We start from the raw sequence: 141,007 nt of genomic DNA, 5'->3' as shown, positions 1-141,007 counted from the left end.
TAATGTCGTTTTCATGCCTGCTAATACCACATCCGTTTTGCAACCCATGAATCAAGAAGTCATTTCAATTTTCAAGTCTTATTATTTAAGAAATGTATTTTAAGGCTAGAGCTGTGATAATCATGATTCCTCTGATGGATCTGGCAATGTAAATTGAAAAGCTTCTGAAAAGGATTCACCATTCTGGATGCCATTAAGAACATTCCTGGTTCACGGGAGGAGGTCAAATATCAACATTAACAAGGATTGAAAAACTGTCTCTTGGATACTATGCTGATTATTTGGGTGACTGAGCAATAAAAGCCCAAACTTCAGCACCACACAATGTATACCCATGTAACGAACCTGGACATCATGTACTCTTGAATCTATCTATCATCTATCTCTCTATCTATCTCTCTATCTATCTATCTATCTATCTATCTATCTATCTATCATCTATCCCTCTATCTATTGTCTACCTATCTATCTACATCAACAGGAAGAAGTTGATTCCAACCCTCATGGATAACTTTGTGGGGTTCAAGCCTTCAGTGGAGGAAGTAACCACAGAGGTGGTGGAAATAGCACGAGAACTAGAATTACTCCTGGAGCCTGAAGATGTGACTGAATTACTGCAATCTTGTGATGAGACTTGAACAGATGAGCAATTGCACTTTTTTTTTTTTAGATGGTGATTAGCTCTTGTTGCCCAGGTGGGAGTGCAATGGCGCGATCTCCGCTCACCAAGACTTCTGCCTTCTGGGTTCAAGTGATTCTCCTGCCTTAGCCTCCTGAGTAGCTGGGATTACAGGCATGCGCCACCATGCCCCACTAATTTCGTATTTTTAGTAGAGATGGGGTTTTACCATGATGGCAAGGCTGGTCTCCAACTACTGACCTCAGGTGATCCGCCCGCCTTGGCCTCCCAAAATGCTAGGATTACACGCATGAGCCACTGCACCCGGGCAAATTATTGCTTCTCATGTATGAGCAAAGAAAGTGATTTCTTGAGAAAATCTACTGGTGAAGATATTGTGAACATTGTTGAAATAACAACAAAGGATTGACAGTATCGATGACATAAACTTAGTTGATAAAGCAGCAGCAGGGTTTGACAGGAGCGACTTCAGTTCTGAAAGAATCTCTAGCATGGATGGAATGCCGTCAAACGGCACCGTGCTGCCGAGAAACCTCTTGTGAAAGGAAAGGTCAATCGATGGAGCAAAGTTCATCGCTGTCTTATTTTAAGGACTTGCCACAGCCACCCTAACTTTCAGCAAAAACAGCTGAACTACAGCAGCCATCTATATTGAGATAAGGCCATCTGCCAGCAAAAAGATTAGGATTCGCTAGAGGCTCAGATGTTTGTTAGCGTTTGTTAGGAATAAACTGTTTTTTAATTAAGGTATGTACCCCTTAAAAACATAATGGGTCTGCACACTTAACAGACTACACTAAGGCCGGGCACAGTGGCTCACGCCTGTAATCCCAGCACTTTGGGAGGCCGAGGCGGGTGGATCACGAGGTCAAGAGATCGAGACCATCCTGGTCAACGAGGTGAAACCCCGTCTCTACTAAAAATACAAAAATTAGCTGGGCATGGTGGTGCGTGCCTGTAATCCCAGCTACTCGGGAGGCTGAGGCAGGAGAATAGCTTGAACCCAGGAGGCGGAGGTTGTGGTGAGCCGAGATCGTGCCATTGCACTCCAGCCTGGGTAACAAGGGCGAAACTCCATCTCCAAAAAAAAAAAAAAAAGACTACACCATAGTGTAAACATGGCTTTTCTTTTCTTTCTTTTTTTTTTTTTTTTTTGGAGATGGAGTCTCGCTCTGTCTCCCAGGCTGGAGTGCAGTGGTACTGTGCTGGCTCACTGCAAACTCTGTCTCCTGGGTTCAAACGATTCTCCTGCCTCAGCCTCCTGAGTAGTTGGGATTACAGGTGTCCACCACTGTGCCTGGCTAATTTAAAAAATATTTTTAGTAAAGAAGGGATTTCACCATGTTGGCCAAGCTGGTCTTGAACTCCTGACCTCAGGTGATCCACCCGCCTCAGCCTCCCAAAATACTGTGATTACAGGCATGAGGCGCTATGCTTAACTAAATGTAACTTGTATATGCACCAGGAAACCACAAAAAGTTGTGTGACTCACTTTATTGTGATATCAGCTTTATTGCAGTGGTCTGGAACTGAACCTGCAATATCTCCGAGATACACCTGTATTCAAACAAATACTTGTACACAAATATTCTTAGCAGCAAAAGTTGAAGACAAAACCCAAATATCCATGAATGGATAACAGAATGTAGTCTATCCATACAATGGAATAGTTTTCAGTCATAAAAAGGAATGAAATACTGATACATGCTATTGCATGGATGAACTTCAAAAACATTATGCTGGCTGTGTGCAATGGCTCACGCCTGTAGTCCCAGCACTTTGGGAGGCTGAGGTGGGTGAAACACCTGAGGTCAGGTGTTCAAGACCGGCCTGACTAACATGGCAAAACCCCGTCTCTACTAAAAATACAAAAACAAAAAATTTTAGCTGGGCATGGTGGTAGGCACCTGTAATCCCAGCTAGTCTGGAGGCTGAGGCAGGAGAATACCTTGAACCCAGGAGGTGGAGGCTGCATTCCACTCCAGCCTGGGCAACAGAGGAAGACTCCATCTCAAAAAATAAAAAATAAAAAGGCCGGGCATGGTGGCTCACGCCTGTAATCCCAGCACTTTGAGAGGCTGAGGTAGGCAGATCACTTAAGGTCAGGAGTTCCAGACCAACCTGGCCAACATGGAGAAACCTTGTCTCTACTAAAAATACAAAAATTAGCCTGGTGTGGTGGCCTGTAATCCCAGCTACTTGGGATGCTGATCAGGAGAATTGCTTGAACCTGAGAGGTGGAGGTTGCAGTGAGCCAAGATCGTGCCACTGCACTCCAGCCTGGGCCACAGAGTGAGACTCACATCTAAAAAAAAAAAAGTTATGCTAAGTAAAAGAAGCCAGATGCAAAAGACCACTCTTTTTTTTTTTTTTTTTTAATTCCATTTACATAAAGTGGCCAGCAAAGTAAATCTTTAGAGATCAACCGGTGGCTGCCAAGGGCTCAGGGGAAGTGGACACTGGGGAGTGATTGCTTAAGGGTATGGAGTTTCCCTGTGAGATGATGAAATGTTTTGCAAATAGATAGAAGTGATCGTTGCACAGTATTGTAAATGTACTAAGTGACACTGAATTATATACTTAAAATGATTAATTGCATGTTAGGTAAATTTCACCCCAACAAGAGTAAATAAAAGTAAATTAATAATTATTGTGATTGATATTTTAAAGGAAAAACTGGGAATGGTTTAGTAGAGAATAATGGGGAGCCAGGCGGGGACATTGAATCCAAGGTTGATAAGGAAAGGCTATTCGGCTGAGACCTGCAAGCGAGTAAGGACCTTGCCGTGGGAGAGAGGGGCTTAGAGCTCTCTAGGGAGGAGCTGCTATGGCTGGAGGAGAGGGAGCTGGGCAGTTCTGGGAGTTGGAAGGAAGCTAGGCTGGGAGCCACAGCACGTGCTGGATGAGCTGGAGAGGCGGCAGGGGCCAGATAATGTGGAGCCGGGGGGGCCATGTTAAGGGGCACCATATGTGGCAGTGCCTTTCTTTTCAGATCCACAGTTTATGGAGGACAGCCCTCTGCACCCCCCAGGAAGGGAACATCGGCATCACTGGTTTTACTGTTTTCAGTTGAGTTGCCTTTTGTCGCAAATGGTCCTTGATGCTTGGGAGTCCTCAAAGGCGATCAGCACACCTGAGAAGAGGAAGTACACATTCCTCCACCAGTTCCAAAACCGGTCAGTCACCTCCTCACGCAGAACGCTGAAGGGTTATTCAGTTATTCGCTGCAGGATGCAGCCCATTGTTCCCCAGTGGATGCGGTGGTGGGGCTGTACCTCCCATCTGCTCTCCCGGTTCCTTTGTGCCTTCCCGCCTAGACCTCAGAGTGCACGGTCCTCCTTTCTCCCTAACTCTTCCTCTTCTCCCCTCAAATGAGCCTCTCCCCTTCTCCTCCTCTCCCCTTTGGCTGACATTCTTCCTCTCTAAGCACCACAGCAATGGAGACTCCATCGCTGGGGTCCTTCCCTGCAAACTCTTCAGCCTTTGGAGACCTCTGAAAATCAGTGACTCTCTGCTCAGTTCACTTCCTGCTGGCTCTACAGAGGGCAAAGCAGACCCTGGCCTCTGAGTCTGCATGACTGGGTGTCCAGGTTGCTGACTGTGCAGCTGCTGGATGCAGATTCCATTCCCCAGATGGAGATGACTAGAGGGCAGAGAGCAGAGGGAGAAAGGTAAGAGTTCGTTTTGACATATTCGCTTGGAGAGTCTGCATGCCGTCCGTGGAGAACTGTTTTCCTTATTCACAGTTTTGCCTTGTGCTCTGTGCAGAGTGTCAGCAGGGACTAAGGCTGGCAGAAGCGCCAGGGTCGGGGTGTGGGGGCGGGCAGAATGCGGAAGTGAGAGCAATGGCTTCCTGCTATTTGGATGGTGCTTTACACTTCGTGAGTTTTTTTGTTTTTGTTTTGAGACAGGGTCTCGCTCTGTCATCTAGGCTGGAGTGTAGTGGTGCAATCATAGCTCACTACAACCTGGCACTCCTGGGCTCAAGTGATTCTCCCACCTCAGCCTCTCGAGTAGCTGGGACTACAGATGTGCACCACCATGCCCAGCTAATTTTATCATTTTTTTTTTTTAGAGATGGGGTCTTGGTGTGTTGCCCAGGCTGCTCTCAAACTCCTGGGCTCAAGGGATCCTCCTGCCTCAGGCTCCCAAAGTGCTGAGATTACAGACAAGAGCCTCTGCGCGAGTCGTGCTTCAACCTTTGTAAAGCACTTCCACTGACTTTTCTTTTTCTTTTTTTTTGTTTTTGAGACAGAGTTTTCACTCGTTACCCAGGCTGGAGTGCAATGGCGCGATCTCAGCTCACCACAACCTCCGCCTCCCGGGTTCAGGCAATTCTCCTGCCTCAGCCTCCCAAGTAGCTGGGATTACAGGCACGCGCCACCATGCCCAGCTAATTTTTTGTATTTTTAGTAGAGACGGGGTTTCACCATGTTGACCAGGATGGTCTCGATCTCTTGACCTCGTGATCCACCCGCCTCGGCCTCCCTCCACTGACTTTTCATCTGAGTTTCATGACCACCTGTAGGTCAGCCAGGCCAGCTGCCTCCCCGTCATTTCACAGGATGAGTCCCAAGGTCTACTTACTTCAGGGTCATCCAGCAAGGGTTAGGACCCAAGTCCCTGGATCCCAGGCTCAGGGTCTTTCTTCTGCTGCCAGTTCTCAGATGCCTCCTGGAGACCTTCCGAAGGGAAACAAGCTCTTCTCCCAAAGGGCATTTTACATTAATGCTAGACTGATGGAGAGGCAGAGGAAGGCCTAGCCTCAGTTCTGGGAGTTTCCTAAATGAAAAAGGCTGGTCTTGGCCTTGGAGAGACAGATGCCAAAGTCTCTGAGCACAGATGCTTCCTGAGCCAGCATCTGGGGCTCCCGGGTTGGCCAAACCTGCCTCTGACCCCCAGCTCATGTGATTCTGCCACCAAGGCACCCACCAAGGGTCTCAACAAGGCCCAGAGAGCTTCACTCTGGGGAGAGGCTCCAGGGCCTCTGCAGAGATCTGGACTGTTTCCTGTGGTGCCCGCTGCCCAGCTGAAGCTGGAAGCACATGGATTCTCCTAAGGTCGCTGGAGTTCAGGAGGACAAGGCAGAGGCAGCAAAATGATGTTAATGAAACAGACACAACCATTGACCTGAGCTGGCCCGGGGTTCACTAGGATCCGCTGGGTAGATGTTGGCCTTTACCTGGCACAGAAAGTGCCAGGCTGGAAGAAGCTGGGCCCACCCCGCTGTGCGTCTGTCTGCACTTTCACTGAATTTGTTTGCTTCATGGTGCTACAGGGTCAGAGATGAGAGGTTGTGGGGTCACTGGTGAAAAGCTACAAACCCCCAGTTAGAGCTCCCATCTCCCATCTGGGGGTCCCACAGCCTCCAGGAAAGAATGTCTGTCCCCTCCGCAGCCTGAACTTGTACTCTCCCCATTCCAGACTTAAGTTCAGTGAGGGGAAGGTTTCCAGCAACCACGGATCCTGACACTGGTTTGTCATGCGATCTTTAGCAAGCTCCTTTCTTCTGTGTCCCTCTACGTCTTTATCTGAGTAATGAGATACCCAAGGCCCTCTTCAACTCTGGAATTCTCCGGGCTAGAGTGTCAGGGCAGCCTCTGTGTGCAAGGCCGGGGGCCCCAGGAAGTGTGTTGACATCCCACACCTGCAGGAAGGTCATGCCCACGGCCTGGGCACTCGCGCCCCACCTCTTTTCTGGGCAGGACCGCTGAGGTAGAGAATCAGACATGGACCGGTGATCAAGGGGACCCAAATCAGGTGGGCTTTGCTGGCGTCCTCTGAGAGGGTGCTGCATCAGGGCCTGGGCCACCACTCCACTCCACCCCACCTCACCCCCCCAATCGCAAACATACACATCTCTCCTCCTGAGGCTTAATGATTAGCATAGGTGGAGGGGTCAATAGTCCCTGAACCTACAGTCCAGAGGCAGCTTGCCAGGCTTGGTCACAAAGCACCTCCACCTATGCTAATTATCTCCACATCAAAGCTTTATCGGAGGTATTATATACCCCGGGATCAGATAAAGGAATAAAGAGGAAGAGAACTATGAAATAACCCAGGTCACACTGCAAATACTTGGCAGACCTGTGTCTGCAGCTTAGCTCTTATATATTCTCTAGCAGCGTTCCTTGTCTATAACTGTGGATGCCGACATTTGTCCTTGCACCCACGCCAGGCTGGCTACCCTGGGAACCAAGGACCTTCCTTATAGAGATGCTGATTCAAGAACACAGGAAGTCCGTGGTCTCAGCCAACAAAAGCTCCACTTCTCTACTACTCCCACATTTTGACATGGGTTTCTCTCCCCCTATTCTCCTCAGCCCCGCCTTTGGCCATCACCAGTGGGGACATGCATGTCTATGCCAAGTTCCATCTCATGTGGTAGACTGGTCTCACAGCTTCCACCGCCACGCCCCAGCCGCACACCACAGGTTGTGTGACAGAGCCATCTTGAATTGCCAAGGTCGGGGGTCTTCCCCCTCCCATGCTCCTCCATCATTGCTCCTTGCCTTACCATACAAAGCACACACAGAACTCACCCGGACCTCAGGCAGAGGCATAAGCTGCTTGTTCATTCCCTAACCTTTGGATTTTTTGTTTGTTTGTTTTTAAGGTATGACTGTCCATCTCTATTTCATTTACGGCTCTACAGAACGGGCAACGGGAATGAATTACAAATAAGAAAATGCACCATCTCACGTGCCTGTAGGCCCCACTTATCAGGAGGCTGAGGCAGGAGGATCACTTGAGCCTGGAGTTCAAGTCCCAACCTGGGCAACATATCAAGATCCCTCTTTAAAAAATAAGAAGAGGCTGGGCACAGTGGCTCAAGCCTGTAATCCCAGCATTTTGGGAGGCCGAGGCAGGTAGATCACGAGGTCAGGAGTTCAAGACCAGCCTGGCCAAGATAGCGAAACCCTGTCTCTACTCAAAATACAAAAATTAGCTTGGCATGGTGGCAGGTGCCTACAATCCCAGCTACTCAGAAGCCTGAGGCAGGAGAATCGCTTGAACCCAGGCAGCAGAGGTTGCAGTGAACCGAGATTGTGCCATTGCACTCCAGCCTGGGTGACAGAGTGAGATTCTGTATCAAAAAATTATAAGAATAAGAATAAGAAGAAGTTTAATAAGCAAAACAAAATGAAGGTCTCCAGGTGGTTCTGACGCCCAGGCAGGTGTGGGGATGGGCAGGCTCCCATTGCCGACATCCCCCAGCCTCCCTCCCAGCACTACCCCAGCTTCTACTTCCTGCAGCCTCCAGTGTGTGCCTCACTGCCCAGCCCCCCATCCCCCAGTTCCTGAAGCCCAGCACCTCTCTGGGACCGGCTGCCTCATCGTCTGTTTTCTGATACGTCTGCTTGGACAGCGTGGTCAATCAGACTGCAGTCCTGGCCTCCTCTCCCTGAGAGAAGGTGGAAGCTGTGCTAGGCCTCAGAGGCTCTCCAGCATGTCAATCGCCTTCCACATCCGCATCCTCCGGAGCTAAGTCTGCAGAGCTGCGGGGGCTGGCCAGCCCTCCCTCAGCCCCTGGCCTGGTTATCCACCCCCACCAAGGGCCAAGGGCCAAGGACCAGCAGGAGCAGTGAAATGCTGTTCCCACACTCATCTGGAAACCCCAGGGCTACAGCTAAGATGAGGCTCCCAGAGGGCAATGGCCTCTGCCGGCAGAACAAAGTGCCACCTCTTAGCTGTGGTTCGGAGGACAAGGAGAGAAGGCACAGGGAAGTCGGGGTTAATGTCACCCCACAGCTAAGGGCACAGGACCTGGGCTCTGTGATGCTAGATCCTGAGACCCCTGAACAGCCAAAATGGCTGCAAAGCGTTCTGAACATCCCAGGGGTACATCCTGGATTCAGTGCCACCTGTGCCTCCTCTCCTCCTGTCTGCAGGCAGATGCAAATGTATTGCAGGGTGAGTCGTAAGGCAGAGATGACTGTGCCCTTGGGTGTTCACAGTCCTCAAAGAAGACACGATCCTGGTAGAACGAGCCAGAGCCATCGGGCTGCAGAAGCTGGGGCAGGCACTGCAGAGGAGGGCAGAGGCCTGAGATGACAATCAGATTGGCTCTTTGAGGATAAGGATAAGATTGCCAGCTAAAAGGGTGGGGAAAGAAGGCAGCATTCTAGATAGAGGGCACGTCATGGTCAAGTCACAGAAAACATCGTGGGACCCCAAAGCCCCCCATGGACAGTAGCCTATTGGAGGGAACACACTGAAGTCCCTTCACTTGTCCAGAATTCTGTCCTAAGCCCTCACCACATGGAATCTCTGCTGGGTGGTTGGGATTGGGGATCCAAGAAGAAAGTCAGCTGCGCCCTAAAGGACATCGGGTCTGCAGGAGAAACAAAAGGGAAACAGTAGCTGAGGATTGTGGAGTCTTATCTGTCAATGGAAATTTCCAGATGACCTGGCCTGACTTCTTTTTCGTAAGCATAGAGAAACAAGAGATCTGTCCAAGGCAAAAAATCCTGCTGGTAGGAGGGTCTGATGAACCTCAGGTCTTCAGATTTCCAGTTCTCTTTTCTTTCCTTTCCTTTTCTTTTTTCTTTTCTCCCTTCCCTTCCCTTTTCTTTTCTCTCTTCCCTTCCTTTCTTTCTTCTTCTTTCTCGCTCTCTCTCTCTCTTTCTTTTTTTCCCCAAAGTCTTGCTCTTGTCACCCAAGACGGAGTATAAGTTGATCCCAGCTCATTGCAACCTTCACCTCCTGGGTTCAAGTGATTCTTCTGCCTTAGCCTCCCAAGTAGCTGGAATTACAGATGCACACTGTCATACCCAGTGAATTTTTGTATTTTTATTAGAGATGGGGTTTTGCCATGTTGGCCAGGACGGTCTCAAACTTCTGACCTCAGGTGATCTGCCCTCCTCGGCCTCCCAAAGTGTTGGGATTACAGACGTGAGCCACCGCGCCCTGCCCAGATTTCCATTTCATGCTTCTTTCCCTGTACCAGGCATGGCGGACCCCACAACAGAAAAGTTTAGCTGGCTGTGGGAACTGGGAGAAGAGTGGGAAGACTTCTGGTTGGGTGGTGTGTGGGTGAGGCACCCCGGAGCTGGACTTTGAAGGCAGGAAGGCCAAACTATATGTGCTCAGGAAATGTATCCGGTGGCCATGAGACAGAGGGGGACAGAAGTGGCCACTGGAGCCAGACCTTCCAAGGAGTTGATACTTTATTTCTGAGCAATGAGGAAGTGAAGGGGCATTGGAGGGTGTTGTGGGATCTGAGCTGTGTTTTTGAGATTGTGCTGGGGCAGGTGGGGCATGGGGTGATGGAAAGGACAGAGACCCGAAGGAGGCCAAACATCTGTGGCCACAAGGCACAGGAAGGGACGATGAACACAAGGGTGCCAGTGACTTTGAGGTGGCAGAAACAAGACTAAGTGACTGAGGAGTGGGAAGGAACGGCTGGAGACCAGCTCATCGTTGTCCAGGTAGAGCACACAGATATAACAGAGGACTCCGACCACCACCTGCCTGCCATCACTAGTTCTTCCAGATCGCCACCGCCCATCAGGCTTCAGGCCACCTTTCTAGGGTTATGTCCCAGTGCTCCTGTGTGTAAATATTGCTCCAACCAGAGTCGACTCTGGTTGGAGAGCCACGTGATGCTATCCAGCCTCTGTTGCAACTACACAACTACTCAGCTCTGCCAGTGTAGCATGCAGGCAGCCATAGACAACAAATACACAAACAAGCATGGCTGGGTTTCAATAAAGCTTTATTAACAGAAACAAATAAAGGGCCAGATGTGGGCTGTGGGCTATGGTTGGCCAACTTGATGTAGGGGTTTGCACCTCTATGTGACTTTCTGTTGACTGCTGATTGAAGGCTCTGGGTCTGTGAAACTCCATGTTAACTTGTAGATTTTTGTCCTGCAGATGCAAATAATTTCTCTCAGGTAGAAAAGATCATTCCAAAGGATTTTAGTCCTAGAGGACAACACCGTTTCGTTTCTCATCTATCAATTTTATTCTAACATTAAAAAAAAATCTCTATACTTTCTTCCTCAAATTCTCCATAGAGCTATCTTTATACCTGCTGAATCTCTCATTAATGAGTTAAATAAACCTCTAACCCATGTTCTTTCTTTAAAAAACAAAAAGCTGTCCCGGCACAGTGGCTCACCTTTGTTATCCCAACATTTTGGGAGGCCAAGGCAGGAGGATCACTTCAGCCCAGGGTTCAAGACAAGCCTAGGAAACAAAGTGAGACCCCCCTCCCCGCATCTCTAGAAAAAAAAAAAATAGCTGGGCATGGTAGATGCCTATAGTCCTATATATTCAGGAGGCTGAAGCAGGAGGATTGCTCCACAGTGGGCTGACACCCCATCAGGCAGTTTCAACCCCACTGTGCCGAAGAGCTAAATGCTGCGGTTTGGAGGGAAAGTGATTTACCCAGCACTCAACGCATTGCAGATGAGGCTGGGACTTGAGCACTCTGTGGCCCAGGTTTTTATGACTCTGTGGCCTGAGCCTTCCGCTTCAGCTCATTCCTTTTATATGAGCACAAGGGGCTGTGCCAGAGGCCCAAAGGCTGGGCAGGGTGTCCCCAGGCTGATGATGCAAATGAAACAGTCTCTTAAAACTGTTTACAGTCTGCTTCCAATGTTGTTACGATGTGTCTGGTTGCAGGAAGGGGTTGCTGTGAGTCATACGCAGCTGCTGGTCTCCAGCATTCCAGACTGCACCCAGAGTGTGCACACTGAGTGCTGGGCGCTCGAGGCTATCTCATTCTGTTCGCTTGGGGATTACTGCCCCTCTGCCTTAGGACATTGATACGCTGGCCCTGGTGGTGCCACAGGCTGAGCTCTGCGGAGGCACTGTCCCCTGTGACAGGGGCTTGTTGGTTTGTTCCTTGGCTTCTCACTAATCAGGACTGATTCTGGAAAACTCCAAGTCCTCCTCCAGGCAGACATGGACCCAGGGACCCTGGCCTGAGCCGGTAAGCCTCTCTGCAGCCACACAGGTGTGAGCTTATTCCCCCAGTCACTCACTGAGCTGTGGGGTCCAATTAAGAGGCACAGGTAAACAGCCAGGGAGGTTCCTGAAATGCCTGCGGTGAAACAAGCTGCCCAGCCCTGCTCCAGGGTATGGCAATTAAGCAAGGTAACCTTTTTACAGTCTTGAGGCTCTTCAGATCAGCCTCTGGCTGCTGCCTCTTCCAGAGAGGGATGACGTTGTCGGGCGCCTGTGCTTCTCACCATCCCACAGTCCAGAGCTCCTCCTGTCATGTCATTCACCGCCAGGACAAATCCCTGAAAATCCTTCTCTTTCCTTAACAAACAAATCATGAGCCAGCGGCTCTGCTGCTAGTTGTAACCACAAGAGAAATGAGAACATCACCCCACCAAAAACACGTACAAGAATCATCAGGGGAGCTTCACTCATAATACTCCTAAACTGGAAGCATGCCAAATGTCCATTAGTAGTAAGAAAGGATGGCTGGACGCGGTGGCTCACGCCTGTAATCCCAGCACTTTGGGAGGCTGAGGCGGGCAGATCACAAGGTCAAGAGATCGAGACCATCCTAGCCAACTTGATGAAACCCCATCTCTACCAAAAATACAAAAATTAGCTGGGCGTGGTGGTGTGCGCCTGTAGTCCCAGCTACTTGGGAGGCTAAGGCAGGAGAATTGCTTGAACCCAGGAGGCGGAGGTTACAATGAGCCGAGATCGTGCCACTGCACTCCAGCCTGGTGCCTGGCAATGCAGCAAGGCTCTGTCTCAAAAAAAAAAAAAAAAAAGAAAAAAGAAAAGAAAAGAAAGAAAGAAAAGATAAGCACGTTATGACATAGTCAAACAATGAAATGCTACTCAGCAGCAAAAAAGAACAAGCCGATGCTACATGCAACAGCTTGGAGGGATCTCACAGATTCCATGGTGAGCCGAAGATGGTAGACATAAAATGCCCCCTGTTGTATATTCTATTTAGACGAAGTTCAAGAACAGGCAAAACTAATAGATGGTGCTACCGGTCAGAAGAGCAGTTACCTTGGGGCAGGGCTGGGGAGGTACTGTTTGGGAAGGGGAATAGGGAATTTTCAGGGTGTTGGAAAAGTTCTTGGTCTGGGTGCTGGTTGCATAAGGGCTGAGTGTGTGCATGCAAGTGTGTAAAAATTCCTCAAGTTGTACACTTGAGATTCGTGCACTATACCATGTGCATGTTACGCTTCAATAAAAAACTGACCAAACACAAATTTCAAAATTTGTCCTTTAAAATACACATTCCTGGCCAAGTGCAATGGCTCACGCCTATAACCCCAACACTGTGGGAGGCCAAGGCAAGAGGGTTGCTTGAGCCCAGGAGTTCAAGACTGGCCTGGGCAACATAGAAACACCCCATCTCCACAAAAAATACAAAAGTTAGCCGGGCATGGTGGGGCATGCTTGTGGTCTCAGCTACTCAGAAGGCTGATGTGGGAGGATCACTTGAGCCCAGAAGACCGAGGCTGTAGTGAGCTATGATTGCACTACTGTACTCTGGCCTGGGTGACAGAGTGAGACCCTGTCTGAATTTTAAAAAGATATACATTCCAACTCTCTTTTCCAGCCAGCGGAAGCATCCCAGGGATACTTGCCCTCTCCGTCAGCTGGCTACTGGATTAGCTGCTTCCGTAAGTGACTCTTCAGAGGTTTCAGGCACACTGTGACCTGCTGCCCCAGGACCTGCCCACATAAGCAGCTCCTGCTCTTTGCCATTTGTCCCCTAACCCTCTATGTTCCTGTATTAGTTCATTCTCACAATGCTAATAAAGATATACCCAAGACTGGGTAATTTATAAAGAAAAGAGGTTTAATTGACTCACAGTTCCACATGGCTGGGGAAGCCTCAGGAAACTTACAATCATGGCAGAAGGCACCTTTTCACAGGACAGCAGGAGAGAGAATGAGAGCTGAGAAAAGCGGGAAGCCCCTTATAAAACCATCAGATCTCATGAGAACTTACTATCACGAGACTAGCCGGAGGGGAAACTGCCCCCATGATTCAATTATCTCCTACCAGGTCCCTCCCATGATGTGTGGGGATTATGGGAACTACAATTCAGGATGAGATTTGTGTGGGGACACAGCCACACCCTATCAGTTCCCATATAAAATCTCACCAGAGGCAAAAACAGAAGAAAAAGATGGATCCTGAGCATGAATCTGGGATTTGGGAAGGCTTAAGGAAGGAATGAAAATTTGAGAAGGGCTATAGTGGAAAAATGTCTGGAAGGGGCACTCTAGATTAGTAACTATGGTTACCTCTGCAGAGAAAATGGCGAGAAAATGTAACAATTTACATATTTCTGCAATAGCTGAAGGTATTAAATGAACATGAATTTATGACTTACTTCTGCACTTAAAAATAATAGCATATATTCACAACCTCATATAGTCCAACCTCCTCAGTTTGCCAGTGGTGAGGCTGAGGGCAGAGATGAGAGGAGTGCTTTGCCTGAGACGATGTGACTGTCCCACCATGGGCCAGGGTTGGTCTCATGTCTGTGCCAACCAGGATCTTTTTCTTTGGACCTTGTTTTGTGCAGAACCCAGCCTGAAATTACAGTTGAATGCTTTTGGTTGTACCCCTTGGTGATAAGCTGATTACATTGCCTTGTTCAACCTTGAGAAGGTCAGCAATTCATCTTGACTGTAATTGACACACGTATCAGTTCTTCTGCCCACAGAGCCTCAGCCAGCACTGAGGGCTTGCAGTATTTAATACGATGACATGAGACCCCACATTGTCTAGCATGGGACTAAGGCATACACTCGAGAGCAAAGCGGGTGTGGCCATGAAATCCACCGGCCCTATATCCTAGGGATCCACCAAGAAGCTGACAGCCTGGCAGAGTGATGGAATAACCTTTTGAAGACACCAACATAGAACCATAGCTTTCAAGGATGAAGTGGCATCCTCCAGGATGCAGTATTCATCCTAAGAGAATGACTTTTATAAGATACCACGTCCCCATTAGGTAGAATCCATGCCTGCATCCAAGAACCAAGGGGCAGAAGTATGGATGTAAGTCCCTGCTCACCATTACTCCCGGTGGCAGGGCTAATCACCCCTCGATCATCATGAATAGGTAGGATTTCTGTTATATAATAAGGGCAGGGAAGACTATGTCTGGCATCTAAGTAATCCACGGAGGGCATCTTTTGATAGCCAATTGTCTGTGTCAGCTTTATTGAGATAAAACTGGCATACAATAAACTCCACTATTATTAAGTGACCAATTTAATGAGTTTTGACAAATACATAGAAGTAATATAATCACTCCCACAGTCATACAGAAATCAGGACATTTCTTTAATATGATTGTGGGAGTGGCTACATTACTTTCCAGAAAGTGTCTTGTGACCCTTTGCAGTAAAATCTCTCCTCTTTTCCCATAGTCCCTGGCAACCACTGAGGTGCTCTTTCTGTCATTATAGTTTTGCCTTTCCTAGAGCGTCATAGAAGTAGACTCACATAGCCTGTAGTTTTATGTGCCTGGCCTTTTTCATTTAGCTTAATGCTTTTGAGATTCATCCATGTTTTTGTATGTAGCAGTAACCTTTTCCTTTTTACTGCTGCATAGTATTCCATTATATGGATATACCACAATTTGTTTCTCCATTCACCACTTGATGGACATTTGAGTTGCTTCCGGTTTTCAGCTATTATAAATAAAACTGTTATGCATGGAGTGTGCAAGTCTTTGTCTGACCAAATATTTCTTTCTCTCTTGGGTAAATGCCTAGGAGTGGCATTTCTGGCTCACATAGTCAGTGTATGCGTAACTTTAAAAGAAACTGCAAACTATTTTCCAAAGCGGCTGGACCATTTTGTGTTCCCACCAACAATGCATAAGAGTTCTCAATTGTTCAATAGCCTTGCCAATACTTGCTGTTTTCAGTGTTTTAAATTTTAGTCATCCTATGGGGTTCAGTGGCTACTCACTGTGATCCCACTGTGGTTTTAATTTGAATTTCCCTAGGGACTAATCATGTTGTGACATCTATCTATAGAGGTCGATATGTACAAAATTTTTAGTGAATTGCCTTATGCCACCCATATATATTGAGGAAGTGACTATTGAAATATTTCACCACCTTTTACTGGGTTTTTGCTTTCCTATATGTGAGTTGTCGTAGGTCTTTACATATTGTGTGTGCAAGCCTTTTGATAGATTTTTGTTTCACAGATATTTTCAGTTTATGGCTTCACATTTTATTAACAGTGTTATTTGAGGAAGTAAACATTTTTAATTTTAATGAAATGCAATTTATTCATTTTTTCTTTTAGAGATTTTGCTACTTTTTTTTTTTTTTTGAGATGGAGTTTCAGCTCCTGTTACCCAGGCTGGAGTGCAATGGCACGATCTCGGCTCACTGTAACTTCCGCCTCCCAGGTTCAGGCAATTCTCCTGCCTCAGCCTCCTGAGTAGCTGGGATTACAGGCACACGCCACCATGCCCAGCTAATTTTTTTGTATTTTTAGTAGAGACGGGGTTTCACCATATTGACCAGGATGGTCTTGATCTCTTGACCTCGTGATCCACCAGCCTCGGCCTCCCAAAGTGCTGGGATTACAGGCTTGAGCCACCGCGCCCGGACTGAGTTTTTGCTACTTTTGTGTATCAAAAAATATTTTCCTAACTCAAGGTCACCACTTTTTTTTTCTTATGCTTTGTTCCAGGATTTTATTGTTTTAGCTTCTAAATTTCTTAATTTAGGTTTATGATTCTTTCAGAGTTATTTTTACATGGGAACGATTTCTTCATCTTCTATTTTTGGAAGCTTTTATGTAGAACTGACTGTTATATTTGTCCTTAAATGTTTGGTAGAATTCACCAGTGAAGACATTTGGACCCAGGGTTTCCTTTGTGGGCATTTTGTTTTGTTTTGTTTTCAGTTTATACTTTACTCAACTTTCCCTAGTTTTAACCTGATGTCCATTTTCTGCTCCTGAGTCTAACCCAGGAACCACAGTGCATTGAGTCATCCTGTCTCCTTAGGCTCCTCTTGTCTGTGACAGTTTCTCAGACCTTCCTTATATTTTTAAACAATTGTTTATTTTTACGTGGGTACAAAGTAGGTGTATATATTTTGGGGTATGTGATAGGTTTTGATACAGGCATCCAATGCATAGCAATCACATTCTGGAGAATGGGGTATCTGTCCTCTCAAGCATTTATACTTTGTGTTACAAACATCCAATTATGCTGTTTTAGTTACTTTTTTAATGTTCAAGTAAATGATTATTAGCTACAGTCACCCTATTGTGCCATCAATTACTAGGTCTTATCCATTCATTCTGATGTTTTTGTACCCATTAATCATGCTCCCTCCCCTCCGCCCCCATTGCCCTTCCCAGGCTCTGCTAACCATCCTTCTACTTTCTATCTCCATGGATTCAATTGTTTTGATTTTTAGATCCAACAGATAAGAGAACATGCAATGATTGTCTTTCTGTGCCTGGCTTATTTCACTTAACATGATAACCTTCAGTTCCATCCAGGTTGTTGCAAAAGACAGAATCTCATTCTTTTTTGAAGGCACCAGCATGGAGACCGTAGCTTTCAAGGATGAGGTGCCATCCTCCAGGGTGCCGTATTCACCCTTAGAAAATGACTTTTGTAAGAGATTAATGTGGCTGAACAATACTCCGTTGTGTATGTGAGCCACATTTTATTTATCCATTCATCTGCTGATGGACACTTAGGTTGCTCCCAAATCTTGGCTACTGTGAACAAATATGGGAGTGCAGATATCTCTTTGATATCCCAATTTCCTTCCTTTTGGGTATATACCCAGCAGTGGGATTGCTGCATCATATGGTAGCTCTTTCGTTTTTTGAGGAACCTCCAAACTGTTCTCCATAGTGTTGTAAACGTTCCCTGTTTTTCACAACCTTGGCAGTTTTGAGAAGTACTGGTTTGATAACTGTCAGATGTCCCTCAATTGAAAATAACGTGATGTTTATCTCAGGATTAGATCAGGGTTATGGGTTTTGAGAAGGAGGAGCACATATAGATCAGTTATGGCAATAATTATCAATGGCTTAAGTTCCTCCAATAAAAAGTCAAAGACTCAGACTGGGGTAAAGATGAGCATCATATAGGTTGCTTACAGAAGACTCACCAAAAACAAAATAACACCAAACAGTTAAAAGTTAAGGCTATGGCAAATACATACACAAAAGAAGCAAAAATTAATATCAGATAAAGTAGAAACCTCTATTCAATGTCAAAGACACTGTTCTTTTCTTTTCAACTTTTGTGTTTAGGGTTCAAGCGCAGGTTTGTTATATAGGGAAATTCAAGTCATGGGGGTTTATTATTTCATCTCCCAGGTACTAAACCTAGTACCCAATAGTTATTTTTTTCTGCTCCACTCCCTCCTCCCACCTTCCACCCTCTAGTAAGTAGGACCTAGTATCTGCTGTTCCCTTCTTTGTGTCCTTATCATGTGTCCTTATCATGAGTTCTTATCATTTAGCTTCCACTTCTAAGTGAGGACATGTGATATTTGGTTTTCTGTTCCTGTGTTAGTTTGCTAAAGTTGATAGCCTCCGGCGCCATTCATGTTCCCGTGAAAGACATTATATTCTTCTTGTTTATGGCTGCATAATATTCCATGGTGTATATGTACCACATTTTCTTCATCCAACCCGTCACTAATGGGGATTCAGGTTAATTCCGTGTCTGTGCAATTTGAATAGTGCTGCCATAAACATTCACGTGCATGTGTCTTTATGGTAGAATGATTTCTATTCCTCTGGGTATACACCCAGTAATGGGATTGCTGGGTCGAATGGGAGTCTGTTTTTAGTTCTTCAAGGAATCACTGCACTGCCTTCCACAATGGTTGAACCACTTCACACTCCTACCAACAGTGTATCAGTGTTCCTTCTCCACAACCTCACCAGCATCTGTTATTTTTTTGACTTTTTAATGATAGCCATTCTTACCGGTGTGAGACTGTATCTCATTGTGGTTTTCATTTGCATTTCTCTAAAGATCAATGATACTGAGCTTTTTTTCATATGCTTTTTGGCCATATGTATGTCTTCTTTTGATAAGTTTCTGTTTATTTCCTTTGTCCACTTTTTAATGGGGTTGTTTAGCCTCCTTTTTGTTGGGAAATTTGTTTAAGTTTTTTATAGATGCTGAATATTAGACCTTTGTCAGATGCAGAGTTTGAAAACATTTTCTCTAGTCCTGTAGGCTGTTGATAGTTTCTTTTACCACGCCAAAGCCCTTAAGTTTAATTAGATCTCATTTATCGATTTTTGCTTTTGTTGCAATTGATTTTGGTGTCTTCATCGTGAAATCTTGTTTATTCCTGCGTCCAGAATGGTATTGCCTATGTTGTCTTCCAGGGTTTTTATGGTTTTAGGTTTTACATTTAAGCTTTTAATCCCTCTTGAGCTGATTTTGGTATATGGTGTAAGGAAGGTGTATTAATTTGTTCTCACACTGAATCAGGTTCTTCCTGGTTCCATCGTGGGAGGGTGTATGCCTCCAGGAATTTATCCATTTCTTCTAGGCTTTCTAGTTTGTGTGCATAGAGGTGTTTGTAGAAGTTTCTGATGGTTATTTTTGTTACAGACTTTGTTCTTTAGGAGATGCTTAAAACACACCTCTCCAGCCCTTCTGAAGTTGGAACTTTTGGAAGAGGAAGGCTGCTAGAAAGGCTCAAGGTGGGATTTCAGGGACCCAGGTCACCAAAGCGGTGAAGACAGGCTGAGCTTCTTCACGCCCTTGGGGCATAAATGATTAGACTGACATCTTTCCAACATCTGGGAAAGTAGACACTGCAGAAATCCCCTGCCCTTCTTCTCTGGTGACTTCAAATCACCTCCTTCACCCCAGAGAGAACCAATTAGAAATGAGAGGCAGGAGAGACCACGTGGGAGGCCCTAGCAGCCCTGGGGCACCGTGTTACTTTGGCAAAGTCACTTCTCCTCTCTGGACCTCAGTTTTCTTAACTGCAAAAAGAGCCCGGACCTGCCAGTTTCCAAGTTCCACCTTAACCCTAACATGTGAAGGCTCTTCCTGCTATTTTATTTCCCCTCTTAAAAAAAAAATCGATTAAACCAGCGTTATTGATCATGTGCCAAATACACCAGACATGGGAGGCAGTTAATGAGAGCTCTAACCCAAAGTCCCTGCTGGAGGGACACCGTTTTGCCACGCTTGCTGGCAGGGGCAGCTAAGGGCTCAGCAGAAGATGACCCAGTGCGCTGCCCCTCCCTCCTCCCTCTTCCCAAAGGTGAGAATGCATTCATTGGGGTGAGTGTTGGGAAGGTCCCTCCTTTCATGCTCTCCCCTTTGCAGTCTTCAAACAGGGGACCCCCTTCTGCTCCTGACTGCCTACTTCATGAAAAATAACACTTACTGTCCCCACTTTAGCTGTACAGAAAAATAAAATAGATAAATGTACTTTGAGAGCTGTCACATGAAGCTATTTTTATTTTATTTTATTTATTTTTATGAGACGAAGTTTCACTCTCGTTGCCCAGACTGAAGTGCCGTGGCATGATCTCGGCTCCGGGCAACCTCCGCCTCCCAGGTTCAAGTGATTCGCCTGCCTCAGCCTCCTGAGTAAGTGGGATTACAGGCAAGTGCCACCACGCCCAGCACTTTTGTATTTTTGGTAGAGATGGGGTTTTTCCATGTTGGTCAGGCTGGTCTCGAACTCCCGACCTCAGGTGATCCACCCACCTCAGCCTCCCAAAGTGCTGGGATTACAGGTGTGAGCCACTGCGCCCGACATAAAGCTATTTTTAAAATAACAATTAAGGAAAGATATCCCCTCTACAAATATGACTGTCATGAGTGGTGCAAGGTCAGAGACAAGCAGGTCCAAGCACATTTGTGTCTTTCTCACAGTGTTAGGCTTTTATTGATGCTATTTCAATCACAAAAGCCACGAGCTACGTGGAGTTCTTAAGGAGGCAGTTCTCCTTTGTACCACCGGTTCACTTGGGAATCAGAGTCGCAGGTGCACAGGCCCAAGCCATCCATAAGTCAGTCAATATTGCAAATCATACATGATGATTACTTAATCAACATGTAAGTTTTTCAGATTAAACATTTCACAACAAACAAAGTAATGTTTAACATCAAAAGGAAAAAGAGCTGGGAGAAAGGGGGAACGAACCAGTCCAGGGGAGTGAAGAAGACAAAAGCAGTCCTGGTCTGGGAGGGGTGGTCCATCGGTCTTGCAAAGATGAGGCTTTGGGGTGGCAGAGCCTGTGGCAGCAGATGCTGAGTTTTTATCACGCCTGACGGTGCCCGTTAGGACGACCCTTTCGAACTGCTGAAGGCCTAATCTGCTGCAGCCACAGAGTCCTCTGGTGAGGACGGACAGCGGAAGACCACGTTTGTTTGGGTCCTCCTCTGCTTGGATACAGTCTTAAGTTTTTAGTTTGTTTATTAAAGAAAACATCTTGTCCTTGTTGGCAACGTGGCCTACAAAATATACAGCGGAGTCCTTTTCTAAGATGGAGTTAGTTATGTGAGGGCTGCTCTGTGGCCAGTGCCACCCATTTGAGGGAAGTACTCCTATTTCTACGTGGAAGCGACCACTAACGTTTGGAAAAGTTGACCGTCTTGCTTGAGGTCTTGCACAGCACATCAGAATTGAAAGTCAGACCTTCCCACTCAGTATCTCATGTTCAATCCACATAGTGGCCATCTTCTCTCACTGTTAAATTCTTCTTAGGGGTGATGATGGTTTTGGGGTAATGTAGTTACATAAATATAACATAGATATAACATATATACTTTTTTTTTTTAGATGAAGTCTTGCTCTGTCACCTAGGCTGGAGTGCAGTGATGCAATCTCGGCTCACTGCAACCTCTGCCTCCCATGTTCAGGCAATTCTCCTGCCTCAGCCTCCCGAGTAGCTGCGATTACAGTCACGGCCCACCACACCTGGCTAATTTTTTTGTTTGTTTGTTCTGTACTTTTAGGAGAGACAGGCTTTCACCATGTTGACCAGGCTGGTTTCAAATTCCGGACCTCAAGTGATCCACCCACTTCGACCTCTAGAAGTGCCGGGATTACAGGCGTGAGCCACCACACCCAGCCGTATTTGTAAGATTTTAATCTTTATGAGACACATAACGAGCTATTAACGGATGAAATTTTTTGATGTCTGGGATTTGCTTGGAAACACTGTGAGTGAGAAGCAGGTGGGGTAATGATGACACGTACCTTGGGCTGAAACCTGTTGAAGCTGGAGATATGTACATGAAGGTTCATTACATTATTTTCTCTACTTCTGTCTACGCTTGAAAATTTTGTATAATAAACAATACAATGAAAACAATCCTTTCCCTCTTCTCCTGCACACAAAGCTCCCACATATTTTTTCCTAACAATGGGATTACACTTTCTGACAACATCTAACCTCTTCTGTCATCCAAGCACCCAGGTCACAGAAGAACCAGGGGGCGGGATGGACAGCAAGAGAGGAGAGCCATCGGCAACTGTGAAGTGACAAGGAGGGCATCTGGCAGGTGATGCCCACCTCCTCCTGAGTCCTTTAAGAATAAACCCCATATTAAAATTATTTGAGGTCAGGAGCAGTGGCTCATGCCTGTAATCCCAGCACTTTGGGAGGCCGAGGCAGGCAGATCACCTGAGGTCAGCAGTTCAAGACCAGCCTGGCCAATATGGTGAAACCCTGTCTCTACAAAAAATATAAAAATTAGCTGGGCATAGTGGCAGGTGCCTGTAATCCCAGCTACTCGGGAGGCTGAGGCTGTAGAATCGCTTGAACCTGGGAAGCAGAGGTTGCAGTGAGCCTAGATGGCACCGCTGCACTCCAGCCTGGGCAACAAGCAAGATTCTGTCTCCAAAAAAAAAAAAAAGAAGAAGACTAGGTGCGGTGGCTGGCGCCTGTAATCCCAACATTTTGAGAGGCCAAAGTGGGTGGATCACCTGAGGTCAGGAGTTCGAAACCAGCCTGGCCAATATGGCGAAACCCTGTCTCTACTAAAAATACAAAAATTAGCCTGGCATGGTAGCACACACTTACGCAGGAGGCTGAGGCAGGAGAATAGCTTGAACCCAGGAGGCAGAGATTGCAATAAACTGAGATTGTACCATTGCACTCCAGCCTGGGTGGCAGAGTGAGACTCTCTCTCAAAAAAATGAAGTAAAATAAAATAATTTGATACTTTTATTGCTTGAATCCCTTTAAGAGGTAACAGGACAGTAAAAACAGATGAGGTGGGAGCCAAGGAGAGCGGAGAAGGTAGCCTTTAGGGAAGGCCAGGGCTTCCCTGGGGATGCTTGAGCAACTTTTCTGCGGGGATTAACAAGGGTCCATTACTAGGACCTTGTCCTGATGACTGAATCTCATGCGTTTTTCCCAGCCTACCTGGTAGAAGCTTTCTAGCCTGGGCCCAGGGAAAGCAAGCTCAGAGCCTGCCTGTTCACTCTACAGTGATCAGACACCAAAAGAAACAGGACAAAAGGCACAATGGGGGCCAGACGCGGTGGCTCATGCCTGTAATCTCAGCAGTGTGGGAGGCCAAGGCAGGCAGATCGCTTGCACCCAGGAGTTTGAGACCAGCCTGGGCAACATGATGAAGCCCCATGTCTACAAAAAAAAATTTTTTTAATGGCTGGGCATAGTGGCTCACACCTGTAATCCAAGCACTTTGGAGGCCAAGGTGGGCAGATCACCTGAGGTCGGGAGTTCAAGACCAGCCTGATGAAAATGGTGAAACCCCATCTTTAAAAAAAATAAAAATAATTTTTTTTTTTTTTAATTAGCCAGGGGTGGTGGCACATGCCTGTAGTCCCAGCCACTCGGGAGGCTGAGGTGGGAGGATCACCTGAGCCTGGAAGGTTGAGGCTGCAGTGGGTTGAGATCACACCACTGCACTCCAGCTTGAGTGACAGAGTGAGAACCCGCCTCACAAAAACAAAAAATGCACAATGGCTTTTTTTTTTTTTGAGACGGAGTTTCGCTCTTGTTACCCAGGCTGGAGTGCAATGGCGCAATCTCGGCTCACCGCAACCTCCGCCTCCTGGGTTCAGGCAATTCTCCTTCCTCAGCCTCCCGAGTAGCTGGGATTACAGGCACGCGCCACCATGCCCAGCTGATTTTTTGTATTTTTAGTAGAGACGGGGTTTCACCATGTTAACCAGGATGGTCTCGATCTCTTGACCTCGTGATCCACCCGCCTCGGCCTCCCAAAGTGCTGGGATTACAGGCTTGAGCCACCAGGCCCGGCCACAATGGCTTTTAAAAAAAATCCACAGAGACTGTGGACCCCAATTAGGATTAGAAAATAAGAGAAGTGTAGGTCAAAAGAAGAATAGAAAAAAATGAAAGATGGTGAAACTTCACAGTCAGAAGGTAATGTCGCCAGTGTGATGCCAGAGCTTGGCAAGAGCGCCAGGTTCTAGACCGCAGGAGGAGAACAGCAGCGCTGCCTGCAAAACGCTTTTGAACTCTGCCGGGGAAAGACATCATCAGTGAAGTTCCGTGACAAACAACAGAAAGGGAAAAAATATGTTGTAATTAATATCTCTACAAATGAATGAAAAAAGACTATCATCTCAATAGAAAAATGAGGCCTGGTGCGGTGGCTCACACCTGTAATCCCAGCACTTTGGGAGGCCGAGGCTGGTAGATCACTTGAGGTCAGGAGTTCGAGAGTCGCCTGGCCAACATGGTGAAAACCCCGTCTCTCCCTAAAATGCAAAAGTCAGCCGAGCATGGTGGTGAGCACCTGTAATTCCAGCTACTCCAGAGGCTGAGGCACGAGAATCGCTAGAACCCAGGAGGTGGAGGTTGCAGTGAGCAAAGATCGCACCACTGCACTCCAGCCTGGGTGACAGAGCAAGACTCCATCTCAGGGAAATAAAAAAAGAATAATGGATATGAACAGATAGATTAAGAAGTAAAAATGAGTGACCTATGAAAAGAGGCCCATCTCATTAGTGACCAAAAAAATGCAATCTAAAATATCCATGAGAAATGTTTGGGGTTAGTTACACTGACAAAGACTTCTTCAAAATGGGTCATATTCAGTCTTTGTGAGGATGTCATTACAATAGTTGCCGAAACTGGTTCAGAGTTTGTGGAGGGCGACTGGGTACTATACAATGAAATGCAAACATGCCAGTATGTAGTTTCCGATGCAGTCATTGTCATTGTTCTAGGAATTTATTGTAAGGACACAGCTGGACAAGCACCTAAGGCTGTGCATACAAGGCCGTGTTGTGATTGGAGCATAATTAGAAACACCCAGACGTCCTCCATGGGGACTTGGCACTCTCCCGCTTTGTATTTGGACTTTCCAATAAACATACAAACACGTGAACGCCTATAATCCCAGCACTTTGGGAGGCCAAGGCGGGTGGATCACGAGGTCAAGAGATCGAGACCATCCTGGTCAACAAGGTGAAACTAAAAATACAGAAATTAGCTGGGCATGGTGGCGCACGCCTGTGGTCCCAGCTACTCGGGAGGCTGAGGCAGGAGAATTGCTTGAACCCAGGAGGTGGAGGTTGCGGTGAGCCGATCTCGTGCCATTGCACTCTAGCCTGGGTAACAACAGCGAAACTTCATCTCAAAACAAACAAACAAACAAAAACCAAAACATACAAACACGCTAAAGTCTTGAGTATCTGTAAACACTTCCTCCACTCCCTGTCCACAGGTTCACTTCGCTGCCAGACTTGCCATGAGCCCTCACCTCTCAAGGCATTGCAGCCATCTCTGCTTACATCTGTGTCCATCTCTTCCACGCCCCTGCTCTCTCTAAGGTCATCACCATGGCCCCCAGGAGCCCCCTCTGTCCATGGCCTCTCAGAAGCTGGTGGTTGTTGTTTTGAGACAGTCTTGCTCTGTGGCCCAGGCTGGAGCTCAGTGGTGCGATCTGGACTCACTGCAACCTCCACCTCCCGGGTTCAAGTGATTCTCCTACCTCAGCCTCCAAAGTAACTGGGATTACAGGCACGCACCACCACACTCAGCTAATTTTTGTATTTTTTCAGTAGAGACAGGGTTTCACCATGTTGGCCAGGCTGGTTTCAAAACTCCTGATCTCAAGTGATCCGCCTACCTCGCCTCCCAGTGTGCTGGAATTACAGGTGTCAGCCACCGTGCCCAGCCTCTCAGAGGCTTTTGACACTTGCCCACTTTCTCCCTTTTGAACCATGCTTTTGCCCTGGCGGCCATGAGCCTGTCCTCTCCCGGTTTCCCTCTTCCACCCCAGACGCTCTTCCCAGGTTCCCCGGCCACCACCTTTCCACTGCCCAGCACCCCGTTGTGGACCTTCCTCAGAACTCTGTCCCAGGACTTCCTTCTGTTTCTCCCCAGGTGGCTTCCATCACCACCTGAGGCCCAGAGCCCCCAGACCTGAATCTCTCTCCAGAGCTCTCTCTCCAGCGGCTGAGTGGACAGCTTTGCCCGGTGTCACACAAGTTTCTCAGACTCAGGGCACCCAAACCTAAGCTCATATTCCCTCCACCTGCCCCTGCACCCTCCTTCCTTCTCTTGGCCAATGGCACCACCGTTTGCCCAAAACAGCAACTGCTATTGGTTTCCCACTGCCTCACCATGTTCAAGCAACGTAAGGCCTGTCCATCAGTTTGATGCCCACCCACCCAGACCACACCACAGCCAGACAATCCTTCATGGCAAAGGATTAAGTAGAAAGAATCCCTTTTGCCACTTCAAATGGGCCCAGGTTCCTCACTCCCCTCAGAATAAAGTCCCAACCCCTGCCCATGGCCTCCATGCCCAGGCCCCTATCTGCGTGTCTAGCACCTAGCACTCCCCATCTCACCTCTGCCCGCTCTACTGACCATCCTAACCAGACACTTCCCTCTAGGTTCTCCAGGGTCCTCCCCTTCTCCCACCCTCACAGTCCTGTGCGCCGTCCTGCTTTCTAGAAGATGGGTAAACTGTCAGGACAAGTGCTGAGTCCCCTGCACCCCTTGATGGACAAAAAAGACCTACATTTCTCCAGAAGTTCAACGATAGAACAAAAAGAGAGAAAGGGGGAGAGAGAGACAGGAAAAGAGAGAGAGAAAGAAGAAAAGAGAGAGAAAGAGAGACCTCCTCTCTGGTAGGGGATGCAGGGCTATTCATGCAGAGGTAGGCAAACCGAGAACCAATGGGCATCAGGGCTCCTGGCACCCCTTCCCTTGTGGAGGTGAGCTCCAGAGATTGACCAAGGCTTGGGAAGTGTTCCTTGGTCACTGATGCACCCACCCTGCAGAACTATTTATTCTGCAAGGCAAGGATCCGATGCCTTAGGGAGACTAACGGGGGTGCCTTGCTTAGTCTTCTGGCTAACAGCCATCAGTGGGCTGTGGCCTATCTGCCAGAAAATAGTGGGGAAGATATACAATTTTGACAAGATTTCAGGGAACTGCAATGGAAGGGGGAACTCCAAAACTCACTGGAATTTCCCCACCCTGGGTCTAGCCAAGCAGATCACACCTCCTCTTCTCTGACCCCTAAGAAACCTAGGTCTGCTCTCCCTGTGCCTGTGAAATCCAGCAAACCCTGTCTTCTGAATAAGTCACAGCTTCTCTGAGACTTGGATCCTTCAGAACTACATTCTTTTAATTTATTTATTTTTGAGGGAGTCAGGGTCTCACGCTGTTACCCAGGCTGGAGTGGAGTGGTGCAATCCCAGTTCACTGCACCCTTAGCCTCCCAGCTCAAGCCATCTTCCCACCTCAGCCTCTCTAGTAGCTGGGACCACAGGCACATGCCACGACACCTGCATAATTATTTTTTTTCTTTTTTCTTTCTTTCTTTTTTTTTTTTTTTGTAGAGATAGGGTTTCACCATGTTGCCCAGGCTGGTCTTGAACTCCTGGGCTCAGGTGATCCTCCCGCATGATTCCAGAGTGCTGGAATTACGGGCATGAGCCACTGCACCCAATCCCAAGAACTACATTCTTGAGACTCTACCAGCATTACAGGAACAGGCTCCAGCTCCCCGCAACTCCAGAAGCTCTCCCCTTGCTAGGATTCAGATGAGCAGGTCAGATTGTGTGTCACTGGTCATTGGGATCGGAAACAACTCCCTCATCTGGATGCAGGAAGCCAGACTCCATCATCCCCAGGAGTTCAAGAGGCCCACAGCCCCTTTCCCTGGCTCAGCTGTGCCCAGAAGAGCCTTGGGAAACAGCCAGTTCTGTGTTCTCCTGAGCTGCCTGACCTTGCTAAGACTTAGCTGCCAGGCCTTCTGGAAAGTTGCTCACTTGCCAGGGACCCCAAAGCCCTTGTCAGTTTATTCCTCTAGCATGGAAGCCTGGAACCAGATTGCCCTTGACCTTCAGAATCCACTTATGGAGTTCACAGGAGTTCCAGAAAAGCATGGAACACACACTGACTAGCAATGATGAATGCCTACCGTGAGTGCCCTGAGAATGTGGGAGGAAGATTTTCTGCACATCAGGGAAGGGTGGGAGCCCCACCACTATCCCATTGCTGTGCTTCTAGGACTGGGAGGCCAGTATCTCTGAGGGCATACCCAGGTTCTCACCCCATCCCCCATCATAATGGCACTTAAGTGGAAGAATCTAAAGACACAGTGTCCCCATAAACAGAGGAGGCCTAAGGGGTAATGGTGTCAAACCTAAAAGGGTGGCTGGGCATGGTAGCTCATGCCTCAAATCCCAGCATTTTGGGGGGTGGATTAATTGAGGCCAGGAGTTTGAGACCATCTGGGCAGCATAGCAAGACCCTGTCTCTACAAAAAACTTAAGGCCGGGCACGGTGGCTCCCGCCTGTAATCCCAGGATGAGGTGGGTGAATCACGAGGTCAAGAGTTTGAGACCAGTCTGGCCAACATGGTGAAACCCCATCTCTACTAAAAATACAAAATATTAGCTGGGCATGGTGGTGGGTGCCTGTAATCCCAGATACTTGGAAGGTTGAGGCAGGAGAAATGCTTGAACCTGGGAGGCGGAAGTTGCAGTAAACTGAGATCGCGTCACTGCACTCCATTCAGGTGACAAAGTGAGACTCTGTCTCAAAAAAAATTAAAAAGTGGCTGGGTGGTGCATGCTGGTAGTCCCGGGTGCTTGGGAGGCTGAGTTAGGAGGATCACTTGAACCCAGGAGTTCAAGGTTACAGTGAGCTATGATCGCACCACTGGGTGACAGAGCAACATCCCATCTCTCTGAAATAACAACAACAAAAAGTGAAAAGGCTATTCCAGTGGTTCCCATGGAATGTCATTTGTGACCCGAGTAACAAACGCCTAGACTTAATTCCCAACACATCTCCAGAAATGCCTGAGTAGGTAATGATTGCCTCACTCATTCATTCATTCTTCAGCATTCGTAAGCCAAGAAAAGTGCTCAGTTTTTGGAAGTAGAAGTCAATGTCTCAAATATGCTTGAATATAGTTCCCATGGTTTCCCCGATGCCAAAGACTAATGCAAGGACATCAGGACTAAGTTTAAGTTTCCCAGAACCCCAAGGATAAGCAGCTACCATACCTGAGTTTCAATCCTTCTTAAACTTTTTTTTTTTTTTAGAGATGGGATCTCGCTGTAGTGTCCAGGCTGATCTCAAACTCTTGACCTCATGCAATCTTCCCACCTCAGCCTCCCAAAGTGCTGGGATTACAAGCATGAGCCACCACACCCAGCCCAGTTCTTTAAAAATACACTCCTCCAGGCTGGGCGGAGTGGCTCACTCCTGTAATCTCAACCCTTTGGGAGACTGAGGCAAGTGGATCACCTGAGATCGGGAGTTCAAGACCAGCCTGACCAACATGGAGAAACCCCGTCTTTACTAAAAATACAAAAATTAGCCAGGTGTGGTGGCGCATGCCTGTAACTCCAGCTACTCGGGAAGGTGAGGCAGGAGACTCACTTAAACCTGAGAGGTGGAGGTTGTGGTGAGTCCAGATTGCACCATTGCCCTCCAGCCTGGGCAACAAGGGCAAAAGTTCAATACAAAATAAATAAGAATAAAAATACACTCCTCCACATATTTTTAAACTGAATGTGAAGTGGACATTATCCCAACTTCAGGCTTGGAGAGATTAAGAAACTAGTCCAGGGTCACACAGATACGTTTCAAAGCTGGCTTTAGATACTGGCCCCGTCTGCCCCTAAAACCGGCTCTTTGCCCCATGCCTCAAAACCCTTGAGAGAAAATATTCTTAGCGCCAACCCTGGGCCTTAGAAACCTCATGTGAATAAAAAGGGCTCCTCCCAGGGGCTGGGGAAGATGGGAGGCACCTGCTGATTGTGGACAGGATTTCCTTTCAGGGTGATGAAAATATTTGGGAGCTAGACAGAGGCAATTGTTGCACAACATTGTGAATATGCTAAATGCCACAAATTGTGCACTTTAAAATGGTTCATTTTCTGTTACAGGAATTTTTGTCTCAATTTAAAGAAGAAATTGTACCTAAACAGGTTTCTCTTTAACAGGAAGGGCATGGTGGCTCCCACCTCTGCTAAGACAGCAAGGGATTTAGCTTCTGAGTGCAGACAGCCTTCCTGTTCATTTTCCTCAATGATCCGTCTCTAGACGTTTCTGACATGTCGATCTGAACCCTCAGGCCCTAAGTCTTAATGTTCCAGAATATCCAGCATGAAGTTCACATATTCTCACATGATCGAATTCCACAGATTTTATTCCAGGCAAGTGAGAAAAGCAGATTCCATTGTTCTTATAGACTCCAAGGATCAGAAGTCAAAAGTCAGCTTATGGGTTCGGGCTCCAGGAGTCATTCCAGGACAAGACTGCAGGGGTCATCCTTCAGACCAGGATTACATACGCCATTTATTGTTCCTGCTGTTTCACCTTAGCAATGTTACTCCACTTTTTAAAAAGCGTTCATGAACCACAGTATCTCATTCCTAGAAACCCTGACCTTCTTACCAAAATGAGGGAGTGAGCGGAGGACCAGGGATAAGAGCTGTGTGCCTGGCTCAGGCCAAAGCCTCTGAGCAGAAAGACAGCCAGCAATGCTGTTTCCATCCTTAGCTCATCTGGACTGTCTCAGTCCATTTGAGCTGCTATGACAAAATACTATAGACTGGGTGGCTTCTAAACATGTATTTCTAAGTCCTGATGGTGGGGAAGTCCAAGGCACTGTCAGCTTCAATGTCAGACAGCCCACTTCCTGGTTCATAGAGAGCATCTTTTCATTGTAACCTCATGTGGTAGAAGGAACAGGAAGCCTGAGTGCTCAGTCCCATGACCTAATCACCTCCCAAAGGCCACACCTCCAAGTACCATCACCTCGGAGTTTAAGCTTTCAATATATGAATTTTGGGGGAACACACACATTCAGGCCATAGCACTGACCACGTCACAGGAGAGTCTAAAGTCGGGAGGACTGCACAGAACACTGCAGGAGGATCTCAAGTCTCTGGCTCAGTGATGGTGTGAACTCAGATAAACGGAAATTACTCAAGGCCAGGGGAAGAACCACCACCCAGCTGGAAGCCAAATGATTCCTGGAGCACACATAAGGCCCAGATGATTCTAGTAGCTCAGCGGAAAGACCTTACAAACACAGAGCAGTGCCGTAGTAGTGAGGCTGAGTTAACCCTGGATTAAAGGCTGCTATGGATCCACCCTCACAAAGCTTAAAAACAAGTCTCAAAAGCATCAGCCAGACTGCAAGTCACTAACTGCATGCCAGAACAAAGGCCAACATCATTTAAGTGAATACAACAAACCCGTCATCCAACAGTGTAAAACTGACACTGTTGGGCAGCCCATCAAATATTACTGCACATGCAAAGAACCAGGAAGTATGGCTCATATCCTGAGCCATAATTAAAAAGCTTTCATGTACCACAGTATCTCATTCCTAGAAACCTTTATCTTCCTGAAGAAAAACGAATGAATAGCAACAGACTCAGTGTTGACAAATAATGCAATTAGCGGACAAGGGTATCGAAAGAGCTGTCATAAAAATGCACCATATTTTGAAGAAGTTAGAGGAAAATGGGAACAAGATGAAAGAAATGAAGGATATGTTTTTAAAAACCCAAATGGAACTTCTAAAAACTGAAAACTAGGATGTCTGAGATGAACACTAGATTGGATGAAATAAACGGCAGATTAGACATTATAGAAGAAAAGCTCAGTGAGCTTGAAGGCATAGCAATAGAAACTACCCAAAATGAAGAACGGAGAGAAAAAAACAGTGACAAAACATGAACAGATCATCAGTGAACCACTCTAACATGTGTTATTATAGTCACAGAAGGAGGGGAGAGAAGGGGACAGAATAGAAAAAATAGTTGAAGAAATAATCAGGCCACTTTTTGCTGAAAACCCTTCAATAAATTTCCGTGTGCCTTAAAGCAGTGCTCACAGTCCTTACACTGACCTGCAAGATCCTACTAGCCTTCCTGCTGCCTCTCTCGTCTCAGGTCTCCCACTCACTCCTTCACGCACTTCACTCCAGTCGTGCAAGGCTTCTCTTGACGCTGTGAAACTCCTCCTCCGCTCGGCTTTCTCACACGCTGTTCCCTCTACCAGAAGGCTCTCCTGACTCCCAGTTGACTTCTGCCCCTCCTCGGGATCTGAGTTAATACCACTTCCTCAGAGAAGTCCTCCCTGACTTCCCAACCAGACACGGTCCTCTCAGCACCCTTAACACCCACACTTCGCCATATCAGCATTTGGTACATTTGCAATGAATTAATTATGGTTTTAATCTCTTCTTCCTTAGAGTCCTGTTCATCATCTCATCCCCAGTGCTTAGCCTGGTGCCCCAGCCCCTCAGCGAGAAAGTGAAAGAGACAAAACTTCTTTGCTTAGGTTGGTATCTCTCTTAAACTATGTCTGCAGTGACAAGCAATTGCCTGGTGTGACTTCTGCCTCCCTGGCATGGAGTGGCTTTCTCAACGCAGTCCATGGTAACCCCTCTTCTATCTGCTGGCAAATACTGTCTTCTCTATGATCAAATGGGTCAGGGCAGCCCTTGGAGAGAGCCACAGATAACCATTTATATTAGTAAGGGTTCTCCAGGAAAACAGAACCAACCGGATGTGGGGGCAAGGGGAGAAAATTGGCTCACAGCATTATAGAGGCTGTGTTCAAAGTCTATGGGGTACTCACCGGGCGCGGTGGCTCCCGCCTGCAATCCCAGCACTTTCGGAGGCTGAGGCGGGTGGATCACAAGGTCAGGAGGTCAAGACCAGCCTGGTCAACATGGTGAAACCCTGTCTCTACTAAAAAGACAAAAATTAGCTAGCTATGTCAGTGTGCACCTGTAATCCCAGCTACTCAGGAGGCTTAGGCAGGAGATTTCCTTGAACCTGGGAGGCAGAGGTTGCGATGAGCCAAGATGCCACCACTGCACTCCAGCCTGGGCAACAGAGCTAGACTGCATTAAAAAAAAAAACAGAAAGAAAAAACAAAAAGAAAAAAAGCTCATCGTCACTGGTCATTAGAGAAATGCAGATCAAAACTACAATGAGATACCATCTCCTGTCAATGAGAATGGCAATTATTAAAAAGTCAGGAAACAACAGATGCTGGCGAGGCCGTGGAGAAACAGGAAGGCTTTTACACTGCTGGTGGGAGTGTAAATTACTTCAGCCATTGTGGCAATTCTTCAAGGATCCAGAATCAGAAATACCATTTTACTCAGCAATCTCATTACTGGGTGTATACCCAAAGGATTATAAATTATTCCACTGTAAAGACACATGCACACGTATGTTTATTGCAGCACTGTTTAGGAGAGGAAAGACTTGGAACCAACCCACATGCCCATCAATGATAGACTGGATAAAGAAAATGTGCCACATAAATACCATTGAATACTATGCAGCCCTTAAAAGAATGAATTCCTGTCCTTTGCAGGGATGTGGATGAAGCTGGAAGCCATCATTCTCAGCAAATTAACATAGAAACAGAAAGTGAAACACCACATGCTCTCACTCATAAGTGAGAGTTGAAAAATGAGAACAGATAGACACAGGGAGGGGAACATCACACATAACACACCGGGGCCGGTCTGGGCGTGGCGGGTAAGGGGAGGGAGAACACTAGGACAAATACTGAATACATGTGGGGCTTAAAACCTAGATGATAGATTGATGGGAGCAGCAAATCACCATGGCACATGTATACCTATGTAACAAACCTGGACGTCCTGCACATGTGTCCCAGACTTAAAGTAAAATTAAATTTAAAAAAATTTTAGAGTGAAGACTGCTTTATGTTAGCTTTATACATTCAGAAGAAAAAGAAAAAAGAATGATTGCTTGAGACACACGCTGCCTGTGAAGCATCTCCCATCCCCACCAGTGCTCCCAAAACACTTTGGGCCTTAGATATGGAAATTATACTCTGCCTGCATCTGTCTCCTTCTATGTCAATGGAGGGGTCAATCTTACTCATTCTGAGTCCCCTTGGACTCACAGTAGACACAGATACACGCTTACTAAGTTGAACGGCACGAATTAACATCAGGGCACATGCTTTGAGGAGCTCTTTCCAGACTCGCCAACCTATGCCCGGGGCTCACATTTACCTGGAGAAGCAAAGAGAAGTCAAAGGAGCCAGGTGAGGCTGTAGCACCAGGCCCAGGCCCCTTATGGCACCTTGTGGAGGCTGAAGCTGCTGCTCTGTGGTGGGTGCTCATCTGCCAGCTGACTTCTGATTAACCCCACCTCTGGGAAGGCCTCTGAGCTTTCCAGTTCCTTGCGTAAGAGCCCATACTTATCATGAATCTTGACCTTAGGTCTAAACCTTGATGTTATCATACTTTAATGACCTTACACATTGGTTCTGAATCTTGCCCTCTCCTCCCCTGTGGTGTGTGAGCCCTGGATCTGGGGCAAAGGGCACAGGATCCACCATCTTGTCTTGTGGCCACCAGAGACACAGACGTGGCTTCTGTTCCTAAGTGCCAATTAAATGTCTCTTTCTAAGCAGCTGAATCCGTTCGTCTCTTTCTTTGTCCTCTCAGCTCCCTCAGACTTTTGGGAGTAGGCTTGCATAGACGTTCCCACAACAAATGACACCTCCCCAACCAACCCCAACTAGCTTTGAAGCCTTAACAGCTGATGGAGACTCTTCATTAGTCCCTGCTTTGCTGATTCCATGATTAAGGACACAAGCCTTCGCCATAAGGCACTAGACACAGGACAAGGGCTTTGGAGTCCACAGAGTCAGAGTTGAATACCAGCTCTCTCTTTCTTTCTTTTTTTTTCTCGAGATGGAGTTTCTCTCCTGTTGCCCAGGCTGCAATGCAATTGATGTGATGTTGGCTCACTGCAACGTCGGCCTCCCAGGTTCAAGTGTTTCTCCTGCCCCAACCTCCCAAATAGCTGGGACTATAGGCACATGCCACCACGCCCAGCTAGTTTTTTGTATTTTAGTAGGGATGGGTTTTCACAGTGTTAGCCAGGATGGTCTCCATCTCCTGACCTCGTGATCCACCCGCCTCCGCCTCCCAAAGTGCTGGAATGACAGGAGTGAGCCACCGTGTCCAGTCACCAGGTTTTATCTTAAACAAACAGAAAACGGTGAATGACACAATGGAAAAATGACTAAGGAATGTAAGCCGAATAGACAAAATAGGCTTAATTTCATTAGTAATTAAAGAAATATATATTTAGCAGGACACAATTTTTCACCTAAGAGACAATCAGAGATAGAAAAGAATGACAGCAGATGATGCCGGGCGAGCTACTAGGTGCAAGGAAACAGAAAACCCTGCACAGGGGAGCGTCAGTGCAATGCGTACACCCTTTGAATGAGCAATTCCACTTCTAGGAACTTAGCCTTTAGAATTAGCAATGATATGCACATAAGTATGTTCAAAGAACTACCAGTTTTAAGTAAATATAATTTTAAAATACTCATAATGTAATATGCGCAGCTATTTTTTAAATGGCATGGAGGCACATGTTCTAATATAAAATGATATACAATGATATTTTAGGTGACCACAAGCAAGTTACAGAACATGTAGTCTAATCTTTGTTTAAAAAAATAAAATAAGGCTGGAGGAGGTAGCTCATGCCTGTAATCCCAGGACTTTGGGAGGCCGAGGCCAATGGATCACCTGAGGTCAGGAGTTTGAGACCAGCCTGGCCATCATAGCAAAACCCTGTGTCTACTGAAAATACAAAAAATTAGCCAGGCATGGTGGTGGGTGCCTGTAATCCCAGCTACTTGGAGGCTGATTTAGGAGAATCGCTTGAACATAGGAGGCAGAGGTTGCAGTGAGCCGAGAATGTGTCGATACACTCCAGCCTGGGCAACGAGAGTGAAACTCAGTCTCAAAAAAAAAAAAATTAAAATATATATGTCGAGCCTGTCAATGCTGCCATTGCCTGAGGGGAGCAGAAGAGGCTGAGACTGGGGAGAAAATGCAGGAGAGGAGTCGGCTCCTTAGCCACAGCTACTGCCAGAGATGCCCACCCACCCATTTTCCTGTCCCTCTGCCCCATTCACAAGGCAGCTGCTTCTGCAAAGTGGTACCGTCAATCCAAGGGACTCTGTCTTCATTGAATTTTGTGTTGAAGACACTAAAGTTGTTAATGTATGTTTTGAAAAATCCAAACAATTCAGTTGTCTTGGAGAAAGTGATCATTTCAAGCATTTAAATGACATTGATCTTTTTTACTGTATTGATCCAAATGACCCCAAGCATAAAAGAACGGAAGGATCAATTTTATGTTGTTTCCAAAGAATCTGGATGTCATGGCCAAGGTTAACAAAAGAAAGGGCAAAGTTGAACTGGCTTAGCGTGGACTTCAACAGTTAGAAAGACAGAAGATGATTCAGATGAAGGCATGTCTAATTTTGACCGTTTCTCTGGTCAAGATGATGAACAGCATGGGTGGTGATGTGGACGAAGATTTACTGGAAGTAGATGGAGCAGATGATGACTCACAAGGCAGTGATGATGAGAAATGCTGGATCTAAAGCATATTGTCATCACTTGGAATTTGATAAAGAAAAATAACTGCTCCGCAAGATTTCAGAACTGACGGAATCCATGAATCAATAGCTCTAAAGGCATGCTGTATTTGCCCACTGTAACCTATTTTTCAATCTATTTGTTTTTGAAAAGGCTTCGCTGTGTGTTGATATGTACCAACGCATGGGGCAGTTTTAAATTAGCGAAGGCAATAACCTGATGCATGAATGCTTCTCAGATTTCCAGGAAGCTGTTGAAGTCCTCCGCAATTGGCGCAGCAGTTGGGCTAAATGCAAACATCTCACCTAAGTCTCCTTTTCTTCATAACATAGATACTGACGCAACAGGAAGCTCTCAGCTTAGGAAAAGAGAACTAAATTTTAGATTACAGAACATGAATTCAGAAGTGGCTGGAACAAATTGGCTCATACCTTACTGGTAACCTGCTGTTCCTCTGGTGTTATCCTTCAGGATTTTCACTAAAGTTTATTTTTCAAAAAATTTACTTTCACCTGATTTTATGTAAATGATCACTTGTCAGTGTTTCAGATGTATTTTAGCTGAAACTAGTGAATGCCCTGACTTAGACCTTTTTTTAAAAAAGTATACATTTGGGTCAGGCGAGGTGGGTTGCATCCGTAATCCCAGCACTTGGGGAGGCTGAGGCAGGCAGATCACCTGAAGTCAGGAGTTCAAGGCCAGCCTAGCCAACACGGCAAAATCCCGTCTCTACTAAAAGTATAAAAATTAGCTGGGTGTAGTGGTGTGCGTGCTTGTAATTTCAGCTACTCAGGAGGCTAAGGCAGGAGAATCACTTGAACCCAGGAGGCGGAGGTTGCAGTAAGTGGAGATTGTGTCATTGCACTCCAGTCTGGGCAACAAGAGCAAGACCCTGTCTCCAAAAAAAAAAAAAAAAGTATACATTTGGACCCAGGCTCACTGGTTCATACCTGTAATCCCAGCACTTTGGGAGGCCGAGGCAGGTGGATCACCTGAGGTCAGGAGTTGGAGAGCCACCTGGCCAACAGGGGGAAACCCCACCTCTACTAAAAATACAAAAATTAGCTGGGCATGGTGGTGGTTGCCTGTAATCCCAGCTACTCGGGAGGCGAAGGTTGCAGGGAGCTGAAATCGCATCATTGCACTCCAGCCTGGGTAACAGAGCAAGACTGTCTAAAAAAGGAAAAAAGAAAATTATACATTTGGTATTGTTTGACCCTTAGGCTTTTACATCTCGTGGCATAGAGGATGAAGAAAGCTGTAGATTGTTGCTTGAGAGTGTATACATTCAGACCAGATTTGTATTTGCACTGTCAGTATGGCAAATGAGTGAAAAATGTTTAATACACTATTGGATTTTTTTATTTCTTTTTTTGATTCTGCTTATGCCAGACCTGAAAACCTCAAGTTAAGTTCATGACCCTGGGGATGTTTTTTTAAATGTCTACATTCTTTCTAACAAACTGTTGGAAGACTTAAGAAAAAATAAGATACATATCCACAGGCATATTCATAGGAAAATTCTAGAGAAACAGAAACAGAAATAGAAGCTCTTTCTGGGGATACTTTTACTCTGTTTTGTTTAAATTTGTTAGAGTAAGCATGTATCCTGCATATTATCTTCTTAATAAAATAAAAACAATCTGGCCAGGCGCAGTGGCTCATGCCTGTAAGCCCAGCACTTTGGTAGGCCGAGTCGGGCTGATCACGAGATCAGGAGCTCGAGACCAGCCTGACCAACATGGCGAAACCCCATCTCTGCTAAAAGTACAAAAATCAGCTGGGTGTGATGACACGCACCTGTAATCCCAGCCACTCGGGAGGCTGAGGCAGGAGAATCATGAACCCAGGAGGCGGAGGTTGCAGTGAGTCGAGATCACACCACGGCACTCCAGTCTGGGCAAAAGAGCGAGATCCCATCGCAAAAATAAATAAATAAATAAATAAATAAAATAAAAGCAATCAAAACTTTAACAAGAAGTGGGCATGTGGGGCAGGTCCCTTTTAAAACACGTGTGGGTGCCGGGAGCTGCACAGCCCATTGGCCGCACCTGACCCCACACGCCTACCCAGGCCACTGCTCAGCAGCTAGAAGGAGGGTGGCTTGCTATGAACACCAAAGACTTCGATGAAGACATGAGAGAACTAGCAGTGGGAATAGCTCTGCACAAAACAAAACAAACAAACATAAAAGACGGGTGCAATTGTCAGACCAGACTGTATCATCTCTTATGAGAGCAAAACCCTCACAAAAGAACTGAGAGCACTTTGAAGACAACAGTTTTCTTCTTACACCCTGGTTAGAGAAGTTAGAAGAATCTACGGCCGACGGCAGCAAACCTCAGGCCGTCTGCGCCTACGGACAGCGCATTGCTTCAGCTTTGGTAGAGGGATGGGAAGGGAAAACACAGTAACAAGAAAATCAAGACGGGAAAGTAGAGGTGGCCTGTGCAGGAACAGTGTCACCTGGACTCAGATCTGTGACAAAACGGAATAAAAATTCCACCATCACTTCGGACAGGAATTAGCTAGTGACCAAGCGGAGTTCAACGAGCGCATCTCCATACTGCTGGTTATTTATGTTATTGCTCATTACTGTGTTCAATTATCTTTATCACAAACATTTACATGCAACTGTTTTGGAGTGTTGGCTTGGTTAGGTTAGAATCATCCCTTTGGTCAATAAACGTGTTATGCTAAGAACAAAAATAAATATAAAACCGACAAAACAAGGAATGCAGTGTGATTCCTTGACCAACTACTGGGCCTCGGGGCAAGTTTTCGACTTCCCTGAAAGTCTGCCAGATGGTGGGAGGCATGTGGCCATCACTCCAGCTGACGTTAAACCAACTTCCAGACATGCAAGGGGCCTCTGGTCCACCCAACCTGGCAATTCCAGACGTGACTGAGGCCATCCTCTACTACTCAGCCTTGCTCAGCAAGCCCAGTCTGGAAGGGCTCCACTGGCCCGTAGACTTCCAAGCTTGTTTTTTTAAGCTTTGAACTGTCTTGTCATGCAGCAAAAGCCAACATATATGTGCAGAGCAGAGAGCAAGGCTGACTTTGGTTGGCTGCTGGGTAAAGTGGATGGGGTCGGAGGCGGGAATACAGGGAAATTTTTTTCTCTGCATTTTACTTTTCTTGTACCTTTTGAATTTTGAACTCTATGAATTAACCTGTTCTAAAAAACCCAGAAAATTGTAAAATATTACAGTCATAAAACATGACTGATGGGGAAGATAGTTGTCATCCATAAATTGTACATTTTGCTGTTACTTCAAAAATACAATAAGTTATCATTTAAGGTCACCGATAGGTTCTTGGGAACTGCAACTTTAAATGAAATGACATATAACAAAACCAATTTGACCATAGGCTAATTGACAGAAACAAGAGTTAAGTTGCTACGGCACATTTCCGGTCATAAAAGCATCACTTTATCACTTCTAGATAAAGACCCAGACACTCCCAATATATAAAACATTGAAATAAATGTGAACTACACATGCATCTATGAAAGATTAGTAAACACAAGTAAGATTATGAGTCACCCAATTGTTCCAGTTGAGGGTCACAGGTCACAGGTGGTCACAGTCAGGGCATAAGGTGGGATCCAACCCCAGGCAGGACATCATCCTGTCGCAGGGCACACATTCACACACACACACACACACACACACAGAGTCTCTCTGTCTCTCTCACACACACACATTTTCTCTCCCACACACATACATTCTCACATCCACACTCACACACATACACACATACTCTGACACAAAAACACTCAAACACACACAGACTCCCACACTCACACACACTCATACACTATCCCTCACACACTCACACACATGCACTATCATGCCCGCACTCACCACCCAACACTCACACCCTCAATCTCCTTCACACACTCATATCTACACATGCACCCACACTCACTAACTCACTCACCCCCACAGCCTCACACACATGCACACTCACATACCCACACTCATACATGCACAGTCACGGACCCCACTCACACCCCACACTTACCCGCAGCCACACCCTCACTCACACACACTCACACCCCACACTTACCCACAGCCACACCCTCACTCACACACACTCACACCCCACACTTACCCACAGCCACACCCTCACTCACACACACTCACACCCCACACTTACCCACAGCCACACCCTCACTCACACACACTCACACCCCACACTTACCCACAGCCACACCCTCACTCACACACACTCACACCCCACACTTACCCACAGCCACACCCTCACTCACACACACTCACACCCCACACTTACCCACAGCCACACCCTCACTCACACACACTCACACCCCACACTTACCCACAGCCACACCCTCACACACAGTCACACCCCACACCCACAGCCACACCCTCACTCACTCACACTCACACCCCACACCCCAACCACACCCTCACTCACACTCACACCCCAGACTTACCCACAGCCACACCCTCACTCACACGAACTCACACCCCACACGCACACACCCATGCTCACATATCCATACTCAAACCGGGACAGTTTAAACACAAGTTTGACAATTTAGATGTGCAGTTTACATCTTTGCACACCTTTGGGACAAGGGAGAAGTCAGGGGACCTGGAGAAAACCCTCACAGACATGAGGAGAACGTGCAAACTTCACTCAGAAAGTGGCCCCGCTGGGAACCGATTTTTCATCTCAGCAGTGTTGTAATGAAATGACCGCAATTGAGCACCTGCTGTAACTGAACTGAAAACGAACATGCATGGCTTTTTATTTTGTTTCCCTTTCTCAGATGCATCTAAGACCTTTGTCCTCAACACAGCTGTAGCCTCTGCGTGCTGTCTGGTGTTCGAGACAAGAGCCCAGGCTGCAGTGGCTTAATGTGAGTTTTTCTGGCAGTTTCTAAGCCTGTAACACTATGTAGTATTGTTTCGTTCACGTCTTGCCAAAGTTCTTACTCCGAGGTCCACTTTCTTTCCATTGTAGTGTGCTACTTCCTTACCAGGAAAGAGATGAGAGCACTGGGATCTGAGCTATACTAGCTGCATCTGATTAAACTTGAATTGGCTTAGAAAATAGGAGGAGGCTGGGTGACCCAGGTCTTTGGGAGGTTAAGGTGGGAGGATTGCTTGAGCTCAGGAGTTTGAGATAAGTCTGAGCAACATACTGAAACCCCATCACTACTAAAAATTAAAATAAATTAGCCACATGTGTTGGCATGTGCCTGTAGTCCCAGCTACTCAGGAGCCTGGGGTGGGATGACCTCCTGAGTCTGAGAGGTCGAGGCTGCAAAGAGCCATGATCACACCACTGCCCTCTAGCCTGGGCTACAGAGTGAGACCTTGTCTCAAAAAGAAAGAGAACAAGAAAAGATAAGGATTTGTTGCCTTGCTCAATTCAGGGAAAGGTTGAACAATCTGAGCATGGGAAAGGAATGGTGTAACATGGGAAGGGGACGGATGCAGCCTTGGGAACAGTTGGATCCAGGGACTTGAATGCTGCCAGGTTCTCTCTCTCCTGTTTCTCCCTCGCTGTCCCAATCCCTGGCAACCACTGATCTCTTTTATTGTCACCATTGTTTTGCGTTTTCCAGAATGTCATATAGTTGGAATCATACAGTATGTAGCCTTTTCAGATTGGCTTCTTTCACTTAGTAACATGCTTTTAAGGTTCCTCCATGTCTCATCATGGTTTGATAGCTCATTTCTTTTCAGTACTAAAAAACAGGCCAGGCGCGGTGGCTCACGCCTGTAATCCTAGCACTTTGGGAGGCCAAGGTCGGTGGATCATCTGAGGTCAGGAGTTCAAGACGAGCCTGGCCATCATGGTGAAACCCGATCTTTAAAAAAAAAAATAATGAAAAACATCCCAATGGATAGATACACTTCACTTTCTTTGTCCATTTACCTACTGAAGGACATCTTAGTTGCTTCCAGTTTGGAGCAATTATGAATGAAGCTGTTGTAAATATTCACACAGGTTTTTGTGTGGACATACATTCCTAACTCACCTGGGTAGATACTTAGCAGTGTAACCACTGGGTCATACGGTAAGACTCTATTTAGCTTTGTAAGAAACTACCACTGTCATTCAAAATGGCTGTACTATTTTGCATTCCCAACAACAGCAAAAAGTTCCTATTGCTCCACATCCTCACCAGCATTTGGTATTCTCAATGTTTTGGATTTTTGCCATTGTAATGGGTAGGTAGTGATATCTCACTGTTATAATTTGCAATTCTCAAAAGTAATGCATATCGTGATGCTGTGATAACCTGCTCTTTGCCAGCTAACATTAACTCTCTCTTTCTCAGACTAAAGGCTGGTCAGGCTTTCTGTTAGCTTCTTGAGCTGGACAGACTCCATCTTAGCTTCCTCATTTTAGTTATTTTCCCACCATTAACTATGTAACTAGAGTATGTGGCTGGGGCGGGCTGACAGGGCACCCAGGAATGCATTTGGTGATAAGAGCCGAGTTAAGTGGTAGCAGCAGAGCCTGGGAATGCAGGTGCCATCGAGCGCCCGGAGCCCCCATTATCTGTGAGTCATATGTGTTTCATGATGACTTTACCCCTTGCACCTGGCACCGTTTTATTTCTCATGCACTAGTTTATCTTTTAACTTTTTGCTTACTCTGCTTTTGTGAAAAAATTTGCTTCAGCTAGGTTCCCCCTCCCTTTTAAAACTAGGGCATAAAAGACCACCTAACTGTTTCTCAGGGGGAGAGAGAATTTTGGGCATTAGCCACCTCTTGGTTGCCAGCATAATAAAGGACTCATAATTCAATCTCAGAGTGTGGCATTCCTTGACTCGCATGAGTACAACATTTTGGAGGCCCCAGCGAGATATTCTTATTATTTTTTGGTCGCCACCGGGCATAACCGGGCTCTTTCTGGCCTTCCCTGGATGAACGGTAGCCTACAGGGGAGGCGCCTCCTGAAATTTTTTCAGGACCCCATAGCCCACTGCTATCCAGAGGGGAACGGATCCACCACTGGTGCCTGCCAAATTCGGTTCCTGAGTCCTCTGTCTCTGGTCCCGGGAAGGTAAGTCAGATCTGACTCTGTCTGTCTCTGGGAGGGAATTGGTCCTGATGAGGACCTTCCCTCATGACTCTGTCAGCACTCCAGGACACTGGAAGGCAGAGTCTCAGTTTCTGTTAGTGAGTGTCTCTGGTCTCTCTCTTTCTCTTTCTTGTTCAATTTAGAGAGGGCTTTATCTTAAAACGGGTATAAAAAGTGCAAGAAACTCTATGTAAGTGGTGAGTGCATGTGTGAGTGAATGGGGAATTCAAGGGCCTGACCTTGAAATTCCAATTTGTAGCTCCACAGTAAAAGCTACAGAGCTGGAGAGAACCCTGACCTGCATTTCTGTGGCTACCTCATAAGGCTAATGGCAGTGAGCTCAGCTCGGTCCTAATCAGGGGTTTATACCGATCTGCTGATGCTAAGCGGAGCCCAAGATCTCCATCAGGAGTGGCCAGGGGGCATCTGACTGATCCGAATTTGGGAGCCTCCATCCTTGTTTTGTCTCCTATCTTGGTTCTGTCTGAATGCTTGTGTGCATGCATGTGTGAGTGAATGGGGAGTTCAAGGGACTGCCCTTGAAATTCCAATTTGTAGCTCCACAGCAAAAGCTACAGAGCTCGAGGGCCCTGACCTGCGTTTCCATGGCTACCTCATAAGGCTAATGGCAGTGAGTTCAGCTCAGTCCTAATCGGGAGTTTATACCAATCTGCTGATGCTAACAGGGGCCCAACGTCTCCTGGGGCATCTGACTGATCCCAACACGGGACCCAACGACTGGGGGCATCTCTCTTATTTCTCAGAACAGTGGTGGATTCAAAATAGCCATCCTGACAACCTACTTGCCCACCTTTTCTGTCACCCCACAACTTTCCCAGTGCCCTTAAATAGGGCACTGTGGAGAGAAACCTACACTCGTAATACTCCAATTCTTCGGCATTCATATATGCTCCCCTGTGGTTAATCTCTAATCTTCAGGAAACATTGGGTGCCCCTTTTCCACCTCATTCCCATTCTTTAACCCGATTATCTCATTTTCCTGTGTCTCAACAAGTCCAGCATCCCCAGGACCTGACTTGGTTGTCCTTCCTAAAACCCTTGAGGGAAAAGGCCGAATTTAAACACTGCCTTTAAGATGTGGAGACATCCGAGGTGTCTCAGGTATAAATCAAGGGGCAGGCTACTGAGATCCTGTAGACCTGGAACGTTTTGACCTCAGCATTCTACCTTCTCCTAATTCAGAGTCCAAGAATACTTGATGCTGTGGCAAGAAATAGTGGCGGTAGCCATTTTGTTATTTCTCCTGGTTGTAACTTCCTGTTTTTCTGATTCTCCATGCCCCCAGGCCATGAATTCTTCTGTCCATGCGGGGTCTGACATCTCTGGTTAAATGTCCTGTTGACTATTGCTTTCAGAGATGGGAAACTCTTCCTCCTGGCCCCAGTTACTGAGCCCCCTACAGTGTATGTCTCTCTAGGCTTCTCAGAGGATGACAGAGTTCACCTTAAAAAAGACTCTCTGTGAAGTGGAATGGCCATTGAAACCAGGTGGCCCCCGGCAGGGTCAATGAACCTCACAACAGTTCAAGCTGAGTGGCCGGTTGTTACCAGAAAGCCCGGGCATCCTGATCAGTTCCCTTATATTGATCAATGGCTGTTTGGTTCAGAACCCTCCCCCGTGGCTCCAATCTCACACTGTTCATGACCCCACCGCTAAGGTTCTTCTGAGTAAAATCCCCTCCCGGTCCTGACCTATTGCTCCGGTGGCCCCTTCTGCTCCCCCTGTGTTGCCTTCCTCTGAGGAAGGGGAAAGCTATCTGCACCTATTACCCCCACCTTATAACCCCCCGTTCCCCAAGGATCCCCCACAATTTCTTCAAGGGCACCTCCTGTGGCCCCCCTGCCACCTCCACCCCTGGAGCCTTTGTCTCTGGCAGTTTCTCCACCCATTGCCTCCCAGCTATGGCCAGGTCAGAGGAGGTTCCACGCTCCTCCCCTTGAGGGAGGCTCCACCCCTGTCAGGCAGTGACCATCTGCTGCTCCATTCTTAGTCTCTGTTCCATTTTTCACCTCTAACCTGAATAATTGGAGGGCTCAAAATCCTCCGTTTTCTGACAAGCCCCAGGCCCTAACTGCACTGATGGAGTCTGTGCTCCAGACTCATAGGCCTACCTGGGATGATTGCCAGAAACTCCTTCTTACCCTTTTCACCTCTGAAGAGAGGGACCAAATTAGAAGGGAAGCCAGAAGCATTTCCTTAGCTCAGAAGGGAGGCCTAAGGAGGAAGCCCAAGACCTCCTTGAGGAGGCTTTTCCTTCTGCCTGACCTGAGTGGGACCCTAACACCTCATGGGGAAGGAGGGCTTTGAAGATTTCCACTGGTATTTCCTTGCAGGTATTAAACCAGCCATCAGGAAACCTGCAAACTTGTTTGAGGTTGCTCAGGGGCCGATGAGTCACCTGGAGCATTCCTAGAGTGCCTCTGGGAGGTCTATCAAATTTACATCCCATTTGATCCAGCAGCTTCTGAAAATAGCCCTGCTATAAATACGACATTTGTGGCCCAGGCAGCTCCTGACATTCAAAGAAAGTTACAAAAATTGGAAGGTTCTGCTGGAATGAACATTACTTGGCTTTTAGAAGTAGCTCAGAAGGTTTTTGACAATAGAGAAGCTGAAAAACAAAAGCAGGCAGCTCAGGCTACTGACAGGGCAGCCGACAGGGCCGGGAAAAGACAGACAAAAATGATAGTGGCTGCCCTCCAGGGAACCAAAAGGAAGAGCTCCCATCCCAGAGCACCATTTGGAGGACCCCGGACCCCCACAAGAAAAGCAAAAAGTGAGCAGGCTCCCCTACAGAGGAACCAGTGTGCTTACTGTAGACAGACTGAACACTGGGAAAATGAGTGCCTTTTAAAGCCAGAGGAAAAAACAGAACAAAAAAGGGTCCTCACCCTCCCCACAGTGGAAGAATCTGATGATTCTTCCTGTCAATTGACGGGACCGGGGCTCCTTTTCACTTGGCCCCCAGGAGCCCATGGTTACTGCTACTGTGGGGGGCCAGAATATATGGCTAAAACTGTACTTTTCAATAATTGACACAGGGGCTAAACATTCTGTACTACAGACACCCTTGGGCAGTGTTTCTAACAAGAGAATGGCTGTACAGGGGGCTACTGGAGCTATTCAGGAATATCCTGTCACCCACTGACGTGAAGTAAACTTAGATCCAAAGAGAGTAATCCATTCATTTCTAGTAGTTCCAGAGTGCCCCTCCCCCTTCTTGGGCGTGACCTGCTCCACAAGCTGCAGGCATCCATCTCCTTCTAGGCTCAGCAAACTCATCTCGAGTTAGGAGACACAGAGCCCCCTCCTGCTCAGCTCCTGCTGACCATTCCTCTGTCAGAGGAATATCTTGTAGTCTCATTTTCACCCCTGAAAGAAAACCAAATTAGCCCTCTCCTACCAGATCTGCAAGCTCTTTTTATCTGGGTTTTGACAGAATCAAACCCCCTAGGACTGGCAAAACACCATCCACCAGTGGTTGTAGAACTTCTGGTTGATGTCCTGCCTGTTCGGGTCAAACCATACCCTATGAGTCAGCAAGCTAGAGTGGGAATCAGCCCCCACATCCAATGGCTGTTATGAGCCAGTATACTTACACCTTGCCAGTCTGCTTGGAACACTCAATTTCTGCCAGTTCAGAAACCTGGAACAAATGATTACCGCCTGTGCAGGACTTGCAGGAAGTTAACAAATGGACCGTCACAGTCCATCCACCTGCCCCTAGCCCCTACACACTGCTCAGCTGGCTCCCACCAGGACATACCATGTACACTGTCCTGGACTTAAAAGATGCTTTCTTTGCCATTCCTTTGTCTCCAAGAAACCCACCCATTTTTGCTTTGGAATGGACAGACTCTGGTTCAGGAGACAAAACCCAATTTACATGGACTCAGTTGCCCCAGGGTTTTAAAAATTCTCCAACTGTTTTTGGGGAAGCCCTTCAGCAGGACCTTGTGGCATCCCCAGCCGTCCCAACTGTACTCTACTGCGATACGTGGATGATTCAACTGGCTACTGAGACTGCCAAAGCTGTCTGCAACATTCTAAGGACCTGGTTTATCTCCTTCAGGAGCTTGGGTGTCGGGTCTCAGCCTTTTTGGCTTTGTCTTTTCAGGGTCTCCTACTTGGGATATGAACTAAACCAAGGAAAAAGAGCACTCACCAGTGCTCAAAAGGAGGCCATCTTGCAAATCCCCACCCCCATCACCAAGAAACAGGTACATGAATTCTTGGGGGCAGTGGGATACTGTCACCTGTGGATACCTGGGTTCACAGAAATTGCCAAGCCTCTGTACACTGCTACAGGAGGAGGTGGCCCTTTAGTTTGGACTGACATGGAAGAACAGGCCTTCCAAAACTGAAAGAAGGCACTGACTGAGGCCTCTGCTTTAGCCCTTCCAAACATCTCAAAACCATTTCACTTGTTTATCCATGAAAATCAGGGAGTGGCTAAAGGGGTGCTCACTCAAACCTCAGGGCCATGGTGATGCCCAGTGGCATATTTGTCTGAAAAACTGGACCCTGTGGCCTCCGGGTGGCCATGTTGTCTGTGAGCAGTTGTGACAGCAGCAAGCCTAGTTTGTGAGGCTGATAAGCTCACTCTGGGCCAGAAGTTAACTCTTCCAGCACCACGTGTGGTAGAGACTCTGCTCTCAGGTGCTCCAGGCTAATGCATGTCTAATGCCCGCATCCTGCAGTATCAGAGTCTGCTGGTAGATCAGCCCCAATTAACTTTCTCCCCTACAAGGTGTTTAAATCCAGCCACTCTGCTCACTGATGCAGACTTCACCTCCCCATCCATGGCTGCCAGGAATTACTAGAAACTGCAGAGACAGGTAGACCTGATCTCCAGGACACTCCTTTGGAAAAGGCAGATGCCACCGTGTTTACAGACGGTAGCAGTTTCCTTGAGCAGGGGGTACAGAAAGCTGGTGCGGCCATCACCATGGAGACCGATGTACTGTGGGCCCAGGCACTGCCATCTGGTACCTCTGCACAGAAGGCTGAGTTAATTGCCCTTATTCAAGCCCTCCAATGGGGTAAGAACAAACATGTAAACATCTACACTAATAGCAAATATGCTTTTGCTACTGTATGTGTTCATGGGGCCATCTATCAAGAGCAAGGGCTACTCACCTCAGCAGGAAAAACTTAAAAACAAGGAAGAAATTTTAGCCCTGCTTGAGGCTGTCTGGCTCCCCCTACATGTACCTGTAATTCATTGCAAAGGCCATCAGAAGGACACTACTGCTGTTGCTAGGGGAAACCAAAAGGCAGACTGTGCCGCCCATGAGGCTGCTGCTCTCCCGGTTACTCTGCTCTCTGCTTCCAGCCGTCTCTTTCCCACAGCCTGATTTACCTGACCACCCAGCGTGGTGAAGAAGAAAAGTAGGCATTGGATCTGCAAGCCAGCAAAAATCAGGATGGATGATCCTTCCAGACTCCAGAATCTTCCTGCCCCGGGCCCTCGGAGAGGCCTTAATCAGACGCCTCCACTCTTCCACCCACTTGGGAGAAACAAAGTTGGCCAAATTTCAAGAAGGCATTTAAAATCTCACACCTCCAGGACTTAACTAGCCAAGTGGCCTCCGGATGGATGGCTCGTGTGCAGGTGAATGCCAGGCAAGGCCTGAAGCCTAGATTGGGCCATCGTCTCTGAGGACATAGCCCGGGAGAGAGGTGGGAAGCTGAGTTTACTGAAGTGAAGCCACACCCGGCAGGGCATAAGTACCTCCTGGTGTTGGTAGACACTGTTTCTGGATGGACCCAGGTTTTTGCCACTAAGAATGAAACTGCCACTACAGTAGTAATGTTCTTACTCAATGAAATTATCCCTCGCTACGGATTGCCTGTTGCTATAGGGTCTGATAATGGGCTCGCCTTCACCTCGTCTGTAGCTCAGTCAGTCAGCAAGGCATTAAACATTCAGTGGAAACTCCATTGTGCCTACCGACCCCAGAGCTCTGGACAGGTAGAACGCATGAATTGTACCTTAAAAAGTACTCTTGCCAAATTAATCCTGGAGACCGGTGAAAATTGGATAAGGCTCCTTCCTTTAGCCCTTCTTAGGGTCAGGTGCACCCCCTACAAGGCAGGATTCTCTCCTTTCGAAATCATGTATGGGAGGGCCCCACCCATTTTGCCTATGTCGAGGGATACCCAGTTAGCAGAAATATCCCAGGCTAACGTGTTACAGTACTTGCAGTCTCTCCAACAGGTTCAAGATATTAACCAGCCGCTTGTCCGGGAAGCACACCCTAATCCAGCTCTTGGTCTGACAAAATCCTGCCACCCTTTCCGTCCAGGTAACCTAGTATATGTCAAAAACTTCCAGAAGGAAGGTCTTGCTCCTGCTTGGAAAGGACCTCACACTGTCATCCTTACTACACCACAGCCCTAAAGGCGGACAGTATTCCTGCTTGAATTCATCAGTACAGGACACAGCAAGAAATATGGGTCCCCAAGCCCGGGTCAGGCCCCTTAAAACTGCGCCTGAGTCAGGTGCAGCCATCAGACTAGTGCTTTTTGTCTTCTGTTCTTGTCTGTTCCAGTCGTTCAGCCCTCTGCCCCCTCCTACTTTCTCCTTCTTTTGCAACAGGCCGAGTGCTTGCGAACACCACCTGGAAAGAAAGTACCTCCAGTGAAGTTTCTTTTTCAATTTATGTGTTTCGTTTCCAAAGCCCAGCCGTTCCCTTGAGAACAGCAAAGTTTGCCCCTGTGGGCAGGAGTGGACTCGTTAACCTTGCTGCAGGGTTTGGACATACCAGAAGTGAAAGTGGATGCAGCAGCTCGAGAGCGGCAGAAAAGGGTCTCCAACGAGTAAATGTCTACCTCTGTCCTGGAGGCCACCCAGACGCTGCCTGCTGGGATAGTTACGAGTTTTTCTGCCCTTTTTGGTCATGGGCAACCTTGGCTACTTACCTGGGCCAACTTGGTCCCCAACCCTTTCCATAGCCCGGATCTCTCATCCTAAACCATGTACTATGGAAGCCCGTAATCCCATTACTATAACTGTCCCTAACCCTAACTCAGCTCAGTGGTACTACGGTATGACATGGAGACTGCAACTCTACATAGAAGGGTTTGATCTTGGAACTACGTTTACCATTCAGAAGAGGATCCTGATTCCCTGGAGCCCCCCTAAACCCACTGGCTCCTTAACTAATTTAGGAGACCCTATGTTCTGCCTGCACCCAGGTAAGGTCAGCCCCATTGGCCCAACTGTCCTATTGCCAGTCCAGGCTCCCCAACTCTGGCTGCAATTCCAACACCTCCAACCCAGCTTAATGTCCATCTTAGGGGGAGTGCATCACCTCCTTAATATCACTCAGCCTAAACTGGCCCAAGACTGCTGGTTGTGCCCAAAGGCCAAACGTCCATACCATGTTGGATTGGGAGTTGAGGTCAAGTGAAACACTGGGCCTCTTTCGTGTCGTGCTCATCCTCGCTCCCTTACATTAGGCAATGCTTCAGGAAATGCCTCCTGCCCAGTGAGTAAGGGGTATAACCTATCTGCTTCCGCTTTCCAGGCCACCTGTAATCAGTCTCTGCTCACTTCCCCACCTACTTCAGTCTCCTACTGAAGGCACCGAGTAACCCTTGGCTGGTTTGCACCTCAGGCCTCACCCGCTGCATGAACGGGACTGAACCCAGACCTCTCCTGTGCGTGCTAGTCCATGCGCTTCCTCAGGTTCCTGTGTACAGTGGACCAGAGGGGCAGCTTCTCATCGCCCCTCCTGAACTGCGCCCCAGGGTCCACCGGGGGGGCCCACTCCTAGTGCCCCTTTTGGCTGGCCTCAGTGTGGCTGGGTCAGCAGCAATCGGCACAGCAGCGTTAGTCCGAGGAGAAGCTGGACTAGGGTCCCAACCCAACAAGCAGATGCTGATTCAAGGAATCTCCCATCAGCCGTGAATACGCGGCATGCCCAGGTAGACTCCTTCAGAAAGTTGTTCTTCAAAACCGCCGTGGGCTGGACCTAGTGTTTCTCTCCCAAGGGGGTTTATGTGCAGCGTTAGGGGAAAGCTGCTGTTTCTATGCTCACCAGTCTGGAGTCATAAAGGATACTCTTCAAAAGATTCAAAAAATTTAAATAAACGCCCATGGGGACGAGAAAATAACACCCCATGGTACCAGAGCATGTTTAACTGAAACCCTTGGCTAACTGCTCTAATAACTGAATTAGCAGGACCTCTTCTCCTCCTCTTAATGGGGTTAACCTTTGGGCCCTGTGTATTAAATTGGTTTATTAATTCTGTAAAACAGCGCATAGCTTCTGTCAAACTTATGTATCTTAGAACCCAATATAGCCCCCTCCCTGTAACTAAGTAATCAATAATTTAAATCCCCCAAAACACAAGTGGGGAATGTGAGAACCTGCTTTCTTCCAGCTAAAACTCTCTTTCTCAGACTAAAAGCTGGTCAGGTGGTCAGACTTTCTGTTAGCTTCCTGAGCCGGACAGACTCCATCTTAGCTTCTTCATTTTAGTTATTTCCCACCATTAACTATGTAACTAGAGTATGTGGCTGGGGCGGGCTGACAGGGCACCCAGGAATGCATTTGGTGATAAGAGCCGAGTTAAGTGGTAGCAGCAGAGCCTGGGAATGCAGGTGCCATCGAGTGCCCGGAGCCCCCATTATCTGTCAGTCGTATGTGTTTCATGATGACTTTACCCCTCGCACCTGGCACCGTGTTATTTCTCATGCACTAGTTTATCTTTTAACTTTTTGCTTACTCTGGTTTTATGAAAACTTTGCTTCAGCTAGGTTCCCCCTCCCTTTTAAAACTAGGGTATAAAAGACCACCTAACTGTTTCTCAGGGGCCGAGAAAATTTGGGTGTTCGCCACCTCTCGGTCACCAGCATGATAAAGCACTCATCATTCAATCTCAGAGTGTGGCGCATTCCTTGACTTGCTCCGGTACGACAAGGTCAAACACTTTTTCACATGCTTACTTGCCGTGTCTCCTTTGAGTAGGCGTCTGTTAGAGTCTTCTGCCCATTTTGTTGTTTGTTTTTTGATGCAGATTCACACTTTGTCACACGGGCTGGAGTGCAGTGGTGCAATCTCTGCTCACTGCAACCTCTGCCTCCCGGGTTCAAGTGATTCTTGTGCTTCAACCTCCTGAGTACCTGGAATTACAGGCATGTGCCATCAGGTCTCGATAATTTTTGTATTTCTTTATAGAGAAGAGGTTTTACCATGTTGGCCAGGCTGGTCTTGAACTCGTGACCTCAGGTGATCCACCTGCCTCAGTCTCCCAAAGTACTGAGATCACAAGTGTAAGCCAGCATGCCCAGCCTGCCCATTTTTTAATTGGGTTGTTAAATTGTCTTATTGCTGAGTTTTAAGAATTCTCTGTATGTTTTAGATAAAGTCTTCAATCAGATAATCACAAATATATTCTCCCTGTCTGCAGCTTGGCGTCTCGTTCTCTTGACAGTCTTTCACAGAGCGGAATTTTGTCATTTTAATGAAGTCCAGCCAATCAAATATTTTTTTTTGTGGGTCCTGCCTTTCATTTTGTAGCTAAAAGTCATTGCCAAACCCAAGGTCATCTAGACTTTCTCCTATGTTATCTTGTAGGAGTTATAGTTCTGTGTTTTACATTTTCCCTGTGATCCATTTTGAGTTAATTTTTCTGCAGGGCTTAAGGCATAGATTCTTTTTTTTATATGATTGTCCAGTGGTTCCAGCACCACTTGTTGGAAAAAAAACAATCTTTTCTCCATTGTATTGCCTTTGCTCCTTTGTCAAAGGTCAGTCACCTTTGGGTCTATTTCAGGCCTCTCTATGGATCTATTTGCATGTCTTCCACCAACACCACACTGTCTTGATTACTGTTACTTTATAGTAAATACATAGTCAATATTTTGCATTAGAAAAACAAAAGATGTTCGTTTTGAAAATCAGAAAATGTGGATAAATGAAAGCATTAAAAAATGTGCTTATTGGCAGGGGACGGGGGCTCATGTCTGTAATTCCAGCACTTTGGGAGGCCAAGGCAGGTGGATCACCTCAGGACAGGAGTTTGAGACTAGCCTGGCCAACATGGTGAAGTCCCATCTCCACTAAAAATACAAAAATTTGCTGGGTGTGGTGGCACATGACTGTAATCCCAGCTACTCAGTAGGCAGAGGCAGGAGAATAGCTTGAACCTAGGAGGAGGAGGTTGCAGTGAGCTGAGATCACGCCATTGCACTCTAGCCTGGGCAACAAGAGTGAAACTTTCTCAAAAAAAAAAAAAAAAACTGCTTATCTTGCACACCCAGAGACCACCACCTTTACTGCTCCTCTCTGTGTGCTTCAGGATTCATGAATGTGTGTGTGTTGATATATGTATACTTAAATGGAATAGCCCCTGGTCTCATGGAGCTCCCAGTCTGGAGAGGAAGCAGCCAAAATATAACACAAGACAGGGGGTTAAGTGCTAAGAAGAGCCACGTGTTAAGGAGAGATACAGATTGTAGAGTAATATAGAAGGAGATGGAGAAGTGGGGATAGTAGAAATGTTCCTCAACATGAGGAGAAATTGTTGAAGGCACAGAAGTCACAGAGAGCTTCTGGAGTCTCTAACTCCACTTTTGAGCATCTGAAAGAAGTTCAGTGGGCCTGGAATACAGAAATGGCCAGGGGATGGGGAAGTGGAAGGGAGAGTTTCAGGCACGAGGAAGAGTGAGAGACAAGGCTGGAGGGGCAGGCAGGCACAGGCTGCAAGGTCCTGACAGGCTACACTGGGGAGCTGGACTTAATCTTCAGGTCAAGGAGAAGCCAGGAGATTGACTGGCTACAGATGGAGAGGAAACTAGAGGGTGGGCAGACTGGAGGTAGAAGGTAATCTACTAATTTATTCAACAAATGCTTGTGAAATATCTACCCTATGCCAAGCACTGTTCTAAGAAATGGAAGTACAGCTGTGTGCAAGTGCTCGCTCCCAGAGTACTTGTGTTTTAGTGGGGGAGACAGATAACCAGTGATACTTTCAGAGAGTCATAAGTGTGCTGGCAGGAAACAAGAATAAGGTAATAGAAACTGACAGAGGGCAGGGAGAGATGGGGCACCACGGGAAGACAGGTTATGGGGCATATTGAAGAGCTGGAAGCAAAGACGTGATTCGTCTCCTAGACGAAGATAGAGTCTCGTCAACGCTGAGTTCAGTTAAGGATTAGCAGAGCCCAGTATTTATAAACGCTGCCTTTAAATGGAAGCATACAGATTGTTAGTGTAGTCTTCCCACTTGGTGACGTAAACCTGAGTTTTATAAAGCAATAATGTGGCAAGCATTCAGTTTCCTTCTCAGTTCTGGCAGGAGCTTTCTTGTGCAAAGGGATAAGGAGGCAATGGAAAAGCTGAGACAGATGTGCAGCCTTGCTCGTAGTCGAGCAAGTCCAGTATCGTTGGCTCCGTAAAGTCGGAACGTGGAGTAAGAGTGTGTGTCTCCGTGTCTGTGTACGGCTGGCAATCTTCTTTTTGCCAATCTCTAATCGAATCTAACACTGCAGGAAGGCAAGAAAGGCCTCTCTGAGACAAGGATATTTATTGAAGCTAAGAACTGAATGAGCTTCCCAGGTTCAAGTGATTCTCCTACCTCAGCCTCCTGAGTAGCTGGGATTACAGGGATGTACCAGCACACTTGGCTAATTTTTGAATTTTTAGTAGAGACAGGGTTTCACCATGTTGACCAGGCTGGTCTCAAACTCCTGACCTCAGGTGATCTGACCGCCTTGACCCCCAAAGTGCTGGGATTACACGGCTGGAAACTTTGCTGAAGTAGCCATGTAAAGCTGTACGTGTCCCTTAAGCACTACTTTACCTGAATCCCGCACATTTTGATATGTTGCATTTTCATTACCATTCAGCTAAAAAAAAATTGAATCCCTTGTTATTTCTTTGACCCCTGGGTTCTCTGACAATATGTTAATTTCCAAGTATTTGAAAATTTCCTTTTTTTTTTTTTTTTTTGAGATGGAATCTTGCTCTGTCACCAGGCTGGAGTGCAGGGGCATGATCTTGGCTCACTGCAACCTCCACCTCCTGGGTTCAAGCAAATTTCCTGCCTCAGCCTCCCCAGTAGTTGGGACTAACGGCGTGTACCACCACGCCCAGCTAATTTTTGTATTTTTGTCCTGCCATGTTGGCCAGGACAGTCTCGATCTCTTGACCTCATGACCTGCCCACCTCAGCCTCCCAAAGTGCTGGGATTACAGGCGTGAGCCATTGTACCCACCCAGCCTGGAAGCTTTCTTAACTTTTGCTTGTACTTGATTTCTGATTTAACACTGTTGTGTCAGACAACATAGTCAATCTTTTGGTATAATTTCAATCTTTTGATATTTAGTGATACATATTTATTTATTTATTTTTGAGGCGGAGTTTTGCTCTTGTTACCCAGGCTGGAGTGCAATGGCGCGATCTCGGCTCACCGCAACCTCCGCCTCCTGGGTTCAAGCAATTCTCCTGCCTCAACCTCCTGAGTAGCTGGGACTACAGGCACACGCCACCATGCCCAGCTAATTTTTGTGTTTTTAGTAGAGACGGGGGTTTCACCTTGTTGACCAGGATGGTCTCGATCTCTTGACCTCGTGATCCACCCGCCTCAGCCTCCCAAAGTGCTGGGATTACAGGCGTGAGCCACTGCGCCCGGTCGATACATATTTATTTTGTGGCCTCGTATATAGTCTATCTAGATGAATGTCTGATGTTCTCTTGAAAAGAATGTGCGTTCAGTAGCTGTTGGATATCGTGTTTGATAAACGCCAATTAGATCAAACTGGTTCGTGTAACTGCAACTGTGTCCCTGCGACTGTGTCCCTGCGATTTTTCTTCTCCAGCCACTCTTAAGACTTCCTCCTTTTTATTTTCAGGAACTTGACTATGATGTGCCTGTGAGTGATTTTCTTTGTATTTTTCCTGCTTGGGAGTTCACTGAGCTTGTAGGCTCCGTGAATTGGTATGTTTCATGAAATTTGAAAAACTTTTTGCATTATTTCTTTAAAATGTTTTTTCTACCCCAATCTTTCTCTCCTCTCATTCTGCGACTGTAATTATATGCATGTTAGAATACTTGCTGTTATCCAATGGTTACCGTTCTTTTTTTTTCAGTCATTTTTTTTCCCTCTGTGAGTGTCACTCAGGAAAATTTCCTGTGTTCCTACTTTCAAGTTCACTGATGTTTCCTTCTGTGGTTTCCAATCTGGTATTAATCCCACCCAGTGAGTTTAATTTCAAATGCTGTATTTTTCAGTTCTAGAATTTCTATTTGATTCTTTTTTATTGTTTTTCTTTAGTAAGCATTTCCATCTGTTCACCCAGTGTTAATATTTTCCTTGAAATTTTAAAATATATTTTAATAGCTGCTTGAAAGCTCTTGTCTTCTCTAACATCTCTGCCATCTATATGCCAATTTTTTAAATAATCTAATTATGGGTCACATTTTTCTGATATTTTTTAAAGATGGAGTTTCACCATGATGGCCAGGCTGGTCTTGAACTCCTGACCTCAGGTGATCCACCCACCTCGGCCTCCCAAAGTGCTAGGATTACAGGCATGAGCCACTGCACCCAGCCTGATTCTTTTTTTTACATCTAGCAGTTTTACAGTTTGTGCTTGACATTGTGAATGCTAAATTTCTTGAGTGTCTGTGAAGTACATGAGATACTATATATGTAATGCTCAGAATAGTTCCTAGAATATGGTGAGTATTCAAAATGTCAGTTATTATTTCTTTTATTCTTTTTTTTATAGCCCAAAACCTTAGAAGATAAGCTATCATTATTTAATATTCTTACACTATTACAAACAATGTAACAGTGAACATTCCGGAACATATTTATTTGCATTCTTGTGTGCATCTCTGGAATTCCTGGATCAATGGAAATATGCCTTCTATAATTTGATAGACATTGCCAAATGCTCTCTTTTTTTCAGCCCCAATAGATTTTAATATTACATATCTCACTGGTAATTGTTGTTATGCTCTATTGCAATTTTTAATCCATTATTTTATGTTAACAGACAAAGTAAATTATTCACTAACTTTCCTAAATAGATACACTGTACTTTAATTATCTTCTGTAAACTCCACAGTAATTTCCTTGGCAGCTGAACAGCAGAAAACAATATCTAATAAACATATTTCCAGCCAGGGATGGTGGTTCATGCCTGCAATCCCAGCACTTTGGGAGGCCCAAGTGGGCAGATCACTTGAGGCCAGGAGTTTGAGACCAGCTTGGTCAACATGGTGAAACTGCATTACTAAAATATCAAAATTAGCTGGGTGTGGTGGCATATACCTGGGGTCTCAACTACTTGGGAAGCTGAGGTAAGAGGATTGCTTGAGCCTGGGAGATTGAGGCTGCAATGAGCCAAGATCGCACCTTTGCACTCCTACCTGGGAGACAGAGGGAAAGATTGTCTCCAAAAAAAAGAAATATATATATATATATAAGAAAAGACTGGGAGAATATGTGTTTCATTACAAAGTGAAGAACTGCAAGTCTGATAAGCTCAAAGACCATCAATTCCCCTTCATCTTCTTTTCCAGAGCTCGACTTATTGCTCTCATATTCTCACCCGCCAACCACTGACCTCAGAAACTGTGCATAAACGAGGTGCAAAACTGGAGGAGAGAAAACATTTCATTTGTTGTTTTTAAAATTTAGCTATGTAACACTTATGTCAATTCCTTTAAAACTCATCAAGTTCAAATATGTGCCTCATTCTTTAGCTAATGAACAAATGCTTTGGAAAGGCAACAGCGAAAGAAGTGAATTAAAATGTTGCCTGATAATTAATTGTGGTTATGTCTTACTTAGCTAATCAGTGTGCTAATAACCCAGCAGCAGCCAGTGCCAGAAGAGAGGTCACTGTGGGTGCCTGTATACACCCCAGCAAAACCCAGGGTATATTGGCTAACCAACTGGTTGTTTTGACTACACCACTCCCAAAGCATTTGATTGGACTAAATTAACCAGTTGAGTTTGAATCTATGATTAATTAAAGTAGAGAATTGGAAAACATTTTAGAGATCATCTAATTACAAAATTCTAGACCAATTCTTTTTTTTTTTTTTTTTTTTTTTGAGATGGGGTCTTGTTCTGTCACCAGGCTGGAGTGCAGTGGTGCAATCTCAGCTCACTGCAACCTGCACCTCCTGGATTCAAGCAATTCTTCCACCTCAGCCTCCCAATGAAGCTTATAGTCCAGTTAGAGAGACAGAGAAAAAAAACACACACAATGAAAACAAAGAATAAAACAAATACGATTCCTGTCAGAAGAAAACAAAGATGTTAAAATCAAGGGTAAATAGCCATAGAGAATATGGGGGACCACCTTCCTTAGAAAGAATGGCAGTCAGCCAGGTGCAGCAGGGCACACCTGTAATCCCAGCATTTCAGGAGGCCAAAGCAAGAGGATTGCTGGAGTCCAGGAGCTTGAGATCAGCCTAGGCAACATACACATCGTCTCTAAAAAAGAAAAAAAAAATATTGTCAGGCGTGTAATCCCAGCACTTTGGGATTTTGGGCCAAGGTGGGTGGATCATTCAAGGTCAGGAATTCAAGACCAGCTTGGCCGACATGGTGAGACCCCCATCTTTACTAAAAATACAAAAATTAGCCAGATGTGGTGGCACACACCTGTAATCCCTGCTACTCAGGAGGCTGAGATAGGAGAATTGCAAATTGCTTGAACCCGGGAGGAGGAGGTTGCAGTGAGCCCAGATTTCACCACTGCACTCCAGTCTGGGTGACAGAGTGAGACTCTGTCTCAAAAAAAAAAATTTTTTTAATTAGCCAGGTAAGAGGATCACTTGCACCCAAAAGTTGGAAGCTGCAGTGAGCTATGATTGTGCCACTGCACTCCAGCCTGGGGAGCAGAGTAAAACCCTGTCTCTGCAGGAGGGTTCGGGGGAATAGATTAAAATAAATGTATTTTATTTTAATCCCAAATTAAAATAAATTTGGGATTTATTTTAAATAAATCCCAAAATAAAATAAATTAAAATTACTGCCAGGTGCAGTAGCTCACGCCTGTAATCCCAGCACTTTGGGAGGCCAAGGCAAGTAGATTACCTGAGGTCAGGGGTTCAAGACCAGCCTGGCCAACATGGTGAAACCCTGTCTCTACTAAAAATACAAAAATTAGCCAGGTTTGGTGGCATGGGCCTATAATTTCGCTACTTAGGAGGCTGAGGCAGGAGAATCTCTTGAACCCAGGAGGCAGAGATTGCAGTGAGCCAAGATCACGCCACTGTACTCCAGCCTAGGTGACAGAGCAAGACTCCAACTCAAAAAAAAAAAAAAAAACCACACACGGTAGTCGTCATGGAAGGAGTATCTGATGAAACAAAATTTAAGCTGGAAACAGATGGCTGAGGAGTAAATCGTGTGAAGGGCAGATGATGTTTTAGGCAGAAAGAACAGCGATACACAAGAGCTCTCATTCAGGAATGAGTGTGGCGTGCTTCAGGAACAAAAGGGACCTGTGGCTGCTGTGTCCTTGGTGAGCGAATGTGGAAAGTAGAAAAGTTCCTTTTTAAAGTTTCCTTTCTTGTTAAAGAATAAGTGTGCTAATAACTTTGTTAAGCCCTATCCTATGTAGCTGTCAGACATGCCATGCTTACAGGCACGTAGTACATTCTATGTCCTTGTACTTTAACCAAGATATCTGTGTGGACATGCTCACAGACACGTCCTAGCTCTCCATTGCTTTTACCTGTTTAGATAAGTTCTAAATTGTTAGCCAATCGGGTTTTAGTTTAGATTGTGAAGTCTGGCTCCAGCCAGCGGAGATCAGACACAGGAGTAAGGATGACCCCCAAATGTGTAAGGGATAAATTTGTGTGTTTTCCTTAATTCATTGTATTCTTGCCACATGATGGCTAGCGAGGGTACCCTTCCTGCAGTCCAGGAAGTAAAAATCGTGTTTTTAAAAGATCCTTTGTCTCAGTGCTAATTTTTCTTTGCAGCACCAAGCATCTATTTCCAATAGGGAAAGAGAGCCACCAGATGAGACTGGAGAGGCAGGCAAGGGCCACAGGAGTATGGATTTTCTTTGCAGTGCAATGGGAAGACAATGACAGACTTTAAGCAGGAAACTGACATGATAGTAATTTAAGGGATTACTCTAGCTGCTGGAGGAGAATGGATGACAGGGGTCAAATGTATAATATGAAAGAGCAGGAAGGCTTGCAGGAGTCAAAGCAAAAGACAACGGTGTGGGTGACAGTGGAGGCACTGGAGGTTGAGGATAGTGCAGGACTGGTCATGAATCAACTAGAGAGAAGTTTCAACAATAACCCCCAGTCTTCAGCTCATCCTATGGAGTGGAGTGAACGGAGCATTGATAACAATGGCAAGCACATGAAAGGGGAGCAGGTTTGGAAGGTAAGTGGGAGGTGCAAAGTCTGGGCTCCGACATGTTAACTTGGAAATGGGGGTGAGACATCCCAGTAGAAATGGCTGGAAGCCACTGGCTATACGAAATCAGAAGCTCCCAAGAGTGGTCTGCAGTAAATATGTACATTTAATGGGAAATGCCCCTAGTGTTCTCACCATGAAGCTTGAGAGTAATTAAATGTGAGGATATGAATAGTTAGAGTTTTACAATCGACAGCAGCTTAGCAGTGATAAGATCTTACACTTACATTGGCCTCTCAAAAACTCAATGCATGTTATTAAGTCAGAATGACTGGTAGGAATGCAGAAACTTTTAGCGGGAAGAAGGCAGCGGGAGGAGGAGCTCCTCCAGGGTAGAAGGGAGTGCTGCAATCTGGAGCTCTCTCTCCAGAACTTCTCTACCAGGGCAGAATCACTTGGCCATGTTTTACAAATACTCTAATCTCCTCAGTTCTTAAAAAAGATAGTTTAGGTGCCAAAGTACCTGGATAAGGGGTTCTATATTGAACCATTCTGGATTGGAACTTCAGTTTTGGCACAGAAAATAAGGGCAGCATGTAAAGCGTTTCGCACACTGCCTGACACACGGTGAGCACTCAGCTATTCACTGCTCTCACATTAGAAGAAAGGACCCTGGCCTGACAGCCAGAGCTTCTGGGTTCATTTCTTTTCTAAATTTTTTGTAGAGAAGGGGTCTTGCTGTGTTGCCCAGGGTGGGCTGAAACTCCTAGCCTCAAGTGATCAAGTCATCCCCCTGCCTCAGCTTCCCAAAGGGCTAGGATTACAAGAGTAAGCAAGAAATGTGCTGCTGCTGGACCCGAGCGAGTCAAGGAATGCGCGACACACTGAGATTAAATTATGAGTCCTTTATCATGCCGGTGACGGAGAGGTGGCTAACACCCAAAATTCTTTCGGCCCCTAAGAAAAAGTTATGTGGTCTTTTTACCTAATTTTAAAAGGGAGGGGGAACATAGCTGAAGCAAATTTTTCACAAAAGTAGGGAGAGAGTTAGTTTTAGCTGGCAAAGCAGGTTATCACATCCTCACTTGTGTTTTTCGGGATTCAAATCATCGATTCCTCAGTCATAGTGAGGGGGTTATATTGGGTTCTAAGATAAATAAGTTTGACAGCATCTACACGCCGTTTTACAAAATTAATAAACCAATTTAATAGACAGGGCCTGAAAGTTAACCCCAACAAGGGGAGGAGAAGAGGTCCTGCTAATCCAGTTATTAAAGTGTTAGCCAAGGGTTCCACATGACCAAACAAGGGCAGAAAAACTTGTAACTATCCCAGCAGGCAGCGACAGGGTGGTCTCCAGGACAGAGGTAGACGTTTACTCGTTGGAGACCCTGTTCTGCAGCCCTGGAGCTGCCACATCCACTTTCATTTCCGGTGTGTCCCAACCCTTCAGCAAGTTTGAGTCCCACTCCTGCCCACAGGGGCAAACTTCCCTGGTTCTCGAGGGAACGGCTGGGCTTTGGGAACAAAACACATAAATCAATTGAAAAAGTAACTTCATTGGAGGTACTTTCTTTCCAGATGGTGTTTGCAGGTACTCAGCCTGTTGCAAAAGAAGTAAGGAGAAAGCAGGAGGGGGCAGAGGGCTGAACGACTGGAACAGACAAGAAAAGTAGACAAAAAGCACTAGTCTGATGGCTGCACCTGACTCAGGCGCAGTTTTAAGGGGCCTGACCTGGGCTTGGGGACCCATGTGTCTTCCTGTGTCCTGTTGGCCTTCTTGATGATGAATTCAAGCAGGAATACCATCCACTTTTAAGATGGCCTCCTTTCGAGCACTGGTGAGCACTCTTTTTCCTTGGTTTAGTTCATATCCCAAGTAGGAGACCCTGGAAAGACAAAGCCAAAAAGGCTGAGACCCGACACCCAAGCTCCTGAAGGAGATAAACCAGGTCCTTAGAATGTTGCAGACAGCTTTGGCAGTCTCAGTAGCCAGTTGAATCATCCACGTATCGCAGTAGAGTACAGTTGGGACGGCTGGGGATGCCACAAGGTCCTGCTGAAGGGCTTCCCCAAAAACCGTTGGAGAATTTTTAAAACCCTGGGGTAACTGAGTCCATGTAAATTGGGTTTTGTCTCCTGAACCAGAGTCTGTCCATTCCAAAGCAAAAATGGGTGGGTTTCTTGGAGACAAAGGAATGGCAAAGAAAGCATCTTTTAAGTCCAGGACAGTGTACATGGTATGTTCTGGTGGGAGCCAGCTGAGCAGTGTGTAGGGGTTAGGGGCAGGTGGATGGACTGTGACGGTCCATTTGTCAACTTCCTGCAAGTCCTGCACAGGCAGTAATCATTTGTTCCAGGTTTCTGAACTGGCAGAAATTGAGTGTTCCAAGCAGACTGGCAAGGTGTAAGTATACTGGCTCATAATAGCGATTGAATGTGGGGGCTGATTCCCACTCTAGCTTGCTGACTCATAGGGTATGGTTTGACCCAAACATGCAGTGAATCAGCCAGAAGTTCTACAACCACTGGTGGATGGTGTTTTGCCAGTCCTAGGGGGTTTGATTCTGCCCAAACTTGGGGAAAAAGAGCTTGCAGATCCAGTAGGAGAGGGCTAATTTGGTTTTCTTTTGGGGGTGAAGATGAGACTATAAGATATTCCTCTGACAGAGGAATGGTCAGCAGGAGCTGAGCAGGAGGGGGCTCTGTGTCTCCTAACTCGAGATGAGTTTGCTGAGCCTAGAAGGAGATGGATGCCTGCAGCTTGTGGAGCAGGTCACGCCCAAGAACAGGGAGGGGCACTCTGGAACTACTAGAAATGAATGGATTACTCTCTTTGGATCTAAGTTTACTTCACGTCAGTGGGTGACAGGATATTCCTGAATAGCTCCAGTAGCCCCCTGTACAGCCATTCTCTTGTTAGAAACACTGCCCAAGGGTGTCTGTAGTACAGAATGTTTAGCCCCCGTGTGGATTATTTAAAAGTGCAGTTTTAGCCATATATGCTGGCCCTGCACAGTAGCAGTAACCATGGGCTCCCGGGGGCCAAGTGAAAAGGAGCCCCAGTCCTGTCAATCATCAGATTCTTCCACTGTGTGGAGGGTGAGGACCCTTTTTTGTTCTGGTGTTTCCTCTGGCTTTAAAAGGCACTCATTTTGCCAGTGTTCAGTCTGTCTACAGTAAGCACACTGGTTCCTCTGTAGGGGAGCCTGCTCACTTTTTGCTTTTCTTGTGGGGGTCCGGGGTCCTCCAAATGGTGCTCTGGGATGGGAGCTCTTCCTTTGGTTCCCTGGAGGGCAGCCACTATCATTTTTGTCTGTCTTTTCCCAGCCCTGTCGGCTGCCCTGTCAGTGGCCTGAGCTGCCTGCTTTCGTTTTTCAGCGTCTCTACTGTCAAAAACCTTCTGGGTACTTCTAAAAGCCAAGTAATGTTCATTCCAGCAGAACCTTCCAATTTTTGTAACTTTCTTTGAATGTCAAAAGCTGCCTGGGCCATGAATGCCAAATTGATAGCAGGGCTATTTTCAGGAGCCTCCAGTTCAAATGGGATGTAAATTTGATAGACCTCCCAGAGGCACTCTAGGAATGCTCCAGGTGACTCATCGGCCCCTGAGCAACTTCAGTGGTCTTAGACAAGTTTGCAGGTTTCCTGATGGCTGGTTTAATACCTGCAAGGAAATACCAGTGGAAATCTTCGAAGCCCTCCTTCCCCATGAGGTGTTAGGGTCCCACTCAGGTCAGGCAGAAGGAAAAGCCTCCTCAAGGAGGTCTTGGGCTTCCTCCCTAGGCCTCCCTTCTGAGCTAAGGAAATGCTTCTGGCTTCCCTTCTAATTCGGTCCCTCTCTTCATAGGTGAAAAGGGTAAGAAGGAGTTTCTGGCAATCATCCCAGGTGGGCCTATGACTCTGGAGCACAGATTCCATCAGTGCAGTTAGGGCCTGGGGCTTCTGAGAAAATGGAGGATTTTGAGCCCTCCAATTATTCAGGTTAGAGGTGAAAAATGGAACATAGACTAAGAATGGAGCAGCAGATGGTCACTGCCTGACAGGGGTGGAGCCTCCCTCAAGGGGAGGAGCGTGGAACCTCCTCTGACCTGGCCATAGCTGGGAGGCAATGGGTGGAGAAACTGCCAGAGACAAAGGCTCCAGGGGTGGAGGTGGCAGGGGGGCCACAGGAGGTGCCCTTGAAGAAATTGTGGGGGATCCTTGGGGAACGGGTTATAAGGTGGGGGTAATAGGTGCAGATAGCTTTCCTCTTCCTCGGAGGAAGGCGACACGGGGAGCAGAAGGGGCCACCGGAGCAATAGGTCAGGGCCGGGAGGGAATTTTACTCAGAGGAACCTTAGAGATGGGGTCATGAACAGTGTGAAATTGGAGCCACGGGGGAGGGTTCTGAACCAAACTAAGCCATTGATCAATATAAGGGAACTGATCAGGATGCCCGGGCTTTCTGGTAACAACCTGCCACTCAGCTTGAACTGTTGTGAGGTTCACTGACACTGCCGGGGGCCACCCGGTTCCAAAAGTTGGCCATTCTATTTTACAGAGAGTCCAGAGTTTGCCTTTTTACGGCGTACTCTGTAATTGTCTGAGCAGCCCAGATGAAAGTTCTTTAACATATATTGGAAAGGGTTTTGCAGTCGGGTGCCAGAGGAAGAGTTTCCCAACTTGGAGGCAATCTGATAAGGTTTAAGCAGAAATATTAAACCCAGCATGGACAGAAATATTCACGGCCTCGGGGCCTGGAGAATCAGCAAGCTAGGAGTATTATAACCAGAAGAAGTAGGAATAAGGTTATAGCCAGTGGCTTTTTGCCACATCAGGTTTCCTTAAACTTTGAGTTATGGAGAGAAGGCTAACGATCTGGGGAGGCTCTTTACACTGCTGCCTGGGGCTGGGGAGCACTGGAGAGGCCAGCCAGAACCAAGTGCCAGGTCGCCGTGCTCCCTGGTTCCCTGCAGGCTTGGGCTGTACCCCGCCCCTCCCCGCTGTTTACTCTGCCCAGCTGCAGCTTGCCGAGCAGCTGAGCTTCTGGTGGTCCCAGTTCCCCATTCCCAGGGCTGGGCAGTGTTCCCAGCCGTCAAAGAGCGAAAGGCCCTGGGGGGCAGTGTTCGCCTGCTCTACCATACCGACTCCCACAGGAAAAAACTGCACTTTTAAATTCGGCCAGCCAGGCGGCTGCTCTGCTGTTCTTAAAGAGACAGGACAGAATGAGACGTTCAGGGTAGAAGATGGGACTGGGGAGAATAAAGAGCCACCCAAATTTTCCTGAAGATTAGAGATCAACCACAGAGGAGCATAATATGAATCTGGAAGAATTAGAGTATTACAGGTGTAGGTTTCTCTACACGGTGACCTGTTTAAGGGCACTGGGAAAGTTGTGGAGTGACAGAAAAGGTGGGCAAGGAGGTCGGCAGGATGGCTATTTTGAGTCCACCACTGTTCTGAGAAGAAAAGAGAGATGCCCCCAGTCATTGGGGCGTGGGTGTGACAATCCAGACGCCAACAATCCTTGTGGTGCCACAATTCACAGACTGGTGAATGTTTTTCACAACTTTCCCCGTCAGAACAGCTGACCTGTGTTTGACAGAAAAGGCAGGACTGGGATGGCCAGACCAACCAGTAAATGAGGGATTTTTACCTCCTCAGATAGGAAGTCTGCACTTAGTACCTTAAAGAAGTTTTCCCCTAGCCTCCTTGGGCAGTAGCAGCGGCAAGACATACAGACTTAAGTGGACACGAAACAGAACAATAGACACTGGGACATACAAACAGTCATGACGGTTTTGACAAACAGAGTCCCGTGTTGGGATCAGTCAGATGCCCCAGGAGACGTCGGGCCCCTGTTAGCATCGGCAGATCCGTATAAACTCCCGATTAGGACTGAGCTGAGGTTGCTGCCATTAGCCTTATGAGGTAGCCATGGAGACGCAGGTCAGGGCCCTCTCGAGCCCTGTAGCTTTCGCTGTGGAGCCACAAATTGGAATTTCAAGGACAGGCCCTTGAATTCCCCATTCACTGACACATGCACTCACCACTTACACAGAGTTTATTGCACTTTTTATCCCCATTTAAGATAGAGGCCGCTCTAAATTGAACAAGAAAGAGAGAGAGAAAGACCAGAGACACTCACCACCAGAAACCGAGACTCTGCCTTCCAGTGTCCTGGAGAGCTAACAGAAACTGGGACCTGTCCTCCAGCATCCTGGAGTGCTGACAGAGTCATGAGGGAAGGCCCTCGTCAGGACCAATTCCCTCCCAGAGACAGACAGAGTCAGATCTGACTTACCTTCCTGGGACCAGAGACAGAGGACTCAGGAACCGAATTTGGTGGGCACACCGTGGTGGTCAATCCATTCCCCTCCGGATAGCGGTGGGCTATGGGGCCCTGAAACATCTCAGGGGACGCCTCCCCTATAGGCTGCCATTCATCCAGGGAAGGCCAGAACCAGCCCGGTCACGCCCAGTGGCGACCAAAAAATAATAAGAACCTCACCGAGGCCTCCAAAGTGTTGTGTGTATCTCAGTGAGTCAAGGAATGCGCTACACTCCGAGATTAAATTATGAGTCTTTTATTATGCCAGCGACCAAGAGGTGGCTAACGCCCAAACTTCTCTCGGCGCCTAAGAAAAAGTTAGGTGGTCTTTTATACCCTAGTTTTAAAAGGGAGGGGTAACTTAGCTGAAGCAAATTTTTCACAAAAGCAGGGATAGAGAGAGTTAGTTTTAGCTGGCGAAAAGCACGTTATCACACTGGATCAACTAGCCAGGCAGTTCACAGAACTCAAGAGTTTCAGGAACCAAGGCCTCTGGAAGCAGCAATTCAGCACCTTCTGTTTGTCTGTGCTTTCCTTTCCCTGTTGGCCTGATTCTCTCTTACTGCAGAAGGGTCTCCTCCATGTGACAAAAAAAGATGGCTGTATTTGGTAAGCAAGGCTGGCAGAGAGAATTCTTCCCCATTCCCTTATCCTAAGGATTAATTCCACTTTAGTGGGCTCTGGGTCAGATGCTATCCATTGGGCCATTGTTATCAGAGGGCTGAGGTACTCTATTCGGTGCAGGTCACAAGCCAGGCAGCAGACCTGGGCTTTGGGGAACAGAGTCTGTTCCTTTTCATGGAAAGTCACAAACCAAAAGCAATCACAGGCCTCCCCAGTCTTCCTTTTCCATACCTACCACATGATGTTAGACCTCAGTCTCTGAACTGCAGTTTCCTCAGGATAAAACGGAGATAGTGATTTCTAACCTATCTCATCTATTTTAATAGGGAGGCTCGAAGGAGGCAAGGTATGTGGAAGTGCCACACATGTATTTTCTTCGCTAGCTGTAAGGAATCCATGAGCCCCACATGGGCACCAGAATGTACGGAGCCAACCCTACATCACCCGTGGGTACCCCGAGTTCAGTGGCAACAAAGGAATGAGAGAAAGACAGATTAAGAGAAAAAGTGGGACCAGAGGGCCATCATTTTATTACTCCGGAGGAAACAGTGAAGGCCCCGAGCTTTGATCATCCACACTATTTATCGATTACAATCACTTTGATCTATAGGGCAGGGGTGGAGTAATGGTGGAGAGAATCAGTGAGCCAGAAGTGAATCAGTGGCCAGAAGTGGTGTATTAATTTGAGGATTGATAACAGTGGCAGTTTGGGAGTTTCACAAAACAAGAACATGTGGTTATCTTTAGCTTATTATCTACGTAGAACTGATGGAACACAGGCCTTACAAGGAGCCTACAAGTCTGGACACGTCATAGTGCCAAGAAGGGGTTTTACGTCCTTGAGCACAATGTTTATGGTAACAGAGCTGAGGTCACCCTGCACCGGAACATGAGGCATGAAGGGGCCTTCCTCCTCAGAGGCCTCCTGCTGCCTTCCACAGTTTGCTGTTCCTTGTTTATGTGTTACTCATAAGAAGTTTATGTAGGCACTCCATAAATCCTTCCTCCTCTATTTTTCCCAAAAGCTAGCAATGTTGATAAGGTCAAGCTACTTTAACCAAGCTCACCAGATAATGATTTATTAATACATAGTGAAAGTCACTATTTTTAAAAAATCAATAATTTTCAACAACAAAAATGGCATCAACTTCTTAAGTGCATCAAATTTAGATGCCTTAAATGACAGGCTGGGGAACCTATATAAGAAACTGGGTTAGGCCAGGTGGGATGGCTCACACCTATAATCCCAACACTTTGGAGGCCAAGGTGGGAGGATCACTTTAGCCCAGGAGTTTGAGACCAGCCTGGGCAACACAGTGAGACCCTATCTCTATAAAAAATAAAAAAATTAGCCGGACATGGTGCTGCATGCTTACAGTCCCAGCTACTTGGGAGGCTGAGGTGGGAGGAACGCTTGAACCTGGGAGGTTGAGACTTCAGTGTTCCAGGATCACAGCACTGCACTCCAGCCCGGAGTGCAAGACAGAGCAAGACCCTGTCTGAAAAATAAAATAAGCTGAGTTATTATCTCTGGGTGGGCACTGATAAGAGGTATATGTTATATATATATATGGTATATGTTTCAAGGTAAAACTTGAAAGCACAGATGGCTAGTGCGGGAAGGCATCTGGCCAGTCTCTTCATTTGACAGATAAGGAATCCGAAATCCATAGAGGTGGAAATCATTGTCCAAGATTACACAGCAGCTGGACTAGCAGGTCTCGAAACTACAATCCTTATTCTTTCTGTCCTACTGCATTGCCTCCCTTCCTGGCTACAGTCTACCGAAACTTGGTGGATCCTTCTCCAACTCTGCAGTGCACAGGGATAGAATTTGAGATCCTCACATCCCAGAGTGTAGTGCTTTGTTCCTGTATCTTTAGTGGTCATAGTATTGCTGAAGAGGCGCTTGGTCAATGAGCTGTAGGACACCATTGCTTTCCCGTTCTGGTGACAAGTGCGGTAAAACTAAGGAATGCCTAGTAAGTGCTAGAGGAACACCTGCCAGAGTAATTTGGCCGCAAGTTGACAATTTGGCAACAAATAACAAGAGCCTTAAAATGTTGTTATTATTTGATTCACAAATTACACATGTGGAATTTATCCTAAGAAAATGTTCAGAAATAGAAACCAGTATCTATATACAAAAATGTCCATTGCAACATTCATACAAGCGAAACTTCTACACAAAAGTCCAACAATAGGGGCGAAGGTAAATCTATTGGGAGTATACACATAGGTGTGTGTATAGATATATGATGACCTACTATAGTGAAGTAAATATTCTCATGATAAAATTCTAAGCTTAGCTTTTCTGTTTTGTTTAAATAGAGATCCTTTGTACTGGAAACTTGCATTGAAGACCCAGCAAAATGCTTACAACAAGGCCTAGAGGACTCCAGACCCATTCCCCAAGAAATCTGAAGATCTGGGACCTACCTGCTCAGGCCTCCCTTCTCCCACTTAATAGAGGCAGGTCTAAGGGCCTGGGAGGAAGAAGGTACCCCAGAGAAGCGAGGACAACAAAACTGAACCAGCCTCTTCCTCTTTAAACCAAGGTGACCTTATACCAAAACGTTTCTTGAACCCACTGTGAAGGAACTCCTGTAGAGATGAACTAAAAGGTATAAATAAGTTCTGGGGTAAATTCCAGCCCCTAATCTCCTATATTTCATGCGTGGCTCCAGCTCTTTGGATCTGTCACCTTATCTATAAACAGAGAGTTTATAACGAGGCATGGTGGCACATGCCTGTAATCCCAGCTACTTGGGAGGCTGAGACAGGTGAATCGTTTGAACCTAGGAGGCGGAGGTTGCGGTGAGCCGAGAATGCGCCATTGCACTCCAGCCTGGGCAACAAGAGCGAAACTTCATCTCAAAAAAAAAAAAAACAAAACAAAACCAGAGAGTTTAATATATCTGTTCCTAAGGCATCTATATTCTATACAACAATAAGAAGACTGCATTAAGAAAATCCCATGAGTTCTTCCGTGACCCTGCCTCTGCCCCATCCCAATCTCCCACATTCTTAGAATGCAGTAAAATGAAAGAGTCCTGTTTCTAGTTCTCTCTCTGTCCCTAATAGAGGTGTAACCTTGGGATTCTCCCTTTAGTTTAAGCACTATATGTCATAAATTATTTTTAACAATATATTACTCGACATTAGCTGGTCATGGTGGCTCATGCCTGTAATTCTAGCACTTTGGGAGGCTGAGGCAGGCAGATCACAAGGTCAGGAGATCCTGACCAACATGGTGAAATCCCATCACTACTAAAAATACAAAAAATTAACTGGGCATGGTGGCACATGCCTGTAATCCCAGCTACTTGGGAGGCTGAGGCAGGCATTGCTTGAACCTGAGAATCAGAGGTTGCAGTGAGCCAAGATCGTACCACTGCACTCCAGCCTGGCGACAGAGCGAAACTCCATCTCAAAAAAAAAAAGACATTAATCTGCAGAATTATTACAGATGAGTTTTCTTAAAGACTGGTTCAGTTAACGTTATTAGTGCCTACTATGTGCTACTGGCCAACTATCATGTTTAGGATCCTTTGTTAAAATGGATCAAAATTTGAACTCACAACTCAGGTTATTCCAACAGCCACTGGCAGTTAGGTTATTCAAACATGGCTTCATTACAATTGGCATTAAGGTCTTTTTTTTTTTCCTTTAGAGAGAGAAAGTGGCAGGGCAGTGGGGACAGGGTCTCACTATGTTGCCTAGGCTGGTCTCCAACTCCTGGGCTCAAGTAATCCTCCCACATCAGCCTCTCAAAACACTGGGATTGTAGGCACGAGTCACTGTGCCTGGCCTGGCATTAGGGTCTTAAGCTCATTTTGTTCTGTTCCTTGAGTCATAATTTGGCCAGAACAATTAGTATTCATAAGTGGCAACCTAAATTAAGCATGTGATTCATATCCAGGATAAGGCAAGTTCTCTTAGGATCAACAGAGCCCACGAGGCAAAGGCTTCCTCTAGTTGGCCTAAATATGGGTTTATTACAGCCTGTGTGACCACCTGTGTAGATAGATAAGGAGATGAGAGGGCCATAGGACGTTTGCCTAATGGCCTGTATGCTTTTTCACGTGCATTTTTTCAGGTTGAAATCATCAGTTAATTCAGCAATTTTCTTTTCTTTCTTTTTTTTTTTTTTGAGACAGAGTCTGGCTCTGTTGCCCAGGTTGGAGTGCAGTGCATGCAATCTCGGTCCACTGCAACCTCTGCCTCCCAGGTTCAAGTGATTCTCCTGCCTCAGCCTCCCCAGTAGCTGGGATTACAGGCACCCACCACCACGCTCAGCTAATTTTTGTCTTTTAATAGAGACAGGGTTTCACCATGTTGGCCAGGTGGGTCTTGAACTCCTGACCTTGAGTGATCTGTTGGCCTCAGCCTCCCAAAGTGCTGGGATTATAGGCATGAGCCACTGCATCTGGCCAATTCGGCAAATGTATGTGGGATTCCACCTAGAACTCCAAACCAAGGTACTCTGAATATGTATCAGGTAGTATAAAGAGTATCCACAGTCCCTACTCCGGATTATAACCTCGTTAGGGAGGTAGCAAAGTACATGACAATGACCTAAGAACACGTGAAAAGCAAAGAAACATGAATGTGATGTGGGCTGTTTAAACACTGAGAAAGATGAATATAATCTGCATCTGTCCTACTGACCTTTAATGAGTGAGTCACTTGTCTCTCTCCTCCAGTAGACATGACTAGGCATGACCCATACAGTATTGACCTTTGTATTCCCAGCACCAAACAAAGTGACACAGAGAAGACATCCCACAAATGCTGAATAAAACACTTAATGAATGGTTCTAGGTAGGGGGGGTTAATCAAGGAATTATCCTACAAGTGATATGGGTTTTTTGGGTTTTTCTGAGATGGGGTCTCACCATGTTGCCAGGCTGGTCTCAAACTCCTGGCCTCAAGTTATCCTCCTGCCTTGATCTCCCAAAGTGCTGGGATTACAGGTGTGAGCACCTGTGCCCAGCCTCTGTTTTAATAAAATTTTTTCCTGATTGTAAAAGCAAACAGATAGAGAATTCATACAGTACTAAAGAAAATATACATTATCTTGGTCCATACATCTAGAAAAAAAAATCACTGTTATTGTTTCCTTCTACATTTTTTTTTTTGTGTGTGAGATGGAGTCTCTGTTATCCAGGCTGGAGTGCAGTGGTGCAATCTTGGTTTACTGCAACCTCTGCCTCCTGGGTTCAAGTGATTCTCCTGCCTCAGCCTCCTGAGTAGCTGGGATTACAGGTGCGCACCACCATGCCTGGCTAATTTTTTTTTTCAGTAGAGACGGGGTTTCACCATGTTGGTCAGGCTGGTCTTAAACTCCTGACCTTGTGATCTGCCTGCCTTAGCCTCCTAAAGTGCTGGGATTACAGGCATGAACCACCGAGCCCGGCATCCTTTTTTTTTTTTTTTTTTTTTTTGAGACAGAGTCTTGCTCTGTCACCCAGGCATGATCTCAGCTCACTATAACCTCCCATTCCTGGGTTCAAGCAATTCTCGTGCCTCAGCACCTAAGTAGCTGGGATTACAGGCATGTGCCACCACACCTGGCTAATTTTCGTATTTTTAGTAGAGGCATGGTTTCACCATGTTGGCCAGGCCGGTCTTGAACTCCTGGCCTCAGGTGGTCCACCTGCCTCTGCCTTCCAAGGTGCTGAGATTACATGTGTTAGCTAGCCACTGCGCACAACCTAGTCTTTTTTTTTTTTATAGAACAGTTATCTCTGTAGCCAAACTTATATCACATTATTTTATTTTCCCTGATTCTGTATTAAAGGAAAGGTCATATTATTTTTAATGTCTGCAGCATATTTCACTGATGGGCATTTAGAGTGTTTCCGTTTTCTATCATAGATACTGCTTTAACGAATACATTTTGTTTATATTGTTCCAAGAACATTTCCTCGGGTTACATTTCTAAACGTGGAATTATTGGGAACATCTTTTTTTTTCTAATTTTTTTTCATCTCTTCAGTATTTAAAGCATTCTTAAAATTCTATATAAAGTCGTCAAACAATTTTTTCCAAGAAAGTTTAACAACTTACATTTCTACCAGCTGTATGAGAGCTTTTCCCTCACTGCACCGTCACTATAGGAGAAGTCGTTTATGTAAGGACTTCTCCTCTGTTATTTAATAGCCATGAATTTCTTATATAATTGTAATCAGTGAATCCATACTACTTTGGGCTCTGCTTATTTCACAGGGAAGGATTCTATCCCTGTCCATATAGTTCACATTCTGGCCATTTAAAATCATTCTTTAATTCTTCATTGTGTTAACAGATCCCAATAAGCTTGTCAGGGCTTGGGGTTCTTTCCAGTTTTTGCTATGAAATTAACTATTTCTGCATCTTTGCTCAGTCTCCCCTACTTTATCAAGAGTGAAACTGCTTGATCAAAGAATACAAATTATTTTTGTAGCTCTGGTTAGATATTGCCAAGCTGTTGGGCAAGGTTTTTATTTTCTTATTGTTTTTATTTATTTATTTAGAGGCTGTCTCTCACTCTGTCACCCAGGCTGGAGTGCAGTGGCACGATCTCAGCTCACTGCAACCTCTGCCTCCTGGGTTCCAGCGATTCTCCTGCCTCAGCCTCCTGAGTAGCTGGGATTACAGGCGCACGCCACCACGCCCAGCTAATTTTTGTATTTTTAGTAGAGACGGGGTTTTCACCGTGTTGACCAGGCTGGTCTTGAACTCTGGACCTTGTAATCTGCCACCTCCACCTTCTAAAGTGCTGGGATTACAGGCACTTGTGCACCCGACCTGAGCAAGGTTTTTTAAAAAGGAATATTGGCTGTACAGGGGTGCAGCTGTGTGGACCATCTTTCTTGAGCAGAGACCAGTAGCCTGGCATGTCACCTGGTGTCAGAACATCTACATTTCCCTATGGAAACTTGGAAAGTCCCTTCCCCATTCCAAACCTCAGTTCTCTTATTTATAAAATGAAGAATTTGAATGGAATGAATTGAGATCCGTTGCTACCAGAAATCTAGCCGTATCCACCTAATCTGTTCTGTATCACCTTCTCCTGACTCATAGGGGCTGAGAGTCCAGTGCAGTCCTTGGGACAGTTATGCTTCCTTTCAAGTGTCCAAACACTAGTGTAATCAGAGGGATAGCAGAGCCTGGGAGTTCAGCACGGGCCAGGGTCAAATCTCAGCCCTCCACTTACAAGCTGTGTGACAAAATAACCAAAATTTTTCACTAATGCGGTTAATAGTTCCTACCCGATAGCGTTGTTAGAAGAATTCAATGAGTTAAGGTTTGCAGAATGCTGAGGCACACAGTAAGTGCTTTAGAAAGTGTTTGTTGATATAAACCCAGTAAGTAATGTTGCAGCACTGTTTACAATAGCAAAGACCTGGAACCAACCCAAATGCCCATCGATGATAGACTGGACTGTGAAAATGTGGCACATATACACCATGGAATACTATGCAGCAATCAAAAACGATGAGTTCGTGTCCTTTGTAAGGACATGGATGAAACTGGAGAACATCATTCTCAGCAAACTGACACAAGAACAGAAAATGAAATACCACATATTCTCACTCATAGGCGGGTGATGAAAAATGAGAACATATGGACACAGGGAAGGGAGTAGTACACATCGGGGTCTATTGGGGGTAATGGGGAGGGACAGCGGGTGGGGGGAGCTGGGGAGGGATAGCCTGGGGAGAAATGCCAAATGTGGGTGAGGGGGAGGAAGGCAGCAAAACACACTGCCATGTGTGTACCTATGCAACTGTTTTGCACGTTCTGCACATGTACCCCAAAACCTAAAATGCAATAAAAAAGAAAAAAAAAAAAAAGAAAGTGTTTGTTGAATAAACTTTGGACCTAAACTCTGGGTCTCTTCAGGACTGCAACAGCTTCATAACTGGCACCCCCACTTTTGGGTGCGTTCCCACTCCTCTTCCAAAACCCAGAGATCTGAATGCCAAATCTCTCTGCTTCAAGGACTGGGCCCAGGACTCCCAGGCGCCTCCAGGCGAGAACAAAAATGCCTCAGCTTGAAGACCCAGGCTTTTCAGGTGGAACACCTAGAGGTCAGGAGATGGCTAGCATCATTATTCAAGGATCCCAGTGAATTTTTCAAAACATAATAAAAATAAAAACAAAAAAAGGCAAATAGGATTATAAAAATTGTGGGGCATTTTAAATGTGGTATTGAACACATTAAAGTATTAACAGCCCTCCCCCAACCATCACTAAGCCCAAGAAACCCTGATTCTTCTGTTCACAAGATAACTGCAACTCCAAGGCTCTTAGGCTGCTACTTCGGTTGACACAATTGGCGGGACGACGTGGCGAGCAGACGGGAGTCTCCATCCCTGGAGGGTCAGCGTCTGGAGAACCCGGCGAAGGCAGCCACAGCGTCGAGACGACGCCCCCAGGACAGCTACAACCGCCCGGAAAGCCCCGTGCCCGGAAAAGCCTCAGCCCCTTCGGCCACCCCGCAGCCCCAGCCCCTCAGTCTATCCACTCCTGGCGCGCAGCTCCGCCTGACCCGGCCCGGCCCCGCTTCGCAACCAGGGCCTCCACGGGAACCGCTATTCCCCCAGCGGCGCCCGCTGGAAGCCCAACGCCGCGACGCCCGTCTGACGTCAGGAAGAGGAATCCGGCGGCGACGTCTTTAGGGAACCCGCGAGGGGGCGCGCGATGGCGGCGCCGCTGTGTGTAGACCAAGACCCACCGCGGGGCGGAGTCTCGCGCGCCCGCGCCACGAGGCTCGGCCAATGGGAATGCGCGCTGCGAGGCCAGGAGGTCTGCGCCGCGAGGCTGAGAACCCCGCGCGCAGGCGGGGGGCTCTGGGCGCGCTCCAGCAAACCTTCCTGGAGCCCGCGGGTCCCGAACCCTCCCGGGCCGGCGCGGCGTCGCCCAGCCAGCCATGGCCCCCGACCCGGTGGCCGCCGAGACCCCGGCCCAGGGGCCTACCCCGCGCTACTTCACCTGGGACGAGGTGGCGCAGCGCTCGGGATACAAGGAGCGGTGGCTTGTGATCGACCGTAAGGTGTACAACATCAGCGAGTTCACCCGCCGGCACCCAGGGGGTTCCCGGGTCATCAGCCACTACGCCGGGCAGGATGCCACGGTGAGCGCAGCCAGGCTGGGGCACGGGAGAGGGCGGGGCCGAAGGCTGAGTGCAGGCGAGACAAAGTTACGCACCCTAAGGCGAACACCGACTAATCCGGAGGAAAGCCCGGAGGCGCCCGAGCACACCTGTGGCCCAGTGGGTGGGTGTCCCGCGGCCCGGGGATGCAAGGGCGGGAGAGAGGCCTGAGAAGTGGAGTCTGGGGAGTGGGGATGGAGGACAACAACACGCACACTCAAACAAAGGGCCCCGCCGCCCGGCCGCACATTCCGTTTGCAGCACGGAGCCTCGGGTCTCGGGGCGGGGATAGGATCCCCCGCTAGGTGAGCCAGGAAGGAGAAGAGCAAGGATGTCGGGCGCCTGGGGAGGAGGGGTCAATGGCTGTGGGAGGGAGTCACGTCTTGTCTCGATGGCTAGGAGGGGCAGCGCAGCCGCGTCTGGACCTGGGTCCCGGGCTCCACTCGCGAGCAAGGGCGGTGAGGGAGCAGGAGAGGAGCCAATTCTCGAGGATGGGGCTGAAACGGGAAACCTGGGGACCCCGTTGCCTTGGGGACCCCTGCGTCGGGTGAAGACTGGAGGACGCGGAAGGGACAGCACTGGCCGGGGAGGGCAAGCGGCGGCTGGTGCACAGAAGGTATTGAGAATGGCATACACTTAGCGAGGACCCCCGGAGCAGCCCTCGAATCTCCGGGGAGGCCACTGAGCCGCAGGCCAGCGAGGTCTTCAGCTATTCCGCCGAACGGACCGCTGTTTACACTCCGGGGCGGTAGACCCTTCGCGGGATCAAGTCCCTTCCTCCCTTGGTCTCACTGCGGGGTCGGCGCGCGCCGGAGCCCCGGGCCTGCTGCTGCTTTTTCTGGACCACAGCCGTCAGAGCTGAGGGCCCGGCACCCCTGCTGGCTTGAGTGCTAGGGACTCAGCCCTAGGGACTCCAAAGTCTGGGCGTTTGCTTCACCTCGTTTCCCCCTTGGCGGCCAGAATGGCGTCCCCTCCCCTTGTATCCCTCTCTGATCCGGTGCCCTGCAGCGTGACACCCTCCACTGTCCCTATCCATTACCCTGGCGTCCCAGAGTGTGCCGTGGGTCACCAGGGTTCCCTTAACATCGCAGCAGAGCTTAGATGCTGCGGGGCGAAAGCCCGCCCCACCCTCTGACGCGACCAACCTAGTGGGCGAGGCCAGGGCCTGTGCAGGTCACCCCGAGTGACCACTCGGGAGCCCAGAAAGCGGCCGAGGGCGCAGGCGTGGGCTAGCGCATGCGCAAACGCACCAGGCACCGACGCTGGGGCTTCCCGCAGTGAGATTTGGGGCCGGGGATGCCGCGGCGGGGACGGCGATTGGTCCGGATGCGTGGTGCCACCGGCCGCCGGCTCCGCCCTGGACCCCGCCCCACAGGCCTCATCACCTATAGGGTCTGGGGCTGCCAGACCTGTGGACCTGAATCTTATCGCCGTGGACCTTACCTTGCACAACGCAAATTAGCTCCCTCAGGCCATGGGGTGGCCAGAGTGCTTGGGAAATATGGGGCCCTATTCAGAACAACGGTGGAGGGACGGGGAAGAAATGCAGAAGTGCCCCAGTTCAGATGTAGGGAAGTCTTCGCAGTTTTTGGAAAACCCTAGCTCAGAAAGGGAAGGGACTTGTTAAAAGTCCACAAGAAGAGACGGGAGTCTCATAGCGCCGCCCGTCCCTCCAGTTTCTCACCTATACTGAAATTCTTGGGCAAAAGTTCAATGCGAACACACCCAGGGGAAAGGCCAGTCCAGGCAGGTGTTTCTTGGTGGTCCCCCTCAGCTTCCCATTCCTTGATGCACCCTTCTAACTAGAGCAGATGCTGGGTGATCTTGAACTGTAGACACCTGGGAAGGGTATGAGCACCCTTAAAAGGCAGCTTGGCCGAGAGAGGTGGCCTGTGCTTCACCCTGGGTATAGCCTTATGGTGGGCAGGAGGATGGCCTTTGGTGCGAACCCTGCCAGAGTCCAGGGGGCTGGCTCCCTCACCATTCATCTCGCCCCCAACTTGCAGGATCCCTTTGTGGCCTTCCACATCAACAAAGACATTGTGAAGAAGTATATGAACTCTCTCCTGATTGGAGAACTGTCTCCGGAGCAGCCCAGCTTTGAGCCCACCAAGAATGTGAGAGCCTGTGTTTGCTATGTGGCGACTCTTGGTTGTTGAGGGAGACAGGGAGTGGGTAGAAGGAGCGTCTAGCTGGGATCACAGGTAATCACATTCATTAGTAGTTCTGGGGAGTCTGAGGTCCCTGCTTCTCTTGCATAGTCATGAGGTCACCCGCCCAAGGGAGGAAGGCTTTGCAAGCTATGGCTTCCCCAAGGCTGCCCCTACCATGGCTGCCATCATTGTTATCATCATCAATATGAGCACTTACTGTGCGCCAAGCACTCATAACTCTCACACATTTACAGATAACAGGCTCAGAGAGGTTAAGCAACAGTCAAGGATCACACCGTTAGGAAATGGCAGAGCAAGGACTGAAGTCAGCTGAACTCTTAGGCACTATCCCATAGCACTTCCTCCTGTCATCCTCATTGTTGTGGTGTCTTTGCCTAGGACTGTGGACTTCCCACAGCTACCTCAGTGGGAGGTCCTTGAGCCTGAGAGGGCCCTTGTCTCCAGCAGTGCTGGGCTGCAGATGGGAAGAATAACAGCTCTCCCTCCTCTTCTGCAGAAAGAGCTGACTGATGAGTTCCGGGAGCTGCGGGCCACAGTGGAGCGGATGGGGCTCATGAAAGCCAACCATGTCTTCTTCCTGCTATGCCTGCTGCACATCTTGCTGCTGGATGGTGCAGCCTGGCTCACCCTTTGGGTCTTTGGGACGTCCTTTTTACCCCTCCTCCTCTGTGCAGTGCTGCTCAGTGCAGTTCAGGTGAGAGCCTTTGACTTGTCAAATGCACAGCAATGCTCAGCATCCCTGGGGAAAGTTCCTTGGGCACTTGGAGGAAGGCCAGGAAGCCCTGCCCTCCAGGTAGGTGTGTGGGAGAGTGAGGGCAGAAACATGCATTCCACTGTCTTGACCTGTCTCGGCTCTTTAGCCACATGGGCATCTTCATTTCTCTCACTGCTTTTTTAGCTGCTTCTCCCAGGGTTCCTTTCTCCCTACACGGTTTGTTCTCTAAAATTTCACACGCGGTTTGCTCTCTGCCACAGTACAACTGTGCCAAGAATTAAGTTTCCGGTTCTTAATAAAACTTGGCTCCCTCCCCACCACTGACATTACCCAACATGTTAATAATGATTGAGCGCTAATTCTTGGCTGTCAGAACCCATTTGGCAAGGCTTCTGCTCATGTTTGAGTTCTTTCTGTATTCTGGATGTCATTCCATCATAAACCATGAGCTTCAGGCTATAATCCCAGCACTTTGGGAGGTCAAGGTGGCTAGATCACTTGAGACCAAGAGTTTAAGACCAGCCTGGCCAACGTGGTAAAACCTGTACTGAAAATACAAAAAGGCCATGTACAGTGGCTCAAACCTGTAATCCCAGCACTTTGGGAGACCGAGGCGGGTGGATCATTTGAGGTCAGGAGTTCAAGATCAGCTTGGCCAACATGGTGAAACCCCGTCTCTACTAAAAATACAAAAATTAGTTGGGCATGGTAGTAGGTGTCCATAATTCCAGCTACACAGGAGGCTGAGGCAGGAGAATTGCTTGAAATGGGAAGCAGAGGTTTCAGTGAGCTGAGATGGCACCACTGAACTCCAGCCTGGGTAACAGAGCAAGACCCTGTCACAAAAGAAATAGACCAGGTCCAGTGGCTCACGCCTGTAATCCCAGCACTTTGGGAGACCAAGGCTGGTGGATCACCTGAGGTCAAGAATTTGAGACCAGCTTGGCCCCGTCTCTACTAAAAATACAAAAAAAAATTAGCCAGATGGCCGGGCGCGGTGGCTCAAGCCTGTAATCCCAGCACTTTGGGAGGCCGAGGCGGGTGGATCACGAGGTCAACAGATCGAGACCATCCTGGTCAACATGGTGAAACCCCGTCTCTACTAAAAATTACAAAAAGTTAGCTGGGCACGGTGGCGCGTGCCTGTAATCCCAGCTACTCAGGAGGCTGAGGCAGGAGAATTGCCTGAACCCAGGGGGCGGAGGTTGCGGTGAGCCGAGATTGCGCCATTGCACTCCAGCCTGGGTAACAAGAGCGAAACTCCGTCTCAAAAAAAAAAAAAAAAAAAAAAAAAAAATTAGCCAGATGTGGTGGCGAGCACCTATAATCCCAGCTACTCAGGAGGCTGAGGCAGGAGAATTACTTGAACCTGGGAGGCAGAGGCTGAGCTGAGCTGAGACCGCACCCTTGCACTCTGTTCCGACTGGGGAAACAAGAATGAAACCCATTCTCAAAAAAAAAAAAAAAGGGTCATGAGCTTCAGAGCTGGCAAAACTGAAGAATGGAGAAGGGATTGTGATTTGCCCCAACCCACATGTGAGTCAGTGGCAGAGGCAGAGCTAGAACCCATGTTTCCTGACTCCTGAGGTGCATCACAGGCCTTGGCAGATGAGGAAAGTGGGAGAGACTGAAGGAGGCATCAAGGTCAGTAAAGGGGACACTGGGACTGGTGGGCTGCTCTCAGCATTGACTCTTCTCACCCAGGCCCAGGCTGGCTGGCTGCAGCATGACTTTGGGCACCTGTCAGTCTTCAGCACCTCAAAGTGGAACCATCTGCTACATCATTTTGTGATTGGCCACCTGAAGGTCAGTGGGATGGCAGGGAGGGGCTCTCTGAAACTCCAGGCAATGAAAGGCTGCCTGTGGGGAAGGGCCACTAGGTTTTCATACTCATTTCCCTGCTCTTCTGTAGGGGGCCCCCGCCAGTTGGTGGAACCACTTGCACTTCCAGCACCATGCCAAGCCCAACTGCTTCCGCAAAGACCCAGACATCAACATGCATCCCTTCTTCTTTGCCTTGGGGAAGATCCTCTCTGTGGAGGTGAGTGGAGGTATCACTGGAAAGGGCTTGGGGAATAGGAGGCAGCCAGCAGGAGGGGTTTGGGGGAGATGCCCACAATGTTGTCAGTGTGGGTAAGACACTGGGGGCTGGGCTGGCTGGGGCTTTTGCCATTTTGGAAGTTCTGGAAGGCAACAGGCAATAAATGGGGGCTGCCCAGGAGGGAATCACCATCCTCCCTAGAGAGTTCAGTCAGCAAACAGTTACTGCATAAAAGGCACCACTGCAAAGTAAAAGGCATAAAAGGCATCCTTCTACAAAGGATCCAGAGGATGGCCAACGTCCTCTGGCCAACATGGTAAAACCCGTCTCTACTAAAAATACAAAAATTAGCCGGATCCAAAGGATGAGATGCCTCATCCTTGAAGGTGCTGGTGGCACCTCCTGGGGGTGCTTTTTCGACACTCCTGCCCCAGGTAAGCATTCCCCTTGCACTTTATATTTCTCTCTCACACTTAGGTACCCTACTTGTCACAGTCTTCTCTGTCCAGGGCTGAACTGTCTTAGTCTTCTTTGATGTCCAGAGTCTGGAACATTCATTCACTGAGTACTTCTTCCCACCCTCCTGATCCCAGCCTGACTTCCAGGGTGGTCAGCATTGGGTTTGAGTTGTCATCGGAGGTTATGAACGGAAATAATGTAGCTGCTGAAGGAATAATGCCTGGGGGCAGAGATCTGGTGAGCTTTTAGTGAGCGTTAGCCAATGGAAGGTTCTGAAAAGCCAGCAGAGTTCTTTGGAAAGTTAATTTAAAGCCCTTTGTTCCAAGGCTCCAGGCTGTAGAGTTCTGCCAGGTCCCCCTCCTCCACTTTGTGACACTTTAGCTTGCCAGGAATTAAACTGTTGTTAAAACCCATTTCAGTTCTAGGCATGAGTTCTCAGGGCTCTCCTCTCGCCCCTGGCCATGAGAACTTTGAAAGAGCTTTGGCAGCGCTGGCTGGCCTGGCATGAGGAGCTCATAGCTTGAGGCTCATGCTCCACCTGTCCATAGTGTTCTTATTATTCCCATCTCATGAGCATGGACTTGGGTTTGTTACGTGTTCAACACCGTTATGGTCCATAGTATGTGGATGGTGAAGCAGCCCTGCCCCCCGTCTGGTCAGGTGGCTGCTTCAAAGACGGTTTGGTTATTTACTGGACAGTAGCATGGAGGTTGTGCATTTCTACTGTCACTACATAGGGTTTTAAAAAAAGACCTGGGGCCAGATGTGGTGGCTCATGCCTGTAATCCCAGCACTTTGAGAGGCAGAGGCAGGCAGATCACAAGGTCAGGAGTTCGAGACCAGCCTGACCAACATGGTGAAACTCCATCTCTACTAAAAATACAAAAATTAGCCGGGTGTGGTGGCATGTGCCTGTAATCCCAGCTATTCCAGAGACCGAAGCAGGAGAATTGCTTGAACCCGGGAGGTGGGGATTGCAGTGAGCTGAGATTGCACCACTGTACTCCAGCCTGGCAACAGAGCAAGACTTTGTCTAAAAAAAAAAAAGGAGCTCCATCCATTTTTCCTCCTTGAATGGCACAATGCCTTTATGATCCCTGTAACTTAGACTCTTCGTGATCAGAAGGATTCTATTTAGGGCAGTGTCCCCTGCCCCCGCTTGTCCTCCAGGAATTTTGAGAGGCACTGACATGGATGTCACGGGGTCAGCACAGGCATCAATATTCACAGAGGGATGGAACCAAGCAGCCTATTGCCCAGGCATTCACTAATGGGCAGCCTATCCTCAGCCTCATAGCTGGCAGGGGGGAAGAAAGGCTATTTTGGGTCCCAAATCTTTTTTTTTCCCCTAAGATGGAGTCTCGTTCTGTTGCCCAGGCTAGCTTAAATATTTTCTCTCTATCTAGGCCCTAATCCTCTCCATCCAAATCTTTTGGTCTCTTGACTTCAGCATGAGCTTTATCAAATCCCCTCGAGGCTAATGAGAGTTTGGCAAATGTTTCTGGGGACACCAAGAACAATTTGGCCATTTGAAGGTTCCGGCAGTTGTACTCCCAGCTTACAAGTACTCACAAGACAGCAAAGCTGTGTAAGCTGGGATTACAGGCATGAACCACTGCACCGGCCTCTGTTTACAAATTTATCACCAGCTGCATCGCCTCAGTTACAAGCTCCATGAGGGTGGGAAGTCTGTACTGTTCACCCCTATAGCCTAAGCATCTAGAACATTGCCTGGCACACAGTAGGTACTTAAGTAGTACTTGAATCTGTTAATGTAGAAAGGATGCTTCATCTAGCTGAGAGGACTTGCACAGAATAAGCTCTCAATAAATGAGCTGTGGACACATGGAAGGGTGTGTAGAGTCCTGCTTAGGGACTGGGTGCTCCTCTTGTGCCCTTGTGGTTGTCTAGTTACCTGAGCTGATGGGAGGCGATGCAGACATAGTCATGGAGTGAGACAGCAGAGCTTTGCTCTTGTTTGTGAGCCCACGCCAGGGGTCCTAGGCTGGTTGGTTGACCTGGTGGCCCAGCCTGTGTCTTCAGCAGCTTGGCTTATAAAAAAATAAACACCACCTACTAGAGAAAACTGCTGGGACCTTCAGATTGCCAGATTGTTCTTGGTGTCCCCAGAAGTATTTGCCAAACTCAAATTAGCCTTAAAGAGATTTGATAAAGCTCATGTTGAAGTCAAGAGACCAAAAGATTTTGGTGGAGAGAATTAGGGCCTGGATACAGATGGAATAGTTAACCTGGATAGGGGTAAATATGGTTGTCCATGGAGATTCTGATGTCAAAAAAGTACCAGATGGCAGAAAGGGGAGAGGGCAGTGGGGCCTGGAAACCTCATGACAAAGAGGGTGAACACGAGGGCCTGCGGTCCTGTATAGCCTGCGCTGTGCACATCCCTCATGAGCATGGACCGTCCGGCTGCAGGCCGTGGTGTGACAGGCTCTGCAGATGATAGCCCAGGGCTTCATGTTCCATGTGCTAGCGGTAAGGCTGAGCCTGTTGGAGCTTTCTAATAGCACCAACAAGCTGTCAGCCCTGGAGGAGGCCGAAACTTCCAAGTGGGGAAAGGCCAGGGTCACTGAGGGAGGGGGATGGATTGCTGGTCTCTGAATGCTGATTGGTTTGCTTTTCTTCACAGCTTGGAAAACAGAAGAAAAAATATATGCCCTACAATCACCAGCACAAATACTTCTTCCTGAGTGAGTGTCCCCCTCCAATACAGGGGAGCTGCTTCAGGTGGGAATGCTAAGGGAATGAGGAGGATGTGGCTCTCTGAGGGATTACGGTATTTTAAGGAAAGGGGCTGGAGGAAGTACCCCCACCCCCAGTTACTCCCTGCATGAGAGCAGTTTGCCATCTCAATTGAGTGAAGTGAACACTTAGGCTGATGTTTGGTTGAAGGTCATTTGGTTGAGGGCAAACTAGTTCCTCCTATCCAACCCCAGTTTCTACTAAGAAGCTGGGTGTTTGGGGCATAGAGGGGCCTCTTGCTTTATCCTTCAACCTTAAACTTTGTCACACAGAGACCTGGGCCAAGGTGACCTGGTAGAGCCCAGTCCAGCCCCCCGGAGGAACAAAGGTACCAGTAGTTCTGGAAGGATGGGTCCTGAGGAGAGAGTGGAAGAGCTGTTAGAACTGAGAAGACCTTTCTGATGACTGCTATATTGCTGTATATCCCCGGCTTTTAAAGTCTATCCCAGCTACTAGGGAAGTTAAGGTGGGAGCATCCCTTGAGCCCAGGAGTTTGAGGCTGCAGTGAGCTCTGATTGTGCCACTGCACTCCAGTTGGACAACAGAGTGAGATCCTGTCTCTTAAAACAACAACAACTCTGCTCCCTAATGCCTAAAATGAGCTTTAAACTCCTTTAAAATTTCAAATCTTTTGCAGAAGGAAGGGAAGGAGCCCACTGATCTTATTTTAGTTTGAAGGAATTATTCTAACTGCCTATCACCAACTATCACTAATACAGAAAGGTGGCTGAGGCAGAGGGTAGAGCAGAGACCTCTGGGAAAAATAATTTTAGAATCCATGGCATATCACGATGGAGGAGCCATGATGGGCATTGTCATGCTAGAGGTTATAGGTAGCATTAGGTGCCACAGAGAAGGGATACAGAAAGGGACATGAGGCAGCATGTAGAATGCAATACTTCAACTCCCAGTTTTCTTTCAAAAGAGGCCCCTCTGTTCCTTCCCACAACTGACCTCCAGGACTTCAGATTGGGGTGGCACAAGCCCATCTCTCCAGTCTAAGGAGCTGAGCTTCACAGCCTGTGAAGGATCCGCAGGGTCCCTCCCAACACACACACACACACACACACACACACACACACACACACACACACACACACTTTCCTGTTCCTGCTCCTGCCCCTTCACCTGCATGGTGGAGCAGCCAGGAACAAAGGGCAGATAACTGCAACGACAGGGCTGTGGCCAAGGTAACTCAGAGAGCATTAGCACCCTTTTAAAGGCATGGGATCCACAGAGTGTGTATGTAGAAAAGAGAATAAAAATGAAAAATAATAGGTGTGGGAGTAGAGCAAGTCCCATGCCTGGGGCCTGAGTTCCCAAGGTGCCAGTCACTGAAGAGTGCCACTCGCACCCCTCACCTTCCCTGGCATCGTCTTGGGAGCTTTTGCCTTCCAGACTTGGATTTATGCCCACCTTCAGTGCCCGCTGGTTCCAGTGGATTGCAGAGGGCTCAGATGGCTGGAGGAGAGACAGGAAGGGATAAATGGAAGAGGCAAGCCCCTGCTAGAGGCCATCTCTCCAGCATCCACTGGCCCTTTCGTGACCTTACTGTGCTCATGCTGCCTCTTTGTCTCGGCTTCCTCTCCAGTTGGGCCCCCAGCCTTGCTGCCTCTCTACTTCCAGTGGTATATTTTCTATTTTGTTATCCAGCGGAAGAAGTGGGTGGTGAGTATCCATGGCCCAAGAAGCCCACGTCCTTGTCTCCAGCACCCATAGTGGGGGATGGGGGTTCCCCAGGGCAAACTGAGACTGACTACAGGCCTAATTTAGAGCCAAATAATCGAACCAGGAACAGATCCTCCTAAGCTCTAAGTGGGACAGAATGATTTGAGCTTAGCAGGCAACCTGATTCCCAATGTGCGATTCCATGCAGCCAGCATCTCCTGAGGTGCTTGTGCTGGCATAATGCCAGGGGCTAGGCTGGGCACAGGGATAGTGAATGAGACAATACTGACTTTCAAGGAAACTTCCGATGAAGCAGAATGTGGTTGTTAATGGAAAGGAGATACAGGCAATAGGTTCTGGGGACTCCAAAAGGGGCCTGACTGCACCTGGCTTTCTGAAGTCACTGTTCTAGCCAGCCTAGAGGCTGGGCAGGGTTTCTGACAGGCAGAGGTGGGGCAGTGGGGATGAACTCGAAGCAGAGAAACTGGAAATGAGGGGTAAGATTGAGCACCAGACATCATGTGGGGGATTCAGGTGTCGGGGAAGAGTATGGTGCTTGGCTCAATGTACAGAAAAGTGATGAGATGTGACCAGGGCGCTGGCATGGACTGAGCCATGGTCCTGGGAGAGTCACTCGGTGGCATGCTGAAGGACTTAGATGGGCTGGGAAGAGCAAGAGGCAAGGAGACCGTGTAGGCCTTGGTACTTTTGAAGGGGATAGGCAAGAAGGGCTGGGGGTGCCAGTGGGAATGGAAGAAAGGAGCAGTGGCATTAGATATTGCAGGATTGGACCCCTGAGAAGCTGAAGATGACTGAGTCTGCACACCCAGAAGAATGGCTGCACCATGCAAAGAAAGAGCTGGTGAGAGGAAGAGGAAGAGCTGTTTGTGACTGTTATGCTCTCTGCTTTTCTCACTAAAGGACTTGGCCTGGATGATGACCTTCTATGCCCGCCTCTTCCTCACTTATGTGCCACTGTTGGGGCTGAAAGGCTGCCTGGGCCTCTTCTTCGTGGTCAGGTAGTATTGGGTGGGGGTGGGTAGGGACTGGTGAAGGAAATGTTGGGGAGTGACCAGTCTGGTCGAGCCATGACCATACCAGGTTTGGGTGTGGTGTCACCAGCCTGGTTAGCCAAGTGGCTTTGAGCTGAGGCTGCCCAGTCTGAGCAAACACCAGTGAGGCTCTATTGAGCCAAGACCAGGTTCCTGTGCTGGGGCTTTGGGTAACGGGTGTTTTGGAAGTTGGCTTGGGAAAGTAGACAGGCTGGAGTAGTTATCTGAGGGGGAAATCAGAACTCTGGGCTCTGTGTCTACTGTTTGTCTGTATAACTTTATCCAACAGGTTCCTGGAAAGCAACTGGTTTGTGTGGGTGACACAGATGAACCACATCCCCATGCACATTGATCATGACCGGAACATGGACTGGGTCTCCACCCAGGTAAGGGACAGTCACTCACAAGACTGGAGGATAACACCACTATTGAAAAGGGTGGGTAGGTGATAAGAGCAAAAACAAAAAAAGTGCCCCAAGCAGCAATTTTTCATTAGATTGAGGCTTTCTTCTGCCACCACTTGAAGGGAGTGACCAAGATAGTCTCGTGTCCCCTTCTCAGCCAGCTTTACCTGGAGAATGCTGGGCTGGCCTTTCCATCTCATACTCAGACATGCTCTCCCCTGACCTTTTCCTCCAGCTCCAGGCAACATGCAACGTCCACAAGTCTGCCTTCAATGACTGGTTCAGTGGACACCTCAACTTCCAGATTGAGCACCAGTGAGTAGGAAGCCTGGGAAGCAGGGTCCTGGGGAGGGTGTAAGTGTTGGGTGCAGGTGGGAGCAGAGAAGCAGGAACCATTGACTCCCCACTGTTCTCCCTGAAGTCTTTTCCCCACGATGCCCCGACACAATTACCACAAAGTGGCTCCCCTGGTGCAGTCCTTGTGTGCCAAGCATGGCATAGAGTACAAGTCCAAGCCCCTGCTGTCAGCCTTCGCCGACATCGTCCAGTGAGTATCTGAGCCCAGGAAGATGGCCGGTAGGGAGGGAAGACGGCAGGGCAATGGAAATGGTGACATGTGGGGTGGGGAGTACCAGGTGTTCCTGGCTGTGTGGGATGGAGTACACCATGGCAAAGGCAGGAATCTCTGTTGGTCCTATGGCCAAGTTAGGCCTTTGTTCTCATTGGGGTTCCCCTCAGTACCACAGCCCAAGCTAACTTTCTCTAAAGTAGAGGAGAGGAAAGCCTCCAGATGAAAGAAGGCCTTAGCCTCAGTGCTCCATCTCTGGTGGGCTCAGCTCCTCCTGTCTCACTGTCTTCCCCTGTTTTGTCCCTGCAGCTCACTGAAAGAGTCAGGGCAGCTCTGGCTAGATGCCTATCTTCACCAATAACAACAGCCACCCTGCCCAATCTGGAAGAAGAGGAGGAAGACTCTGGAGCCAAAGCAGGGGGGAGCTTGAGGGACAATGCCACTACAGTTTAATACTCGGGGGGGGGTGGGTTTGGGGACATAAAGGCTCTGACTCAAACTCCTCCCTTTTATCTTCTAGACACAGTTCTAAGATCCAAAGTTGGGGGTGAACACAGAAGTCCCCCAGAAGGAGTGAAGGAGCTGTTGGGGCAGGGGCATAAACAGTTTTTCCCTTTTCTAGTTTGGCACATACAGGTGGTTGGTTAGCAGAGGAAACCAGAAGGGCAGTAGAAAAGGAGGGACCTACCGAACCCAGAGTCAGGAAGAGATTTAACACTAAAATTCCACCTAGGCACGGTGGCACATGCCTGTAATCCCAGCACTTTGGGAGGCCGAGGCGGGCAGATCATGAGGTCAGGAGTTTGAGACCAGCCTGACCAACATGGTGAAATCCCGTCTATACTAAAAATACAAAAATTAGCTGGGCGTGGTGGCAGGCATCTGTAATCCCAGCTACCCAGGAGGCTGAGGCAGGAGAATCACTTGAACCAGGGTGGTGGAGGTTGCAGTGAGCCAAGATCATACCATTGCATTCCAGCCTGGGCAACAGAGTGAGACTCCATCTCAAAAAAAAATTCCACTCATATAAAGGGTGAGCTCAGCTCACTGGTCCACTTCTCAGTGCCTTCTCCATCCTCACTTCCAAGCCTCAGAGGGATAAAAGCAGTTGAACCTGTTGAGCAAGAATTATAATAGAAAGGTAGCATGAATGCTTAGAATTCTGAGGTCTAGCACAACTCAGTGCCTGGGAACTCAGCTCACTGCCCAGGGATAGGTGTGACCTGTGTCTGCCTCAGGTTGGTGGGAGAAGCCATTCTCCAGTTTCAGAAGCAGGCAGGGCAAAGGTCAAGACTTGGCTTCAAAGGATCCTGGAACCACTGATTTTGGTTTATTCCCTCCAGGGTCTAAAGAGAACAAGAGGTGCTAGTTCTTACCAAAACAGATGGTAGAGAGTTGCTGGCTATTGAAAAGCCCCTTCACCTTTTAATTCACCTCTTCTTTTTACCTCTTTAGCCATCCCCCAGGAACAGAACACTCCTAGGACTGGGAGTCTACTTTTAGCTCCATAAGCAAGTGAGCAGATGGGACAACTCAGTCTTTCCTCCCTAGAAACAAAGGAGATGCCTAGTGGTTTCCCTTTGCTTCCCACCTAAAATTCCAAGTTTAATAAAATAGCAGTTAGTGAGCATAAGTGACCAAATTTGGAGATAATTATTGGTCATGAGGAAAGACACACATTTTGGTCATAAATAATGTGAGGGCTATAAGCAGAAACTTTCTATAGCCTAAATGATGTTATAGCATTATTTTTGAGCAGGAGCAGAAAGATTAATATGATCACTTCATAGTTCTAAATCAGAAATAGGAAGACTAAAACCACAGAACAGTTTGTGATTGCTATTGCTGTAGCCAGGTATCTTACTCTTCTGGAGAACAAATGGGCTTGGGAAGAGACTATCCTAAATTCCTATTAGTGTAATACTGAAATATAACTTTTTAATCTTCCGGTTTTTAAAAGATAAATGCAGTTTAGCCCGTACTCCAGAGAGCAAACACAGGAATAGGTCTCAGGAGGCTTCGCTCCTAGGGCTTATCATCAGACCTCATACCCACTTCCCCCTCTAACCTGAGGCCTTTGCTTCCAGGTGAGGGGATTACTTCTTTGCTGCTTCAGCAGCATCTAATCTAGGCATATTGATCATCTGGGACACTGGGAAAAGAGAACCTCAAACTAGTAGACAGAGCCTACATTTAGTTTTGGGAGGGGATGGCAGACAGTCAAGGAGATGAGGGTCCTAAGGCACATTGGGATAGGGTCAGAGGCACCACCCTTGGAGAGGCTAGAGGTTTGTCAACACAAAGACACAGGAAAAGTGGGCTGCAGAAGATTTACATGTTTTCCATTTGGGCACATTTTGCTTAGCTGGAGAACAGCTGGTTTAAAACAGCCTGAGTGGGAAAATCAGAAGCAAGTTGGGCGCAGTGGCTCATGCCTGTGATCCCAATACTTTTGGGAGATGCAGGCAGGAGGATCACTGGGGCCCAGGAGGTCAAGGCTGCAGTGAGCGGAGATCACACCACTGCACTCCAGCCTGGGGTGATAGAGCAAGATCCTGTCTCAAAAAAAAAAGAAAATAAATTAGAAGCAGAATTGAGCTGTATCTCATTGGCTTCCTCTCTCCAAAACAGGTGCTGATGATTCCCATTCCCATTCCTTGCCACCTAAGGTTTGGGTGTGGTGTCACCAGCCTGGTTAGCCAAGTGGCTTTGGGCTGAGGCTGCCCAATCTGAGCAAACACCAGTGAGGCTCTATTGAGCCCAGATCAGGTCCTGAAAGCACTGGAACCACCATGGCCTCTCCTCAGCCTACAGCAGTGTGGTCTCACATGGCCATGAAGGGACACACAGTGACAAAAGGCTCAGAATGTTACAATGGGAAAATGAGTGATCTCCACTGACAGATGTAAAATAGGCCTAGAGAGGAAAAGGTGCCTCTGGTCACACAGATCATGGCAGAACTAATTCCAACTCACTTTTTTTACAACTCCAACTTCTATGTTTATTTTTGTTACTTTCATTTTTTTTACAGCCTGGCCAGAGGCATTTTTTAAAATCAGGCCTGATACCAGTACCCTTTTTCTGTGTGCCAGTTTTGTTATCACATCCTGTTGAAGTTGAAAAATAAAGTTAATTTTGACCAAAAGACTTCATTTGTAGCCCATGATGCTCTTCTGTGTGTACGCAGGATTCCTTGGTGCCTCTGCTACAAGTTACTGTTCACTTCTCTGTGCTCTAACCTCTTGAATCACTGCAGTCCCCCTTTGTGTAAACTCCTTGGGCAGAGGAAGGAACATCAGGACTCCAGAAAACACAAAGCCAAGGGTGGACTATTGCAGGAAAGAGCAACCCAGGTCCTTGTGATGACTCCCGTGCTCGAATGTGAGACTGTCGATAATCTCACCAAGTTTCATGGTATCACTTCCTGCTATTCATGAGGCAGCACCCTTCAGTTTTCCATTTTGAATTATTTTCTCTATTTTTACTTGTTTTCAGACAAGGTCTGGCTCTATGGCCCAGGCTAGGGTGCAGTGGTGCTGCCATCCGAGTTCACTGCAATCTCTGCCTCACAGCCTCAAGCCATCTCCCCAGCTCAGGCTAATTTTTTATTTTTTTTGAGACCAGAGTTTCACTCTTGTTGCCTAGGCTGGAGTGCAGTGGTGCAACCTCCGCCTCCTGGGTTCAAGCAGTTCTGCCTCAGCCTCCCAGGTAGCTGGGATTCCAAACATGTGCCACCACACCCAGCCAATTTTTGTTATTTTTTGAGACAGGGTTTCACCATGTTGGTCAGGCTGATCTTGAACTCCTGACCTCAGGTGATCCACCTGCCTCGGCCTCAAAGTGCTGGGATTACAGGCGAGCCACCGCGCCTGGCCTCTCCTTACTTTTAAACTCATTTCTAGTTTCCAAATAGTCTCCCTAAGCCCTATCTGCCTAAACCTTTCTCTGCAAGTGTGACGCCTCAGAGCTGGACTGCAGAGCAATGCCTCTTAATCATCCAACTAGAACAGCTCTCCTGAGCAAAAACATTTGCAGGCAGCAGGAATTTTCCCTGCAGTGTGCACAGAAGTTAGATTAACTTCTACAGGAGACAAACTTACCTTCAAAAAAACAAAAGGAAAACCACTACCTTCTTGACTACCACAGGGTATAAGCCCTTAATTATTACGAGCTACTGCACTGAAGAAATAACTCCTAAGAAATCTTACCATTTTGCCAGGCACAGTGGTTCATGCCTGTAATTCCAGGACTGGGAGAGAATGGCACACATAATCCTAGCCTTTTGGAGGCTGAGGTGGGAGGACTGCTTGAGCCCAGGAGTTCAAGACCAGCCTGGGCAACAGTGAAATCCCATCTCTACAAAAAATTAAGTATCTAGGCATGGTGGGCTGTACCTGTAGTCCCAGCTGCCTGGGAGGGAGGCTGAGATGGGAGAACTGCTTAAGCCCAGGAGGTTGAGGCTGCAGTAAGCCACGATTGTACTACTGAACTCCACCCTGGGTGACAGAGCAAAAGACTCTGTCTCAAAAAAGAAAAAAAATTCTTACCGTTTCTACTTCCTATCACCATCACTATTACTGCAGGTTTAGAATCAATCTACCTGAATCAGAAAATAGAGCTCAAATAAGTTGTGTGGCTTAGTACAATCTGGGGAAATCAGTTTCAAAAGTTAGCTGCCCTTGGGATGGAACTTTCTGTCAACATCAGTTTTCAGAGGCCATTGCTGGGGAGACTTTATCCCATTCCAGCTTCAACCAGAGAAACTTGTATATCCTGAAATTTCACATAAGATTACACTTGAAGAATAGGTTTCTCCATTAAGACTTGAAAACTACTGGTCTTCAGGCTCCTACCTGTTTAATCCGTCAAGACACTGCCAGCTTAAATTTCAGACAGTTACGTAAGTGTCCCTGTTAACTTCAAATGGAACTGACAGGAATGCTAACATCGAAAACTCAAATGGGCCAGTTCCCCACCAGGCTTTATTGGGCTTATAAAACTTTCCAAGTTCAAAACTTTGCCATCTCTATGGGAAACAGCAACTTAGATTTAATGTTACAAAAGGAACAAGAAAATGGTTTCTGGATGGCAGCTTTCAGTTTACAAGTAGTGGCAAAGTAAATGGTTGGATGTTATGAGGTAGTTGATCTAAATTGTGAGGCTTTTTTTTTTTTTTTGAGACGGAGTTTCACTCGTTACCCAGGCTGGAGTGCAAAGGCATGATCTCGGCTCACCACAACCTCTGCCTCCTGCTTCAAACAATTCTCCTGCCTCAGCCTCCCAAGTAGCTGGGACTACGGGCACGCACCTCCATGCCCAGCTAATTTTTGTTGAGACAGGGTTTCACCATGCTGACCAGGATGGTCTCTATCTCTTGACCCGGTGATCCACCCACCTCGGCCTCCCAAAAGTGCTGGGATTACAGGCATGAGCCACGGTGCCCGGCCTAATTGTGAGGCTTTCTTAAAGGCACTCCTTTGATCTCACATGGAATGAGAGACTATAGCTATTCAACTTATTAAAACTCCTCTCCCAGCAAGAAACAATTAACAAAGCATCCTCCTCCTAATGGCCGAAGTTCCATCAAGCTGCTGTGGCCATTTTATGGAGCATGGTGCCATCTTGTGGCCACTTTCAAACCACCCATTGCTAATCGAGTGCAATTACATTACAGCATGTTATCCGAGTGAAAAGGAAAACTTTGGAGCCATGGTCCCTCCGGATATTTTCAAATGTTCTCAAAGAATGTGACATTTTGGTTACTTTTATGATTTTATTGACTTTTTTTCTCTTCATAACTTTAAAACAAAAACAGCACATGAAAACCAGTGTCTTATCCCAAAGTCTCAACTGAGCTGATTGACAGATGAACATCACCATCTTACTCCACTGAGTAACTAGACACAAATAACAGCAAGTTCGAGTTTCTGCCCACCCGAAGACACAGCCAGTAATCAGCCACAGACACAGACACAGTCAACCCCAGGGGCTCCAGCTCTCTGCCCATCTTCTCTCAGCTGTTCCTCCCATCTACTAAATGGGCCTTCCTGATGGCTTTCTCAAGGTGGGTCAAGCCTGAACTAGAGGAAAGCACAGGCCAGGTCCACCATCCCCTCCCACTGGCCACCAGCTGGCCAGCCAGGAAATCATTTCTCTACATCTTTTGTCTCCCCCCTTTTATCTCCCTCTCTTCTCCAAAAATTGTTGCTATCACTTGGATGTAACAATGGACTTAGTGTCCATTAAACTGCCTGAGAAGTGGTTTGAACCTGATGTATTTTCCTGAGCTAAAAAAAGTACCTCTGTGGCCTTCTTGCCATTAAAATCAAGTAAAAAACGGGACAAGCACTATTGAGAAGGGTCACATTAGAAAGGCCTTAGAATCCTCGCTCGACCCTTAACGGTTTCTCTAGCGGTAGCTCTTGAGGGTATAAGGGAGCAAATATTCTGGGGTCAAGCATGGGGGAAACACATTTATTTTCCCCTTTTAAACTTCCCTGCTGCCCCAGTTTTTGCCTTCTTCTTAGTAGATCCCCTGGGTTCTGGCTCCTTGCGCTTAGCTGAAGAGAGCGAGCCCGTCACCTTGAAGAAATCATCCAGGCGGCCCTGCGTGCTGCCTTGGCGGCTCTTGCTCAGCCTCTTGACCCCGCTGCGGATTCGCTCCTCAGAGAACTGCTTTTCGCCACACATGAACTTGACCAGCTCTTCTTCATTTGGCTCGCTCCACTTCAGCTCCACAGACTCTGGGTCCAGCACCTCAGGTTCCAAGAAGAGCTGGTGAGCCTCCTTGTGGAGCCAATTTTCTGGCACAGGGTACTTGTTGGGGTCAAGTCGCCGCACTATCTCCTCAATGCTCTTGTGCTTCTGGATGAGGTCCACAGCCCGCTTGGGCCCAATGCCCCGGATACTCTCACAGTAGTCACTGCCCAGCAAGATGCACAGATCCACAAACTGTTCCTGGTTCAGGCCCAGCTCCTGCAGAATCCGGCTCAAGTGGAATTCCTGGATGGGCAGCTTTTTGGATTCACTGGCAGTCAGGTGTCGCATTAGCACAGGGCTGCCAAAGGTGAGGCAGTCCATGTCCTCGGTAGCCGCAGCATAGACCTTGCCAGCCTTCACCAGGGCAGCACAGCTGGCCTCTGCCTCGCTGGGTGCATCGAGATAAGGGATGCCCATGAGGCTCAGCAGACGCTTGCACTCATCGTTGTGCTGCTTAGTGACCTTCACCAGCCGCTTAGTGAATTTTTCCACCTCCTGCTCGGCCCCAGCAGCCTGAGCCTGCTGCAGCTGCTTCTCTGCCTCAGCCCGCCGTTCACTGCGTTTGGCCAGCTCGCCTGACTTGAGCTGTGGTGGCTTCCCGTCAAAGACATACACGGGCTTGATGCCGTTCTCCATCATGCGGATAGTGCGGTAAAACATGCCCATCAGGTGGCTGGTGGTCTCACCCTCCTCGTTCTGCAGCACATCCCCACCCTGGCGAACAGCAATCAGGAACTGATAAATGCTCATAGAGGCATCAATGGCCACCTTACGGCCAAAGTAGCTCTTGATGTCATTCTCCCGGATGGCACTGGGGGCCACGTCAGCAATTAGTTTGGCCAGGCCTTGAATTCCCATGGCAATACAGAGGAGGGATGACTAAAAAAGAAAGGCAAGTCAGAGATGGAGGAAAGGAGAAGGGTTATAATTGGCGTTCTCTCACCAACTTTGTGTCTTGAGCTAAATGCCACACAAAAAGGACACCAAGTCAGCACTGCTGAAGATAAAAAGATGAAGACAAAGTCCCCATTCTCAAAAAAACCTCTAGCAGGGGAGTTTACTCAATAGTAAAAATACCAGAAATTGAAGCAGGTGCTTAGAGAAATAAGATATTATTGATATTCTGAGGCAGCAGCATTATTTATTATACCAAAAAAAACTACAACCTACGTCTCCATCAAGGACCACGGAAGGCCAGAGTGCTTGGCCTGGCTTGAGGAGTCTAGGGACCATAATGGCAAACCTGAAGACAGGCAAATATACCAGCTAAACAAAAAGATCTGATTTTGAGTCTCTGGAGAACCCTGACTGATAAGGCAGCCTTGAGAACGGACTGCAAATGTAACATCTGAATGGAGGTGATGTGGCTTCTTCACAAGCTTCTCTCACTCCTGTCATCGCCTCAGCACATAGAGTTTCTATTTTTATTACATTGCTAGTTTCAAGCTTTCCCTGTGCGTTTTCTCTCCACCACTCAGTCTGAAATGTTAACTCCATGGCTCTTCCCCGGGTCCTGATTGTGGTATCTGGCATTCCACAGCCACTGGGCCCAAAAAATGATTGCACTTCAGAGTCGATAGGCACGTGATCAAGTCTTTTGTGTGTGTGTGTGTGTGTGTGTGTGTGTGAGACGGAGTTTCACTCTTGCGGCCCAGGCTGGAATACAATGGCGTGATCTTGGCTCACTGCAACCTCCACAGTTCAAGGGATTCTCCTGCCTCAGCCTCCCAAGTAGCTGGGATTACAGGCATGTACCACCATGTCCAGCTAATTTTGCATTTTTAGTAGAGACAGAGTCTCTCCACGTTGGTCAGGCTGGTCTCAAACTCCCGACCACAGGTGATCTGCCAGCCTTGGCCTCCAAAGTGCTGAATTACAGGCGTGAGGCACCTTGCCCTGCCATCAAGTCTTTCTTGTGGCAGCATTTCCCAAATCACCCTCACAATTTTTGCCACTTCCAACTAAAATCTGTACTTTTATTTAGAATTTTTTTAAAAAACTAAAATAAACTAATAAAGAAAACTCATCATAAGCAATACTATTTGTGTTCTATCAGTTAGATTTTAATATGTGTTAAACGTGTAACTATTAAAAAGGATTTTTAGCGGTTGTAATTTAAAGTCATCTTGCCATCCTGGCCAACATGGTGAAATCCCGTCTCTACTAAAAATACAAAAAAAAAAAAAAAAACTAGCTGGGTGTGGTGGCATGCACCTATAATCCCAGCTATTCTGGAGGCTGAGGCAGGAGAATCGCTTGAACCTGGAGGCGGAAACTGCAGTGAGCCACGAATGCACCACTGCGCTCCAGCCTGGCGACAGAGCGAGATTCTGTCTCAAAATTATAATAAAGTCATTTTGTACCCACTGGTGGTATGTGTCCAACACTCTAAGATATATTCTACCAGGGCCAGGCATAGAGACTCTGGCCAGTAATCCCAGCACTTTGGGAGGCCGGGATGAAAGGATCACATGAGCCCAGGAGTTCCAGGTTGCAGTGAGCTACGATTGTGTCGCCAAACTCCAGACTGGGCAACAGAGCAAGACCCTATCAGGAAAGAGCAGGAGAAGGAAACGGAGAAGGGGAAGAAAGGAAAGAGAAAGGAAAAAAACGGGAAGAGAAGACTCCTCCAAGCTTTTTCACTGTTCCCACTCTTCCTTCACAGGGTTCTTTCTGGAGTATTAATGACTGTTCAATTCTTCCTTCTAATTCAGTCCAAACACTTCAGCATGGCATCAAGATCTCTTTCATGTTCTCATTCCCAACCTAACCTTATATTCTCGAATCTCAACAGAAAGCTGGAATAAGGCCCGCCTTTTCCCACTTTTCCTCAGCTGTGCCCTCCTCTCACGCGTCCTTCCAAGTCCATCCCATTTGATTAATATGAATAATTCCCCCTGTGAACTGCAGCGGCAAAAGCTCGGGCCTTGAATCTAGGCACAGCATTTACCATCCATGTGATATTTACCAAGCCACTGAGGTTTATTTTCTCGTCTACAAAAGAAAGATAACCATCACCTGTCTCTCAGGATTGCTGCCAGAGTTAACTGAGACAACAGACGGAAACCTCTAATGTCCCCTTTCCAGACCCTTTCAACCCTTCGGCTCTTGCTCAAGCCGGCCGCGCTGCTGAAGGGTGGACCGAGGACCAGGCCGTGTTAGCCTTGATCACCTCGCGGCGTCAGGCAGGAAAGGGACCTCAACAACTCAAGTGTCAGAACTGTTTCTAGTCCAAGGTCTTAGGAAAAATACAACATGTCCCCATAAGAGGGAACTTACTGCTGCCTTTCTATAATGGAAGAAAGAGAGGCTCGGAGCTTGCGCGACTGGCCCAAGGCTCACAGCGGGAAAGTGGCGGGACCGCCTGATGGCGAATGCCGCGCACTCCAGACCCCGGCTCCCCACGACTCCCAGCGCCAAGCGGACGCCGTCGCTCCGGAAGGTGCTTCCCATAAGGTCTCACCTGGCCTTTGGGACACGAGGCCTTGGCGGCTAGAGCTTGGTCGGAGTTACCAAGTGCCAGCGGTGCTAAGCCCGCTTTCCTTGCTCAGTTTAGCCACCGGTCTGCTGTCGCTCCGCCGCCTTCCAAAGCCCGCGCTCCCGTCACGTGACCTGCCCGCCACGCACAGCCATCTGGGGAGTGTAGTGCAGGCCGCGTCCCCTCAGACGGCTGCTCTCACGGCAACCAGTCCTGCCAGGGAGAACGTCTTTCTCAGCGACCCTGACCTACCCTTCTCCACAGCCTGTCCCTACGCCACCTGCACCAGGTCCCCGCATGCCCCAGCTCCCGCTACACCCGAAATCATAGGACTACAAGTCCCACAATGCCACTTGCTCCTCAGGTACTTCCTTTTCCGGTTGCACTAGGCGCCTGCTCCTGCAGACGTGTTCTTCCGGTGGCGGAGCGGCGGCTTAGCCTGAGCTGGGCAAAATGGTGAGAGGGTTGAAGGGAGTTCCTCACGGGGCTGCGAGGACCCCTCGGGGTCTGACCTACACCGCGCTTCTCTCCTCAGACGCCAGTGGTTCAGAGGGCTAGACGCTCCTGGAACCTCCGGCTTGGGCTGAAAGGTGGGGAAGGGGGAAGCCCTTGCCATGAACTCTTTAGGTTTCTGAGCTCGCGATTTCTAAGGATGAGGGGCGTGGGGCGTATTTTTAATACCTTACAGTTTATATATTTCTGTTATCTGTGGTGTGTTATCTTCATATGGAAAGTTCTTCTGCCGAACCTGAGCCCATCCTACAATGCCCTGGGCAAATGTTTCTTGGTGAAGCACTTCCAACTCTCAGGCACTTGGCCAGACTCTCCTAGGAGCGCCCACAGCCTCTGTACAGACCTCTGGCTACGTTTCGTGGACTTTTTTTGTTTTCGGCCACGCCTCCCAGTGACCACCGTCTGACGCGCATCTAGCTCTGGGATGATGTCTATTCATCTTTGTATTCCCAGTGCCAAACAGAGGGCCTGTAATTGGAAGCTCAATAAATGGCAACAATTGTCTTTATCATTTTGGGGGAAGGGGGCCGTGATTGTTTACTGGATTGAATTCCAGTGTCTCAGAACAATGGGGTCAGTTTACTTCTCTAGAGTTGTTATGTTCTGGATTTTAGAAGCATTGGCTGACGGGTGACAATGAAGTTAACATTTGTACGGAACTTTACATTTACATCCCTCTTTCATAGGCAATATCTCATCATCTTCCCTACAACCTTAGGAAGGAAGCAGATACCTATTGAGCAAAATACTCTCTGCCAGGCACTAGACTAGATGCTTTGATTCCTAATCTTTTTTATATATCTGTTCTGTGAAATAGATACTGCACTTACCTTACTCAGACTCGGATTACTCAGTAAGGGCAGAACTTTAATGTCTTTGCTCATAGCTCACAAGATTCCATAATAACATAGGTAGTGAGGAAAATACTGAATTGGAAATTAAGACTGGTGGGGTAGCTCACACCTGTAATTCCAGAACTTTGGGAGGCTGAAGCAGGAGGATCATGAGGCCAAGAGATTGAGACCATCCTGACCAACATGTGAAAACCCATCTCTACTAAAAATACAAAAATTAGCTGGGTGTGGTGGGGCGCGCCTGTAATCCCAGCCACTCCAGAGGCTGAGGCAGGAGAATTGCTTGAACCCAGGAGGCAGAGGTTACAGTGAGCCAAGGTCGTGCCACTGTACTACACCTGGGTGACAGAGCGAGACTCCATCTAAAAAAAGAAATTGAGGCTGATCATGCCTGTAATCCCAGCACTTTGGGAGGCCAAGGCAGGCAGATCACCTGAGTTCAGGAGTTCAAGACCAGCCTGGCCAACATGGCGAAACCCCGTCTCTAAAAAAAAATACAAAAATTAGCCTGACAGCTAATTGCAGGTGGTGATGCACACCCTCAATCCTGTAATCCCAACTACTTGAGAGGCTGAGGTATGAGAACCTCTTGAACCCAGGTGGCAGGGGTTGCAGTGAGCCTAGATCATGCCACTGCACTCCAGCCTGGACAACAGAGCAAGACTCTGTATCAAAAAAAAAAAAAAAAATACTGAGATCTGGGTACCACCAGTCAGTGACTTAGAGCAGGGGTTCTCAGCTTGGAGACTATAGACATTGGTCCACAAAGCTCCGGAAATTGCAGGCACACTTTTTTTTGTATGTAGTTTTTCTCAGGCAGAGCGTTCGTACCTTTCATCACATTTTCATAGTGGTGAGATCATTGGCCTCAGAAAATGCTAAGGACCATTGATCTGCACTAAACACCTTCTGTGTCTCAGCCTCTGATGCCGAGCGGCCCTTCTTGTCTCATATTGAAAAGATAAAGTGTCTCCTCGGTTTTGAGATAGAACTGTGACTGTCACTCCCATACTGAATGAGTTGCTGTTGGTTGGGAAGGATTTCCATATTTCCGGGCTGAAATCAGCTTTCACAGCAGCACCAGGCTCCTTGATAACCCCACGTTCTCCCCAAGCTGAAATCGTGAGATTCTTTGCTAGCTCTGATCTCTTGCCCTCCCCTAGGAGCTCGAGGCCATGAGCAGATACACCAGCCCAGTGAACCCAGCTGTCTTCCCCCATCTGACCGTGGTGCTTTTGGCCATCGGCATGTTCTTCACTGCCTGGTTCTTCGTGTATCCTTTCACTGAGCATCCAGAGGACCAGCATTAGTGATGTGGGAATCTGAGGGAGAAACTGCACTAGGTACATGCACCCTGCCATTTTTGTACACTGGATTGAGGCTGAGAGAAGGTAAGGAGGGGAGGAGGGCTGGTGATGCCCAGGGGCAGGTTATGGCCTTATTTCCCAAGTTCAGGTGAACTCTGTTCTGTGGATTTCCAGGACAGTAAGCAGGGTGCCTGGCTGGAGTGGAGGTGGGGGATAGGGGAGCTGCAGTTAGAAAGGTGGTATAAGGAAGGGTGCACTCAGGTGTCAGGAAGTCAGAGGGCTAGTCCCAGCTCCAGTCCTCATGAGCTGTGTGACCTGGGGCAAGTGACCTAACTCCTCTGGGTCTCATTTTCTTCATGGCAGTGGAACACCGGAGTCCAGGGTATCTCTTAGGCCCCTCTGCCTGGCTGCTCTGAGCCAGATAGACTCCCCAGAAGGCACTGAGCCAATACCTTTCTCCTCAGGGTCCCACTGCCTGGGCTGTCTGTACTCCACAGCCCATTTCTTTGCTTTGCCTTAACTGCTGTGCCCAGTTACGAGGTCACCTCTACCAAATACACTCGTGATATCTATAAAGAGCTCCTCATCTCCTTGGTGGCCTCACTCTTCATGGGCTTTGGAGTCCTCTTCCTGCTGCTCTGGGTCGGCATCTATGTGTGAGCGCCCAAGGGTAAGAGCTGCAATGGGGTGGGCATGTGAGCCTCCAGGGCGCAGCCCGGGGAGGCCTCTCCATAATCAGGTCAGCAGGGTCCTTAAGGCTCTTACCAGCATGACCCCTTGGTTGATGGAGACAGACTCAGTGGAATGGGAAGGGACAGTGGACATTTGTTCCTCTTTCCCTGACCCTCATACGGATTTGAGCCAAGTGTGACTGACTGTGTTAGTTCTGAGCTCACATGGCCTAAGGCCTCCATCTGCCTTTGGGATGTACTACGTAAGAGTGTAGGCACAGGCTTCCCATGGTTGTACATTTAAGTCAGGCCCCAATGACTTGGAGAGGCTGCTGGGAAGTTGGCTGGCTCTAAGGGGGTCAAGATATGGGGCTTAAAACTTACTGCAGAAGATAATTCACCAAATAGGCCGCTGGGAATCAGCTCTGGTGGCTCATCCTCAGAGGTGTGTGCTTGACAGTCCTTGCTCCAGGAACACAGGGGTGCAGGGAGAAAAGGTGGAAAGAAGGGCCACTGGTCTCATTTTGATACCCCTCTCCTCTTTTAGGTAACAACCAGACGGCTCCACTGAATCCCTGCTTTTGTAAATTACTTTTTTTTACGTTTGCTGGAAGTGTCCCACCTGCTGCTAATAATAAAGGCAGATGTATGGCAGTCCTGTCTGTGGCCCATTCTGCAGGGTTAGTGGGCTGCTGGGACCTACATTCCTTATCCAGTCTCTTCCCTTTCCCATTTCTCATCTGCCTTTCACACAGTTCCTGCTGCTGACCTACTTAAGGGGGATGAGATTTGTGTGGCAGGGGTGTTTTGTCATTGAAATTTAAGGCTTATCTGTGGATAGGAAGGACCTGGGCCTGCCCTCTACTATTGTTTCTAGGACAAACTTCTCTAGGAATCCACATCAGTCCATTCTGCCCTGGGCCAGTCCCTGCCCTAAACATAGCCACCCTTCTGTGTGCTGGGGCATCTTCACCAGGCTCAGCTTGTCTGCCTAAGAAGGCTTTTCCCCTCGGCTACTTTTAACGCAGGTGGGCAGCAGCAGGTGCGTGGGTGGGGAAGGTGTGGCCATGGGAGGGGCTGAGTCCACTCCTAGCCCCAGTATGAAACTAAGAGGATAAGGGGTATGAAGCATCCATTTGGCTATCTGGCTCAGGAGCTGAGATTTCAGTCTTCTTAGGAAGAACTCTGAATTCCAATTGGCCTCATAGGGGACTCCTCTCCCACCAGACCAATCCCAAGAAGAGACAAGGAGGCAAGCTCAGATACAAAGCAGTATTTATACATTTATTTATATATGTATATTTACTTCAGAAGAAAAGAACAGTTTGGGGACAGGAAACAAGCAGGCCTGGAGCTGCTGCCCTCACTGCCCACCTCAGAGAGTTGGTACATGATAAATAGGAGTCCAAGCTTAAGGAGAGGAACTGGGAGTTAACTGGGAGGTAGGGGGCGCTCTATGCACATGCAGGCTTCTATGGAGGCACAATATGGGCAGCATGATTTGCACCGGGAGGCCCTATGTACAGCTTGAAGCTAGGGGGAGATTAGCCCAGTGGCTACAGGAACAAAGGCCAAAGGAGAGAGAAGGGAGGGATGACCTGCTGGACCCCAGGACAGGGATGGGGCCAAGACACTCACACCATCGCCAGCCGGGCAGCTGGCAGCCTCCAGCAGATGACCCACTTACCTTTCCTGAAGCCCTTCTACCACAGGCTTAAGGCAACTTTGGTCCAAGGTTGACCCCCTCAAGCAGCTTGGAGCCCCAGCCTGGCCCCAATGCCTGCACTGAGGAACCCCTCCCCAGGCATGGAAACAGCCAGCTGCTAATGGGTTTGGGGCTGTGCTGTGTCCAGATGGGCTCCAGGGGGCAGTGAATGGTCACTTTCCAGTTAAGGACTGAGGGGCCGATAAGAACATGAACCCCCATTGAGGAAGCCCCAGAATCCTATCACATGGAGTGGGGCTCAGCAGTTTTAAGGCATAGGGAGGATTCCCTCAGTAGGAGGGAGAACAGAATCATCCTAAGTAAGGCTCAGCTCCTGCATGGTATGGGAATGGTGAAATTCCTATGTCAGTGGAGCCTAATTGGGGAGGGGCTGGGAGGAAGCTATCCCTGCTATTCCTGCATCCCCCTGCTGTTCCCTATCCTGAGGACAAGTGCTTTCAGATCAATGGCAGAAGGGGGCCTGCAGGTCACAGGCTTCAAGGATTCAGCTCCACTATAGAAAGGCCTCCCATTCAAAGCTGAGAATGAGCAGTGGGACAGGGGCAAGGCCTGATTCCCAAAGAGGTGGCAGCGTACCACAGGGCAAGGACAGCAATTCCCTTTCCTGTTTCTGGACCCATGGCAGACATGGCTAAATGATTACCACACTCCTTCCATGAGCCTGGATGTGACATCAGAATGCACCAGGTACCACTAAGAAACTTAAAGTTGGCACTTAAGATACAACTTCTTCCCTAATCCAGGGCCTTGGTGGTCAGGAGTGGCATGGGTGTCAGGCTCCCTGGGAGGGATCAGAGCCAGGGCCCTGTCTATAAGTGTCACACCCCAGCTCTAGCCCACTCTGAGCTTTCTAGCTCCATCCTTCCATTCCTTCCTGCCCTGGTTTAAGTGCATTTAGTAGTTACTTCATTAATAACAGCAAAAGCTATTTGCATCTGCCCTCCAGCCAAGACCAGGCTGCTGCTTGAGGGATTCCTGCTCCTCTGCTCAGAGAGAAGGATGTGACCTCTGTACACTCCAGGAACAGAGGCAGTGGGCAGCAACACCATCTGGTGGCTCAAAGGGAACGTCCCCTTCCAAATATTCTTGGTTCAAGGCTCCATGGCTTTCCTGGCCCACTGGCCCCCACTGGTTCAGGCCCATAAAGGGCTGAGGATGGCTTCACCAGGCACTGAGTAGACTTAAGGCACAAAGTCAGTTTCTCCAACCCATCTAGGGCTGGCCTCGGCTGCCCTGGGACTTCTTGGGAGCCAAGCTCTCCCAGGGAGAAGAAACTTCCTGGGCCACATTTAAAGCTTAGAAGTCCAAGTCCAGTGTAACAGGCAAACCCCAGAAAGTCCACTACCTAGCCATCCCCCAGAGTAGCTTTAAGGGGGAGAGCCATCTGCCCTCCGTTGACTCATGGGGGTCCACCCAAGTCTTTGAGGGCGGATCCAAGCCCCCTGTTGATCTCAAAGGTGGGCAGGTCCTCTCTCCAAGAGGGTTGGCTCTGGTCTCAAAAGGGGAGGCAGGGGATAGTGGGCTCTGAACAAATGAGGGTCCCAGGGTTCCCCTTGCCTCCTGGGCACCTGAACCAGCCCTCCAGCCACCATATCTGGACAGAGGTGAACTGGTCCTGTCCTGGCCCCAAGGGGGTGGCAGGCAGGAAGGCCCAGGAAGTCTCTGGCTCTCAGGTTCCCTCTGTGCTGTGAGGGGCAACCAGCTGGAACAGCAACTCCAGTGTGAAGACTTCCAGTTTCACCAGTCTCAGGGAGGGCCAGTGAACAGCAGAGCTGGCCTGCTGCAGGCTCCAGTGTACACCATTGCATCCAATGTTGGGGGTGTCCAGATACCCCTGGTCCCTGGTGCTGCCTCAGGAGGCAGCTCAGTCACACAGGCGGTAGAAGTGGAAGTAGTAGTCTGTGGCTGGCTGGACGAGAGCCTCTGAACTGCAGTTGGCCTGACCCTGAGTGGAAGGGCATTGGGAAGGTGAGGTGGCTCTGTGGGTGTGGGGCAGATGGCACTTCCTGCTGACGTTCCTTGACACTGTGCCCCCATCCTGCCACATGCTGTGCAAACCCCCATTCCTCAAGCCCCACACCACAGACAGGGGTGCCCAGACCTCCGGGGTAGGTGGGATGCCCCTGCTCACCAGCAGTGCCACCCGGAAGTGGTAGGTGAATTCACGGAAGGACAGGATGGTTATTGACCACTGGTGAGAGGTGCCCTGGAGAGAAGGGAGAAAGGAGTCAGGACAGACTGCTGCCCCTATCCCAACCAGCATCTCACCACAGCCATCACAGTCCTAGGTCTGTGGGGAGTTTTATGAAGGAAAAAAGAGAACTGAAGAGATGGGAGGGAGCGTGTTCTGCTTCAGCAGAAGGCTCAATGGCAGCTACTCCATGCAGACCGTGCCTGGTACTGGCAGGTCCACAGCCACCTCTGCCTGGCCCTTGCCTCCTTCCCAGTCCTGTTGTGCTGGGTTCCCTCACACGCTATGCTCTGTGCACATCAAAGTATTTCATTAGCCCCACCCTCAGTATGATCCAATGATGCCGTGCTGCTACTAGTCCTACCTTCTGGATGAGAAAACTGAGTCATTTGTCTAAAAATCACAGTGCAGCAGAGCTGGGATTCAAACCCAGGTGTGTCTGGCCCTCTCCCTCACAGGGTGGCATGCAGCCTGGCTGCAGGCAGCTTGCCCATCTCCTACCTGAGCCAAAGCCTCAGGTAGGAGATGGGCAAGTCTGTGTGATGTGGTTTCAGGCCCGCGCGTGTCGGATGCATGTCTAGCTGGGCTCTCTCTCGGCCACTGTCTCCTCTGTGGGGCCACAGCGCTCGGGCCTCCCTTAGAGGAAGCCCGAGCTCTTCCAGGTGCTTTCTGCATGCCTTTTCTCCCTCACTATAGAGTACATTCTTGGAAGTCAAAACCTGTGTCTACTCCACCTCTCTCCCCTGCAACTGGGCCCATCCAGCAGATGATTGGGACAGATGGGGCCTCAATCATTATTTTCTGAGTAAACACATGAATGGACGAGAAAAAATAATCACTGCTTCCGTGTTTGTCCTGAGAGTCTTCTCCCATGGCTTCTCAGGCCCAAGGAGAAAGTGGGGGTCCATCGGCCTCAGGGACAGTCCTAACTTCCGGTTACCTGGCCAGGGAGGAGCTGGCCATCCAGTTCTCCCAGAAGAGGTGGCCGAACATGGAGCCTGAGGGGCCTTCTAATGCACATCTAGCTGTGCCACTTCCCCAACCTGAGCATGAGGCTGGCTCCTTCCTGCTTCTGCAGACACCTCCAGTGAGTCCCAGCCCTCCCTGCATGGGCTCCCAGACACCCGCCTGTCTCTATTGTTGCATTCATCCACGTCAGCCCGGTGATCTGCTTTCTTTCCCAGGTCTCCAGCATGGCAGGGCCAAGAGATGCTCAGAGTGGAATCAACAAATACAGCAAACGTGCCCATTCCTGGGACACAGAGGCCCAGGCCCCAGTGCCCCTTGTGGAGACACCTTCACTCTGTATCTCCCAGCTCCAGCTCATGGCCCAGTTGAGCCAGAGGAGAAGCAGCTCAGGCCTGGCCAGCCCACAGCTTCCCAGTCCCACCTACCTGGGTGTCCTGATGGGTGTGGGGACTCTGTGAAGGGCCCCCCTCCTCACATGGCTCCTCCTTGGACCTCAGGCTGCACAGTACCACGGACACTGGGGAGGAGGAGCTGGGGACAGGCCCAGTTAGCAGAGAAATGGGGTTCTGGAGTCCCTCAACCCCAAGCACCCTCCCAACCAGCCTTCCACACACCTCTGAATCCCCACCCGGCCTGAAACACCGCATATCAACCATCCCACGTGCTCCTCAGCCTGTGAGGCTGGGTCATTGAGCCAGTTAACCACAAAGCAGGCAATGAAGTCAGCACTCATCCCACCATGTAGGAAATGCCAGACTCTCAGGCTATCCTCAGGCTTGGCTGTTCTGAGGTTCTGCCGGAGACTCCTGGCTCCCCTCCCACCTCCCATTTCCCCATGCCGGCACTCACTTCATCTGCAGAGTCAGGCTGAGGTGCAGTGGGGTGTTGCTGCTGACAGGGATGTGGTACGTGAAGTTTCCAGGCCTGCAGTGACAAAACTGGCCCCTTAGCCTGAGGGCACCCTGCCAACATCCTCCCCTCCCCCACCCCACCATTGACTCCTCAGCCCCCAATCTGTACTGGAGCCCTGCAGAGGCCTGGAAAGGGGCTGCCCTGCCTTGTGGGGGAGGATCCTCCCTGAGGGGGCAAGTTCTGGACGATCTGTACTACCTGGGCTCATGTCACCTGAGGGGACCTCCCTGGGTGAGGGGAGGGAGCGTAGCCCACCTGCAGGCATCCCCTGGAGCACAGTACTGGGAGGTGATGGGCATTGAATTCTCCAGCACTTGGATCGAGGTCAGGGAGGGCACTGGCTCTGCAAGGAGAGAAGCTGTTGGGGCAGGAGTAAGGTGACAAGGCAGGACACAAATGAGACGGAGGCATGTCTTTCCTTGCCAGACTTGGAGCAGTCACTCATAGCTTAGTATGAATAAGTTCCAGGTTTTTTTTCCCCCAGACCCCCACAATGTCCAGAATCACACTACACCCTTTCCTCCGCAGCCCTGGGACTACCCAGTCCCCATGAGCCTGACGTCTGCCTCCTCAAAAGAACTGGAACACCCAAAAGTAGGGATGGGTCTTCATATCCCTTGCCAGGTGTGCAGGAGCCTGCTTGCGGCCTCTGTTCCTGCCTGCAGGCGTCTCTCAGCTCTGGGTTCAGAAACATCAGTTATACTGGTAGCTTGAAATCGGTGATGGTGAGAACACCACACAAATCAGGCTCTTCCCTGCCCCAAGGCCGATGGTCACACAGCTACTAGCACACTGCTCCTAGCACCTCCCTGAATGAACCCACTGCAGACTGGCTGGCTGGGTAGAGGTGAGACTGAGTGTGACAAGCCAGATCGGGGAGACAAGGCTTTCTTGGTCATCTAGTCCACCTACAGTCTTGCTGCTGTCTGACTATCCACCCAGGAAGGGGGAAGCTGGGGCTGCTGGACATTTGCTGGGTGTGGTAAGTTTTCAGCTCTGTGGCATGACCCAGGGACCCGAGGACCCCAGCAGGATCCAGGACACCCTGTGTGACCAAGGACAGGTATCAGATACAGATGAGATGGAAGGTGCCCTCCCCACGTCCCTTCTGGGCAAGTTCCAAAGGTCCTTTTAAGAGTCAGCTCAGCCAAGTGTGGTGGCTCACACCTGTAATCTCAGCACTTTGGGAGGCCAAGGCGAGCAGATCACAAGGTCAGGAGTTCAAGACCAGCTGGCCAACATGGTGAAACCCCACCTCTACTAAAAATACAAAAATTAAGCCAGGCGTGGTGGCACACGCCTGTAATCCTAGCGACTCAGGAGACTGAGGCAGGAGAATTGCTTGAACCCAGGACAGGAGGTTGCAGTGAGCTGAGATCATGCCACTGCACACCAGCCTAGGCAACAGCAAGACTCTCAAAAAAAAAAAAAAGCCCAAATGTCACCATCTCCAGAGAGGTCTTCCCTGATCCTCCCCACCTTCATCCGGATTAAGTGCCCTTCCCAGTCCCAAAGCTGCCTGCATGTCCCCCCAGAGCCTCATCACACTGCTGTGTTTTCAGCTCTGTGAGGTCTTTGGGGACAGGGGTGTGGCTGTCTTCATCATTCCCAGTGCCCTGTACAGAGCCAGCCAGAGTGGCTGGCAGCCCAGTAAATGGGTGCCTGGCAGACATCTCCCCCTGGGGTTTCCATCTCTGCAAGCCACATTTTCCAGGCTTTCTTTTTCTTGAAGCTCCAAAACCCATCAAATGAAAATTGGTGAGAGCAGAGTTGCCTGGTTGAAGCCAGGAAGCCTCCCAGCCTCCCCTTCGACCCCCAAGGCAGTCCCCAGGGTACCTCAGAGAAACCTAGTTTGAAGACTTCAATAAAAGGTTCTGTAACTTTCTTAAAATCAAAGATCTGAGGTGTGGGAAACTATAGGGGAAACCCAGTATGGCACCCTCCTGAGGCTGGCATGTTGAAGGAGGGGCCAGGCTTGGATCGAATACCAGCCCTGCCTCGGAGGGGCTGCATGATCCTGAGCAAGTCACTTCACCTTTGTCTCCATCCCCATTTCCTCAGCTGAACAATAGGAACAACAATGCCTTTCTTGCAGGAGTGCTGTGAGGACTAAATGAGGTGATCTGTTTAAGGCTGTGGGTCTGATTCCTGATCCTTACTCTGCTCAGCAAATGTCTATTGACTGACAAGCCTGAACCGAGACAGTCACATGCCTGGGCTGAGACCATCCCTGGCCAGTGAGCCTTGCTGGGCTGGGCTGGGTAGTGTCAGGAGTGCGGCAAGTACCTGACTGGCCCTGGGCCCAGGTGGGCTGAGCAGGGCCCACACTGGACTGGGGGGCCCCTCGGCGGGCCCGGCCATGGAAACCAAGGCTGGGGCTGTTCTTGGCTTTGCCCTGCCCCACAGGGAAGGGGACTGCAGGGCTGGCCAGAGGCTCCAGACTCTTGTGATGCTTGGAGTGGCCAATGCCATTGACTGAAAGACCCCAGGACTTGGCTCTGATGTTGGTGACTGGCAGCAGGGCCATCTGGCTAGGGCCTGTGGATAGAACCAGGGACAGGCTGAGAAGAGGGGAGCTGGCTGCTTCCCATCCAGCTTTTCTCTAGGGCCCCACAAGACTGAGTGAACCCCATGTGTCCCTTGGTCCCCTCAGGGGCCTTCCCAGTCATTGTCCAGGGCCTCATTCTGCTCTCCAGGAGACCCTCCCACCAAAAAGTCTTTGGGCCTCTCTCTCTACTCAGGTAGCCCCCACCCCAAGCCCCAGCCCTGAGAAAGCCGTACCTGAGCGGTTGGTGTTGGGGCTGGGGCTGGGGCTGGGAACATGGCCAGGGTTAAAGCTGGGGCCAAGACTAGGACCAGTGGTGGGGCTGGTGGTGGGTGAGGAGCAGCAGACGACAGGGCAAGGGTGGTTGGAACACAGGTCCAGGGTGCGGATGGCAGAACCTGGTGCTGAGCTGGTCAGACTTGTGGTCACTGAGGAGGCCAGAGGCTGTATGAGCCAGAGGAGCCCCCAAGACAGAACATAGCCACCTCCCCATCCCACCCCAGACACGCCCAGACACGCACCCAGCAGCAAAGAAGGCTGTATGCCTGGCAGCCCAGTGGTCACAGAGGACTGTCGGAGCTGCGTAGTCCCAAAGCTCTGGCTGGACCTGCTGGGGAAGGGTGGGCTGAGCTCAGAGTGGCTGGGAGAGCCTGAGGGGAGAGGGCCTGGCAGTCCTGGAGAGGCAGGAGGGCAGGAGGAGGCAGAGAGGGAGGGGAGGGAGGCAGGAAGAGGGGCAGCAGGAGCCAGAGGAGAGGGATGCTGGTCAGCACATACCATGGGCACATGGCCTCACTCCCCCCAGGGGGCTGGGGCCGGAGCAGGGCCAGGAGACAGGAAGTAGACACGGCAAAAGAGCTAAGGGGCAGCAGAGAGGCAGAGGGCGAGACAGACAAAGGGGAAGAGAGAAGAGAAGACACAGTCAGAGGTGGCCCCGGGAGCTGAGGGTGACAGTGGGCTCACAGAGCCCAAGGTCCTGCCCTGGCCTTCCTTTCCCCTACCCCATGTTCCAAACCCAGCCCCTCAGACAGCCCTGACTCGCAGGCCCAGCGACCTGGAGGAGCACTAACCAGGCCAGACAAAAACATCGGCGTCAGCAAGGACTGGGAAAGGCTGCCCACCCTCCAAGGAGGCCCTTCCTGGATCCCCCCAACAGGCTGAGAGGCTAAGGATGAACTCCTTTAGAGGAGACAGCCTCATAGCTCTCTGAACTTGGACTGCCTACCGAAGTCCCACCTGGCCCAGTGGCTTGGCTTGGCCTCCAGGAACCTACCCATCAGTGTCTACCAGGTCCTCCTCCGTGCGCAGGCTCAGCACGTACAGTGTGGACATGGACACCACGCTGGAGCCACAGAAAAGGGTGACCATTAGAGCTGGAGCCACCACCCAGCGCCCTCTCTCCAGGACAGGGCTGTGGTCCTTGGCTCCTGGGGCTGGGCCCCCAGGTGATGCCTGCAAATGGGTCGCCCTGAGGGGAAGAGGCAGAAAGGCCCACCTCACCGAGACCTCAGCCGCCTGATCTCCCAAGCTATGTCCTCCTCTTCCCCCAGGCCTGAGCCCATGGGCAGCTGACTCCACAAGGAAGCTCCACTCCCCCCACCTTCCATCAGCCACCCTGAGAGCCCAGAGGACAAGTCACCTGAAGGCCATGACCACCACCAGGGCAATGATGGTTCCCTGCAGGAAGCGCTGGCTGATGCAGGCCTGGTCTGGAACCACAGACGGTGACTGAGGACCAAGAGGAAAAGTGCAGATGCAAAGCAGACCAGGCTGAGGCTGCCTGCTATGGGCTCTGCTGGAGGCTGGGGGTGGGGGGGTACCCCATTCCCCCAGAGGACAGAGAGAAGAAAGAGAAACTGGGCGCTGGGAAGGCTACCGAGTCACAAGGAGAGGGAAGTGCCGGAGGCAATGAGGCTGGAGAAGTGCAAGCTGGAAAGGGAGGCCACAAGGGATGGGGAACCCCCCCATAATGGCCTGTCATAAAGGGCCTGTCATCCCTGTCCACCCTTACCTTGCTGGCCACCTTGGGGGGCCTCTTCTTGTGAGGGACGCTGCCCGCCCGGCTGAACTGGCTCCCTGCATGGCTGTAGCAAGAGGGCCAGGGTCAGGGGTGCCCCTGGGAAGAGGGGTCTGACCCTCCCCCACCCCACACCCCCACCTGAAGGCGCCCGAGCTGCCAGTGGACTTGAGGCTGTCGAGCCGCCGCAGCTTGGCCAGCTTGTGGCTCCAGCGCTCCAGCTCATCGATGCGTGTCTCCAGGTTGTCAGTCAGCTTGCACAGTTCCTTCACGGCCCCCACGTTCTCCATGAAGATGCGCTCCTGCCATGGGCCATGGGCCAATGCAGACGGCTCCATCAGCCCCAGGAGCCCCAGGCTGCCAGACATCAGGGGGCAGGAGGGGCGGCCACTATCCTTGGCTACCTGGGCGGGCCCCTCAGTCCAGCCTCAGCTCCCACAGCTCCTGTGCCATCTCCAAGCAACATCCCCAGCACTGCAGCTTCACCTGGGCTGAATGGCCCTCCCCATTCCCTGCCAGAGCTCTGCATCCTCAGGCTCCCCAGGCCTGAAGGCTGCAGCCCCAGGATCCACCCCTCTGATGACGGCAGTGTCTCAGATGTCAGCACTTCACTATTCAGCTGGGGAGAGCTGTCACAGGCCTCCTTGGAGCCCAGACTCAAGCCAGGTAAGTGTCAAACGTCATCCTCACAATAAACCACGGATTTAAGCCTAGAGATAGCCATATGAGGATGTCTTTGCGGTTCTGTTACTGCTCTCGTATTACTCGGGGTGGAGGACCATGGACCTCCACAGGGTTTCTCTTGCCCTTGACCACACAGGCTTCAGGGCCCAAATTCCTACCCACTCATCCCCTTGAACACTCACCCCTTCTCTGTGGGGTGCAGAGGGCACTCTGGAGGCAGCATGAGAGTCGAGGCTGCTCCTGCCTCTGCTCTGCAGTGTCCCCCAGTATCTATGGAGGAGAGTCAAGGCTGCTCCTGCCTCTGCTCTGCAGTGCCCCCCAGTATCTATGGAGGAGAATCAAGGCTGCTCCTGCCTCTCTGCTCTGTAGTGTCCCCCAGTATCTATGGAGGAGAGTCAAGGCTGCTCCTGCCTCTCTGCTCTGCAGTGTCCCCCAGTATCTATGGAGGAGTCAAGGCTGCTCCTGCCTCTGCTCTGCAGTGCCCCCCAGTATCTATGGAGGAGAGTCGAAGCTGCTCCTGCCTCTGCTCTGCAGTGCCCCCCAGTATCTATGGAAGAGATGAGTGTCCCCCAGCTGGCTCCCCACTTGCCGCTGGGCTCCCTCCCATTCCCCCACCCACAGACCTTGTTCACCACCAGGAAGTTCTCTATGGTTTTCCCATTGGCAAAGACCATGTCTCCAGTGTCTTTCACAGCCTCAGGCAAGATCTCCTTCACCTCCTGAGCGATGACACCTGGGAGTGAGGGGCAAGCCAAAGATGGGCGGGGGAAGTGGCCGAGGGGACTGCTCACAGCTCTCTAATGTACTGTGGGAGCAGGATTGGAGAGGGTGAAGGAGCCCTGGAGCAGGGGGATGCCATGAACAAGTTTTCACAGAGGCTGGGGTGGGGCGGGTTCCCCGGGGCAAAGATCCCAGGGGTGGGTAGTACGCCGGCAAGTTAAAAGTAGGATTGATTTAGCGAGAAGGGTGAGGGTGCTGGGGCCGCGATTTTCGGATTTCCACTGACAACGGGGCGAGGTCCCGGGGACCTGGAGAGGCGCGATTTTCCAGGGTCTGAGGGGCGGGACTTCTAGAAGGCATGATTCCCAGGGGTGCAGTTCCGGGAGTCAAGAGGAGGGATTTCTAGGGGTAGGATTTCCAGGTGACAGGGAGCGAGGTCACTGAGGTCCGAGGTTTCTGGGTTCCCCGACCCCAGTCCGCGCCAGCCGGGTCCCTACCTGTCTCTGGCGCGGCGGCCTCGATGCCCGCGCTGGCGGCGAACTCGGGCTTGTATCTGTAGTGCACCAGCCGCATGCGCGAGATCCTCTTCAATTGCTCAGTGGTGTCCACCTGCGGGGAGCCAGGCCCGGAATGAACCCCTCCCCACCTGCGGTCGTCCCGGAGCAGGCCCCGGATCCCAGGAGGGAAGCCACCCGAGGCTGCAGTGTGGAGAAGAGACCCCGCTACTAGAGTCGTTACATCGGGATTCGGGGTCAGCCTCCCTCCCTTCCTTCCTCGGCAGCCCCGCCTTTCCGCGTGGCCACGCCCCTCCCCAGGAGACACGCCCCCGCGGTCCGCCCCAGCCTCTGGCCCCGCCCAGCCCCCCCCCCCCGCAGCCCCTTCTCACCTCCTGCACGTGCTCCTTGGCGCGCAGGTCCGAGGGGTGCATGAGCGAGCCCATGACCTTGACATTCCCGTGCACAACCAGCGCCTCGTCCGGCCGGTCTGTATTGATGCCCACGCGGCCGTGGTGGAAGACGGTGTCGGGCACCTGTGCCCGTTGCCACAGCACGTCGCTGTCGCTCTCGAACTGGCCTGGGTTGGAGGCCTACCGCGAATTGGAGCTGGATCAGTCCTGGGGGACAGGGGACCTGCAGGGCCCTGGGAGCAGGGAAAACACCACAGCAGCCCCTCCCCTTCCAGCCAGGTCTTCTCACTGCACCAAGCACAACTTAAACTGTCCCTCCCATTGTGACAACTTTTTGTCACTTGTGGGATCCCAGAAGCTACCAGGTCTTTGTCCACCCACCTGCTTTACTGTGGAGACCCTGCAGCCCTGAGAGGGTAGGAGCCTTGCCCAAGGCCACACAGCCAGTGCCTAGCAGGATGAGCACCCCCTCTCCTGACTCTCTGCATGCTACTTCTCCCAGCCCGGGCGAGGGCTGTCTACACCCTGGGGGGACCCGGTGGCCCTCACCCGCACGATGATTCGCTCTGAGATCTGGGCGGCCAGTGTGTAGTTCTGGTTCTGTGCGTGGGCCTGGAGGGCCACCACCAGCATGAAGTACCTGGGACACACAGGGGTCTCAGAAGCACTAGGGGCCTGCCCTCTCCCCGGGTCCACCCTTTCCCTAGCCAGATGCACGTTCATCTCACCTCATCCTACAGAGGAGGAACCCAAGCCTCCACCAAGGGGCAGAAATATCCCCCAGCCCACAGCAGGAAGCCAGGGCTGTTCCTCAACCCAGAAGCCAGGCTTCTGCTCTTCCCATCCTTAAGTCAGTGAAGGGCTCCAAATCTCAGGTCCCTCATCTGTGAAATGGCTCAGCCTGTAGGACTCTGTGCCTGGCAGGCCACACAGGGTGGTGTCTTCCTGCCTCAGAGACAGAGGGTCTCCGGGCAGGGCCCCCACCTGCTCACCTCTGGTCAGGGTTGGGCTTGCCCTTCTTCCGCATGTTGTTGGCAGTGGTCTCACTGAAGTGCAGCCGTCCCACCGTCACCTTTGTAACCTGCTCCGGGGGCAGACTGACCCTGCAGAGGACAGGCAGGGTGCTCAGAGGGGCAGGGAGGGAGGATGCCAAGAGCCATGCCGCTGAGGGGCACCCAGGCCAGCAACATAGGGGAGGCGGACGCAATGGGTGCCTCCCTGGCCCCTCCATTCCCAAGCCACCTCTAGGGAGGGCCCTTCGAGGTCCCAGCCCCAAAAGCGTCTAGACACTCACGTGACCGGGTTGAAGGGCCGCTTGCTCCGGTCTGACTGGGACTGCTCGATGTTAATGGACTGGTTCAGGGCCTCCAGCTGGGGGGAATGGAGCCAGTGGCACCTCGGGATGGGGCGCCCCAGCTGGTCCTGCCCTCCTGCCCCTCTCAGCCAGGCCTGGCCCAGCTAGAGTTCACCAGGAAATCGGGTAGCACCCAGCCCTCAACCCTGTTTCCCGCAGCTCAGTTCGATGCCTTCTGCACAGTCACACCCCCCCACACCCTACTTTACACCCACTGTCCTCACCCCTCACATCACACCACTCCCCCAACTTCTGCACAGCTACGAATGCAGTCACTCCCCAAACATCCACGCCCCCATTCCACACCCACACATTCCCCCACCTCTGCATGTGTGCACACACACATGCACACTCACACACACAGCCCCACCCTCCCTCACGTCCATACCCCCACCTCATAGCAGCCTCCCAGCTCAACCACTTGCACCCAGACCCACTCACTCCCCAGACCTCTCCATACCCATGTCCCCTCTACCACTCCACGTGCACTGGCAGAGCCGTTCCAAGGTGCCATGCCAGCTCACTTATGACAGACACCAAAGCCAACAGACCCAGCCATGCCCCCAGAGAACTCATAGACTCAAAATCAGCCACTACTGGGGTTGGGCTGTGGTGCCTCCCAGTGGGCCTCAGGGGAGGGACTCCTAGGGAGGGGACAGCGTGGAGTCTGCCTGGAGAGGAGGGATGGATATTGGGAAAGGCATCCAAGGCAAAGGGAGCCGCAGGGGGACAGCAGGGGCTGCGCTGGGCAGGAGAGGTTTGGGGTACCACAAGTGGCAGAGCTGGAGCAGAGGGCAGGGCCCCCAAGGCCACCGTGGTGCAGCTAGGAAGCTGGCTCTTTGCTGGCAGGACATTGGGGGCCTTGGAAGGATATCCTTAGAAGGATAGGGAGTGCCATGGACCCCTTGAGTCTCAAGTGGAGCAGGAGTTGGGGGTCCTAGCTGCTGTGGACATTCCAGCAAGGAAGGGAGGTGACCCAGACCAAGGGATGGACAGGAAAGAGGCAAGAAGGGGACCAGGTAGACGGATCTTCAAGAGCAGGGCCAGATGCATGATGATGGAGGCAAAGAGGGCCCTGACTCAGATTTATGACTGTGGTGACCAAGGCCCTGCGCCCCATTCCCTGAGAGGAGAGCCCAGGGTGGGAGGCAAGGGTGCAGGGAGTTTAGTTTAGGATTTGGAGCTGAGGCGCCTGTAGAGGGGTCAGGAGATTGGTCTTTTTTTTATGTTTTATTTTTGAGATGGAGTCTACCTCCCTCTGTCACCCAGGCTGGAGTGCAATGATGCAGTCTCAGCTCACTGCAACCTCCGCCTCCCAGGTTCAAGCAATTCTCCTGCCTCAGCTTCTCAAGTAGCTGGTATTACAGGCGTGCCTTATCACACCCGGCTAATTTTTGTATTCTTAGTAGAGATGCGGTTTCACCATGTTGGCCAGGCCGGTTTCGAACTCCTGACCTCAGGTGATCTGCCCACCTGGGCCTCCCAAAGTGCCTGGGATTGCAAGTGTGAGCCACTGCGCCTGGCCGAGAGATGGGTCTTGACTGGGATTGCAGACTTGGGAATCACAAGCTGGAGCAGGAAACGGGGCAAGAGGGAGGCAGGCTGAGGAGCCCAACGTTTAAGGGTCAGGCACAGGGAGAAATGTGGGTGGTGGCAGAGCCAGATCTAGTTTACACACGCACACATGCTTGCCTTTTTTTTTTTTTTTTTTGAGATGGATGGAGTCTTGATCTGTTGCCAGGCTGGAGTGCAGTGGCGTGACCTCGGGCCCCTACAACCTCTGCCTCCCGAGTGTAAGCAATTTTCCTGCCTCAGCCTCCGAAGTATCTGGGATTACAAGCGGGTGCCACCACGCCTGGCTAATTTTTGTATTTTTAGTAGAGACGGGGTTTCACCATGTTGTCTGGTGGAACGGCAGGAGGCTGGTCTCAAACTCCTGACCTCAAGTGATCTGCCCACCTGGACCTCCCAAGGTGCTGGGATTACAGGCGTGAGCCACAGCGGCTGGCCATTGCTTGCTTTTTCTGGGGTCTTTCAGTGCCCTCCAGGGGCCCTCCTGCTCCCTTTCCTTGCCAAGACCCCAGCTTGCCTTCACTCCATGTAGCTTCAGGTAGAAGCAGTCGAGGGGCTTGAGGCCCTCAGGCGTCTTGACGTACTTGGGCTCGCCCAGCATGCCAATGTACACTGTCACCTGGAAGTGGTTCTTCTTCTGGCACACGAAGGCGTCGTCCCCCACCGAGAAGTTGAAGCCCTTGTCGGCGTCCACGCGGTAGGTGAGCATGGGCCTGGGGGGCAGGTGAGGGCACTCCCCTGAGGCCCCAGAGCCAGGCCTGGAACACCAGTTCCTCCCATCTTCGGGGTTCCAAAGCCGTTTCCCACCCCACACCCCTGCATCCTCAAACCACCAATGCAGCTGCCCCAACTCCTGAGAAATGGAGAGTGAGTGCCGGGAGGGTTCCACGACAGGACTGCAACCTCCTCCTCAGCATTCTCTCCTCTACCTCACGCCTCAGGCCACCACCCTGTCCTGGTGACGGGGGCCGCAGGACAAGACCCTGAGGCTCATCAGACAGGAGGGAACTCCTGAGTGGGAGGGGAGGGTGCTTGACTCCCCTCCGCACACTTTGCTCCTTCCCAGAAGGCTGCCTGAAGCCCCCTTGCTCACCCAAGAGGGGGCGAGAGGGGCTGCGTCTGCAGAGCCTCACAGAGCCTGACAGCTGGTTGCCCTGGAAACGGTGGAACCAGGCGCCTGCTCTGCTGCAGGCCCCGCCCCTGCCACCAGCTTGCTCAAACCCCCCATTCCCACTCCCTCCATCCTGGGGAGAGAAGGGGACACTCCTGGATGCTTCCTCAACCTCAGCCTTGGTGTGCCCATCTGTTTGCTGGGTTTAGTGTCCCATGTTTGGCCCCTTTGGGACACCTCTAGTTGACAGTGAAAAGAGCAACTGTTGGCCTGTGGCCCTCACTCAGGTCCCCAGGCACAAGAGTGGTCACAGGAGTGCCTGGTGCCAGCCTGGAGGAAGCTGGGCAGGGAGAACGCTTCCAAACTTGTGGAAAGAGGCCTGTGGGCCAGGCCAGTATTGCCAAAGGCTTGGGCTCTCCACTCTTCCCTCCTGGAGCCCCACCCACCTGCCTGAGCTAGCAAAGTACTCAGGAAGCTTTTGGGCTGCTTCCGGGGCTGCAGCTGCCAAGCTTCCTGGCCTTGGGACCTGGGGTGGCAAGGGTGGCCCAAAGAGTATGGGGGTAAGGGTAGGGGGCTTCGTCCCCATGCCAGAGAGGCTGGACCACTATACGACTACACCCCCACCTGGCAGGACCTCATGGGACCCTTCAGCCTCCACAGCAGCCAGAAGCCCCCAGCACTGGGGCTGCTGGCTAAGAATTCCCTCAAGGCCTAGAGCATCCAACTCCAGGCAGCTGGTCTCAGCCACCGGCCCAGGCCTGGCAATGCCCAGTTACCCTGTCACCTGTTCACTGGCCTTCTTGGGGGAGCCAGGGGAATGGTCCCCACAGGGCTCCCAGCCTGGGACCTGGGAAGATGGAGCCATCTGGGTGTGGAGGGGGCACTAGGAATGCTCACGTAGCCTCTGACCGGATGCTCCCCAGCCCCTCCTCCCTCTCTCCAGGGAGGGGGCTGCCGGGAGGGCCCAGCTTGGGCTCACCTTCCGGCTACCTTCCTGGAATGCAGGGGGAGGAGGCAGGGAAGGAGGAGCCAGGAAAAAACACCCATCCACCCACTTCTCCCTGACTTGGTTCCCAGCTGTCCCTCCCTGGCAGTCATCACCTTCTCAGGGAGGCCTTGGGCAGGCTTAGGACTCAGGAGCCCTGAGTGCCAGTCCTGGCTCTTCCCTGAGCCTGTTTGCTCTTCTGGGAATGGGTGCTCCCAGACCCTGCTCTGGGACCTTGATGGAGTCCTGGGCTGGGGTGTCCCAAGATGGGGTGGCCTGGAGGAGTGGGGAAAGGCACTGGGGACTCACAGCTCCTTGTAGTTGGCGTCGTACAGTGTTGCCCACTTGTTCTGCTGATGGGGCTGCCACTTGATGGACTGGTAGTTGGGGTCCAGGTAGGAGCCACTGAGGCTATCATTGTCCTGAAGGAGGCCTGGAGGGAGGGAACACCATGTGGGCCCTGCGCCCCGGGCCCCATACCCCACCTTGAAGGGTTGGCCAGCCACGTACCTGGGGAGGGGGCACCTGGTGGGTGCCAAGGCGGTGTCTGGACACGGGCAATGCTGAGAGGCAAGGAACCAGGGCCTGGGGAGAGTGGACCCTGGGGAGGCCAGGGTGGGGATGGGGCTCGAGTGGGATGCAGAGGCAGGGCTGTCACCGTCCCGGGCTCCTGTTTGATCATTCCATTCAGCATCTGGGCATTGAGGGTGCTGGGGGGGGATTCGGAGTGCTTTCTCTTCTTGGAGGGGTGTGTGGGGAGCCTAGGGAAACAGAAGAGTGTCCCATGGGGGCTGGCTCTCCCTGAGCCCCTCCCTCTGGGTAGTATCCACCTCTCTCCCCTCTTTAACCTATTTGGGCTAGGATACGCCCCACCCAGAAGACACCTCCTGCAGGAAGCCCTCAGGCTTTGCCTCCTCCTACTCCCCATCTATCCATGCTGACATTTTCTGCTTCCATCACTCTTCCCTTCCCCCAGACTGTGGACAGGAGCCACACCTGATTTGGTGTCTCCATCACGCCCAGCAACAAGGCTGGCTCATGGAATCACAGCAGTCGCTTGAGGAATGAATGAGTTTGTCCCTGCCTGCGTTGTCACACTCAAGGTCATACTTTATAGTAGGGGTGCTATGGAGAGCAGGCCCCATGATCAGAACCAAGCTGCAGAGGGCGTGGGCCACAAAAGCCAGGGAAAGGAGCTTCCTGGGGTGGGGAGTTTCGGGGGGACTCCGCAGCACCCCTTCCCTTCTGGCTTACAGAATGTTATGACTGCAGGACCTTCCTTTGAACTAAGCCTTTCATGGACTCTCCACACGATAAAGCAGATGAAAAGACAGCCGGTAATCAGAGTGGGGGGCTTGGGTCTAGGAATAAGACTCCTCAGAAACCTGAGGGTTCCAGGAGACAGCTGGAAAGCCACTGGGGTCTGGGTAACAGCACAGCCCTGGCTGGGTCTTGTCTTAGCTCTGCCCCTGGCTCATGGTCTGGGTGGAACATTTTCCCCATCAGAACCTCAGTTTACCTGCCTGTGCCCACTAGATAAGGTAGTTGTGAGCAATTAGCCATGGCTGTAAACCCCCCAAGGCATTGCTGGGCAAACGTGTGTAAATCCTTTGACCCCGATCTGCCCTGCAGAGCCTTCTGCTCTTCCTGGGTGCATCCCCATCCCTACCTCCCTCTCTGGCTTGCCTGCCGCCCACCCTGGTCCCTGCACCCCACCTTCCCACGCCAGGGAGCTGGCCGCCCACGTCTTACTCAGTTCCATGCTGCTGCAGGAGCTGGTGCAGCATCTGGGACTGTTGGGCGTGGTGGAGCTCAGTGGGCACCAGCCCCTGCCCCATGGCAGCGTAGGGAGGGATTGGGGGCTCAGCCTTCATGTACAGGTCCCGCTGCAGGACAGGGTAGTGCGGTGGGGGTGGTGGAGGCGGTGGGGGGCCTGGCAAGTGGGCTGGAGGTGGGGGCGGATGCTCCAGGCGGGAGGGCACTCCCACATGGCACAGCGTCTCAGGGGTTATTGTACGCAGGAGATGGGGTTCTGCAGGAGAGATGGGGAAGCAGGCATCTGAGACCAACGTCGCTCAGGCTCCTGGGCACCATCCTCCCTAACAGTCTTCTGCTTCCACCCCATCCTGGGCCAAGCCTAGGGGCTGCCCCGATCTACCCCAGGTAGGAGGGTGGTTGATCAGCCACCCACTAGAGGCCTCAGCAGGGGCATGACCCTGCCAAAGGGAGGACAGCCCTTCACCCCATCCTAGCCACCTCCTGCCCCCAGGCTGGGCCAGGGGATCCAAGCCAAATCTCAAGCCCCCGCCCCCCAACATTGTTCCCCTCTCCTCTGAGGCCTGCTCCTCCTCTGGGCCTCAGGAAGGAGTCTCTGGAGACCCCCAGGCCAGGCCTGCTAGGTGCTCCTCCCTCTGGCAGGCAGCCCCTCTACTGGGTTCCCAGGGGCCAGCCCCCCAGTCTGAGCAGGGAGGCCCCAGCTCCCTTTGTTCCCCAGGAGGCATTCCAGGGATGTTTTTGGTAAGATAAACAGAACTCTTGACCCCACTCTGGGCTGCGGGGAGCCTGCTGCCCGTGGTGGTTCTGCTCTTGGCCACCTGGGGGCCGGGGCACCCCTGAGCACCCTCTCAGCTGAGGTGGGCCCGGCCTGGGAAGCCTGTGCTCAGGCTGCACCCACGGCCTTCCCCAGCCACCCACTTACCGCCGAAGGGCGCGTCCATGATGGCGCAGGCGGGCAGGCGGGTGGCATCACGGCGGGGATACTTGCTCAGAGGCAGGGCCAGGCTCCCCACCCGCCCGTGGGGAAACAATAGCCAAGCGCCGGGGAGTATTTGACCAGCGATAATCTCAGCCCGTTGGGCAGCAGCTGGCCCACTCCCTCCTCCCCTACTTCCCCGATAAGGCCGCCCCAACCACTTGCCCAAACCCCAGAGCGGGGAGGGTGGTGCCCGCTGGACTCACCATTCACCTGCTGGGGGGAGTAGGCCTCGGAGCCTGAGTCTGGGGGAGAGTCCGGCAGTGTGCTGTGAGAGCCAGGGGGAGGGGCCGGTGGGTGAGCAGCTGAGCCCCTGCCTTCCAGCTGGGCAGCTCCTCTGAGTGGCAGGGTCCCAGAGCCCCCCCAGAAGCTGGGGTCACATACACCCTTAGGGGCATTTCTCTGCACCACCCTTGTTGGGGCACCTGACAGGGCCTGGGGCTGAGGGGGCCACTCAGGATGCCCTCAGACCAACTGGGCACTTGGGGGACAGTTACTAGTGTCCCTGATGATGGCACAGGGGCTCAAAGGTTCCTGCCCCAGTCCAAGGCCTTCTTCTCCCTTCCTGCACCCACTGAAGCCCCACAGCTTCCTGGAAATGCAGGGCTCTAGGGGGCTGGGCCTAGGGTGTTCAGCGGGTCACAGAGGCTGCCCCACCAGAGGCAGGTGTGGACTGGGAAGGGAGCCAGCACCACCGGGCCTGGGTTTATTTTTTTCTTGCAGGTTTCACTTTATCAGTGTTCAGGAAAAAGAACAAACTCAACCCAAGAAGTCAACACGTCCTGCATGAACTCTGTGCTCGCCCAGCAAGTGGGAGGCTGAGGCCATGTGGGATCCAGCTCTGGCCATACCTGGTCCCCACATCTGGAGCAACTCCCCATTCCCATGCCCAGGGAACTGCCAGAGAAGCCATGGCCCTGTCATGGACACAGCCCCAGGGCTGGTTTCAAAGCCCCCTGCACCCCTGTACCAGCCGCCCACCCGCCTTCGGGGCCTTGGGTAAAGACCTATATGGTTCAAGAACTTGGACCCTGCAGGTTTTGTGTGAATAATACAAAAACGTGGATGGGGACTCAAACCTACTCCTCGCCACAGCCTCAGGCCCCTTGGTCTGCCCAGTGCCTTCCTGCCCTTCCCTGACAATGGCCTTGGCTTCTGTAATGTGTCAGGGTCTTTCACACCCTCCAGTCCCTGCAGCCCGATGCCCCAGGTCCACAGGACCTTGTGTTCTTTCCTCTTAAATTTCTGTGGCATCTGATTAGTCCTCTTTGGGGGGCTGTATTGGTGAATACCTCTCCCCAGTTAGGCTTCAGGAGCCACTGCAGAGCCATGTCTGTCTTGTCTTTTTTTTGGAAACAGAGTCTTGCTCTGTCGCCTAGGCTGGAGTGCAGTGGCGCAATCTCTGCTCACTGCAACCTTCACCGCCCAGCTTCAAGCGATTCTTGTGCCTTAGCCTCCCAAGTAGCTAGGATTATAGGCATGCACCACCACGCCCAGCTAAGTTTTGTATTTTTAGTACAGAAGGGCTTTCGCCATGTTGCTCAGGCTGGTCTCGAACTCCTGGCCTCAAGTGATCTGCCCACCTTGGCCTCCCAAAATCCTGGGATTATGCCTGTAATCCCAGCACTTTGGGAGGCCAAGGTGGGCAGATCGCTAGATTTTTTTTTTTTTTTTGAGACAGGGTCTCTCTTTGTCCCCAGCAGTGGCATGATCACAGCTCACTGTAACCTCAACCTCCCTGCCCCAAGCTATTCGCTCACCTCAGCCCCCCAAGTAGCTAAGATTACATGCGCACGCCACCACACCCAGCTAATTTTTGTATTTTTTTGTAGAGATTGGGTTGCATCATGTTGCAGGCTTATCTTGAACTCCTGGGGTCAAGCGATCTGCCTACCTCGGCCTCCCAAAGTGCTGGGATTACAGGTGTGTGCCACCACGCCCAGCCTCATGTCTGTCTTGTTTATCACCTAGACTCAGGCCTGGCCCTGGGTCCCTCCCTAGAGTGGCCCTGGCCACAGAGTCCCTGTGTGGCTCTGGACAAGCCTCTTTCCCTCTCTGGGCTTCAGTGTGCCATTAGGATCCTGATGGGAGCAGTGGCCAGGGTTCCTTGTGGGGTCTCCCAGGAGCTGGATGCTGGGGAAGGCTGATGAGCTCACACAGCCACAGGCATGTGATAGAGCAGCTGGCACCAGCAGGCGCTTACTAAATGTTACTTCTCCTCCCGCTCCCCACAAGGGCCTGTAGCTTAGGAAAAGCCTCATGGCCTCGAGCAAACAGTTTGCCTTCTGCAGCAAAGGTTCACCCCTGGGACCCCAGGCCTGGCCTCCACTACCTTCTCCCCAGAAGCCAGGGAGCTCAGGAAGCATGGCCAGCCATGTCAGTGGCCACCGTGTACCCAGGGCTTCCTCTGTGCCCTCACTTGCTTCCCAAGATAATCTTGAAGGGTAAGCATTTGGGGGCTCACTTTATAGCAGAAACTGGGTTGGCCTGGCACGGTGGCTCATGCCTGTAATCCCAGAACTTTGGGAAGCCAAAGCGGGTGGATCAACTGAGGTCAGGAGTTTGAGACCAGCCTGGCCAGCATGATGAAACCCCGTCTCTACTAAAAACACAAAAAATTAACCGGGTGAGGTGGCGCACGCCTGTAGTCCCAGCTACTCAGGAGGCTGAGGCAGGAGAATCACTTGAACCCGGGAAGCGGAGGCTGCAGTGAGCCAAGATGGTGCCACTCCACTCCAGGCTGGGTGACAGAGCAAGACTCTGTCTCAAACAATAATAATAATAATAATAATAATAATAATAATAATAACAAAATCAACTTAAGAATGTGAAGAAAAAAAAAAACAGACCGTGGGTTACTGAGGCAGAAAGCTGACACATGTGGAGGCTGAAGTTGAAGCCAGGCTGTCTGAACACAGCATTCATGGACCCAGTGCTTTAATTCTCTTCCACCCGGAGACAGGGGCCCTACCCTTGCCCTGTGCTCCCCTGCAGACCCATGCTCCCTGCCTCCCCTGTGAGCATGTGTCCCAGGGGGCTGTCTTGGGTCTGGCTGGGTGGGTGGCTGCCTGGAACCTTTGGTCAAAGCCAGGCCCAAGGTTCAGCCCTGGGTCAGGCCCCTGGTATGGACTCCTCAGAGATGGGGGGAAGGGCCTGGGACGAGGAGTTCAGGCTCCAGGAGGCTTGCTTGGGAAGGGGGGAACTGAGGTGCCACATCTGAGCCATCGGCCAACTCTCATGGCCACAGGACATGTCAACCGGATGCGTGAATTCATGGGGGCCGGCGCAGTGAAGGGCATTTAGGGGCCTGGCATGTGTGCCCGGGTTCCAGGTGTTCCCATGAAGGTAAACAGTCATGGCCTCCAGTCCTGCCCCCTCCAGTCCTGCCCCCTCCCGTCCACTCTCCACACAGCCCTGAGATTTTTCTAGCACTTACGTCAGCCCTCATCACTTCCCGGCTTAGAAGCTTCGCGGCTGCCCACTGCCTTAGAACAAAGCCCAGGAATCGCCCCTCGGCTTGGCCCTGTCCTCCCCACCCTCACCTGCCCATGCACAGCCGGTCACCCAGCCCATCCCATGCCAGGCCAGCATCCAGCACCCCGATCCCTGCCTGCCCAGGCCTCCACATCCTCCCACTCCCTGCCCTCACTCACCCTGGGGCATAGGGAGCCTTGGTCTCCGCCTTGATGGGGGGCCCGGCGCCCCCTGGGTAGGGCTTGGGGGCGGCACCCATGCCGTTGTTGTTGTTGCAGTTCAGGGGGGTGCCATAGCTCGGGGGTGGGAGGGGACCATGGCGCCCCGGGGAGGGTCCACCCCCATGGGGGCTCAGGTGGTGGACCCCGCTGGATCCGGGCATCGTGGGCTGCCCGTGGGAGTAGGAGGCAGAGCTGGCTGGAGCAGAGATGTCAGGGAAGCAGCTGCAGGGAAGGGGGGCTGCTCAGCTCCAGCCAGGACCCCGGACCCAGCAGGGAAGCAGCCACCCCCTCCCTGCAGGGAACTGTTGGGATTTCGGAGTCAGTGGCTGGGAAGGGATGAGGAGTGGCTTTCAGAAATGGGACTATGGAAGACCCCAGGTCCGGCCCTCAGACCTCCCAGGTAACAGAAGAGAGGGGAAGGGCCGGGGGCTGGGCGGGTGCAGGCCTGGGGAGGGCCACTCACAGGTCAGAGGCATCCTCCTTGCTGATGTATTCCTCCAGGATGCTGGTGTCTATGTTGGAGGGCTCCAGGGCACCGTTGATGTCGTGGCCTGAGGGGCAGAGAGGTGGGCTAGGGAAGGGGCCCAGTTCCCTGCAGACCCTGGGTGACAGGGCCCAGCCCTCCATCCCTGCCCAGGCTGGCCCTCCAAAACAGATGCCCCCGCTTCTTCCCATCGGGTATCCATGTGGGGTGGGCTTCCTTTCCAGGAAGCACTGATAATGCCCCACCCTGCCACAAGGCTACTTTCAGTCTTGGAGGAGGGAAGGGGCCCAGAGCATGGGTCTGGGTACAGAGAGGCCGATCCTGCCCCTCCATGACCCTTTCTAGCTGCGTGACAGGGAGCAAGTCTTTCCTTGTGACAGATGGGGTCACTCTCCATCTGTCTTCTGGGGTACTGTGAGGCACAAATGAGGTGCTTACTAAGTCGAGAGCCCCATGGGTGGTCCACTGCCCTTGATAGGGTGGCTTGGACCCAACATGCACTGTCCTGCCCTGTCCTCCAGGGGTCAGTTCAAGAGGGCCCAGCTCCAGGCATGCGAGAGCACAAGGCCTGGCTGAGTGGGACCATATATCCTGGGGGCCCACAGGGCTCCGGGAGCCTCCTGCACCCAGGCCCTGGCTGCAGGAGGAGTGGGGATCAGAATCACGAGAGCCCCCCACACCCTCACTGGATATGCCCATCACCCTCTGGGGCACAGGCTGGGGTACTTAGCCCCTTTTTCCAGAGGAGGCAGAGGCCTAGAGAGAGAAAGGCTTGCCCCAGCCACCCAGCAGGGAATGATGGCTGCCAGAGCTCCACTCCTCCGCCGGCCGCCCTCTCCTGGGCCCTTGGCGCTGGCCCCGGCCCCATCAAGGGGAGGAGCCCCTGGAGGAAAGGCAGCCAGCGCTCTTGGGCATCAAGAGGAAGGACAGGGGAGGTTCCGGCCTTTCGCCTCCCTGGGTCACCTTGCAAGGGGAGCCAGAGGGCAGGGTGATAAGGGGGCTGACGTGGGAGATGCGTCAACGCCGATAATGGAGGACAGCCTTACCCACACTGCTGACCTGGGCTGGCCAGCGCCACTGAGGCAGGAGGGCCCCTCCCACAGGCCACTGGAGCCTAAGTCTGGGGTCTGCCCTCTCCTGTTGAGCTCAGACAGGCCCAGGAACAAATCCTGGCTCAGCTGCTCCCTGCTGTGTGACCTTGGGCAGGTCACATGCACTCCCTGAGCCTCAGTCTCCTCATTCGTGCAATGGGGACATGTCCTGCTGTCGCTTCACAGAACTGTTTTGAGTATGAAACAAGATTCAGTCTGTGAAGTGCTGGCCACATAGTGGGTGCTCAGTGGTCGCAACAGCCGTCTCACTTCCCAGCTCCAGAGCCCTAGGGTCCCCGGGAGCCCCCTGCCCAGGCCCCTCCCTGGCCCCAGCCGGCATTTCAAGAATGCTGAGCCCCGCTTAGGTGATTAATGAGCGGCTAAGCCCTCCTAGGAGTCACGCGCTGCCTGCGACAGGCCAGGGCCCTCCTGCTGACCCCCACCCCCGGCTCGCCCAGCTAGGAACAAGGGACACCCACCACGCAGCGCCAGTGGCTGTCCTGGGCAGTTCGGCCAGGGCAGGAGCAGCTTCCCAAGCTGGGCGTGGCCAGTCTGCGTGCCTAGGTTCCAGGACCCCGCCTCTGCTCAGGCCCCACCCCGCCTTTCCCATTAACCACGGGCCAGATTTATTGAGTCCCTACTGTGTGCCAGGCACTTTGTGAGTCAAGTACATTAATAATCACAGGAATTTCTTTTCTTTTGAGACGGAGTCTTGCTCTGTCGCCTAGGCTGGAGTGCTTCGGCGCAATCTCAGCTCATTGCAACCTCCGCCTCCCAGTTCCAGGGATTCTCCTGCCTCAGCCTCCCAAGTAGCTGGGATTCCAGGCACCCGCCACCATGCCCAGCTAATTTCTTGCATTTTTAGTAGAGACGGGGTTTCACCGCGTTGGCCAGGCTGGTCTTGAACTCCTGACCTCAGGTGATCCACCCGCCTCAGCCTCCCAAAGTGCTGGGATTACAGGCCTAATCACAGGAGTGTCTTAGGCACAAGGCATCCTGCGGGCTCTTCACCTGCAGCGTGTTACTCAATCCTCACAGCCAGAATGGTGACCATGACAGAGGCAGTGACATGACCCTGACTTATACTCAGTATCTTCCAGTGCTTCTCAACTCCTCATGGTGATGATGACAGTGACAGTGGCTGTCACTTGATGTCTTCCTCTTGATGCCCAAGAGTCCTGCCTGCTTTCTTGCACTGTTCTCCCTCTGTCAACCGTGGGGATGGTGATAATAACACCACTGTTCAGAGAGGCGACGTGATCACTATCCCCTCTGTTCAGAGAGGTCAAGTCTCTTACCCAAGGCAACACAGCAAGGAGAATTCCAACCAGGTGCAGGGGTCTGATTCCAAGGGGGAAGGTGTGGCTGGTGGGTGCTGTGCCTTCCTCACCCCACCTGGTGCATCGCCCCCACCCTGGCTGCTGAAGCTGCAAGTTTTTGAGCCTGAACTTGGAATTTACAGTGAATGATGGGCTGAGGCAGGCATGGCGTTGCTATTTATAATAGGCCCAGCCCCCTCCCCTCCTGGCCAGGAGCACTCCTAATCACCCCTAATCCTCCTACCCACCTCCCTCAGGATAGGGGGCCTCAGGCAGAGGCATCCTGGGAGACCCTAACGAGAACCAGATGTGCTTTGGGGGAGGAGGGACCCTCCGGTGCCAGGGTCTGGGCGGCCGGAGGACGGAGGAAGGAGGTGGGAGGAGGGAGCCGATGGGGCAGTGTTAGGGAGGGCCAGTGGGTGGGGGAGAAGTTTGAGGGTTGGGGGCTCAGAGGGCCTCCTGAGGAACGCTGACCCCACACCTTCTCCTGGAAGCCCTGGAGGCTGCCTCGTCTATTCCCCACGCCACTCGGCCCCCAGCCCGCCCACGAACCACACTGGAGATTTCTAACAGACATTCCAGGAGGACAAGCTGAGGGCGGGGGCTTGCCAAAGCCCAGGGATTGCTGAGGCTGAGGGCAGAGCTCCCAAGAACCCAGGACAGGGATAGGGTCCCATGGGCACACTCTTGGGAGCACCCCTCCCTAGTGCTCCCCAAAGAGCCCCAGAGCATCACTGGAGCCCAAGCAGGGGTACCTGCCAGGCAGAAAGCGGAACAGAGGCCACATGCTCATTATGATCCTCAAGACCTCTCTGAGGGAAGGGAAGCTGCTGAGAGAAGGGAAGTGGGGCCTGCCAGAGGCTGCTCAGGGCCCAGCAACCCGAACACAGCAGCATGAGCTCACAAACCAGCATCTCTGTCCTTGCCTCCTCAAACCTTTCAACTACTTCCCACTGCTTGGGAGAAATGCAGAGCCCTCTGCAGTCCAAGGCCTGTGGCATGGTCCCCTGCCTGCCCCCACAGCCTTCTCTCCTTCCCCAGGTCCCCTTCCTTCCCTCCTCTCCCTGGTCAGCCCCTGCCTCCTTTCCATCCTCCGCCCCACATCAGGCCCTTGGTGCATGCTGTTCCGTGCTGTTTCCTGAGCCTGAGAAAGCCGGGTCCTATTCATGCTTTAGGTTTTGGCTTAAATGTCAGTTCCCCCAAGAGGCCATCTCTGACTCTCCCCTTCTCTTTAGCAGGGGATGGAGGAGCGGCAGTGGCGCTGTAATTCCTCATCAGCTCTTTATCCTCCCGTCTCCATGTATCTCACTGGGCAGCATGGGTGTCTGTCTACCGCCCACCCACCACCCACAGCTCACTCACCCAGTGGCCACTCTGTGCCCAGCCCCATGCCATGAACTTTACATGGCTCATATTGAATTCTCATCCCAACTCTACAAGGTAGGTGATTTTCTTTTTCTTCATTTTACAGACGAGGAAACAGAGGCTCAGAAAAGATGAGTGCATGCCTGTAGCTTACGGGGCAGATGCTGGGCTCTGAGCGCTGCCCTATTCTGTGTCTCTGGGATATAGTACCCCAGCACACAGCAGGCACCCAGGAAATGTTTGCGGAGTAGATGAGCCAAGTGGTCATCGAGGGACCTCGGCCAGGCCATGCTGTGGCCAGGGCCAAGGGTAGCCAGGGCCCCTCCAGGTCCCGCCCCTGCCCTGCTGAGCTGTGTACCTCAGCTGTTCCTCATTAATTAGGCCCTTTATTACCTGCCTGGAACAGGAGCCAGACACTGCCCCTTCCCAGGCAGGCTGCAATCCCGACTATGGGAAGGCAGCCCCCTTCCCTCCCTCTTCTCTCCTCCTCCCTTTAAGGCCACCCAGCTGTCCAGAAAAGGAACGGAGGGCACCCAAACCAGGTGCAGGATGAGAGCGAGCAGGGGCCCAGGTGGTCCCTCCACCCAGGACCCTCCCTTTTGCCCCTCCTCGTGCTCATGTTCCCCCCCACCCACCAGCTGTGGCCTCTGGCTGAGTCTCGGCCATTGTCCCGGGGGACGGGGGAGGGTGGGGACATGGCACAGTGGGAGGCTTGTGCCCTGCCCACCCCCTCCCCTGCCCCGTCAATGGGGCACTTGTCAATTCATGCCCCAAACATGGCGGAAATCCCGTCAGCCACGTGGCTGTGGGTAGGGTGGGCTGGGGCCCGAGGATGCTGGCCAGGCCTGGTCGACCTGAACCCGGGGTGCAGAGGGCACCAGGGCCCAGGCTGGTGCTCTGAATGTCCACTTGGGGCATCTGAACCTGAGGGATGCCCAGCTCCAGGCAGCAGCTGAGGGCCAGGGTGGTAGTGGAGAGGAGACAGCCCACCTGGACATCACCATGATGCACAGAGAGACCCCCAGAGTCAAAGAGGCCTGGCTTCTAATGTGAACCCCACTTCATGGCTGTGACCCTCAGCAAGTGACCTGAGCCCTGGCCTCCTCCACCATCAGACAGGGCATGAATCCCTGCGATGGAGTGAGCCTTAAGCCAGGAGGCCATTCCTCAGTCAGGGTCAACCGCCCTGTTTCCATGTCTTCTGTGACTCCATCTCCTTCCTGCCCTCACGCCTCTGCCCAGGTGTCCCCTCCCCCGAGGCCTCTCCGCCTTGCTGCACATCTGCTCCGGAGCCTCCGAGGAGCCTCGGCCTTCTCCTAAGTTCCTCCGACGCATGGCCAGCACTCAGCTGCTACTCTTTTTTTTTTTTGAGATGGAGTCTTGCTCTGTCGCCCAGGCTAGAGTGCAGTGGCGAAATCTCGGCTCACTGCAACCTCTGCCTCCCAGGTTCAAGCGATTCTCCTGCCTCAGCCTCCTGAGCAGCTGGGATTACAGCTGTATACCACCACATTTGGCTAATTTTTGTATTTTTTTTAGTAGAGATGGGGTTTCACCATGTTGGCCAGGCTGGTCTTGAACTCCTGACCTCAGGTGATCTGCCAGTCTCAGCCTCCCAAAGTGCTGGGATTACAGGTGTCAGTCACTGCACCTGACCCCTGCTGCTATTCTTATACATGCACAGCACAGTTCGGACTCCGAGCCTCGGCCCCAGCCATCCCTTCCAGTGGGTCGGCCTTCTGTGACTGCCTCCTTGCCTGCCCAGGCAGCCCCTCCCCTTCCCCCCAGTCACAGAGGCCCCCAGTGCTATGGCTCATCTCCCAGCCAGTTTACATCAGGGCAAGGCACAGCAGGCCTCACCTCCTTTGGTTTGGAGTTTCTGTCTTTATTAATATAATCTGTAACTGCTAGCTGCCTCTGCTTCAGGTTCAACTTGTGACCAGGGCCTTCTTAGTCAAAATGCCTTCAGGTCATATGTTTGCTTGGGCAAGCAACCCTTTGCCTCTCTGCATCAAATCCTCAAAGACCCCTCTCCTTTTTCTTTTTCTTTTTTAAGACAAAGTTTCACTCTATTGCCCAGGCTAGAGTGCAGTGGCACAATCTCAGCTCACAGCAACCTCCACCTCCAGAATTCAAGTGATTCTCCCACCTCAGCCTCCTGAGAAGCTGGGATTACAGGTGTCTGCCACCACGCCTGGCTAATTGTTGTATTTCTAGTAGAGACCGGGTCATGTTGGCCAGTCTGGTCTCGAACTCCTGACCTCAGGTGATCCATCTGCCTCGGTCTTTCAAAGTGCTGGGATTACAGGTGTAAGCCACTGCATCCAACTAGAAAACCCTCTCTTCTAGGAGACCCAGAATCCCGTTTTTTTTCCCCAGATGGAGTCTTGCTCTGCCGCCAAGGCTGGCGTGCAGTAGCCTGATCTCGGCTCACTACAACCTCTACCTCCTGGGTTCAGTGATTCCCCGGCTTCAGCCTCCCAAGTAGCTAGGATTAGAGGCACGTGCCACTGTAACCAGCTAATTTTCTTGTATTTGTTGTTTCACCATGTTGGCCAGGCTGGTCTTGAATTCCTGACCTCGTGATCCACCCACCTTGGCCTCCCAAAGTGCTGGGATTACAGGCTTGGCGAGACCCAGAATCTATAGCTGCCCTTGGACTATGGCTCCATGCACTGCAAGTCCCCATGAAGCTGCCACCCTGTCCTCAGGTCCACACGAGGCTGAACTCACAGCCCCAAGATGCTCCAAAGCCAGCAGCTTCGGTCCAACAGCACCGAGATCAGTGGCTGCAACCTGTTCCTACTCTCTCTCACAGGGACCAGAGCGGGCAGGCCACTAGGTGCCATGTAGAGACCCTGCAGCTTGGGGTGGGCACAGGTCTCCACCAGGGTCACTTGTGCCCATCTGTGCCTGCGCGTCGGCGTGGCCCCACACAGTGATACTGCAACACACACACCCAGACGTACATAAGGGAACACCCCACAGTCAGGTATCCACTGACTTGCGCGTGATCATGTACCACACGCCCCCTATACACAGTACTAACACACAGTGACATGCCACACACATGTGCACACCAGCAGTCACCTGTGCGCCTTCATTCATTCAGCAGTTATTTACTGAGCACCTGTTATGTGTCAGGCAAGCATGGCGCACAGAGGTGAGCAAAACAGACCAAAGGCCTGCCCACATGGAGCTGGCATTCTAGGGAGCAGAGTCAGATGACGGGAGCAGTAAAATGTCTGGCATTTTAGACGGTTCCAGATGGTGGGGACAGCTGGTGCACAAGCCCTGAGGTACGAGCATGGCCGTGCGTGTTCACATCTCAGCACTCTTCACAGGCGTGTGTGCTGGGACACATGTACACAAATGCTCACTGACCGACGGCAAGCCCAGGCCCACAGGCATGGCGTCGCGTGTGGGGGTTAGCTTAGTGGCCACCCAGGAAGAGCTCCCGCCTCCTCCTCTTCCCTCCAAGCCCCTCCCCACCTGCTGTCAGACCCTCCTGAAACAGCTCCAGCTGGAGCCAGACCCCACTGGGTGAACTCAGTGTCACAAGCACAACTCCCCTCCCTAAAGGCAGCCCCCCACCTCCAAGCTAGCAGAGCAGGTGATGGGGATTTCCTTCCCCCAGCCATGGAGGGAGAAGAGAAGGGAGTGAGGGAGGCTGAAGGGAGCTAGGAGAGACAGGGGCTCCACAGAGGAGAGACAGGGGCTGTGGGGGCACTCCAGGGACTGCAGGGACCCAGGTCAGCTGGAGGGAGAACTTCCCTCACTGATGTAACCTGGGGCACAGGGAGGACAGAATGCCAGGGAGCCCCTCCATAATCCAGGCTGGTGGGGGGCTCCAGACCCAACTGTACTCCCCACCCAAGAGCTTTGCCCCTCCCCCTCTCACTCTAGGCCTTGGCACTGGTGGGGTCTATCTAACTGCTCAACATCATGCAACCTTGACCATGTGAGTGAGGGCTCTGAGGTCTAGAGAGGTCAAGGAGGCTGCACAGACATCACCTGGCATGGCCACCGATGCTGGAGCCACCCCTCAGCCTGCCAGGAGGAGAGGCCCCTTCCCTGCCCACCCAGGCTGGCACTCAGCTGGGACCCAGGCTCCTGTCCCAGCTCTGATGCGGCCACGCTGAGTTGAGCTGACACATCACTGACTTCCTCTCGTGCCCCCTCCTCAGAAGTAGGACATCGCCCTCCCTTCCACTGCACCCCAGGACTCCAGGAAGACAACATGCAAAGAGCTGTGGCCTGGGTGCGGCAGATGAAGCCGCAATACAGTCAAGTCCCCTCCTCCTCAATGGCAGCAAGAACCTGATCCCAATCTTGGAAGGGGGTGCGGGCCCACTGGATGTGACAGGGACCAGGACCAGGCATCTGGGCCACACTGGGTCAGAGCTGTCATGGTGCAAGCCCTGGCACAGAACCACAGAACGTGCTCAACAAGCCCTGTAAGCTTAGGGGCAGCGACCTAGCCCAGGGCGCAGGACACCTGCCATGGGCCGATCGCGTGTTCACCAGGCCAGGCACTCTCACCTAATCACCGCAGAAACCCTGGGATGGAGGCCCTGCTTTTACAACTGCATGCCCATTTTACAGATGAGAAAGCGGAGGCACAGCGGTGCCCTGATACAGCCAAGAGAAGGACTGTGGGTAGGCAGCAGAGCTAGGAACAGACCCTAGCTGTCCCCGCTGGCGAATGCACAAAACTATTACATCATCTCATCCCCAGACCCAGCCAAGAGGTACCCACACTCCGTGGCAGCAGAGGCTGAAGGCCTGGAGACAGGAAAGGAGGCCCTCAAATATCCCAGCACCCAAGGCAATGAAAGAAACTGAGGGCCTGGAAGGTGCTATGTCCGTGAGGAGGAAGGTGGGAAGGTAAGGCAGCCTGCCTGGGCAGGGCGGGGCCACCCGGTTAATGATTCAGTTAATAATTTCTGCTCCCAGTTCCTTATCAGGGAGGGCAAAGTCCAAGGGCAGCAGCCAATCAGCAGCCTTGCTGGTCTGTTACCCAGAAACCTCTGCTGCCAGGGCCCTCCCATCTGTAACCCCTTGGGATTGGGAAGTGGGGGGCCAGGCCCCCAGGGAAAAGGACATTTTGCCCTCAAATGCCTTCCCTGGCTCTACCTAAGACCCCAAGGAGCACCCTGTCCAGCCTTCCAGACTCAGGAGAGACCCTGAGGCCAAAGGGTCGGTAACTGCCAGCTTCTCAGCCCTGCACTGACCCCAGGCCCTCCAGAGAGGTGCTTTCTGGGGTTCGTCCCCCACCCCCACCGCCTCTGCTCACATACCATTGTTGTCTCTGTTGACCCTGAGAACACTTCCTGCCCACTCCCCCACCCTGTCCTGGGTGCTGGGGACATGAGGATGAGTCAGACCCCCTACTACCATTTCCTCTCCTGCCTGGGCTCAGGGCCTGGGGCAGGTCTGGCAATCAGCTCCATGCCTTGGAGGTGGGACAGGAGTCCTCAGGGGGGCTCCGGGTGGGCCCAGGAGGCAGGTCCTCTCCTTGAGAGTCAGGGGTCAGGAAACTCTGTTCCTGGCCACCCCTCCTGTCTACTTACTCCCTCAGTGCTCGAGGTACAGATAGAGACAGATGGGCCGACATGGCCACAGTGCCACCCCCATCACACGGCCCAGCCCAGCCCCAGGTTCCTGGCCAGGTGTGGTCCTCTCTTCCAAATCCTCAGGTAGTCTCTCCCTGGGACCTTGTCCCGAGGCAGAGATGCTGGACCCTGACAGGTAGCCCCCCACCCCAAGGCTCTGATGGCAGAGCAGGGAGCTGCGGACTAAGTGTCCACTCTGGCTAACTCCGGCCAACTCCCTTCTCTCTGAGCCTCAGCCGGCGCCATTCCCCTCCCCTCGCCCATCTCACAGCTGGGAAGCGTGGCTTTCAAACCAGTATTCTGGCGCTCCGGAGGCTGTGGGGAGCCCAGCCCTGCTTATCCACTGTACCTGTCCTATCAGGAGACCATGAGTTTGTTTGATGGCTACAAAATCACGCTGGAAACCCCTGCTCTGGTCCAACCCACTGACTTACCCTGGGAGGGGAATGAGGCCAGAGAAGGAAGTCACCAGTCCAGGCCACCCATCAGGTTCAGAAGGGCTGAAATCCCAGGCCTCCCTCCTCCAGCCCTGGTGGGCTCCAGAGGCCAGGCAGAGGCCACTAAACTCCAAGTGGTCTTTCCAGCACCTGCTGGAAGGCGACTTCCCTCCATCCTTCAAGGCTCCCTGCACAACACCTGCTTTCTGGGGGGCACTGGCTGCTCACTAGAGCCTCATGTGCCCCTAGAATCTGGGGCCAGCAGCTGCCCTTCGTGCCATTCATACTCTAAAATGTCCCTGGTCCCCAGGGCTGGGAGGTGAGGTTCTTCAGAGATGAGAAAACTTTCTTTGCCACCCCCTCCTGTCTTGCAGCTGAAGAAAAAAGACCTAGAGAGGGCAAGAGCTCTCTGGGGGTTCCCTGGAGGGCACAGACGGTCACCCCACTCTCAGTGGCCCAGCCTGTCCCAGAACTCTCAGGTTCTGGCCGAATTCTCAGACGCTGCCCTGTCCCGTGGCTGCCTTGGCTCTGGGAGTCCAAGACCCCAGCCCACAAGTGGATGAGGAGCACACCTGACCCTGGGACCCGGTTTACCTGCTGGGAGCCAGTGCATCCTGCCGGGTGGGTCCCCTCTCTGCAGGCCCTGTGCCCGCCGATCTGGGCTGCCTGGCCTCTCTCTAGGGGATTAGCTGGGCGGTCACGGGGGCCCGGCTGTACCAGCCTCGAGGGGGCCGCCCTGTCCCAGCCTCCCACCTGAGGCCCAAAGCGCCTTAGCCCCCAGCCCATCACTGGCACAGGGCAGGACCCAGCACCTATTCTGGGCATGCCCAGGGAGGGGCACCGCATCAGGCGAGGGGGCTCGCCGTGCTCCTGCCCCTTCAATGAAACCCTATGCCACTCTCCCAGCCCAGAGCCAAGAGCACAGGGTCCGAGACCCACTGTCCTGAGGGATGATGGAAGCCAACTGGGGACCAGGATGACAGCTCAGGTGTCCCCAGTCCTGGCCCCAAGTGTGAGCGCACACGTGGCTCTCCTGTGCTCAGGAGTGACGCAGCCACCACTCAAAAGCACAGCTTCCGCTCCCTCCACTTCACACTCACACGCACACCAGGCCTCGCCACCCCTAGGCCCTCCCTCATACCTACAGGGGGTCCCCCACATGAGCCTCCCCATCCCAAGTGGCCCAGAGACCCCAGCCCTGAGTGCCCACCCACATCTTCCCCCACCGCAGGGGCTGGGAGCCATTTCCAGCCCAGCCCTCCTAGGCGGGCAGCCTTACTCCCTCCCTGCTCCCCACAGACATTCTTGAGTCTCCTCTTATCTCTCTGGAGGGAGCAGCACAGCCTCCCCCCACCAGGCCGCTGCATGGCTAAGCCGTGGCGTCAGCCCCCACCCCTCCACCCATGGCCAGGAGGGAGCCAGGGAGTCCAGGCCAGCCAGGCCCACCCCTCTGCTCTCTGTCGGGGCCCAGGGTTCTGGGGGAGGCAGTGTAGAAGTCAAGGAGCCTGGCTTATGGGTCCTCTAAGTACCTAGCAGGCTCAAGGCACCACAAACAGTAACCCAGGAAAGCACTAACGTCTTGTCCCCTCTTCCCTGAAGGCCTCAAACCTCACCAGGCCCCTCAAGCACTCCTAAGGATCAACCATTGTCTGGGAAGAGACAGATTTGGGGTGGCCTAAGACCCTCAGATGGCCCAGCTGACTCAGGGTCAACCATTCGATCCAGTCTAAGCCTGAATTCTTGGGGTCTGGGTCTGCAGGGTGTCCCGAATCCTGGAGTGGGATGACTGAGGCTTGGGGGTGCCCCTGCATGAGCTGCTAAGCCAACAGGTGTGAAGAAGGGTTCCCACCTCCCAAGTCACAGAGGAAGAGAAACTGAGGCACAGAAAGACCTGCTTCTGGCCAGGCGCGGTGGTTCACACCTGTAATCCCAGCACTTTGTGAGGCCGAGGCAGGCAGATCACAAGATCAAGAGATCGAGACCATCCTGGCCAACATGGTGAAACTGCATCCCTACTAAAAATACAAAAATGAGCTGGGCATGTGCACCTGTAGTCCCAGCTACTCGGGAGGCCGAGGCAGGAGAGTCGCTTGAATCCTGGAGATGGAAGTTGCAGTGAGCCGAGATCACACCACTGCACTCCAGCTTGGGCGACAGAGCTAGACTCCATCTCAAAAAAAAAAAGACCTGCTTCTCTCCTCCACAGGAATCTGGGGCTTGGAACTTGGACCCTGGTTCCCTGCCCTGAAGCCCTGATAGGGTCACACATGAAAGGAAGGTTCTCAGTGCACCAAGGAGCAGGATGTGGCCTTAGGGACCAGGGACAGAGGGAGTTCCCGCCAGGGGCTGGGCCCTTACATTGGTAGACAGGGGCACAAAAGACGGCCTGAGGTTCTGGCTAGATGTTCCAGAGATGTTCTGAGAAGCAGAGTGGGCTGGGGGGGTGTCAGCCTGCACCTCCCCTCCCCCTCCCACAGCCATCCCATCTCTCCAGAACCCAGCTCCAGGAGGAGTGGCAGCCCTGCAGGAGAGGCAGGGGCTGCCCAAGAAAAGAGGGGGAGTTGCTTAGATGTAGGAGGAGACCTCCAAAAACAATGTAGGGGTGGGGGCAGGAGAAGCTATTATGGGGTATATGTCAATTCCACCCCAGAGGGGGAGGATCCTTTCAGGGTCAAGGGGGGGTAAGGTCACTCTTTGAGGGGGCGAGGTCAGAGAGGCACAGCTCCAGGGCTGGGGACATAGTGCTGAGCAGCCTCAGAGGGCTGGAGGAATGCAGTTCACAGCACCGGAAAGGTCTGGGAGAGCAGAGGTGGCTGGTGGTGGGGATGTCAGCTTCAAGAAGGTTCCAGTCCTAGGAAAGCATGCTGTTGGGGGGAAACAGGAGGGGGGGAGTGCAGCCCCAAACAGGAGAGGAGTCACTAGGGGCAGCATTGTGGAAAGCAGGTGGCAATGTCAAGTGGCAGTGTCCTAGGAGGTCCGGGTCTCCAAGGTATGGTCCTGCCCTCATGGAAGCACAGTAGGGTGGTCCCAGCTCCTGGAAGTCAGGGGGATGGTGCCAACCTGAAGGGCTCACTGGGGTCTTGGACTCTAGGCGGGGGTCCCAGATTCTGGGAAGCAGGCTGGGGTGCCAGCCTCAGGAAGTCTAAAAGGTCCTAGAAGGCACACTGGGGGCCTGGGCCTTGAAGTGGGTGCTTGGGGTTCTGGGGTTCTGGGGAAGCACCGTAGAGGGTCCCCAGACTTGGGAAGTGCACTGGGGGCGGGAGTGTGGCAATTTAGGGAAAGCTCCGGGTCCTGGAAGGCTCAAAGGAGGTCCAGACCTGGAAGCGGGCACAGCCCCAAGGAAGCTGCGAGTTGAGGAGCGGGGAGAGGGAGCCCAACTCCAGCGGCGGTGGATGGTAATCCCCGGGAACCTGTCTCGGCGGGCTGGTGCCAGCCTGGAGGAGAGTCCCAGCCAGAGGAAGCGGAAGAAACACAGCGGGGGACCCCAGCCCCGGGGGGTGAGATCTGCCGGGAGATTCCCGAAGCCAGAGTGTCGCCTCCGCCAGTCCGCGGTCTCTCACCTTCGAAGAAGCGCTGCAGCGCCTCTGTCTCGTCCACCACCTCCATGTCCCGCCGGCCCCGCGCGCACTGCGGCCGCGGCCCCGCTACAGCCTGGCCCGGGGGCGCGGCATCGCCGGCGCGGCCCGCGCGACAGTCCCGGCTGGGCTCCTGCTGCGATCCCGCCCGGTCCGCCGCCGCGCTCGCCCCCAGCGCGGCCCTGGCCCGGCCCCTGCCCGCCCCACGCGCCCCACGCGCCCCGCCCGCCGCGTCCAGCGCCCCCTGCCGGCCCGCGCTGCGCCGGATCCCGCCGCGGGCACCACGCGCCCGGCTCCTGCAGGCGGCGCTCGGCGCAGGGCCGTCCCGGGTCGGGGGGCGCCGGGCCTTCCCAGGCTTGCCGGACGCAGAACCTTCCGGGATCGGGGGACGCAGGGCCGTCAGAGGTTTACGGGGCGCGGAGTCAAGCCGGGGGAGCGGGGCCATCCCGGGTTTGCGGGGCGCGAGGCCTTCGCGGGTCGGGGGGGCCGGGGGGCAAGGGC

The 141,007-nt window shown here is 50.7% G+C and overlaps 4 protein-coding genes, 1 long non-coding RNA gene and 1 pseudogene across 20 annotated transcripts; 4 read left to right on the top strand and 2 right to left on the bottom strand.

The window, feature by feature from the left end:
• The first annotated feature begins 9,592 nt into the window (after positions 1-9,592).
• On the top strand, positions 9,593-36,534 carry LOC100387052 (prostaglandin E synthase 3 pseudogene; annotated as a pseudogene).
• Positions 36,535-76,684: 40,150 nt separating this feature from the next.
• FADS1 (fatty acid desaturase 1) lies at positions 76,685-92,049 on the top strand. Its single transcript, XM_003734280.6, is given in 14 exon segments — positions 76,685-76,781; positions 76,783-76,818; positions 76,820-77,045; positions 79,070-79,180; positions 79,734-79,931; positions 81,657-81,758; positions 81,865-81,993; positions 85,100-85,160; positions 86,804-86,880; positions 87,802-87,899; positions 88,222-88,318; positions 88,572-88,651; positions 88,758-88,883; positions 89,214-92,049. Coding segments are annotated over 14 exon segments (1,485 nt in total). The 5' UTR covers positions 76,685-76,689; the 3' UTR covers positions 89,266-92,049.
• Positions 92,050-94,666: 2,617 nt separating this feature from the next.
• On the bottom strand, positions 94,667-99,250 carry FEN1 (flap structure-specific endonuclease 1). The gene is made up of 2 exons (XM_002755413.6): positions 99,127-99,250; positions 94,667-96,542 (listed from the first exon to the last, which is right to left on the bottom strand). The coding sequence occupies exon 2, from the start codon at positions 96,519-96,521 to the stop codon at positions 95,379-95,381; it is 1,143 nt and encodes a 380-aa protein (XP_002755459.1). The 5' UTR covers positions 96,522-96,542; positions 99,127-99,250; the 3' UTR covers positions 94,667-95,378.
• Positions 99,251-99,542: 292 nt separating this feature from the next.
• On the top strand, positions 99,543-103,140 carry TMEM258 (transmembrane protein 258). Its single transcript, XM_003734279.6, has 4 exons — positions 99,543-99,597; positions 101,672-101,781; positions 102,349-102,485; positions 103,034-103,140. Exons 1-3 carry the CDS (start codon positions 99,595-99,597, stop codon positions 102,473-102,475), a joined length of 240 nt encoding a protein of 79 aa, XP_003734327.1. The 5' UTR covers positions 99,543-99,594; the 3' UTR covers positions 102,476-102,485; positions 103,034-103,140.
• A 604-nt stretch (positions 103,141-103,744) lies between these two features.
• On the bottom strand, positions 103,745-140,652 carry MYRF (myelin regulatory factor). Of its 15 annotated transcripts, none has more exons than XM_035262920.3 (27): positions 140,492-140,652; positions 127,087-127,174; positions 126,582-126,845; positions 123,135-123,196; positions 121,929-122,208; positions 120,687-120,937; positions 120,486-120,609; positions 118,598-118,793; positions 116,449-116,525; positions 116,147-116,257; positions 115,704-115,794; positions 115,134-115,334; positions 114,745-114,856; positions 114,151-114,260; positions 112,985-113,145; positions 112,838-112,910; positions 112,466-112,554; positions 112,100-112,294; positions 111,604-111,684; positions 111,351-111,439; positions 111,066-111,257; positions 110,571-110,822; positions 108,540-108,642; positions 108,222-108,296; positions 107,798-107,903; positions 106,344-106,418; positions 103,745-106,157 (listed from the first exon to the last, which is right to left on the bottom strand). In XM_035262920.3, exons 1-27 carry the CDS (start codon positions 140,535-140,537, stop codon positions 106,077-106,079), a joined length of 3,585 nt encoding a protein of 1,194 aa, XP_035118811.1. In that variant the 5' UTR covers positions 140,538-140,652; the 3' UTR covers positions 103,745-106,076. The 15 variants fall into 15 exon arrangements, with proteins under 15 accessions (XP_035118811.1, XP_035118813.1, XP_035118812.1 ...); XM_035262922.3 differs by having other exon boundaries at positions 108,540-108,627; XM_035262921.3 differs by having other exon boundaries at positions 111,351-111,436.
• LOC118145513 (uncharacterized) lies at positions 119,307-122,335 on the top strand. Of its 2 annotated transcripts, none has more exons than XR_004730687.3 (3): positions 119,307-119,373; positions 121,433-121,513; positions 122,198-122,335. It is a non-coding gene; the product is annotated as an uncharacterized LOC118145513 (long non-coding RNA). The 2 variants fall into 2 exon arrangements; XR_004730688.3 differs by lacking the exon at positions 119,307-119,373 and adding an exon at positions 121,170-121,279.
• Positions 140,653-141,007: the final 355 nt, after the last annotated feature.

Source organism: Callithrix jacchus, chromosome 10 (assembly GCF_049354715.1).
Source record: "Callithrix jacchus isolate 240 chromosome 10, calJac240_pri, whole genome shotgun sequence".
NCBI lineage: Eukaryota > Metazoa > Chordata > Mammalia > Primates > Cebidae > Callithrix > Callithrix jacchus.
This window is presented reverse-complemented; position numbering and strand designations above follow the sequence as displayed.

Coding starts and splice junctions, on each gene's coding strand:
- FEN1 (XM_002755413.6), bottom strand. CDS start 96,521: ATGGGAATTCAAGGCCTGGCCAAACTAATTGCTGACGTGGCCCCCAGT.
- TMEM258 (XM_003734279.6), top strand. Junction 101,782..102,348: donor TTCACTGCCTGGTTCTTCGT/GTATCCTTTCAC, acceptor TGCTGTGCCCAG/TTACGAGGTCACCTCTACCA.
- MYRF (XM_035262920.3), bottom strand. CDS start 140,537: ATGGAGGTGGTGGACGAGACAGAGGCGCTGCAGCGCTTCTTCGAAG. Junction 120,610..120,686: donor ACCAGGTGCCCCCTCCCCAG/GTACGTGGCTGG, acceptor CCCTCCCTCCAG/GCCTCCTTCAGGACAATGAT. Junction 112,295..112,465: donor GTGGTGGTCATGGCCTTCAG/GTGACTTGTCCT, acceptor TCTTCCCCTCAG/GGCGACCCATTTGCAGGCAT.